We start from the raw sequence: 144,179 nt of genomic DNA on the forward strand, positions 1-144,179 counted from the left end.
GGAAGAAGGGGCGGCAGAAAAACACAGCAATACTTGCTCGATAGTGTGTAACTTCGCGCCACACTTTTTCTTCTTCTATTGCTCTATGTATTGGGTATTAAAAAACATCAAAGTCAAAAAGCAAACATCACATCGGACACCGATGTGACTCGTCCATGACGTCTACCACGTTCTGGGCACTATAGATGACGTCTAGCACGTCCCCACAATGGATGACGATTAGCACATCCTATCTACCTACTCTGTACTTTCTATAGTGGTGCTGATGCGCCACTTCGTGGAGAGCCGACTTGCTCACACCCGGAACACACACACCGCCGACTCCAGTAGCCGGTTAACACTGTCGCCACCCGGAACACACTCCGGAGTCGGACGAAACACAACTCGACTCGGGACACTCCTCGAGTCGGCACACCGTCAACTCGCCCAACTATTCTGAGTCGGCATGAGTTGACTCGGAACACAAGCCTATTCTAACTCTTATCAGGTACAGCTGGAGTGATACTAGTAGAAAACGGACCTTCCGTCCTGTCCTTTTGTCCCGGTCTAGTCTGGAGCCAGGACAAATGATCAGACCACGTCGCCCCGAAACCAGCGAGAGGGTACGGGGTCTTTTATCCCGGTTCTTTAAGGACCTTTTGTCCCTGTTGGAGCTCAAACCGGGACAAAAGGGTCTGAGGCCTTTTGCGGCCTGTTGACAGCCCTTTTGTCCCGGTTTGAGCCTAAAACTGGGACAAAAGATCTACCCTTTAGTCCCGATTCACTTTACCAACCGGGGCTAAAGGCTTTTTAGATTTTTTTGCCTCCCCACGCACCTCTACCCCCGGATCACTTTTTTAGCTTTGTAAAATACAAAAAAAAAATGATAGAAAATTGAAAAAAATAAAATCTTTTGAGATTCCTGTATGTTATGCAACCTACTATTAGGGGAAATTAACAAATTCAAATTTCGACTTTTTTTCAAAAAAAGTTTAGAAAAAGGTAAAATAGCATTAACTTTGGCATACGACGTCGGAAAAAAACGTATAATATAACAAAATGATCGTGGGAAATTAAGTTTACCCGGTTAGCCAATTTTTAGATTCTCAAAATTCCAAATGAAAATATGAAAGCAGGTAGATTTTAGTTTTTGCCAGAAATTCAGGATTTTATACTTTTTAAAAATTTAAATTAATAATTGCCAGAAATTCCAATTAATAGTTTTTAGATTTTCAAATTTTCAGGTTTTAGTTTTGGCAAAAAAAATTATTAAAAAAATTAATTATAATATAAATTAAAAAGTTAATATTTATTTATTTATTCAAGATTATTATTACATCATTACTTTTGTTTATTAAAAGAATTATTTAGAATTCAAACAATAAAGAAGTGTGACATCGACCAACATGTTAATAGGATTGTTATGATACTAGTATCAACAACATGCACACGAAGCACTTGGAAGTGGGACGGGAGGAACTCGAAAGTTAAGCGTGCTAGTGCTGGAGTAGTGGGAGGATGGGTGACCGAGCGAGAAGTTTGACCACGGGTAAGTAATATGACTAGAGATTAAGTGTAGTTAGAGACTAAACTTGTCAAAAAACTGAAATACTAGAAATTCTGGAAAAAAAGAAAAAAAAAGAGGGAATGAAAAATAATTAGAAAAAAAATGGATAATTTTTTTTTAACGAAATAGCTTTTAGTTCCGGTCTGTGTTACCAGCCGGGACAAAATGGAGTGACCCCTGCGCGCCCCAAGGCGGCCACGTGGTGGACTATATGTCCCGGCTGGTAAGCGGACCGGGACAAAAGGTTGGGCCTTTTGTCTCGCCGCCGTTGTCCCGGTTGGTCAGCCGGGACAAAAACCTCTTAGGGGTAAGTAATTTGACTAGAGATTAAGTGTAGTTAGAGACTAAACTTGTCAAATAACTGAAATACTAGAAATTCTGAAAAAAAAAGAAAAAAAAAAGAGGAAGTGAAAAATAATTAGAAAAAAAAAATGGATAAAAAAGTTTAACGAAATAGCCTTTAGTCCCGGTCTGTGTTACCAGCCGGGATAAAAGGGGTGACTCCTGCACGACCCGCGACGACCACGTGGTGGACTATATGTCCCGGCTGGTAAGCGGGCCGGGATAAAAGGTTGGGCCTTTTATTCCGCCTCCGTTGTCCCGGTTGGTCAGTCTGGACAAAAGCCTCTTACGGGCCGAGACAATAGACCTGTTCTGTACTTGTGTGATAGTGGTTCTTATAGTGCTACTACAATTAATTACTGGTCTCAAAATGAGTCGGATGGATTCCCACGGCACTTATCAAGCTAAGCTATGTGGACTGGTCGATGTCGTCCATCACGCAAGTCCCAAGTAGCACAGCTAAACGGTCCATGCATTAAAGACCTACGTGTGCTAATCAGCCTAGGTTCAGCAAAAACCTTAGGTAGTAAAGGGCCGCACGAAAATCAATGTATTACTGTAGTAATGTAGCAAATGCTATTTCAGACTTTGGGATCCGTCTGGTGCATGAGAAAAGAAACCTAAGCTGAGTACTACCTCCGACCACAAATAAGTCTTTTTTTCCCAGCGCTCAATTTTTGGCAAAACTGTGTATACTTTTTGCATTTCTAAGGCACTGTCTGGATATTGCATCAAGTACTTTTCTAAGGAACTTTCTCTATAAAATAATTTCAAGAAGGAATTTTGTCAAGTTCTTTCAATTAACTTTGTTGGATTCATTCCTGTACTCCATGCATATCATAAATATATGACGTTCTGGACTTTAACATAGTCTCCAAGATGCAATTTTAACCACTTATTTCTATAAAATATATGTATAAAACCAAAAAATATAATATTTTAGAAATATTTTTCGTGACAAATCTATGCATATGATATTAAATTCCAAATTTTAATAATTAATATGATATTCGTAGTTCAAGTTTTAAAAGTTTGACTCAAGGCATGTCCAAAACGACATGTAATTATGATATGGAGGGAGTAAGTGCATATACATTTTTTTTCTCGTTCAGGTTTTGACAAATCGTGCACTCCCACTAGTGGAAAATGGGGCATCCATCTAAGCCATTAGTACCGGTTCCCTTACGAACCGGTACTAATGGGGTCATCTGCACCGGTTTGGGGGCTCAGGCGGGCGAGGAGCTCTGGCACCGGTTCGTGAGGGGCTTTCGTACCGGTTCGTGTTAGGAACCGGTACGAAAGGTCTTCGGCCAAAATTCGGACGCGTGGTGGGGCCCGGGCTGGACCTTTGGTACCGGTTCGTAACACGAACCGGTACCAAAGGGTGCCCCCTATATCACCAGTCGCCAGCCCGTCCCTGGCTGGTGCTTCATCTCATTTTTCTCTTCTTTCTCTCACACAAAATTTCTTTGCACCTCTCACACTCCAACAAACCTCTATTTTTTCTCCACCATTTTAACAAGATTAAGGGCTTACATCTATCCAAGGGTTAGCAATATCATCCTTTCTTCCGGCGTTCCTAATTTCGCACATTTCTCTGGTAGTTTTAACTCGTACTATTTTTCTAGTGCTAGCAAGGTGTTCGATGAAATGCCTAAGTTAGGGATTTTACTTTTTTTATAATCAATTTGAGCTAAAATTATGGTATATTTTGTAGGTTTTAATTAGTATCATCCCCGTCCTCACCGCCGTCGATCGCCAGCGTCGTCCCCTAGCCGGCACCGTACAACCTCGGTGAGCCTCTTCTTTTTTATAAAAAAACTTAGTTTTATGTGATGAACTTGAATATTAATTAAGTTGTTCACTCATATATCCACGATGTTGTGTAATTAATGATTTTTGATATACATATAAAATGCAGATGAGTCGACAATGGATGTACGGTGACCGGTGCCATCCCGACTTCATCAATGGCATGCATTATTTTCTCAACGTGGCTGAGGCAAACAGGCAGTCGAATGGTTTCATCTATTGTCCATGTAGTTCCTGTAAGAATATGATGGATTACTCTACCTCAAAGACCATTCACGTCCACCTGCTGGAGAACGGTTTCATGCCCAGCTATAATTGTTGGACCATGCACGGAGAAAGAGGGGTTATATTGGAAGACAACGAAGAAGAAGAGGATAGTGACAACTATCCTATGTTCACTGAAGACGGTGATAGTAGAATGGGGGAAGACGAAGCTGAAGAAGAGCCCATTTTTGATGAGCCGATTTTTGATGACCCCGATGACGATTTGGGTCGGGCCATTCTTGATGCGAAGATAAGCTGCGGAAGTGAAAAGGAGAGGTTGAAGTTGGAGAAAATGTTAGAGGATCACAAGACACTGTTGTACCCAAATTGCGAAGATGCCCAGAAAAAGCTGGGTACCACGCTGGAATTGCTGCAATGGAAGGCAGAGAATGGTACTTCTGACAAGGGGTTTGAAAAGTTGCTGAAAATAATAAAGAAGATGCTTCCAGGGGAGAACGTATTGCCCTCTAGTACGTACGAAGCAAAGAAGGTTGTCTGCCCTCTAGGATTAGAGGTGCAGAAGATACATGCATGCATCAATGACTGCATCCTCTACCGCGGGGAGTACGAGAATTTGAATGCATGCCCGGTATGTAGTGCATTGAGGTATAAGATCAGGCGAAATGACCCTGGCGATGTTGAGGGCGAGTCCAACCCCAGGAAGAGGGTTCCTGCGAAGGTGATGTGGTATGCTCCTATAGTACCACGGTTGAAACGTTTGTTCCAAAACAAAGAGCATGCCAAGTTGTTGCGATGGCACAAAGAGGACCGTAAGAAAGATGTGATGCTGAGACACCCCACTGATGGGTCGCAGTGGAGAAAAATCGACAGAGAGTTCAAGTCATTTTCAGATGACGCAAGGAACTTAAGATTTGGTCTAAGTACAGATGGCTTTAATCCTTTCGGTGAGCAGAGCTCCAGTCATAGCACCTGGCCAGTGACTCTATGTATCTATAACCTTCCTCCTTGGTTGTGCATGAAGCGGAAGTTCATTATGATGCCAGTGCTCATCCAGGGCCCGAGGCAACCCGGCAACGACATTGATGTGTACCTGAGGCCATTGGTTGAAGAACTTTTACAGTTGTGATGTGACGAAGGTGTACCTGTGTGGGATGAGCACGAACAAAAGGAATTTAACCTACGGGCGTTGTTGTTTGTAACCATCAATGATTGGCCTGCTCTTAGTAACATTTCAGGGCAGTCAAACAAGGGATACAATGCATGCACACACTGTTTAGGTGAGACTGACAGTATATATTTGGGAAACAAGAATGTGTACCTGGGGCATCGTCGATTTCTTCCAAAACAACATCACGTAAGAAAGAGAGGAAATCATTTCGGAGGTGAGGCAGATAACCGAACGAAGCCTACCCGCCCTACTGGGGAAGTTATATATGATATGGTCAAGGATTTAAAAGTGATCTTTGGAAAGGGTCCCGGCGGACAATCTGTTCCGCATGATGTTGACGGACACGTACCCATGTGGAAGAAGAAGTCGATATTTTGGGAGCTACCCTACTGGAAATTCTTAGAGGTTCACTCTGCAATCGACGTGATGCACGTGACGAAAAATCTTATCGTGAACCTGCTAAACTTCTTGGACGTGTATGGGAAGACAAAAGATACACCGGATGCACGGCAGGACCAGCAAAGTATCCACGAAGGTAACAACCTGAATCCAGAGAAGTATCAAGGTCCTGCCAGCTACGCTCTTACCAAAGAGGAGAAGGAGATCTTTTTTGAATACCTGAGTAGCATCAAGGTCCCGTCTGGCTTCTCGTCGAATATAAAGGGAATAATAAACATGTCAGAGAAAAAGTTTCAAAACCTAAAGTCTCATGACTGCCACGTGATTATGACACAATTACTTCCGGTTGCATTGAGGGGGCTTCTGCCGGAAAATGTTCGAGTACCCATTGTGAAGCTATGTGCGTTCCTCAATGCAATTTCTCAGAAGGTGATCAATCCACTTACTCTACAAAATTTACAGAAGGATGTGGTCCAATGTCTAGTCAGCTTCGAGTTGGTGTTCCCACCATCCTTCTTCAATATTATGACACATCTCCTAGTTCACCTGGTCGAAGAGATTGGCGTTCTCGGTCATGTATTTCTACACAACATGTTCCCCTTTGAGAGATTCATGGGAGTCTTAAAGAAGTACGTTCATAACCGTGCTAGGCCAGATGGAAGCATCTCCAAGGGCTATGGAACAGAGGAGGTCATTGAGTTTTGTGTTGACTTTATTCCTGACCTTAAGCCGATCGGTGTTCCTGAATCGCGCTATGAGGGGAGACTGCGTGGAAAAGGCACGCTAGGAAAGAAAGCAACAACGTGTATGGACGGACATTCTTTCACTCAAGCACACTACACAGTTCTACATAATTCCATCTTGGTGGCTCCGTACAAAGAGGAACACAAGGATATCTTACGCTCTAAATACCCGGAGCAACGTGAAGATTGGATTGATGGAGAACACATGAAGACTTTCGGCGGTTGGTTGCAAACACGTCTCATGAATGTCACTGATGATGAGCAGCTGTACTTGTTGGCCAAGCAACCATCTTCTACTATATCGACTTTTCAAGGGTACGAGATTAATGGGAACACATTTTACACGTTCGCCCAAGACAAAAAGAGCACCAACCAAAACAGTGGTGTCCGCTTTGATGCAGAGGATGACAATGGGAACAAGGTCACATATTATGGGTACATAGAGGAGATATGGGAACTTGACTATGGACCTAATTTCAAGGTCCCTTTGTTCCGGTGCAAATGGTTCAACCTGAAAGAAGGGGTACAGGTAGACCCGCAGTACGGAATGACTACAGTGGATCTCAAGAATCTAGGGTACGACACCGAACCATTCGTCCTAGCCAGTGAAGTGGCTCAGGTTTTTTATGTGAAGGACATGTCTAGCAAACCGAAAAAAAGAAAAGAAAGGCAAGAGGACACATCATACGATGAGCCAAAGCGGCACATAGTTCTTTCAGGAAAAAGAAACATCGTGGGAGTAGAGGACAAGACAGACATGTCAGAAGATTATAATAAGTTTGATGATATTCCACCCTTCAAGGTAAAAACTGACTCATATCTGCAAACCTCATCATTCTCTCCCATGGCTTCCATCGTATCTCTAACACCCAGGAGGCGGAGGCGCTTTGCGCCTCGAACTACCCCTGCCCGCCGGGCTACCGTGTCCCGACCGGCTGGTTGCTAAGCGTCGGAGGCGTACTGGTCCCTCCAGTCCCTCTAGGTGTGGCGCGCGAGATGGCCATCACGAACCACTACTACTTCGAGCTCACGCCAGAGCAGCGGAGGAATCCCCAGTGGCATCCCAACTACAACCCGACTTGGGAAAGCTTCTTCATCAATCGGCGTGAGAGGGCGCTTGCCAGGCAGGAGGAGGGCGGCCCGCCTCCTTCGAACTTCAACGAGGCCGGCCGTCAGCTGTGGTGGCGCGGCCGGACTCTCCAGGGCGTCATGGCCTACCGTGGCCCCCGCCTGCGCTACCCTCAGTCCCAGCCCACGCATGCTCTCCCGCCGAGGTTCAACTACCGCGACCCCGATGCCAGCGACGATGATGACGGCGACTACAGTGGCGACTACTATAGGGCTAGGCACGATTATGACTGAATGACTCCAACAGTCAAATCTGGCCATGTACTTTTAATTCGAGTTCAATCGTAATAAAATTTTATTCCCGCCCTTTCTTTCTCGCCTTTTTTCTCCCACGCGCGGCGTCGTGGCGGGAAAGTTTCCCGCGCGACGTCGGGGCGGGAAACTTTCCCGCGCGGACAGCGTCGTGGCGGGAGTAAAGAAAAAGAAAAGCAATAGAAAACATAAATAGAAAAGAAAAGAAAAAGAAACAGAAAAAGAAAAGAAAAGAAACAGGAAAGAAAAAGAAAAGAAAAAGAAACAGCAAAAGAAAAACAAAAGAAACAGCAAAAGAAAAAGAAAAACAAAAAAAAACTTTGGTACCGGTTGGTACCACCAACTGGTACGAAAGACCTTTCGTACCGGTTGGTGGTACCAACCGGTACCAAAGGGGGTTCCCCTCCGTTTTCACTTAGCCGCGAGGGGAAATTCGCCCAAATCTCCACTTCACACGCAGAAACCGCCGCCCACGCCGTCGCCGTCGCCCACTCCGTCACCCACGCGTGCTCCCACGCCGTCGCCATCTTCGCCGCCGTCGCCGACGCGCAGAGCCGAGGCGCCGTCGCCGTCGCCCACGCCTTCGCCCGCCGCTCTCCCCTCCTCCGCGCGCCGGCAACCCGGCCAAGGTGAGCGCGCCCGCCCCGCTCCCCCTCCTCCTCCGGCAACTAGCTGCGCCGCCGCTGCGCTCCACGCTGCGCGCGTGCTGCCGCGAGACCACCTCGCCGACGCCGCCGTCCGCCTCGCCGACGCCGCAGACGCCCACTCCCCGGCCACCCCGCCGGCCACCTCGCGTTCGCGCTCAGGGCGTTCGACGAAATGCGTCGCCGGCCGCGCTCACTGCTGGGGCCGAGGCGGTGTAGGAGGAGCTCGGGCGGGACGCCGGCGAGGAAGGCCTCGGAGGCGGCGCTCGCGAGGAGACCGCCACCGGCCGCGGTCGAAGGCGGCGCTGCGAGAGACCGTGGCCGTGGAGGCGGTCACCGGCTCGTGCTGGTGGTGGAGCTAGGCGCTGCTGTCGGCGCTCCACTGCGCGGACGGTGGCGCGGCCGGGACGTCGACGGGCTTGAGGCGCGCGTAGTCGGCGAGGAGCGGCAGCCGCGCGTCGGGCTCGGCTAGGTCGAAGGCGGCGTGGGCCGGGGGCAGCGGCGGCGCGAGTGCCTGTAGGCGCCGGCGGTGCGGCATGGCCGGAGGAGCTGGCTAGAGGCTACGCGTGCATGGGCGAGCTAGCAGATCGAGGCGCTGGTACGGCGGCGGAGGCGCTGGTACGGCGGAGGAGGCGCCGGCGGCGTCACGCCTTGAGCACATGCACATGGTAGCATATTCCTGCAGGGTCGGGGCATGGACATCCGCGTTGTACGTAGGTGCGGTGCATGGGCATGGCGCATCGCCATTGGACGACAGTGCCAAAGCACTTCTTGGCCATGGCGCTCTAACATTGGACGCTGGTCGCCAGCTCCATGGAGCCGCCGCCGATGCCACCTCCCTAGAAATGCTATTGAAATGTGCCGATGCCACCGCCGCCGATGCCACCTCCCTAGAAATGCTATGTGTTTGTATTTCACAGGATTATGCTATTAACTTGTCACAACTTATGTATTTCAAATAATGAATTGCTAGCTAAATGACTCATTGGATTAATGAAATATAATTGCTTTCTTAATTTTGTAGTGACATTGAGGTATGGCGGACGGCACCTTCGTCTGAGATGAGGAGGGGGAAGAAGCGGTGCAGAAATTGATCTATGAGACTGCCCGTGGTACGGAACCCGATGGAGATGAGAACGAGTTCCAAGACTTTCTGAATGATTTCGGCGAGGGACTTGAGTCTGAACAAGTTAGAAGAGACAACGAAGTGTCCATAAAAAACTCGGGCGAGGTGTATATTTATGTATCAATTAGTCTATGTTTATCGATCCCTAGATGCATTCATTTATTTGTATTGCACTTATTAACGAATAATTTTTTCTTTTAGCCTTCTGCATCATCGAGCAAGTCTGTTAAAACAAAACGAGGCCCGACGAGAGTGTTAAAGGGCGAGGGCCGGTTAGCCCTCACGGCATTTAAGGCTAATGGTGAGCATCCCAAAGAGTACTACCGCAAATTTACAAATCAAGCCGGAGTTCTTGTTAGGGACCATGTACCGATCAGCATTCAAGAGTGGAATAAGCCGAAGAAAGCGGGGACTGAAGCTAGTTATGTCAACGAGACGATGAAATTTTTTCTTTGGGACAGTCTACTGACACGATTCAGCCTACCGGAAGACATGATGGAAGGCTAGAAGAATAAAGTCAGGGAATGGACATGGAAGAAGATGGCCATACAATTCCAGACCTGGAAGAAAAATTTATGGGACAAATATAAGAATGAAGATCCAGTATTCGATGATAATCTAGTGAAGATAAAAGATCACTGGCCCGCATTTAAGATGTATAAGCAATCGTCTACTTTTGTGTCCCGATCGGTCACAAATACGAAAAATGCTTCAAAGAAGAAACTTTGGCATCATTTGGGGTCAGGTGGCTACAAGACTGCCATTCCGAAGTGGACAGCGTTTGAAAATAAACTGATGGATGCAGGAATCACTCCACAGACATGGGACTGGCCCGAACGGTCCAAGTTCTGGTTGTTCGCGCATGGGGCAGGGTTGGACCCAAATACAGGGCTGATCGTTGCGAAGGGAAAATGGAAGGAAAAAATTGAGGCAATTGTACCGAAGCTTGTAGATGCAATTGAAAAGGTCAGAAAGGGAGAGTACATTCCCGATAGAGAGAATGACGAGCTAACACTCGCTCTGGGGAATCCTGAACACGTTGGACGGGTACGAGCTCGCCCAGGTCTCACCATGAAGGAAGCATGGCCGGACAGCGCTAACACTTATAGAAGCCGTTCGCGAAAGAAGAAGAAGGACGCCGACACGTTAACGGAATTGTTAAATAGGGTGGAGGCGCTTGAGAAAAATCAGAGGGCACCTGATCAGCCGCTGTTTCGACAGGATCCACAAGCCGATGCTGCCCCATCTCAGCGAAGAAGCAGTGTCGGTTCCTCGCATCTTGACGGATGTGGAGAAAGCTACCCCGTGGATTATGTCACGGAGAAGACAGATTGCGAGCTACATATGTTATTCAGGACCGCGTCCGTTAAGGTGGCGGTCGGCTATGTGTACCCAAGTGAACATGGAGCAATGCACCATCATATGCCCATTCCACCTAGCTGTGTTCGTGTCGGGGTGGATGAAGTTGTTCCGGGTTTTGAAACAGTGGAGCTTGATATTCCTAGAGGTGAAGATGAGAGGACACTGGCCGATGTCATGCACGGTTTCGCCCTATGGCCGAAGAAGTACATCGTCCTTTTGCAAAGGCCACCGACTCCTCCACATGAGTAGCAAATGCCATCGACTCCTCCTGGTAGCAGTCCTCGTGAGCAGCCAAGTCCACACCTACCTGAGAGGGACCCCATCGTGAGTCCACCATCTCGAGATCCTCCGTGTAAGACAGCGCCCGTTAAGCGGAACGGTACGCCGCCTAGGAAGAGATCTAGAAAGGAGAAACCACAGCCGCCCATTGAGAATTTACCTTGGGAAAAAAGTGAAGAGGAAAACAGGGAAACCGTTGAGTCCGAGCTGAAAGCCTTTTTTGCACCGAAAGTGCCAGAGATACCTTTTGAGAAGACACTAGATCCGGTGAAAGTTGTGCGTACCATTGAGAATCTATATGACCCTCTACCATCGCCGCCATCTGACTATAGGCGTTCTATTGAAAGGTCGTATGACAACATGATCGAGGCGACAAAACCCGTTCAATCGGGTGTCAAGGAGATAAAAGGGATACACCAAGTCTACCAGCTCGGACAACAACCCGTTCAATCGGCCCCCCATCTCGTGGTGTTTGACGAGAAGGCCGTTCAAAGTTCTCGACAATACACCGATTACCCCTCAGCTGAAGTACAATATAAATATGTTCAAGGGAAAGATTTGGTCGAGAATCTCAGGAAGCTACCAACGAGAATGCGTAACTTGCATACGTGGTACGGTGTTGCCACAAAGGGAGGGATCGAGACTATCATGGTGCGAGTTAAGGAAGAGCACTACTTCCAAGAATACTCTGTGAGCGTTGACTTCTGCGAGCTTTTCCAGTTATACAATCTTCGGGCCCTCGATAAATCTATCATCAGTTGCTATTGTCTGTAAGTGATTTATTTATATAATTTGAGAAGTCTTTAGCTCAGCTCCTTCATTATCTGCAAATTATAATCTTTTGTGCGCTATGTTATGCAGATCGAAGATGCTCGAATGCAAAAGGGATGAAATCACGGACATTGGGTTCATTGACCCGGACACAATGCATGTCAGGACCATAGAAGAACCCCTCTATAACAGGGATACACCGGAGACTTTGCTAAGGTTTTTGAAGCGACAACGTGACAAAAAGACAATACTTTGGCCTTACAACTTCCAGTGAGTGTTACTCTCTTATAACACATTCTATTTTGCTCACCATATGTTAAAATATTAACTGATGACTTATATATATGACACTACATATTTAAACGTGCGCAGGTTTCACTTTATTCTTATCGTCATTAAAATGTACGAAGGAGAAGTTGAAGTCTTTGACTCACTAACCAAAGAGCCTATACTATACAAGTCTTGTTTTCTTATGCTCAAAAGGTAATTCAAATTCTTATCGGTTTTTTTGTGAATTTCCTGATATCAACTGATTGATAACTCTTTTGTGCATTTTCTTTTGTCGGGCAGCGTATGGGAAACTTTCATCAAGGAAGATCAGTCCTTTCAATGGGCACCGAAGCTGATATGGCGTGCGAACAAGTAAGTAGTAGTTACCTAGGTCCACACACCTTTATCATACTTGATTATTGTTTGACTGAATTATATTCTTGTACAGAAATGCGCGAAACAACCACAGGGGACTGATCTATGTGGATACTACGTTTGCGAGTACATCCACAGAATTGTCAGCGAGAGAGCGAATAATGAAAGAAATAAAGAGGTACGAAAACAATATTCACAAATTTATTTTGTTACCATAAGTTGTGCTGAGTTTCAGTAATAATTGTTTGATTTGTGATTTGATATATACATATATATACACACACACACATAGCTCATGTATTCATTTGTATCTTATTCTTTTACAGTTGAGAAGAAAGCGGGAGAAGATCTCAATCGAGGAGCGCTTCAAAGCAATTGGCGAGGAATTGGCGGGATTTTTCCTTCGGGAAGTCATACCACCATCCGGAGAGTTCCACTATGCATAAAGATCTTCTCCCGCTCCTCGATTGCTTTGTGTATATATAGTTCGACTCGGAGTGTACCACTATGGTACATGTAATAGATAGTATGTCTCGGAGAGTACCACTACGCATGAAGATCGATCTTCATGCATGTAGTACTTTATTCTGGTGCATCGACTTGATATGCATCGAAGAGTACTACTTATGCAATTACATGTGTGTTATATTATATGCACCAACTTGATATGCATCACCTTGATCTTCATGTACTACGTAAACCCAAACGCATTTCTGGTGCATCGACGTGATATGAAACGCTCCGACACCCCTAAACCCCTGCAAAAACCCTAAACCATGAATTCTCTGCCGCGGCAGAGATTCATGCATATTTCCTGCCGCGGTAGCCAACCTTTGGTACCGGTTTGTAATACAAACCGGTACCAAAGCTCCCTCGCCGTGCGCTCTCCTGGGCGCCCACGTGGAGGCGCCATTAATACCGGTTCGTAAGGAACCGGTACGAAAGGGGGGGGCTTTTGTACCGGATTTTTTATACCGGTTGAGAAACCGGTGCAAATGGCCCTCTGGAACCGGTATAGATGAGCGTTTTTCTACTAGTGTCCCTCCATACCAACAATTACTCAATTAGTATACACTAGTCATCAACCCGTGCACTTGCCCGGGCTAGCATGTTCAAAATTAATTATATGAAAAATTATAGAACGTACATGCATCTTTATTTAGGTAACATACATTATATTAGTGGAGAATATGGTTGCGAATCCAAAATTTTGTGTGTTTTCATTGGGAGGAGTTTTTATAATCTCAGGTGTAGCTATTTTTCCCAATTATTTGGTGTGCCACAAATTTAAAAGTTTATCTCAACTTATCGTAGTACAAAATTTTGTGGACCCGTAAAGTTTTACATTGATTTTTTTTTGCGTTTGAGCGAAAAGAATATTATAAAATTCGGTTAATTTTACACTCCTGCAAATTTTCTACCACATCGTCTTTCTATGTCTTCCATAAAATCCCCTTTTCACAATATATTATTTCTTGAAATTATAAAAGGTATAGCTCAGCCACAACTTTCTCATGTTTTATTTATCCATGGACAATAATTTTCTAAAAAAGCTTGAATAATCGAATGTATTTCCTTCTTAGCATGGAAGGGCAACACGACATAGATTGTACATGTGTACAATATCCTAGAATTTTTCTATATGGACAAATATAATTTCCGTTTCACCCAATTTTGCTTGATTATAACCATGCATGTTATTTAAGATAATATATCTCCACTCACGGTTTACTAGTGGTAATATATATTTGATATTCTAGCAACATAACATGCGTGACATATCAAAAATCCATTGTTGTATTTTTCTAGTTTTCTTGGCTAGGAATAAATGATTTGGAATTTACATTTTTTCATCAATAATTATCTCTTAGAGAATTCTTTTTATGATCAATGTTGCTTGGAATTTTTTCTATGTTTGAGAAATATATACCTATAAAGTATCATACGTATTCATGCTCTAAAAAATTAATTAATTCCCAATTCATGTAACAGCCAAAGTAATATATACGTAGAAAACCAAAGGAAAATTTTGTATTGCACGCACAAAGAAAAATAATTAATTCTTCCGGCTTCCTTAGCCAACTGCTTTGCATGTGAAGTAGTCGGATGCAGTCGACGCATAGCACCCGGCGGCTTACCGGCGAGGAGCTCGCATCGCGAGCCAGCATGTATTATATCCAATGGCATGTATGATATCCAATGGTGCTTCTGTCCGCCACGCTATATTTTTCAATCGGGTCATGTCATGCTCATCTATTCGCAAAGCCGATCGATCTTTTCAGCAAAATATTTATAGCCACTCTCCAGATCAGTTTAACAGGCACGCACGTAGTTTAAAAATTATTTTAACCATTATTTTGGTCAATAAAATATAGAATATATGTAACAAAAAATATATTATTGGAAACCTTGTTTAAATATGAATCTAATGGTATATATTTTATATAAATATAATTTATATTTAGTTGACCAAATTAGTGATCAAACTTTGTCTAAAATTATGTGTGTGCCTGTTAAACTGTACATAGGGAGTAGCGAAACAGGCTTTCATGCGGTCTTTCGTTTTGGCTCAAACTAATGCAAAGGTTTTAGAGTTATTATCGCATGATTGACCGATTTATTAGGTGTAGTACACAGCTTGGACACTTAAAACGTGCCGGCTGATTAGGGATTGGATTAGTTAGGCGTAGTAAAAAGACCATGGACTCCTAGGACATGCGGGCTGACCTGTATAAAATCTTAGCTGTTAATATAATTTGTTTTATAAACAATCTACGGATTAGATAAACGTGCATGCTTGGCCCTTTAATCAAAGCGTGACTACGTAACTATTTACGTGACATTATAAATAATAGTTTTTTCGATTAATCTTAACCGTAAATTTTAGATCTAATTGTCTTAATTATTCTGATGATGTGGATTAATGTGGTGTCTCGTATGGTGCCTCCAATTAGTAAATATAAGATATAAGATTTTGTGACATAAAATTGATGTCATTAAATATGTATTCTAAAATACTTGTTTGTGGTTATAATTTTGTAGCACCAAGGTTACATATTAATAGTGTAATTGTCAGTCAAAGACTTGTCCCAAAGATATGTAATATGCGGAGTATTTTGAAAAGGAGAGAATATACTATACACGACACGCTGTCTTACTGCGCCAGCCGGTGGGTTCGTGGAAGCTGCGTAGTGACGAGGCCTGATCATCTCACGTGAACCATGCACAAGGAAAACAATCAATTTCATTATTGCATGTGGGTCCCATCAGTAATCTACGCATGCAGGCGTGGTGACGCTATTCTAGGTCTAGTTTGGGTAACCGGTCCAAATTCACCACGTAAAGCAACCCATGCACTTCTTCCATAAATTTAGTATCGTACTCCCTCTGTTCGGTTTTGCATGAAAGTCAAATGAACTACTCCCTCCGCCCCAATTTATGTTGCACGTAATTTTGTGTAAAAGTCAAATTTTCTAAAGTTTGATCAATTACATAACAAAATATACCAACATTTATAACATGAAATCAATATTATTAGAATCATGGTGAAATATATTTTCATATTATATACATTTCATTTTATAGATAATAATATTTTTGCTATATAGTCGATCAAACATTTACAAAGTTTGACATTGACTAAAACTTATACGCAACTTATACGCATTTGGTTTTAATTTTTTAACTGACTCTCGGAGTCGGCTCCCATAGTCAATTTTGGGTGGGGTACCGCTTAAAACCATAGGACTGACTTTCTACCCAGGGTTCACATGCTCCGGCCCAAGGACACCTCGTACTATTATGTTTGTCGTATGCCTCCTTTGCATACACGTGTACACTGTTACACGTGGAATTATGTTTTTCTTGTACTAATTTAAAAAAGTACCTATCGAGCTACAGCTTGATTGATCGATCATTACTTTTCACATGAGTCAGATGGATTCCCACCTATGTGGACTGGTCGATGTCGTCCATCACGCAAGTCCCAAGTAGCACAGCTAAACGGTCCATGCATTAAAGACCTAGGTGTGCTAATCAGCCTAGGTTCAGCAAAAACCTTAGGTAGTAAAGGGCCGCACGAAAATCAATGTATTACTGTAGTAATGTAGCAAATGCTATTTCAGACTTTGGGGATCCGTCTGGTGCATGAGAAAAGAAACCTAAGCTGAGTACTACCTCCGACCACAAATAAGTCTTTTTTTCCCAGCGCTCAATTTTTGGCAAAACTGTGTATACTTTTTGCATTTCTAAGGCACTGTCTGGATATTGCATCAAGTACTTTTCTAAGGAACTTTCTCTATAAAATAATTTCAAGAAGGAATTTTGTCAAGTTCTTTCAATTAACTTTGTTGGATTCATTCCTGTACTCCATGCATATCATAAATATATGACGTTCTGGACTTTAACATAGTCTCCAAGATGCAATTTTAACCACTTATTTCTATAAAATATATGTATAAAACCAAAAAATATAATATTTTAGAAATATTTTTCGTGACAAATCTATGCATATGATATTAAATTCCAAATTTTAATAATTAATATGATATTCGTAGTTCAAGTTTTAAAAGTTTGACTCAAGGCATGTCCAAAACGACATGTAATTATGATATGGAGGGAGTAAGTGCATATACATTTTTTTTCTCGTTCAGGTTTTGACAAATCGTGCACTCCCACTAGTGGAAAATGGGGCATCCATCTAAGCCATTAGTACCGGTTCCCTTACGAACCGGTACTAATGGGGTCATCTGCACCGGTTTGGGGGCTCAGGCGGGCGAGGAGCTCTGGCACCGGTTCGTGAGGGGCTTTCGTACCGGTTCGTGTTAGGAACCGGTACGAAAGGTCTTCGGCCAAAATTCGGACGCGTGGTGGGGCCCGGGCTGGACCTTTGGTACCGGTTCGTAACACGAACCGGTACCAAAGGGTGCCCCCTATATCACCAGTCGCCAGCCCGTCCCTGGCTGGTGCTTCATCTCATTTTTCTCTTCTTCCTCTCACACAAAATTTCTTTGCACCTCTCACACTCCAACAAACCTCTATTTTTTCTCCACCATTTTAACAAGATTAAGGGCTTACATCTATCCAAGGGTTAGCAATATCATCCTTTCTTCCGGCGTTCCTAATTTCGCACATTTCTCTGGTAGTTTTAACTCGTACTATTTTTCTAGTGCTAGCAAGGTGTTCGATGAAATGCCTAAGTTAGGGATTTTACTTTTTTTATAATCAATTTGAGCTGAAATTATGGTATATTTTGTAGGTTTTAATTAGTATCATCCCCGTCCTCACCGCCGTCGATCGCCAGCGTCGTCCCCTAGCCGGCACCGTACAACCTCGGTGAGCCTCTTCTTTTTTATAAAAAAACTTAGTTTTATGTGATGAACTTGAATATTAATTAAGTTGTTCACTCATATATCCACGATGTTGTGTAATTAATGATTTTTGATATACATATAAAATGCAGATGAGTCGACAATGGATGTACGGTGACCGGTGCCATCCCGACTTCATCAATGGCATGCATTATTTTCTCAACGTGGCTGAGGCAAACAGGCAGTCGAATGGTTTCATCTATTGTCCATGTAGTTCCTGTAAGAATATGATGGATTACTCTACCTCGAAGACCATTCACGTCCACCTGCTGGAGAACGGTTTCATGCCCAGCTATAATTGTTGGACCATGCACGGAGAAAGAGGGGTTATATTGGAAGACAACGAAGAAGAAGAGGATAGTGACAACTATCCTATGTTCACTGAAGACGGTGATAGTATAATGGGGGAAGACGAAGCTGAAGAAGAGCCCATTTTTGATGAGCCGATTTTTGATGACCCCGATGACGATTTGGGTCGGGCCATTCTTGATGCGAAGATAAGCTGCGGAAGTGAAAAGGAGAGGTTGAAGTTGGAGAAAATGTTAGAGGATCACAAGACACTGTTGTACCCAAATTGCGAAGATGCCCAGAAAAAGCTGGGTACCACGCTGGAATTGCTGCAATGGAAGGCAGAGAATGGTACTTCTGACAAGGGGTTTGAAAAGTTGCTGAAAATAATAAAGAAGATGCTTCCAGGGGAGAACGTATTGCCCTCTAGTACGTACGAAGCAAAGAAGGTTGTCTGCCCTCTAGGATTAGAGGTGCAGAAGATACATGCATGCATCAATGACTGCATCCTCTACCGCGGGGAGTACGAGAATTTGAATGCATGCCCGGTATGTAGTGCATTGAGGTATAAGATCAGGCGAGATGACCCTGGCGATGTTGAGGGCGAGTACAACCCCAGGAAGAGGGTTCCTGCGAAGGTGATGTGGTATGCTCCTATAGTACCACGGTTGAAACGTTTGTTCCAAAACAAAGAGCATGCCAAGTTGTTGCGATGGCACAAAGAGGACCGTAAGAAAGATGTGATGCTGAGACACCCCGCTGATGGGTCGCAGTGGAGAAAAATCGACAGAGAGTTCAAGTCATTTTCAGATGACGCAAGGAACTTAAGATTTGGTCTAAGTACAGATGGCTTTAATCCTTTCGGTGAGCAGAGCTCCAGTCATAGCACCTGGCCAGTGACTCTATGTATCTATAACCTTCCTCCTTGGTTGTGCATGAAGCGGAAGTTCATTATGATGCCAGTGCTCATCCAGGGCCCGAGGCAACCCGGCAACGACATTGATGTGTACCTGAGGCCATTGGTTGAAGAACTTTTACAGTTGTGGCGTGACGAAGGTGTACCTGTGTGGGATGAGCACGAACAAAAGGAATTTAACCTACGGGCGTTGTTGTTTCTAACCATCAATGATTGGCCTGCTCTTAGTAACATTTCAGGGTAGTCAAACAAGGGATACAATGCATGCACACACTGTTTAGGTGAGACTGACAGTATATATTTGGGAAACAAGAATGTGTACCTGGGGCATCGTCCATTTCTTCCAAAACAACATCACGTAAGAAAGAGAGGAAAGCATTTCGGAGGTGAGGCAGATAACCGAACGAAGCCTACCCGCCCTACTGGGGAAGTTATATATGATATGGTCAAGGATTTAAAAGTGATCTTTGGAAAGGGTCCCGGCGGACAATCTGTTCCGCATGATGTTGACGGACACGTAACCATGTGGAAGAAGAAGTCGATATTTTGGGAGCTACCCTACTGGAAATTCTTAGAGGTTCACTCTGCAATCGACGTGATGCACGTGACGAAAAATCTTTGCGTGAACCTGCTAAACTTCTTGGACGTGTATGGGAAGACAAAAGATACACCGGATGCACGGCAGGACCAGCAAAGTATCCACGAAGGTAACAACCTGAATCCAGAGAAGTATCAAGGTCCTGCCAGCTACGCTCTTACCAAAGAGGAGAAGGAGATCTTTTTTGAAGTCCTGAGTAGCATCAAGGTCCCGTCTGGCTTCTCGTCGAATATAAAGGGAATAATAAACATGTCAGAGAAAAAGTTTCAAAACCTAAAGTCTCATGACTGCCACGTGATTATGACACAATTACTTCCGGTTGCATTGAGGGGGCTTCTGCCGGAAAATGTTCGAGTACCCATTGTGAAGCTATGTGCGTTCCTCAATGCAATTTCTCAGAAGGTGATCAATCCACTTACTCTACAAAATTTACAGAAGGATGTGGTCCAATGTCTAGTCAGCTTCGAGTTGGTGTTCCCACCATCCTTCTTCAATATTATGACACATCTCCTAGTTCACCTGGTCGAAGAGATTGGCGTTCTCGGTCATGTATTTCTACACAACATGTTCCCCTTTGAGAGATTCATGGGAGTCTTAAAGAAGTACGTTCATAACCGTGCTAGGCCAGATGGAAGCATCTCCAAGGGCTATGGAACAGAGGAGGTCATTGAGTTTTGTGTTGACTTTATTCCTGACCTTAAGCCGATCGGTGTTCCTGAATCGCGCTATGAGGGGAGACTGCGTGGAAAAGGCACACTAGGAAAGAAAGCAACAACGTGTATGGACGGACATTCTTTCACTCAAGCACACTACACAGTTCTACATAATTCCATCTTGGTGGCTCCGTACAAAGAGGAACACAAGGATATCTTACGCTCTAAATACCCGGAGCAACGTGAAGATTGGATTGATGGAGAACACATGAAGACTTTCGACGGTTGGTTGCAAACACGTCTCATGAATGTCACTGATGACGAGCAGCTGTATTTGTTGGCCAAGCAACCATCTTCTACTATATCGACTTTTCAAGGGTACGAGATTAATGGGAACACATTTTACACGTTCGCCCAAGACAAAAAGAGCACCAACCAAAACAGTGGTGTCCGCTTTGATGCAGAAGATGACAATGGGAACAAGGTCACATATTATGGGTACATAGAGGAGATATGGGAACTTGACTATGGACCTAATTTCAAGGTCCCTTTGTTCCGGTGCAAATGGTTCAACCTGAAAGAAGGGGTACAGGTAGACCCGCAGTACGGAATGACTACAGTGGATCTCAAGAATCTAGGGTACGACACCGAACCATTCGTCCTAGCCAGTGAAGTGGCTCAGGTTTTTTATGTGAAGGACATGTCTAGCAAACCGAAAAAAAGAAAAGAAAGGCAAGAGGACACATCATACGATGAGCCAAAGCGGCACATAGTTCTTTCAGGAAAAAGAAACATCGTGGGAGTAGAGGACAAGACAGACATGTCAGAAGATTATAATAAGTTTGATGATATTCCACCCTTCAAGGTAAAAACTGACCCAAGCATCATCTTAAATAATGAAGATTGTCCATGGTTGCGTCGCAGTCAGAAGAAAGGGAAACAGACGAAGAAAACTCAGAAGACTAGCTAGATAGGGATCATAACATGTGTATCTCAATATGGAAATCACATTTGTGTAATGATGTTACTGTATGTAAGATATTAACAATGGAGATGGTTGGCTTGTTTTACTAGTTAAGTAGCTTTCACGGGCTTGCAGGGAAATTTTTCCGAGGCGGAACTTCCGAATATGCCATATATAGGGCATGTGCACCAAGGGCATATTCGAGAAGTTCCACCACGGGAGATTTCCCAACCCTTTCCCCAACATTGTTAGAGGAGATGGAGTCTTTGACGGGCTTGCAGGGAAATTTTTCCGAGGCGGAACTTCCGAAGATGCCATAGGGCGTGTGCACCAAGGGCATCTTTGACAAGTTCCGCCACGGGAGATTTCCCAACCCTTTCCCCAACATTGTTAGAGGAGATGGAGTCTTTGACGGGCTTGCAGGGAAATTTTTCCGAGGCGGAACTTCCGAAGATGCCATAGGGCGTGTGCACCAAGGGCATCTTCGACAAGTTCCGCCACGAGAGATTTCCCAACCCTTTCCTCCATCCATGGTGATGAAACTCTCCATCCATGTTGGCTTGTTGAGCTGCTTGCCATGGCGTATCGATGCTCCTTTTATAGGCACGGCGCCGCTTCTACTTTGTCTTCTTCCTCCGACAGGGCGTCGTGCGCTACATGCTTTATCTCATCGAGCAGGGCGTCCTTATCCTGCCGACAGCTTTAGTACCGATTGCACCCACCAGCCGGTACTAAAGGTTACCCACGCGTCCTTATCCCACCGACAGTTTTGTTACATGACAGAAAAACCACCTTTAGTACCGGTTGCACCCACCAACCGGTACTAAAGGTTACCCACGCGTCCTTATCCCACCGACAATTTTGTTACATGACAGAAAAAACACCTTTAGTACTGGTTGCACCCACCAACCGGTACTAAAGGTTTGCCGCGCCATTGCGTTCCCGCCTATTTTCTTCCCGCGCTTTCCACCGGTTCCCGCCTCTGTCTTCCCGCCATTTTTTCACTATATATATGTACGCTTGGCCTCCATTTACATATCACATCTAGACTCATATCTGCAAACCTCATCATTCTCTCCCATGGCTTCCATCGTATCTCTAACCCCCAGGAGGCGGAGGCGCTTTGCGCCTCGAACTACCCCTGCCCGCCGGGCTACCGCGTCCCGACCGGCTGGTTGCTAAGCGTCGGAGGCGTACCGGTCCCTCCAGTCCCTCTAGGTGTGGCGCGCGAGATGGCCATCACGAACCACTACTACTTCGAGCTCACGCCAGAGCAGCGGAGGAATCCCCAGTGGCATCCCGACTACAACCCGACTTGGGAAAGCTTCTTCATCAATCGGCGTGAGAGGGCGCTTGCCAGGCAGGAGGAGGGCAGCCCGCCTCCTTCGAACTTCAACGAGGCCGACCGTCGGCTGTGGTGGCACGGCCGGACTCTCCAGGGCGTCATGGCCTACCGTGGCCCCCGCCTGCGCTACCCTCAGTCCCAGCCCACGCGTGCTCTCCCGCCGAGGTTCAACTACCGCGACCCCGATGCCAGCGACGATGATGACGGCGACTACAGTGGCGACTACTATAGGGCTAGGCACGAGTATGACTGAATGACTCCAACAGTCAAATCTGGCCATGTACTTTTAATTCGAGTTCAATCGTAATAAAATTTTATTCCCACCCTTTCTTTCTCGCCTTTTTTCTCCCACGCGCGGCGTCGTGGCGGGAAAGTTTCCCGCGCGACGTCGGGGCGGGAAACTTTCCCGCGCGGACAGCGTCGTGGCGGGAGTAAAGAAAAAGAAAAGCAATAGAAAACATAAATAGAAAAGAAAAGAAAAAGAAACAGAAAAAGAAAAGAAAAGAAACAGGAAAGAAAAAGAAAAGAAAAAGAAACAGCAAAAGAAAAACAAAAGAAACAGCAAAAGAAAAAGAAAAACAAAAAAAAACTTTGGTACCGGTTGGTACCACCAACTGGTACGAAAGACCTTTCGTACCGGTTGGTGGTACCAACCGGTACCAAAGGGGGTTCCCCTCCGTTTTCACTTAGCCGCGAGGGGAAATTCGCCCAAATCTCCACTTCACACGCAGAAACCGCCGCCCACGCCGTCGCCGTCGCCCACTCCGTCACCCACGCGTGCTCCCACGCCGTCGCCATCTTCGCCGCCGTCGCCGACGCGCAGAGCCGAGGCGCCGTCGCCGTCGCCCACGCCGTCGCCCGCCGCTCTCCTCCTCCGCGCGCCGGCAACCCGGCCAAGGTGAGCGCGCCCGCCCTCTCCCCCTCCTCCTCCGGCAAGTAGCTGCGCCGCCGCTGCGCTCCACGCTGCGCGCGCGCTGCCGCGAGACCACCTCGCCGACGCCGCCGTCCGCCTCGCCGACGCCGCAGACGCCCGCTCCCCGGCCACCCCGCCGGCCACCTCGCGTTCGCGCTCAGGGCGTTCGACGAAATGCGTCGCCGGCCGCGCTCACCGCTGGGGCCGAGGCGGTGTAGGAGGAGCTCAGGCGGGACGCCGGCGAGGAAGGCCTCGGAGGCGGCGCTGCGAGGAGACCGCCACCGCCGCAGCCGAAGGCGGCGCTCGCGAGGAGACCGTGGCCGTGGAGACGGTCGCTGGCTCGCGCTGGTGGTGGAGCTAGGCGCTGCCGTCGGCGCTCCGGTGCGCGGACGGTGGCGCGGCCGGGACGTCGACGGGCTTGGAGGCGCGCGTAGTCGGCGAGGAGCGGCAGCCGCGCGTCGGGCTCGGCTAGGTCGAAGGCGGCGTGGGCCGGGGGCAGCGGCGGCGCGAGCGCGTGTAGGCGCTGGCGGTGCGGCATGGCCGGAGGAGCTGACTAGAGGCTACGCGTGCATGGGCGAGCTAGCAGATCGAGGTGCTGGTACGGCGGCGGAGGCACTGGTACGGCGGAGGAGGCGCCGGCGGCGTCACGCCTTGAGCACATGCACATGGTAGCATATTCCTGCAGGGTCGGGGCATGGACGTCCGCGTTGTACGTAGGTGCGGTGCATGGGCATGGCGCATCACCATTGGACGACAGTGCCAAAGCACTTCTTGGCCATGGCGCTCTAACATTGGACGCTGGTCGCCAGCTCCATGGAGCCGCCGCCGATGCCACCTCCCTAGAAATGCTATTGAAATGTGCCGATGCCACCGCCGCCGATGCCACCTCCCTAGAAATGCTATGTGTTTGTATTTCACAGGATTATGCTATTAACTTGTCACAACTTATGTATTTCAAATAATGAATTGCTAGCTAAATGACTCATTGGATTAATGAAATATAATTGCTTTCTTAATTTTGTAGTGACATTGAGGTATGGCAGACGGCTCCTTCGTCCGAGATGAGGAGGGGGAAGAAGCGGTGCAGAAATTGATCTATGAGAGTGCACGTGGTACGGAACCCGATGGAGATGAGAACGAGTTCCAAGACTTTCTGAATGATTTCGGCGAGGGACTTGAGTCTAAACAAGTTAGAAGAGACAACGAAGTGTCCATAAAAAACTCGGGCGAGGTGTATATTTATGTATCAATTAGTCTATGTTCATCGATCCCTAGATGCATTCATTTATTTGTATTGCACTTATTAAAGAATAATTTTTTCTTTTAGCCTTCTGCATCATCGAGCAAGTCTGTTAAAACAAAACGAGGCCCGACGAGAGTGTTAAAGGGCGAGGGCAGGTTAGCCCTCACGGCATTTAAGGCTAATGGTGAGCATCCCAAAGAGTACTGCCGCAAATTTACAAATCAAGCCGGAGTTCTTGTTAGGGACCATGTACCGATCAGCATTCAAGAGTGGAATAAGCCGAAGAAAGCGGGGACTGAAGCTAGTTATGTCAACGAGACGATGAATTTTTTTCTTTGGGACAGTCTACTAACACGATTCAGCCTACCGGAAGACATGATGGAAGGCCAGAAGAATAAAGTCAGGGAATGGACATGGAAGAAGATGGCCATACAATTCCAGACCTGGAAGAAAAATTTATGGGACAAATATAAGAATGAAGATCCAGTATTCGATGATAATCTAGTGAAGATAAAAGATCACTGGCCCGCATTTAAGATGTATAAGCAATCGTCTACTTTTGTGTCCCGATCGGTCACAAATACGAAAAATGCTTCAAAGAAGAAACTTTGGCATCATTTGGGGTCAGGTGGCTACAAGACTGCCATTCCGAAGTGGACAGCGTTTGAAAATAAACTGATGGATGCAGGAATCACTCCACAGACATGGGACTGGCCCGAACGGTCCAAGTTCTGGTTGTTCGCGCATGGGGCAGGGTTGGACCCAAATACAGGGCTGATCGTTGCGAAGGGAAAATGGAAGGAAAAAATTGAGGCAATTGTACCGAAGCTTGTAGATGCAATTGAAAAGGTCAGAAAGGGAGAGTACATTCCCGATAGAGAGAATGACGAGCTAACACTCGCTCTGGGGAATCCTGAACACGTTGGACGGGTACGAGCTCGCCCAGGTCTCACCATGAAGGAAGCGTGGCCGGACAGCGCTAACACTTATAGAAGCCGTTCGCGAAAGAAGAAGAAGGACGCCGACACGTTAACGGAATTGTTAAATAGGGTGGAGGCGCTTGAGAAAAATCAGAGGGCACCTGATCAGCCGCTGTTTCGACAGGATCCACAAGCCGATGCTGCCCCATCTCAGCGAAGAAGCAGTGTCGGTTCCTCGCATCTTGACGGATGTGGAGAAAGCTACCCCGTGGATTATGTCACGGAGAAGACAGATTGCGAGCTACATATGTTATTCAGGACCGCGTCCGTTAAGGTGGCGGTCGGCTATGTGTACCCAAGTGAACATGGAGCAATGCACCATCATATGCCCATTCCACCTAGCTGTGTTCGTGTCGGGGTGGATGAAGTTGTTCCGGGTTTTGAAACAGTGGAGCTTGATATTCCTAGAGGTGAAGATGAGAGGACACTGGCCGATGTCATGCACGGTTTCGCCCTATGGCCGAAGAAGTACATCGTCCTTTTGCAAAGGCCACCGACTCCTCCACATGAGTAGCAAATGCCATCGACTCCTCCTGGTAGCAGTCCTCGTGAGCAGCCAAGTCCACACCTACCTGAGAGGGACCCCATCGTGAGTCCACCATCTCGAGATCCTCCGTGTAAGACAGCGCCCGTTAAGCGGAACGGTACGCCGCCTAGGAAGAGATCTAGAAAGGAGAAACCACAGCCGCCCATTGAGAATTTACCTTGGGAAAAAAGTGAAGAGGAAAACAGGGAAACCGTTGAGTCCGAGCTGAAAGCCTTTTTTGCACCGAAAGTGCCAGAGATACCTTTTGAGAAGACACTAGATCCGGTGAAAGTTGTGCGTACCATTGAGAATCTATATGACCCTCTACCATCGCCGCCATCTGACTATAGGCGTTCTATTGAAAGGTCGTATGACAACATGATCGAGGCGACAAAACCCGTTCAATCGGGTGTAAGGAGATAAAAGGGATACACCAAGTCTACCAGCTCGGACAACAACCCGTTCAATCGGCCCCCCATCTCGTGGTGTTTGACGAGAAGGCCGTTCAAAGTTCTCGACAATACACCGATTACCCCTCAGCTGAAGTACAATATAAATATGTTCAAGGGAAAGATTTGGTCGAGAATCTCAGGAAGCTACCAACAAGAATGCGTAACTTGCATACGTGGTACGGTGTTGCCACAAAGGGAGGGATCGAGACTATCATGGTGCGAGTTAAGGAAGAGCACTACTTCCAAGAATACTCTGTGAGCGTTGACTTCTGCGAGCTTTTCCAGTTATACAATCTTCGGGCCCTCGATAAATCTATCATCAGTTGCTATTGTCTTTAAGTGATTTATTTATATAATTTGAGAAGTCTTTAGCTCAGCTCCTTCATTATCTGCAAATTATAATCTTTTGTGCGCTATGTTATGCAGATCGAAGATGCTCGAATGCAAAAGGGATGCAATCACGGACATTGGGTTCATTGACCCGGACACAATGCATGTCAGGACCATAGAAGAACCCCTCTATAACAGGGATACACCGGAGACTTTGCTAAGGTTTTTGAAGCGACAACGTGACAAAAAGACAATACTTTGGCCTTACAACTTCCAGTGAGTGTTACTCTCTTATAACACATTCTATTTTGCTCACCATATGTGAAAATATTAACTGATGACTTATATATATGACACTACATATTTAAACGTGCGCAGGTTTCACTTTATTCTTATCGTCATTAAAATGTACGAAGGAGAAGTTGAAGTCTTTGACTCACTAACCAAAGAGCCTATACTATACAAGTCTTGTTTTCTTATGCTCAAAAGGTAATTCAAATTCTTATCAGTTTTTTTGTGAATTTCCTGAGATCAACTGATTGATAACTCTTTTATGCATTTTCTTTTGTCGGGCAGCGTATGGGAAACTTTCATCAAGGAAGATCAGTCCTTTCAATGGGCACCGAAGCTGATATGGCGTGCGAACAAGTAAGTAGTAGTTACCTAGGTCCACACACCTTTATCATACTTGATTATTGTTTGACTGAATTATATTCTTGTACAGAAATGCGCGAAACAACCACAGGGGACTGATCTATGTGGATACTACGTTTGCGAGTACATCCACAGAATTGTCAGCGAGAGAGCGAATAATGAAAGAAATAAAGAGGTACGAAAACAATATTCACAAATTTATTTTGTTACCATAAGTTGTGCTGAGTTTCAGTAATAATTGTTTGATTTGTGATTTGATATATACATATATATACACACACACACATAGCTCATGTATTCATTTGTATCTTATTCTTTTACAGTTGAGAAGAAAGCGGGAGAAGATCTCAATCGAGGAGCGCTTCAAAGCAATTGGCGAGGAATTGGCGGGATTTTTCCTTCGGGAAGTCATACCACCATCCGGAGAGTTCCACTATGCATAAAGATCTTCTCCCGCTCCTCGATTGCTTTGTGTATATATAGTTCGACTCGGAGTGTACCACTATGATATATGTAATAGATAGTATGTCTCGGAGAGTACCACTACGCATGAAGATCGATCTTCATGCATGTAGTACTTTATTCTGGTGCATCGACTTGATATGCATGAAGAGTACTACTTATGCAATTACATGTGTGTTATATTATATGCACCAACTTGATATGCATCACCTTGATCTTCATGTACTACGTAAACCCAAATGCATTTCTGGTGCATCGACGTGATATGAAACGCTCCGATACCCCTAAACCCCTGCAAAAACCCTAAACCATGAATTCTCTGCCGCGGCAGAGATTCATGCATATTTCCTGCCGCGGTAGCCAACCTTTGGTACCGGTTTGTAATACAAACCGGTACCAAAGCTCCCTCGCCGTGCGCTCTCCTGGGCGCCCACGTGGAGGCGCCATTAATACCGGTTCGTAAGGAACCGGTACGAAAGGGGGGGGGGCTTTTGTACCGGATTTTTTATACCGGTTGAGAAACCGGTGCAAATGGCCCTCTGGAACCGGTATAGATGAGCGTTTTTCTACTAGTGTCCCTCCATACCAACAATTACTCAATTAGTATACACTAGTCATCAACCCGTGCACTTGCCCGGGCTAGCATGTTCAAAATTAATTATATGAAAAATTATAGAACGTACATGCATCTTTATTTAGGTAACATACATTATATTAGTGGACAATATGGTTGCGAATCCAAAATTTTGTGTGTTTTCATTGGGAGGAGTTTTTATAATCTCAGGTGTAGCTATTTTTCCCAATTATTTGGTGTGCCACAAATTTAAAAGTTTATCTCAACTTATCGTAGTACAAAATTTTGTGGACCCGTAAAGTTTTACATTGATTTTTTTTGCGTTTGAGCGAAAAGAATATTATAAAATTCGGTTAATTTTACACTCCTGCAAATTTTCTACCACATCGTCTTTCTATGTCTTCCATAAAATCCCCTTTTCACAATATATTATTTCTTGAAATTATAAAAGGTATAGCTCAGCCACAACTTTCTCATGTTTTATTTATCCATGGACAATAATTTTCTAAAAAAGCTTGAATAATCGAATGTATTTCCTTCTTAGCATGGAAGGGCAACACGACATAGATTGTACATGTGTACAATATCCTAGAATTTTTCTATATGGACAAATATAATTTCCGTTTCACCCAATTTTGCTTGATTATAACCATGCATGTTATTTAAGATAATATATCTCCACTCACGGTTTACTAGTGGTAATATATATTTGATATTCTAGCAACATAACATGCGTGACATATCAAAAATCCATTGTTGTATTTTTCTAGTTTTCTTGGCTAGGAATAAATGATTTGGAATTTACATTTTTTCATCAATAATTATCTCTTAGAGAATTCTTTTTATGATCAATGTTGCTTGGAATTTTTTCTATGTTTGAGAAATATATACCTATAAAGTATCATACGTATTCATGCTCTAAAAAATTAATTAATTCCCAATTCATGTAACAGCCAAAGTAATATATACGTAGAAAAACAAAGGAAAATTTTGTATTGCACGCACAAAGAAAAATAATTAATTCTTCCGGCTTCCTTAGCCAACTGCTTTGCATGTGAAGTAGTCGGATGCAGTCGACGCATAGCACCCGGCGGCTTATCAAGCGAGGAGCTCGCATCGCGAGCCAGCATGTATTATATCCAATGGCATGTATGATATCCAATGGTGCTTCTGTCCGCCACGCTATATTTTTCAATCGGGTCATGTCATGCTCATCTATTCGCAAAGCCGATCGATCTTTTCAGCAAAATATTTATAGCCACTCTCCAGATCAGTTTAACAGGCACGCACGTAGTTTAAAAATTATTTTAACCATTATTTTGGTCAATAAAATATAGAATATATGTAACAAAAAATATATTATTGGAAACCTTGTTTAAATACGAATCTAATGGTATATATTTTATATAAATATAATTTATATTTAGTTGACCAAATTAGTGATCAAACTTTGTCTAAAATTATGTGTGTGCCTGTTAAACTGTACATAGGGAGTAGCGAAACAGGCTTTCATGCGGTCTTTCGTTTTGGCTCAAACTAACGCAAAGGTTTTAGAGTTCTTATCGCATGATTGACCGATTTATTAGGTGTAGTACACAGCTTGGACACTTAAAACGTGCCGGCTGATTAGGGATTGGATTAGTTAGGCGTAGTAAAAAGACCATGGACTCCTAGGACATGCGGGCTGACCTGTATAAAATCTTAGCTGTTAATATAATTTGTTTTATAAACAATCTACGGATTAGATAAACGTGCATGCTTGGCCCTTTAATCAAAGCGTGACTACGTAACTATTTACGTGACATTATAAATAATAGTTTTTTCGATTAATCTTAACCGTAAATTTTAGATCTAATTGTCTTAATTATTCTGATGATGTGGATTAATGTGGTGTCTCGTATGGTGCCTCCAATTAGTAAATATAAGATATAAGATTTTGTGACATAAAATTGATGTCATTAAATATGTATTCTAAAATACTTGTTTGTGGTTATAATTTTGTAGCACCAAGGTTACATATTAATAGTGTAATTGTCAGTCAAAGACTTGTCCCAAAGATATGTAATATGCGGAGTATTTTGAAAAGGAGAGAATATACTATACACGACACGCTGTCTTACTGCGCCAGCCGGTGGGTGATAAACTACCATATACTGTCAAGGTTGTTATAGTAGCCTAACCATAGTTTGTTGTATATTTGGTAGTTAGAATCGTATCCCTGTAAATCAGCATGATGTAAACTTGTACTCTACTCCAAGTAATATCAATATAAAAGGACACGCCGGCCATAGAGGAGCTGTGCGATCCATTACCCAATCATACTTGTTACATTGTTTTTTCATGGTATCAGAGCTACCGGCTCACACCCTAGATCCAATCTACACCTAGCCAAACTCCTTCTTTCTCCATGGGTTCCTCGCCTGCCTCTAGCGATGCCTCATCAGGCTCGATGATCTCCGGTGGCACTGCTTCAAGGCTGCCGAATCCAGCGCTCAGCTTCACCACCAGCGCCTCGTCAAGCTCGTCATCGACACCGGCGCCGTTCAACTTCGCGCCGCTCGTCACTACTCGTCTCGGCAACGACAACTACCTCTACTGGAGGGCGCAGGTGGTGCCCATACTCCGCAGCCATCTTCTTACCGGCTTCATCGACGGCTCCTTCCCTTGCCCGCCTCAGGAGATCGACAACCCGAAGGCGCCCGCTGATGCTGCTGCTCCGCGCACCCTGCCGAACCCAGAGTTCGCGGCGTGGCATCAGCAAGACGCGGCCATCCTGTCCGCGATCATCTCCACGTCCACAGAGGCTGTTCAAGGCCTCATCCTCTTCGCTGCTTCCGCTCAGGACGCCTGGACGACGCTCGCCTCGAGCTTCTCCTCACAGTCGTCGGCGCGCTACATGCAACTCCGTCGACAGCTGGATGATTTGCAGAAACTTGATTCATCTGTTTCTGTGTATTTCAACAAAATTAAGTCTCTTTCCGATACACTAACGTCTATTGGACAGCCCCTTCGCCAAGAGGAACTCGTCAGCTGCATCCTCAATGGTCTCGACGAGGACTTCGACGCCTTGGTCGAGGTGGTCTCCGCACGGACCACCTCGATCCCACTTCGCGACTTGTACGCCCAGCTGCTGAGCACTGAGCAGCGCATCGCGCGTCGCAAGGCCGCGCTGCATGGAGGTCACAACGACTTCTCCGCCAATGCCGCACATCGTGGTGGTGGCAGTGGCGCCAAGCCTGCCTATCGCCCTGAGTACCGCATGGGTCCTGACCCGCGCTCCCTGCCTCGACCGTTCTACCTCACCAAAACGGCCGGGCAGGGGCCCAACTCTGGCGGCAATACTCGCCCTGGTCAGGGCGACCGTGGTGGTGGTGACCGCGGTGACCGCGGCAACCAGAATGGCGGCGATCGTGACCGTGGTGTGCGCAACGGCGGTGGTGGCGGTGGCAACCGTCCGATCTGCCAAATCTGCGACAAGCCCGGCCACAAAGCATCCAGCTGCTTCAAGCGCTTCAAGCAGGACTACCTCGGCGTCGACAACGACGGCCGGTACATGGAGCGCCAGGTTGCTGCAGCAACTACCCCTGGCCAAACAAGCTCTTACTCCGTTGACTCCGGCTGGTACATGGACACCGGAGCCACCGACCACCTCACCAATCACCTTGACAAGCTCACGGTGAAGGAAAACTACACCGGCAATGATCAAGTGCACGCTGCAAACGGGCATGGTATGCACATACATCACATTGGCCAAACTACAATTCCTACTTCATCTTCTCATTCATTACGTCTTGAGGGTATTTTGCATGTACCTTCTGTCACTCGTAGTCTTCTATCCGTTCGTCGTTTTACCCTAGACAACAAGGTTTTCATTGAGTTTCACCCACATTTTTTCCTTGTCAAGGATCGAGACACGAAGACAATTCTTCTTAGTGGTCGGTGCCATGGTGGTCTTTATCGCCTTGACGAGTCATCCCTCAAACAAGTCTTCAGTGGAATAAGAGTGTCACGTGATAAGTGGCATTGTCGTCTAGGACATCCAGCTACCCAGATAGTTCAACATATTTTGCATCATCGTCAACTTCCTTCGTCAAAATTGCAGAATAATGTAATTTGTGATGCTTGCCAACAAGGCAAGAGTCATCAGTTGCCTTTTTCCCTTTCTAGTCATGTAGTTTCTACACCACTTGAAATAATATACTCGGATGTTTGGGGTCCTGCCCAACCTTCTGTAGGAGGACACACATACTATGTCAGTTTTATTGATGGTTATAGTCGTTTCACATGGTTGTATCTTCTTAAACGAAAAAGTGATGTTTTTGAGATCTTTTTGCAATTTCAACGTCACGTTGAGCGACTTCTCAACAAGAAAATTATCCATGTGCAAACTGACTGGGGAGGAGAATATACCAAACTCAATAAGTTCTTTAGTGACATTGGCATCACTCATCGCGTTTCATGTCCCCACACGCATCAACAAAATGGCACCGCTGAACGCAAACACAGACACCTTGTTGAAACTGGATTGACTCTTCTTGCACATGCATCTGTGCCCTTTCGGTTTTGGAGTGATGCGTTTTCCACTGCATGTTTTCTTATCAATAGACTCCCCAGTCGTGTCATTCATATGAAAACTCCCTTGGAACGTCTTCTTGGTGAAGTGCCTGATTATTCCTTCTTTCGTGTCTTTGGATGTGCGTGTTGGCCTCACCTTCGACCCTACAACAATAGAAAGCTCGAGTTTCGCTCAAAGAAATGTGTGTTCCTAGGGTATAGTTCCCTCCACAAAGGGTACAAATGTCTCCATGTTCCCACTAATCGAGTATACATTTCTCGCGATGTTGTTTTCGATGAAGGAAACTTCCCTTTCTCACAATTACCATCCACTATGCAAGACACTCCGAACCATTCCATTCCTAGCTTTGGCCAATTTGATGATGTTGCAAATACTCCCTTGCTACTGCCTAACCATGGTGCAGGACTTGGACGCGGCGCACGTTTGGAGTTACTGGATTCTACTGCATCCTATGATCGTCGCCAGGTTGCTGATACAGACGTCGATCTGCATGGTGGTCACGTCGATCATGCCTCGCCTGGCGTGCCAGCCCAAGCTGGGTCGGGCGCTTCAGCCAGTTCGGTTCCGCCCCGCACCGAACGGCCTGGCTCCACTACTCCGGCCCACGGCCTGCCGCTCGAGCCACGTCGCTCGGACTTCTCCCCGCATCGCCCTGGTGAAGAAACTGCTGCAAGCGGGTCGCCCTCTGCCCGCGTGGGCCGTCGGCCCAACGGTCATCGCTGCCCCCACCTGCACCAACTCGGCCTGTTACCCGACTACAAAGATGGCATTCGGCAGCCCAAGCATCGTTCGATGGCACTGTTGCACAGACGGCGACCTGCATGGCACATGCAGCTGCTTCCTCTGTCTCCGAACCACGAGATCTTCATGATGCACTCCGTTCGTTCACCTTTGGAAAGAAGCAATGGATTCCGAGTACTCGCCCTGCTCAAAAATGGCACCTGGTCTCTTGTTCCACCACGGCCAGGTGTGAATGTGATTGACTCGAAATGGGTGTTTAAAGTGAAGACTAACCCGGATGGTTCTATTGAGCGCTACAAGGCGCGCCTTGTTGCGAAAGGTTTTCGGCAGCGCTATGGGCTGGATTATGAGGACACGTTTAGTCCGGTTGTTAAACCAACCACTATACGTCTTCTTCTCTCACTTGCTGTGTCTCGGCGTTGGCACTTGCGACAGCTGGACATCCAAAATGCATTTCTCAATGGAGTACTTGAAGAAGAGGTTTTTATGCGTCAACCACCAGGTTTTGAGGATCCTACTCACCCCTCTTATTTATGTCGGCTACAGAAAGCGATATATGGACTTAAACAAGCTCCTCGTGCCTGGCATGCTCGTCTCAGTTCTGTCCTTGGCTCTCTTGGTTTTCGAGCTTCTACTGCTGATACATCATTGTTCATCTTCAGACGAGCTGCTCTTACCATGTTTCTCTTGGTTTATGTTGATGATATAATTGTTATTAGCTCCTCATCATCTGCTACCGACAGATTGATTGTTGCGATGCGTTCAGCCTTTGCAGTCAAGGACCTTGGTGCACTTCATTATTTCTTGGGCATTGAGGTACATCATACCTCGTCTGGTGATCTTGTTCTCTCACAGAAGAAATATGCTATGGACATCCTACAGCGTGCCAATATGCTCAAGTGTACACCGGCTGTTACTCCTATGACTGTGGTTGACAAACTTTCTGCCTATGAAGGTGATCTTCTCTCGGATGTCGATGCCACTCGCTACCGTAGCATTGTTGGCGGTCTCCGTATCTCACTCTCACACGGCCAGATATTTCGTTTGCTGTTAACAAAGTCTGTCAGTATTTGCATGCTCCTCGGATTCCTCACTGGACTGCAGTCAAGCGGATTCTCCGGTTTATTAAACTTACTGTTTCTCATGGTATGACTCTTCGGCGTACTTCTGATACTTTGTTGTCCGCCTTTTCTGATGCGGATTGGGCAGGCAATGTCGATGACAGGCGATCCACAGGGGGATATGCCATCTTCTATGGTGGTAATTTGATCGCCTGGAATGCGCGCAAGCAAGCCACTGTTTCACGATCTAGTACGGAATCGGAATACAAGGCAGTGGCAAATGCAACAGCTGAAATTATCTGGGTACAGTCTCTTCTGAAGGAGCTGGGTCTTTCTCTGAACCGGATACCTGTATTGTGGTGTGATAATATTGGAGCCACATATTTATCCTCTAATCCGGTGTTTCATGCTCGTACCAAGCATATTGAAGTTGATTTTCACTTTGTTAGAGAAAGGGTGGCTAAGAAGCAACTTCAAATCAGATTCATTTCCTCTAAGGATCAAGTGGCTGATATATTTACTAAGGCTCTCCCGTTACCAGCTTTTGAGGCATGTAGGCGCAATCTCAATCTTTTGGAGCAGGTTGAGATTGAGGGAGGCTGATAAACTACCATATATTGTCAAGGTTGTTATAGTAGCCTAACCATAGTTTGTTGTATATTTGGTAGTTAGAATCGTATCCCTGTAAATCAGCATGATGTAAACTTGTACTCTACTCCAAGTAATATCAATATAAAAGGACACGCCGGCCATAGAGGAGCTGTGCGATCCATTACCCAATCATACTTGTTACATTGTTTTTTCAGTGGGTTCGTGGAAGCTGCGTAGTGACGAGGCCTGATCATCTCACGTGAACCATGCACAAGGAAAACAATCAATTTCATTATTGCATGTGGGTCCCATCAGTAATCTACGCATGCAGGCGTGGTGACGCTATTCTAGGTCTAGTTTGGGTAACCGGTCCAAATTCACCACGTAAAGCAACCCATGCACTTCTTCCATAAATTTAGTATCGTACTCCCTCTGTTCGGTTTTGCGTGAAAGTCAAATGAACTACTCCCTCCGCCCCAATTTATGTTGCACGTAATTTTGTGTAAAAGTCAAATTTTCTAAAGTTTGATCAATTACATAACAAAATATACCAACATTTATAACATGAAATCAATATTATTAGAATCATGGTGAAATATATTTTCATATTATATACATCTCATTTTATAGATAATAATATTTTTGCTATATAGTCGATCAAACATTTACAAAGTTTGACATTGACTAAAACTTATACGCAACTTATACTATTATGTTTGTCGTATGCCTCCTTTGCATACACGTGTACACTGTTACACGTGGAATTATGTTTTTCTTGTACTAATTTAAAAAAGTACCTATCGAGCTACAGCTTGATTGATCGATCATTACTTTTCACATGAGTCAGATGGATTCCCACCTATGTGGACTGGTCGATGTCGTCCATCACGCAAGTTCCAAGTAGCACAGCTAAACGGTCCATGCATTAAAGACCTACGTGTGCTAATCAGCCTAGGTTCAGCAAAAACCTTAGGTAGTAAAGGGCCGCACGAAAATCAATGTATTACTGTAGTAATGTAGCAAATGCTATTTCAGACTTTGGGGATCCGTCTGGTGCATGAGAAAAGAAACCTAAGCTGAGTACTACCTCCGACCACAAATAAGTCTTTTTTTCCCAGCGCTCAATTTTTGGCAAAACTGTGTATACTTTTTGCATTTCTAAGGCACTGTCTGGATATTGCATCAAGTACTTTTCTAAGGAACTTTCTCTATAAAATAATTTCAAGAAGGAATTTTGTCAAGTTCTTTCAATTAACTTTGTTGGATTCATTCCTGTACTCCATGCATATCATAAATATATGACGTTCTGGACTTTAACATAGTCTCCAAGATGCAATTTTAACCACTTATTTCTATAAAATATATGTATAAAACCAAAAAATATAATATTTTAGAAATATTTTTCGTGACAAATCTATGCATATGATATTAAATTCCAAATTTTAATAATTAATATGATATTCGTAGTTCAAGTTTTAAAAGTTTGACTCAAGGCATGTCCAAAACGACATGTAATTATGATATGGAGGGAGTAAGTGCATATACATTTTTTTATCATTGTGCTACAGCTTGATTGATCGATCATTGTGCTTGTAATACTCCAATTAATGGGTGGTCTTAAAATGAGTCAGATGCATGCATTCTCATGGCACCTATCACTGTACCAATCAAGCTACTGCTAGATGGATCGTGGTGCCGGTAGCACTACTACAATTAACTAGCGGTCTAAAAATGAGTCAGATGCATTCCCACGACACTTATCATGCTAAGCTGGCGATAATAGTTTGCTGGACCTATGGTGGTGCTTGTAGTGTACTACTACAATTAATTGGTTCTTTCAAAATGAGTTAGATGGATTCCCACATCACTTATCAAGCTAAGTTACCAGTAACAATGTGCTGGACGACGCAACGCGAAGGTTTCAGGTATCTGCAGTTGAGGTGCAGGTTAGGAGGTCAAGAGGATGTGTCTCACACAGCGCGTGTGCTGTGGCGACGCGGAGGGCGATTGGGACGTCGCCGCGCCGCTCTGTCGCCGTCGCCGTCGGTCCGCCGCCCATGGGGGGCGGCGTGACGCGGCGGCGTGTGGTCCGCCGTCGGGGAGTAGGTTCTCCCCCCTGGCGGAGGAGGACGCGCTGACGGCCGCCGCGCTGGACGACGAAGGGGTCCCCGTTTCAGATCTGGAGCTTGAAGATCTCACGACCGGAGAGGAAAGGGCCTCACTCACCGTGCGATCTCTGGGAAGCTTCCTTGAGCCGCCATGGTCGGGTCCTGTGCTGCGCGAGGTCCTGCCGCCACGGGTGGTGCCGGACAGGGCAAGTCCGTCTGCATTACCGCCGGCGCTGGGGGACAGGGAGTTTCCCCCGCTGCCGTCCTGGGGGATGCCGCGGGCCGCCCCATCCTCCACGCTGGCGCAGCTCCGCCCGTCCTTCCGTGTGGGGGAGGTGGCCATCCCACTGCCGGCGGCGGGGGTCCTGCAGCCGATGGCGGCGCCGCCGCTTGCTGCGCCTGTTCGGGAGCCAAGGGTTGGTGACGAAGGGGAAACCCTAACGGGCCAACCTGGACTGGAGGGGAGGTTTGGGTCTGGTGGGCCACTCGGGGTGGGCCGCCCAAACCTGGCTGGTTCCAGCGGTACCAACGGACGTGCCGGGGAGCCGTCGGATGCGCTACACGAGTCCTCACTCGAAGATCAAGGGACAGAGGCAGAGATCTTTTCCACTTATTCCGTTTCTACCCCCCCGCAAGAGCCTTTTAAGTGGTTGTGGCTCCCTCCGGGAACCCTAGATCCCACTCTTGGCTTCCCCGCGCCCCCACGCGACGTGCGCCGCAACATCCACTCCGCCAAAACCCTAACCCTAGCCAACGCCTCCGAAGGATCCCATCCTATCCTCTCACCCATGGATAGGAGCTCGTACTACGGCAAGCGCTCGTTCGAGGAAAGCCAGGGAGGCTACCACCGCAACCGCGACCAAGACCTAAGGCAGAAGTTAGATCGTGAGCAGGAGGAGCAACGCAGACAACAACGGAGCCGGGACCGCGATGGGGATCGCGCCGGTGGCTCGTCGCAGCGCCAAGAGGAGGAGAGATTACGTCAAGAGCGCCTCCCGCCCCCCCCCCCCCTGGCCCGCGAGGGCGCGAGCCAGGCAGGGGCCCAAACAACAGGAGACCCCTCCGCCAACCGCGACCGCCCCATGGTTCGGGTCCCCCGTCGCTCACTGCGGACGCCTCTGCCTCAGGGGTGGCAGGGCCGGCAAACCCCGACTCCGCACACATCACCTGCTACAACTGTGGCAAGAAAGGGCACATCCAAGCGGACTGCACGGAAGAATCGTTCGGCGTCAACTGCAAGAAGTCCGGCCATCACTCGGCAATGTGCGCCGCGTTCTCCAAGGCCCGGGCTCCCTTTTGGGCGGGATTCGGGGGCGGCTGGCAAGGTTTCATGTGCTGCGAGGTCCCCCAGGAAGAACTGCAACAGCCCATTGCCAACTCAGCCACGGTCATCATCGAGCAAGGGAATCTGACAGAAGATGAGGTAGAAGAAGAGTTCAAGGACTTGGTCGACGAAAACTGGGACTGGCAGGTGCGCCAACTGAGTGCCTCCGACTTCGCGGTGGTGTTTCCTTCAAAGAAAGCTTGAGGATTGCCATTAGAGGGGGGGGGGGGGGGGCTAACCCTCCCATCGAGCAAGCTCAAAGCCCTGGTTACTGTCCAAGTTGGAGATCCACTGGCTTCGGAAACCTTGGTGGAAACCTGGGTACGCCTCATCGGCGTCCCTCCACCCCTTCGCCATGCTGATAGACTTCTGCTCAGCACAAGGGAGCTGGGTCGTCCAATAGGGGTGGACATGGACTCGCTTGCACACCCTTCCGCTCCCATCCGCATGTCAGTTGGATGCCAAGCGCCGGTCAAGATTCAAGAATATATCACTCTCTTCGTCAACATGCAGGGCTACCGTATCCGAGTCGAACGTGAAGAAGCTCCAGCCAGTGACTCCCCTCCCCATGCTCCGCAACCGCCCCGGGACAAAGAGGAGAAGAAGACAAAGATGAGGATAATGAAGAGACGGACAAAGATCGTTGGGACGGCCGTAGGGGACGCCACCGGAAGAACGACAAGGAAGCGGCCTCGGCCCCAGCGGGAGGGGCCGGGAGCAAGGGACGGAAATCTGTGGCCCTCAACGCCTCCGAGCCCAAGGACAAGGAACCTGCTGCCCTCACCACACACCTGCCCACCTCTCCAGTCAAGCTTCCTTCCTCTGCATTCTCGCAGTATGGTTCCAATCTTACAGAAGCTGGGGACATTTTCCCGATGATGGCCAAAATTATGAATATTGCAGTGGAACTGCCTCAGCCGCAGACACCATCCGGTTCTCTCGACTCTGAGCCACCTCAAGCCTCTCTCTCCATCATCTGTGATTCGCCAGAGGACCCCAAGGACGCAGGACAGAGCGACCCAACGCCCAGGAAGGCGTTGAGGTTATCCCAGGCCGACAGAGAGGAAGTGGGGCTGGAGAGCCCTTCACCACAATCGTCCAAGGAACAGCTGCAACGAGATAGCGAGAAGAGTAGCAAGAACAACCATGACAGGCCCCCAAGGAGACTGATGCTAGAAGCGGCGCTAGCGGCGAACGCCACGGTGGTGGACCAGCACTCCCGTGCGATCAACCCAGGACTTCACCAGGCACCAGCGATAGCGCGCCACCCCACGGTTCGTCAACTCCTCCTTGAAGACTCCCCAATCCCGGCCCTGGGTGCCACCGTGGCAAGAGCCCCTCGCTCCAAAGCTATACCGGCGCACGCGGAGCGCAAGAGCGCCCGGGGTAAGGGACTCACGGACGGTCCGGTCTTGGAGCGTGCTGTGCGCCTCACCGCTGACAAGAACACCATGACCAAGCCCTCGACGGACAAAGCTGCACCGACTTCTTCCTCACCTCAGGTTCTAGGTACGCCTCCCCTTGCCGATTTTACTGCCATTCAAGACTCCTCTGTTCAACACCTGCTTCAAGTAGCGAAAGATAGCTGCATTCTGTTTAAATCGGTTGATAAGACACCAGCCCAACTGGTGTCACTCATCCAAGCAAAGGAGTTGGCCCAGGCAGAGCTAACGGCTGCCAGACAAAAGGTCGAAGCACAAGTTGCCAAGGACAAGGAACAGGAGAAAGGGAAGAACCCGGCAAGCAAGGACAGGGAAGATTCGCCTCCTCAGGAGAACCACGACATGGAAGAAATTCCCCCTCAAGAGAGCCCAAGGGGGGCTCTCGTGAAGGGGAAAGGCAAGCTCAGAAGCTCACCAACTAGAACGAAACGCAGAAGGGCTGCGGCTCGACCAAATCCTATAGGTCCTCGTCCACTAACACGCCGAGCACGGGCACTACAGCTTGTTTCCCAATGAGGTGCCTATTCTGGAACATCCGAGGGTTCGGCAGGAAGGGGCGCCGAACCCTCCTAAAGGAATACTTGCGCCTTCACCGGATTGATGTGGTTCTACTGCAGGAAACTATCAAGCAAGACTTCACCGACGTGGAGCTTCGAAGCCTTGAAGTGGGAGAGCGTTTATTCTGGGACTGGCTCCCAGCTACTGGACAATCGTGCGGGATGCTCATTGGGGTTAGAGACAGTGTCTTCGAAGTGGGTTCGATTGACAGAGGCCAATACTTCCTAAGTGTGGCGGTTCTTCATAGGGTGACGAACCGCACGATGGACTTTATCGGTATATATGGCCCGGCGGACCATGGACATTCGCGAGTCTTCCTACAGGAAGTCTCCAACAAGATTGCTTCCACAACTAGACCCTTACTCTTGGGAGGAGATTTCAATCTGATCCATGCAGCGGAAGATAAGAGCAACAGCAACCTGAATTGGCCCGTAATGGACTTGTTCAATGAAAACATTGCGAGCTGGGCTCTAAGAGAAATACCTCGAACAGGGGCGAGGTATACATGGACTAATCGCCAGCTCAACCCAATCCGCTCAGCGCTAGATAGAGTGTTTATATCACCAGAGTTCGAATCCATCTTCCCTCTCTGCTCCTTGGCGGCTGAAACTAGCCTTGGATCGGACCACACTCCACTGGTTTTTGACACAGGGGAAGGGTCCCCTGTCCGCAGCAGCCGCTTCTTCTTCGAATCCAGCTGGTTAGAGAGAGCGGAGTTCCGTCCGCTGGTCTAGGCAACGTGGGAGAACCTAAGAAATAGAGTGGGAGGCAGAGACATCATTGACTGGTGGAACTTCATGAGTACGGGACTCAGACAACACCTTAGAGGATGGAGCCACAATCTGGGACGTGACTCCAAAGAGGCAAAAGCGACTCTACTTCAGCAGGTCTCTCAGCTCGATCTCCAAGCAGATGCGGCTGGCTTGGATGAAGAGGGTTGGGCACAGAGGTATCATCTCGAGGAACAGCTGCTCCACCTCTATAGGTTAGAGGAGGAACACTGGAAGCAACGCGGGAAGACGCGTTGGGTGTTACAGGGGGATGCAAACTCAGCGTATTTCCATGCGGTTGCAAACGGAAGATGGCGCAAGTGCCTTATTTCTATCATCAACACACCAAATGGACCTATCACGGATCAACGGTTGATCCAGGAACACGTCTATGAGTTCTACCGGCAGTTACTCGGCACGAACGCAACTAGGGGCTACGGGTTAGCGCCAGAGACATGGTCCGGTCGACAAAGGGTGTCGCAAGAAGAGAATATCGAACTGGCCCTCACCTTCTCAGAATTGGAACTGGAAAACATAGTCATGGACATGAAAACAAACACAGCTCCTGGCCCGGACGGTCTGCTGGTGATCTTCTTCAAATCATTCTGGCCCTTGGCGAAAATGGGAATCCTCCATATCCTCAATGACTTTGTGCTGGGGCGCATAGACATTGCACGCCTCAATTTTGGTATTCTCTCCCTCATTCCCAAGGTCCCGGGAGCAGACCAAATCGCCCAGTTTAGACCTATAGCTCTCATCAATGTCATTTTCAAGATTGTGGCCAAGGGCTACGCATCACGGCTCGACCCGGTGGCCAACAGAATCATCAGCCCAAAGCAGACAGCTTTCATAAAGGGCAGGAACATTCTGGATGGGCCCCTTGCTCTTATCGAGATCATCCATGAGATAAAATCCAAGAAGCTTGGTGGGATTCTCCTCAAGCTAGACTTCGAGAAAGCGTACGACAGAGTGAACTGGGATTTCCTAGCAGAGGTTCTCAGAGGAAAAGGCTTCGACGAGGGGTACATCCATCGTATCTCTCAGTTGGTGGCAGGAGGGCAGACGGCTATCTCGATCAACAGGGAGATTGGCCCATTCTTCCGGAACAAACGAGGGGTGAGACAAGGGGATCCACTCTCTCCGCTGTTATTTAACTTCATCGGAGAAGCGCTCTCCGCAATCCTGTCTGCTGCGGGGAGGGCGGGTCACATTCACGGGGTTGTCCCACATCTTATTCCTGGGGGAATATCACACCTTCAGTACGCGGATGATACGTTGATACTGATTCAGAATTCAGAGGAAGATATTGCAAACCTGAAATTCCTTCTTATGTGCTTCGAAGACATGTCGGGCCTAAAAATCAACTATCACAAGAGTGAGGTTATCGTCATGGGACAACCAATAGGGTGCCAAAGCCGTATCGCCAACAAACTCAACTGCAAGCTGGGAGCCTTCCCCTTCACCTACTTGGGGCTGCCCATCTCGGATCGGAAACTCACAAGGGAGCAATGGCTCTTTCTGGTAAGGAAGCTGGCGGTTAAAATTGAGCCTTGGCTTGGAAAATTACTGTCCTCGGGGGGACAGCTAATTCTCTCAAACGCTTGCCTGGACAACTTACCAATGTTCGCCATGGGCTTGTTTCTCCTTCATGATGGGATTCATGCAAGGTTTGATACACACAGGTCCAAGTTCTATTGGGAAGGCACAGGACCGAAACGCAAATACCATATGGTTAATTGGCCCACAGTGTGTAGACCAAAGGAGGTTGGAGGCCTAGGCCTGCTCAACACCAAGAAAATGAATCAAGCCCTCCTCCTTAAATGGGTTTGGAGGCTATATCAAGAGGAAGACACCATCTGGGCCAATCTGATCAGGGCTAAGTACCGCGACGCCAAAGACATTTTCAGTGGCTCTGGACAAGGGGGCTCGCAGTTCTGGAAGGGCTTACACAAAGTAAAACACCTCTTCAAAGTTGGAGCCAAGCACCAGGTGCGGGATGGGGCTCGCACCAGCTTTTGGCTCGACTGGTGGATCGGCACAAGTCCACTCAAAGATTCTTTCCCATCCCTTTTTGCCATATGTGGCCACGAGGCGATTCCGGTAGCTACTGCCCTTCAAGGGGAAGGACTAGCTATTCGGTTCCGCCGATCTTTCGACCAGGAAAGTACCAGGCAATGGAGGGAGTTGTGTTCTCTGGTTGACGAAGTGGAGTTGGTGCAAGGAAAGGATCAGATTAGTTGGCACCTGGCGAACTCCGGAAAATTCTCTGCTAAATCGCTATACTTCAAGCTATCCCAGGGCACGTCCGTGGCGCACTTCAAAGACATGTGGGAGTCTAAGGTGCCCTTGAAAATAAAAATCTTCTCCTGGCAGCTCGCTTTGGATAGACTACCATCTATCCTTCAGATTGCTACTCGACACGGTCCGGCAACGGGAGGGTGTGCACTCTGCGGTGCACCAGAGGACGCGGCGCACATTTTCTTCTCCTGCTCCACTGGAAAGTTCGTTTGGGCGGTGTTGCGCCAGTTACTGGGGTGTAACTGGAGGCCAGCCAATTTCCCACAGTTCCATGCAATTCTCTCTTGTTTCTCGGGCTATACTCGTCGTATTCTTTGGGCTCTGTTCCTTGCCCAATCTTGGCGCTCATCTTTTGACGTTCTCAAAAAATGTCAAAAAAACGTCAAAAAACCGTCATAGACGATCCACTGTGATGTTTTTGAAACGTCGTGTATTGACAGATTCCTTGTAGTGTACGCGTGGCAGAACCCAGTGAACCCGAAAAACCCAAAGAGACTGAGCTCTGGCAAGGGCCCTACCGCTGTCATACGCCACCTCACCAAGTCGTTGGTGCTCAATCTCCTCACGTGACACCCAAGCGCGAACCAGTGAGCGCACGCAAGTGCTGTTTTTCGCAAATCTGCGGGTGTTCCTTTGTCGCCAGAGCAGGATATAGCTCCCCACCGAGACCTGCAGGAGACCTCCACGAGGTCCCACGAGCGATCCCTCATGAGAAATTCCTCGCCAGGACTTACGAAAGTTCCTCACGAGGTCCCACGAGACTCATGAGGCAAAGCAAACGGGAGCAGCTACTCTAAAAAGCTAAGTTTATGCTACATTTGCTCTTTCACGCTCTGCTCCAACATTCTACCTCCACGAGCCCAATCTCGATTTTCTTCCGTGAGTCGCTTGCACGCCAAAGGGAGCCTTGAGGGATGACCTCGTGAGCCATTTCAGCCGCCTCGCTATAGCCTTGGCGCCCGTTAGCCTTGCCACGCTCCACGAGCGGCATACTAGTGAGTGGTGATCATTGCGCTCGGGGGCTGGCCCCTGCCGACGTAGAGCATCCAAAACACGTGGAAAAAGAAAAATAGGCTCTGTGGGGAGTTAAGAAGGAAAGAGCTCACGAGCAAGCACATAACAGACGCAAAATATCTACAAGGCATACATAAAAGCCCACGAGGGCAATGTCTTAACGATTATAGCCATGATGCAGGGATAGAGAAACAGGCTTTTCTAACAACAGATATAAGCATAAGGGACGCCATTGACAAGGCAAAATGGCCCTGGAGAAGTCCGCACTCGAGGTCGATGAGATCCGCGTCGATAAGGAGACCATGGAGATGCAGACTAATCCTCCACGGGGTAGTAGAAGCGGTGGCACATGAGTGTCGGAGGTTTTGCGTCTCAGGGACACGGGTACTCACGAAGAACCCAACTAGGTGTCGAACACAAGAGTCTTAGCACGGCTTGGCGATGACGACACCGCAACGAGCGACGGATCAGGCTCGACAGAGTTGGACACAGCGATCTACCCAGGTTCGGGGCCCTCGTGAGGAGGTGACACCCCTACTCCTACCTTGGATGAATTGCTCTCAAGATCTATGTGAGGTACACGACGTTGCCGAACTCCTCGCGCTCGCGTCGCGCCAGTGCCGGCGCCACGGGCTCGAGGCCGCCGCCGAGCGGGAGCTCAAGGCGAGTGTCTTGGCGCTCATCCTGGAGGTGGAGCGGGAGATCGTGCCGGGAAGGGACCGGTTGGAAGCCATCCGTGAGGAGGTGGCCATCAACGACCCCGCCAGCTGCAGCGAGGAGATCGAGACCCGGGAGCTTTTTCTGAACAGAGGAGACCCTCGGGGAGAAGACAGCAGCTAGACGATAAGGTGGGCCCTCCATCGCTTTCTCTCCACGTGGGCGCGTGGCTGGATGCAGATTTGACGCCGTTTCATTGCCGTCTATGAAGTCGCAATCTTGGAACAAATCCAACGGTAGGGAGAGGGTGCACACGTATCCCCGTGATCACCAAATCCACTCTCAAATTTGAATTTTGAAAAATTATGAAAGTCACTAAATGTTTTTTCAAAAAAATCAGAACTAGCAGCAAAAAATCATAATTTTCTTCAAAGAGACATAATTTCTCGTATTTAGTATGTTCAAATTGTAATTTCAAATTTTAAAAATCAGGATATCCACGTAATATTTGTTCAAAACTTTCCCAAAATTAACATCCTAAATTTCTGAGTTTTTTTAGAAGAGACATAATTTTCTGCATTCAATATCTAGAAATTTCCTGAAGTTTGTAGCATTCGATTCTTAGTTTTCCAGATAAACTTTGAAACTGGAACTCATAATCAATGGTCTTATTGGGTATTAATTCTCCAACCATAATATTAATTGTTGTTTGGTTTGAGTCATCCACATGGGAGTGGGACCCTGGTTGGTTGTTAGATGCCTCACATTCGTTGCATATGCCACGTTACAATTTAATTATACATCACAAATACATACTACCTCCGTTTCAAGGAATAAGGCACCCTCGTTTTACAAGCTTTTTGTTTGACCAAGAATTACTTCAAATAGATCAAAATTGTTTGTATGAAATTACTACCATTAAAAAGTTCTTTTCAATACGAATCCAACGGTACTAATTACATATAATATAATAAAATTTTGTTGCTCAATTTTTATGGTCAAAATTCATTTTGAAATACGTGTGCGTCTTATTCCTTGAAACGGAGGTAGTACATCTATGTAATACTCCCTTCCACTCTCAAAGGAACGTCTATAAGTTATTTCAGTGTCAAATAATGTCAAGTTTGTCAAAATAGAGAAAATTTTTGTCAACAAGTATAATACTATATAAATATAATATGAAAATATATTTCATGTTGTACCACTAGTAGAAAAGAGGGCTTTGGTTTTTTGCTCCAAATAGCATTAGCACCGGATTTGGCACGAACCGGTGCTAAAAGGGGTCATTAGCACCGGTTCGTGCGGTCTGGACGTTCAGGGAACCAGCCGCGGCATTAGCACCGGTTCGTGCGGGACCTTTAGCACCGATTCGTGCCACGAACCGGTACTAAAGGATCCATATCCAGTTTGAAGGAACATTAATTAGTAGAAACTTGATTATTAGAGACGAAATCCTAGAGCTGGTTTTGCCTAAAACAAAGAGCCAACTCTAAACTATGCCCCTGAGTCGGCCGGAATTTTCCATCCGTCTCCAATAGTTCCAGAGTCGGTTTATATATAAAGCAGACTCCAATAATATAAATAGCGGAGATGGCGAAATAAAATAACCAACTCAGGGATTTTCTGAGTCGGGCAATATTCTCAACCTACTCCGACTAGTCTATAATATCTAAATTGGAGCAACCCACTAAGGATAATTATCTTAACATGCAAGCTATCCACATCATCAAGATTTTTTGACCAATCCTAGCTTGCCACATCAACTCACTAACTCATTTCTCAGCTCTCACAAAAAATCATTGAGTATGCCACATCAGCAGGGTAGAGAAAATACGTTAGCCCATTACACCAGAATTCAGAAAGAACAAACCACTAGCATTATTTATGTACCCATTGACCTTCTCCCTAGCGAAAGACAACCAATAAGTGCAGCGATCGGGCTTCTTCTGCTCCATAAATCTATCAAATGGTGTAGTCGCTTCCTCTCCCCAGGTTGTCCTATAAACTCCTGGGCAGTTCTTCTCTCTTTTACTCACACCTTCTAAAATCTACCTTTCACAGCTAAACGTATGTTTTTTTTACATATCACCAGATCTGATGTAATTGCTACCATGTGTAGGTGGCCAGAAGATCGATGGAAAGAGTGGCGCTTGCACTGCACAAAGACACTGCAAGTGCCGGGATTCGGTCCGGCCGGATAAGGAGCAGCGGCAATTCCAACTTAAGGATTTGAGTTGTTGTGCGCAGCTACGAGATGCTCCGGTTTAAACTCAATTTTGTTTCATCTGCCTCCTTACCAGGGCCGTGGGGAGAATCCAGGAAAAGTGAACGGCTGAGGAAGATCATCGGTAATGGGTGATAATTATTTTACTGCCATGTGGCCATAATTTTCATTCTTTGTCTTCATCCGTTTTATATTTAAGTAGTATTCAATTTGAGTCTCCATTTTTTCTATCAATACATAGCATCCACTTCTTTGGTAAACAAGGTGGGGCCTTATTTGGACACGCCACTAGTATTTTGGGCAAATGCCACTGACGTGTCTATTTTGGGCAATGCTACTAATAAGGATCACATATAAGCATTTCGGCACTATGGCGTGGAGTAGTTAGGAAGGAACCTCTCTGTCGCCTTCCTCCCACATGGCTTGTACTAGGCCGAAGCGGGTGGTTGTGTCATTTATTGAGTTATGTGCTAACCTAGTCAAAAAATATTTTTTATTCAAGACAAACATGTAACTTCCTATGTGAATCTAGTAAATTTTCATTTTAGGTAATAAACTTGTTAATACTGCAATTTTAACAAAAAAATCATTTATTCGTCACCTAAATATCTTGTTTCAATTCTTTCGACACCCATTAGAGCCAAATTTACTTACAATATACAATCTTGAACGAATTTGTTTAATTTACTCGGATTAGTGATATAAATTCCCTATCTATCTATTATATAATTAAAACAAAAGACAAATAACGGCTCAGATTTAGCACTTGAAAGAGAACGATATGTACGACGCTAGAATCACTGGACGGCATTGGTAATTACTCCTAGGTTAATAAAACCCATGCAATGGAACCTCCACCATATCAACACAACCATGGTTCCATTGCCAGCCACATAGTCATATTCATAATTGGAAAAGTAACATTTTCATTTGCAATGCAGGAATGGTAAGTATATAGCTTTGCAGTAAATTGATAGAAAATACTCAAGTTGATATGAGCAAGGGTGAACTTGCCTGTGGACTGCGAGATAATGCAGTTCAATGCAGTGGATGGAACCTGGACCTCGGGTTCTGTAAAGAAGCATCATTGTCCAGTAAGGACAATGTTATAAAATTCAAATAATGCAGTCATGAATGTATTATTTTATGTTGAATCCCCTGCCCCATTATTGTATTAAGATTTAGGGTTGAATTAAGATTTGTGCCTTTGGCAGTAATTTGCAATTACTTTTACTTGTAAAAACACTTTCATTTCATAAATAAAGAATTGTTCAAAGTATTAAAACTTTACTTTTGAAAGAAATATTTATTTCAACATAATTTGAAATAATAGAGTTTTCCCTATATTTTTGGATTTAGAATACCAGAATATTTTCCTTTGGAAAATATCTTGAAAGAAATGACTTGGAATAAAAGAATTTCATTTTTGAAATATTTGAAAACAAATATTTAAATTTATTTGAAATTTTCCTTGATTTTTAAATACAAGGAAATAAAAATTTAAAATTCCAAGTTTTAATTCTTAATTCAGAAATTCCAAAATTTGAATTTGTTTTCTAAACTTCATTTCTTATTTCATTCTTGTTAAGAATAATTTATGATTCATAAATCTTATTTTTCTTGATTTTTTTTTAGGGATTCAAATAATTTATTTGGAATTTGGTAAAATTCAGGGTTATTTAAAATGTGAAATTACCAAAATAACCCTGGCCCAACTAAACTAACTAAATGGGCCCAATTGGGTGGGCCATTTGGCCGAGCCAAATTCCCCCCTGGTGGCCACCGACCACGTCGACCCACCCACTCATCTCTCTCACTCTCTCTCGTGACCTAACCCTAACGCGCTCTGGCGATTTACTGGCGACAACGTCGCCGCCATGACCGCCGCCACGCTCCGGCCAACTCCGGCCTCCCCTGACCTCGCCGCCAGGGGACGCCATCAACTTTTGTTGAATATCATGTGAGTTGCTATGCATGTTCGTCTTGTCTGAAGTAAGGGTGATTTGCCATGAGTTGTATGGTTTGAGTATGCATATTGTTAGACAAGAACTTTGGGCCGCTAACCAAAGCCATGTATCATGGTGGAAGTTTCAGTTTGGACATTAATCCTCAATCTCTTATGAGAATATTATCTGTTGTTGAATGCTTATGCATTAAAGAGGAGTCCATTATCTGTTTTCTATGTTCTCCCGGTATGGATGTCCTCAAGTTGAGATCTATCAAAAACGAGAAATCAAATGCGATCTATCTCCTTGGACCTTTGTACAGGTGACATAGAGGTACCCCTTTGTGACACTTGGTTGAAACATATGTAATGCAATGAGAATCCATGGAAATCCAAGCTAATTAGGACAAGGTGCGAGCACTATTGGTATTCGATGCATGAGGCTTGCAACTTATAGGATGTCTTATGCATAACACATATGAATTATTACTACCGTTGACAAAATTGTTTCTATGTTTTCAAAATAAAAGCTCTAGCACAAAAATAGTAATCCATGCTTCCCTCTGCGAAGGGCCTTTCTTTTACTTTATGTTGAGTCAGTTTACCTACTTCTTTCCATCTTAGAAGCAAACACTTGTGTCAACTGTGTGCATTGATTCTTACATACTTGCTTATTTGCACTCATCATATTACTTTGTGTTGATAATTATCCATGAGATATACATGTTAAAGTTGAAAGCAACTGCTGAAACTTATATCTTCCTTTGTGTTGCTTCAAAACCTTCTATTAAGAATTTATTGCTTTATGAGTTAACGCTTATGCAAGACTTATTGATGCTTGTCTTGAAAGTACTATTCATGAAAAGTCTTTGCTATATGATTCAGTTGTTTAGTCATTATCTTTACCATTGCTTTGAATCACTTCATTCATCTCATATGCTTTACAATAGTATTGATTAAGATTATGATAGTAGCATGTCACTTCAGAAATTATCCTTGTTATCGTTTACCTACTCGAGGGCGAGTAGGAAATAAGCTTGGGGATGCTTGATACGTCTCAAACGTATCTATAATTTCTTATGTTCCATGCTAGTTTTATGACAATACTCACATGTTTTATATACACTTTATATCATTTTTATGCATTTTCCGGTACTAACCTATTAACAAGATGCCGAAGCGCCAGTTCCTGTTTTCTGCTGTTTTTGGTTTCAGAAATCCTACACAGGAAATATTCTCGGAATTGGACGAAACAAACGCCCAGGGTCTTATTTTTCCACGGAGCTTCCAGAAGACCGAAGAGGATATGAAGTGGGGCCACGAGGGGCCGACACCACAAGGCGGCGCGGCCAAGGTGGGGCCCGCGCCGCCCTATGGTGTGGGGCCCCCGTGCCTCCTCCGACTCTGCCCTTCTGCCTACTTATACTCTCCGTCGCGAAAACCCTAGTACCGAGAGCCACGATACGAGAAAAGTTACGGAGACGCCGTCGCCGCCAATCCCATCTCGGGGGATTCAGGAGATCACCTCCGGCACCCTGCCGGAGAGGGGAATCATCACCGGAGGACTCTACATCATCATGCCCGCCTCCGGATTGATGCGTGAGTAGTTCATCCTTGGACTATGGGTCCATAGCAGTAGCTAGATGGTTGTCTTCTCCTCTTGTGCTATCATGTTTAGATCTTGTGAGCTGCCTATCATGATCAAGATCATCTATTTGTAATACTACATGTTGTGTTTGGTGGGATCCGATGAATATGGAATACTATGTCAAGTTGATTATTGATCTATCATATATGTGTTGTTTATGATCTTGCATGCTCTCCGTTGCTAGTAGAGGCTCTGGCCAAGTTGATACTTGTAACTCCAAGAGGGAGTATTTATGCTCGATAGTGGGTTCATGCCTCCATTGAATCTGGGACAGTGACAGAAAGTTCTAAGGTTGTGGATGTGCTGTTGCCACTAGGGATAAAACATCGATGCTTTGTCTAAGGATATTTGTGTTGATTACATTACGCACCATACTTAATGCAATTGTCTGTTGTTTGCAACTTAATACTGGAAGGGGTGCGGATGCTAACCCGAAGGTGGACTTTTTAGGCATAGATGCATGCTAGATAGCAGTCTATGTTCTTTGTCGTAATGCCCTAAGTAAATCTCATAGTAGTCATCATGATATGTATGTGCATTGTTATGCCCTCTCTATTTGTCAATTGCCCACCTGTAATTTGTTCACCCAACATGCTATTTATCTTATTGGAGAGACACCACTAGTGAACTATGGACCCCGGTCCATTCTTTTACATCTGAAATACAACCTACTGCAATCATTGTTCTCTGCTGTTCTTTGCAAACAAACATCTTTCTCCACACCATACGATTAATCCTTTGTTTTCAGCAAGCCGGTGAGATTGACAACCTCACTGTTAAGTTGGGGCAAAGTATTGATGCGTGTGGTTGACACGTCCGTTGGGAACCCCGAGAGGAAGGTGTGATGCGCACAGCGGCAAGTTTCCCTCAGTAAGAAACCAAGGTTTAATCGAACCAGTAGGAGTCAAGATGCACGTTGAAGGTTGATGGCGGCGGGATGTAGTGCGGCGCAACACCAGAGATTCCGGCGCCAACGTGGAACCTGCACAACACAACCAAAGTACTTTGCCCCAACGAAACAGTGAGGTTGTCAATCTCACCGGCTTGCTGTAACAAAGGATTAACCGTATTGTGTGGAAGATGATTGTTTGCAGAAAACAGTAGAACAAGTATTGCAGTAGATTGTATTTCAGTATAGAGAATTGGACCGGGGTCCACAGTTCACTAGAGGTGTCTCTCCCATAAGATAAACAACATGTTGGGTGAACAAATTACAGTTGGGCAATTGACAAATAAAGAGGGCATGACCATGCACATACATATTATGATGAGTATAGTGAGATTTAATTGGGCATTACGACAAAGTACATAGACCGCCATCCAGCATGCATCTATGCCTAAAAAGTCCACCTTCAGGTTATCATCCGAACCCTCCGTATTAAGTTGCTAACAACAGACAATTGCATTAAGTATTGCGCGTAATGTAACTAGTAACTACATCCTTGAACATAGCACTAATGTTTTATCCCTAGTGGCAACAGCACATCCACAACCTTAGAACTTTCTGTCACTGTCCCAGATATCAATGGAGGCATGAACCCACTATCGAGCATAAATACTCCCTCTTGGAATTACAAGCATCTACTTGGCCAGAGCATCTACTAGTAACGGAGAGCATGCAAGATCATAAACAACACATAGACATAACTTTGATAATCAACATAACAAGTATTCTCTATTCATCGGATCCCAACAAACACAACATATAGAATTACAGATAGATGATCTTGATCATGTTAGGCAGCTCACAAGATCCGACAATGAAGCACAATGGGGAGAAGACAACCATCTAGCTACTGCTATGGACCCATAGTCCAGGGGTAGACTACTCACACATCACTCCGGAGGCGACCATGGTGGCGTAGAGTCCTCCGGGAGATGAATCCCCTCTCCGGCAGGGTGCCAGAGGCGATCTCATGGATCCCCCGAGATGGGATCGGCGGTGGCGGCGTCTCTGGAAGGTTTTCCGTATCGTGGCTCTCGGTACTGGGGGTTTCGCAACGGAGGCTTTAAGTAGGCGGAAGGGCAGGTCAGGAGGCGGCACGAGGGCCCCACACCACAGGGCCGCGCGGCCAAGGGGGGCCGCGCCGCCCTAGGGTGTGGCCACCTCGTGGCCCCACTTCGTCTCCTCTTCGGACTTCTGGAAGCTTCGTGGCAAAATAGGACCCTGGGCGTTGATTTCGTCCAATTCCGAGAATATTTCGTTACTAGGATTTCTGAAACCAAAAACATCGTAAAACAAAGAATCGGCACTTCGGCATCTTGTTAATATGTTAGTTCCAGAAAATGCACGAATATGACATAAAGTGTGCATAAAACATGTAGATAACATCAATAATGTGGCATGGAACGTAAGAAATTATCGATACGTCGGAGACGTATCAGCATCCCCAAGCTTAGTTCTGCTCGTCCCGAGCAGGTAAAACGATAACACAGATAATTTTTGGAGTGACATGCCATCATAATCTTGATCATACTATTTGTAAAGCATATGTAGTGAATGCAGCGATCAAAACAATGTATATGACATGAGTAAACAAGTGAATCATATAGCAAAGACTTTTCATGAATAGCACTTCAAGACAAGCATCAATAAGTCTTGCATAAGAGTTAACTCATAAAGCAATAATTCAAAGTAAAAGCATTGAAGCAACACAAAGGAAGATTAAGTTTCAGCGGTTGCTTTCAACTTGTAACATGTATATCTCATGGATATTGTCAACATAGAGTAATATAATAAGTGCAATATGCAAGTATGTAGGAATCAATGCACAGTTCACACAAGTGTTTGCTTCTTGAGGTGGAGAGAAATAGGTGAACTGACTCAACATTGAAAGTAAAAGAATTGTCCTCCATAGAGGAAAAGCATCGATAGCTATATTTGTGCTAGAGCTTTGATTTTGAAAACATGAAACAATTTTGTCAACGGTAGTAATAAAGCATATGTATAATGTAAATTATATCTTACAAGTTGCAAGCCTCATGCATAGTGTACTAATAGTGCCCGCACCTTGTCCTAATTAGCTTGGACTACCGGATCATCACAATGCACATGTTTTAACCAAGTGTCACAAAGGGGTACCTCTATGCCGCACTTTGTACAAAGGTCTAAGGAGAAAGCTCGCATTGGATTTCTCGCTATTGATTATTCTCAACTTAGACATCCATACCGGGACAACATAGACAACAGATAATGGACTCCTCTTTTATGCATAAGCATGTAACAACAATTAATAATTTTCTCATATGAGATTGAGGATATATGTCCAAAACTGAAACTTCCACCATGGATCATGGCTTTAGTTAGCGGCCCAATGTTCTTCTCTAACAATATGCATGCTTAACCATAAGGTGGTAGATCGCTCTTACTTCAGACAAGACGAACATGCATAGCAACTCACATGAAATTCAACAAAGAGTAGTTGATGGCGTCCCCAGTAAACATGGTTATCGCACAACAAGCAACTTAATAAGAGATAAAGTGCATAATTACATATTCAATACCACAATAGTTTTAAAGCTATTTGTCCCATGAGCTATATATTGCAAAGGTGAATGATGGAATTTTAAAGGTAGCACTCAAGCAATTTACTTTGGAATGGCGGAAAATACCATGTAGTAGGTAGGTATGGTGGACACAAATGCCATAGTGGTTGGCTCAAGTATTTTGGATGCATGAGAAGTAATCCCTCTCGATACAAGGTTTAGGCTAGCAAGGCTTATTTGAAACAAACACAAGGATGAACCGGTGCAGCAAAACTCACATAAAAGACATATTGAAAACATTATAAGACTCTACACCGTCTTCCTTGTTGTTCAAACTCAATACTAGAAATTATCTAGACCTTAGAGAAACCAAATATGCAAACCAAATTTTAGCAATGCTCTATGTATTTCTTCATTAATGGGTGCAAAGCATATGATGCAAGAGCTTAAACATGAGCACAACAATTGCCAAGGATCACATTACCCAAGACATTATAGCAATTACTACATGTATCATTTTCCAATTCCAACCATATAACAATTTAACGAAGGAGAAACTTCGCCATGAATACTATGAGTAGAAACTAAGGACATACTTGTCCATATGCTACAGCGGAGCGTGTCTCTCTCCCATAAAGTGAATGCTAGGATCCATTTTATTCAAACAAAACAAAAAACAAAAACAAACCGACGCTCCAAGCAAAGCACATAAGATGTGATGGAATAAAAATATAGTTTCAGGGGAGGAACCTGATAATGTTGTCGATGAAGAAGGGGATGCCTTGGGCATCCCCAAGCTTAGACGCTTGAGTCTGCTTGATATATGCAGGGGTGAACCACCGGGGCATCCCCAAGCTTAGAGCTTTCACTCTCCTTGATCATGTTGCATCATACTCCTCTCTTGATCCTTGAAAACTTCCTCCACACCAAACTTAGAACAACTCATTAGAGGGTTAGTGACAATAAAAATTAACATGTTCAGAGGTGACACAATCATTCTTAACACTTCTGGACATTGCATAAAGCTACTGGGCATTAATGGATCAAAGAAATTCATCCAACATAGCAAAAGAGGCAATGCGAAATAAAAGGCAGAATCTGTCAAAACAGAACAGTTCGTATTGACGAATTTTATCGAGGCACCAGACTTGCTCAAATGAAAATGCTCAAATTGAATGAAAGTTGCGTACATATCTGAGGATCACTCACGTAAATTGGCATAATTTTCTGAGTTACCTACAGGGAAAACAGCCCAGATTCGTGACAGCAAAGAAATCTGTTTCTGCGCAGTAATCCAAATCTAGTATGAACTTTTCTATCAACGACTTTACTTGGCACAACAAAACACTAAACTAAGATAAGGAGAGGTTGCTACAGTAGTAAACAACTTCCAAGACACAAAATAAAAACAAAGTACTTGTAACATCCCTGTTTTGCCAAACCCTAATTAGGAGTTGTTTGTGCATTCATGAGCATCATTTAGAATGCATTAAGAAAAATTTGCATTTCAAATAAAGTGGAAACCATAATGTGTGCAATTTCCTCTCAGTTTAAAATCCTCTCAAAATGTTTCAAACCAAATAGTTGGACCCTCAAATATAATTAGAAGGGCCACAAAGTATTTTACATAAAGTCTAGAGTTATTTTTGAACTCAAAAAGGTTGCCAAATAGAAAAATACTATTGATTTTAGCCCTGTTTTAAAATTTCCTAAGAAAACCCTAAAGTCTAGGGGGGTTTTCGCAAAAACCCCCTTTCTTCCTCCTCCAGCTGGAAGCAGCTCGGTGGAGCTCTCCCTGCCGCTGATCCCGCCGGCGGCCAGGATAGCCGCGCCAAGCTCCGCCGCCCCTGGCGAGGGGATAAGGACCCCGACGCCCTCCTTCTCCCCTATCTTCTCCCTCCCCTGGCCCTCTCCTCCTCTTCTCTGCGCGCGCGAGCAAAACCTAGCTGCGCCGGCCACCGCATGGCCCCGTCGTTCCGGCCACCCCCGCGCCCATCCGTGCCTCCCATCGGCTCCACCTCGCCGCCAGCAACATCCCCGTCGAAGGAATCGACCGGGGAGGGCCGGAATCGCCGCCCTCGCCTCCTTCTTCTCCGCGGCCGTCCGAGCTCGCCGTGGCCGCCGTGGCGCCTCCCGGCCTCCTCCGGCCTTTCCGAGCCCTCCATCGCGCTCGTGGTGAGCCTCCGGTGCTCAGGCGCCCCTCAGTTCCCCCTCTCTCCCTCCGTAGCACCTCCTCCACATGCTCCTGCCCCGGCCGCCGCTCGGCCTCGCCGCCGGCGTCGGTCCGGCGACCTTCTGCTAGCGGCGCCTCCACCTCCTGGTTCGCCTCGGCGCCCTCTCGCCAACGCGCCCTTCCGCGCGTCCAGGGGGCCACGGGAGCGCCGCCTCCGCCGCTCACCGGCGCCGGTCACCGTCGGGTTGACCACCGGCGGTTGACCTAGTGGGCCCCAGTGGCCCTTTTCTTTTTATTTATTTTATTTTCTGTTTTTAGTAAACCCTGACAGTGGACCCCTCCTGTCAGATATTTAACATTTTCCAGAAATTCCAGAAAATGGTTAAATCTTGTTTAATTCATAACTATTTCATTTTAAATCAGAAAAAAGGTGTATAATATATCAAAATCTTCAGAAAAATGAGATCTACACTTTAGTATCAAAGGCATGCATTGTTAAACAACTTTGAACCCTGTCCTTAATACAAGAACAAATGAACCCTTTTCTTTAATATGCGGGGTTTATGGAATTGCAAAGTATTATGCATTCCAACCCTATTTAAATTGATGAGCATGTTATAGGATCCCTTTCAATACCTATTAACATGTCATATCATCATACTTGTATGCGCATTGCATCGATGCCATGTATTGAATGTTATTTCTCTATTTCTAGTATTTGCTTCTTTGCGACCGATAGAGCACGAGTCCGAGACGATGAAGATCGACACCACCGAAGATCAATATATGCCCACCGACACACTAGTCAAGTGCAGGATTATCGAAGATCCACTTCGGTTTGTCAGGGACAAAGGCAAGCCCTAGCCTGGTTCATATATGTTTTTGAAATGCTTTTACTTCTGGTTCCTACCTATTGCATACGATTCAACTGTCTTTTATCGATAGGTAGAGTTACCCTATCTATTGCATGTTCCATCGTTGTAGCCTGAAATACCCTGATCCACTGCTCCTAGCATAACTAGGTTTGGCATGTGTGCGTCGCGAGAGCCTTTATCTCTTTATGCTTAGCCATGCTTAGTTTGTTACGCTACTACTCCGGTCTTCGGACTGGAGCCTTACAATGAAATGAATCTAGCATGACAGGTTGACGTGGTAAGTATAGAGATGATGATGATAAACATGATTAAATGCTCAGACGAGAGGCCACATTGGGATGTGGTGGGTTGTTTCGTTTCTGCCGACCCTAGGAACCGAGTTCTCGCCTCCTGAACCAAGACCGAGCGTACAACCACACGAGGCCCTATTATGGTACCCTCTCGACTCACTAACTTGCCTAGTAGATTCCATGAGTCACATAGTTTGCGCGTTACCTGGTCATATGCATTGCATTTTGCTTGGGGGTTAAAGGTACATAACAGGCAGGTAAGCGTGGTCGTGGTGGCTGGGGGTTGCGGCCTCTGGGGAAACCCACCTCGGTACACATCGTTAAGGACCGACTTCGGGACTTGACCCGTTACGGCGGAATAATCCTTAGCGCGTGACTCATGGTCTCGGCGACAGCAAGGTAAAGGTCGTGGTCAACCACTCTCTGCCGGCTTTCCAAGGAAGAGAGCTAATGTCTGGCACTAAGAATCGGTTGGCACGTGTGGGTAAAGTTGTGCACCCCTGCAGGGTTAAATCTTTTCGAAAAGCCATGTCCACGGTTATGGACGACTTGGGAACGGATTCTGTGATCATAGACAACATGAACCTAATCGTAAAACTTGGCAATCAATGTGTGTTTACGGATACCTTCTTCGGGTGTTGAGGGGGTAATCCGAGGATAGTGGTTCAAGATGATGAAGATTGGTGGATACAATATGATGATCAGTAAAGCTAGAGATGTCGTTCTCTTATCCCCTTTTAAAGACTCTGAGTAGTCGAACTTCTCTTCTCTCTTATCTTACAAACGAAAACTGGCTTTACGCAAAAGAAGCTCCACAGAAAGCCCGCATACCCGCTTTGCTAAAAGGTTGTACTAAGTCTTGCTGAGTCCCTGTACTCAGCTTTGCATGCTTTTGTTTCAGAAGAAGTCGCTCCAACAGATGGTGGTTTCTAGTCGACATCGACGAGTAGCTTGGGGTTCCCAGGTGGCAGCCTAGAATCTATCGGCTGGGACGTCACCGTTATGCTCCTGGCCTCTTAGGCCTTTTGCTATCTTGCTATGTCTAATAGCATAACTTCGCTTCCGTTGATTGATGTATGTCAGGTCAGTGACCTCTGCTTGTAATGCTTTGGTTCTTCGCTCAATTATGAGCTTGTATTACTTTTTGAGTCGTAGAGTCACTGTTGTGTTACCGATTCTCTCACTGTAGTCTCTCGAGCTCTAGGTTAGGCTTATATCAGACGAAGATCTGGTATTTGTCTAACCCTGATCCCGGGGGTGCCACAGGTTTTGGTATCAGAGCAGGACTGCCTGTAGGAAAACCCTTTCTACTGGTCGTTGTTGAGTCTAGTGTTTGTGTAAACTATTTGAAAGCTAAAAGTATTTGCGAAAATCTAATTAGGCTTCTTTTTACTCCTTATCTGGTATCGCTCTAATTCTAAAGTGCCTTACCTTGTGTTGATTTGAAAGTTTTTCTATCTCTTCTAGTCTTTCAAACTTAGGTGGCTCAAGGGTATGACGTTCCTAAACCAATTGACCTAGTGCAGAGTTCTCTAGAGTCATGTGTGTTCTTTGCATCCTCCTTGTTCTGTTTCAACAGAGAGATTCCTTTCCATCATGATCTCTCTATTTTGTGGGTTCCACATCCTTCTGTTCTAGGCTTCGAGGTGTCCTTTCGCCTTGAATGCCTCCTTTCTATTTGCGTGGTACTTTGGAAGCTATGCATGTCTTCTAGAAGCTACATAATGATCACTACCTCAGCAGTGTCCTCTGTGTCACTCATCTGGTGGTTACTCCTTTCTCTGGGTTTTAACCCTTGGACTTGAACCGAAGGTCCCCGATTGTGCTGGATTCTATATGAATCTTAGTTCATGAAGCTGGCCTTTAACCCAAGATCCATGCCATTGAACACTGGTGTTAATGTTCAAACATTACATCGGGATGGCTAAATTAAAATTAAGCTATCCTTCAAGCTTGTGTTTATTGTCGTGTTGAACTACGACAATAAAGATCTTTCCCTTCCACTAGCTATCGCAGAGATTCTTTCACTGAACCAAATGGATCATGACAAGAGTGATCTTTGTGAGTCCCTTATCTATGCACGTGACTCTGCTACACCTCCCTTTTTCAGCATGAGTTTCCCAAGAGTGTTAACTTGTGCATCTACCTCTCAGGAATTCTGATCCTGATCGTGTTCTTCTTCTTTAGTTTCCTTTCGACCTTTGTCTGCTAGTTAGCAGCCAAGTGTAAATGTGCATTGGTGTTCTTCAGTGTATATTACCCTTGTGGTTAGTCAAGACATTCCACTTCAGTATGTCAGGAGAAACAAACTCCAGTTCCTCGTCCGTTTCTAAGACTTGGTCAAAGTGTTGTAATCCGCAGATAAAGAGGCCTCGTTAACTTCTGTTCTGTTCTACCGTAGAGTATCGCCCTCTTCTATATCATGAGGTCGTGCTTTGTATCATGGCCTTATTGATGAAGTGATGCTCTTACCTATCTTTACTCGCCCTTCCTCTGAGCTGTCTGTGCTTGGGAATGTTGGGGTGTGCATATTGATGTGGCCATCCGAGATTCCACGCAATTTTTATTGCTTCGAAATCCAAGGACATTGATGTCATTCTTACCATAATTGGTTCGCCAATTATTAAGCAAAGTTTGATGGTGTGTTGCCAAGTCCATTTGTTCAGGTGCACATATTCGGTCAAAGAGTTAGGTTGATACCGAAGCTCTCAAGACCACATCGATTTATTTGTAAAGCAAGTTTCCCTTTTGAATTCAGTGATATACCGGTGGTTCATGATATTCTAGTTGTCTTCTAGAAGTATTGCCATGTTGTCACATGACCGTGTTGTCGAGTTCATGAGTACGTTGGTCCATTGAACTACTTCTCCAAGAACCGTGCTGGATAACCCTGGACTAGTTGGTTGAGCTTAATCAACAACTTGGAGAGTTGAAAGACAAAAGGTCTATCCAACTTTGTTCCTTCATAAAGGGATGTCTAGTGTTGTCTGTGTTGAAGTCAGAAAGTATCTCCTTTGCGGATATGCTATCTTCCCCATATTTGATTTGAGCCTGGGCTATCGTCAAATCAAACTCAGTTCCAAGGACTATCTTGATGATGTTTATACTCATGGTGTCTCGTCTGAGTATACCTTCGTGTCCTCTGGTCTGACCAATAATTCTGTCGAGTCCATATAGAATATGAGTCCCTCATTGGAGTATCTTGACAAGTTTGTTATTGAGCCCATCGATGACATTCTTATTTCCTCCATGTTTAAAGAGATTCATATTGAACATTTGGCACTAATATTGGAAACTTTTTAAGAACCATCCTTGTGTTATCATGAAGTATGTGTTCTGGATGCTAGAAGTGACCTTCTCTGGTTCACGTGCACTTGTTGAAAGATGTCGCCGTGGATTCGAGTAAAGTTCCCTTTGTTTTCCTCGGGAATCATCTCAAGTCGGTCAGGCAGGTGCGAAGTATTCTTGAGATGGAAGGTTGTTGCCTCCATTCCTTGAAATGTTCCTCTATGCACGCTAAGCCACTGACTGGTTTGTTCAAGATAGAGAAAAGCTTATTAGCTTCGATATTTTCTTTGGTGTCCCCACCAGGACTCACTTGTGTTATATTGCAAGTTCATATGCACGCAATGGCCTTTGCAGTCGCAACCATATGGATTGCGCAATCTGGTTCAATCTTTTGGAGCTTGACATTATAGTCTATATCTTGAGAATCTAGCAACTTTACCTTGGTTGTAGTTGTTGCAATTTCTATTCGTACATTCTGAGTCTGAAATATCTTTACACCTAACCTAAGCTGAATCTCAAGCGGCAATGATGGTTAGTGTTTCTCAAGGATTTCTGACATAGGTCTCTTTGTAAATCCGACAAGATTGATGTCGTGGTTAACACAATTAGTCGGAAAACCTAATGCCAAGATTCTTGAAGTAACAAGAATAACCACTCTCCATAAGGATCTTGTGCGACTTATTCTAGGAGTTGCCCTTATGATGCTTTTCGAATCCTGAAGTCTTGACCTCCGATTGATGACCTATTGAAGGCTATTCAATAGCCTAATATTGGTGCCTAGAACATCAAGGAGAACATCATAAGCAGTGTTGCTAAATGTCTCTCGGTCAATCCCTCGAAACATTTTCTCCGGTGACAACAACTTCGTTTGGAGAAATTTCACTCCCCGCTGATTCTTGGCACTTCCTTAGCCAGTACCCTTCCATTTCCATTGGTTAGTATTTGAAATTCTAATCAATTCACACGTTGTGTGAATTCGTCAGTCATCTAGGCCCCAACCTTTTGTTTAGGCAAAAATCATCCTTGTCCAAAGAGTGACTAGGATTCTTGAAATCCAAAGTTGCTCTAGTTTCATAATAATTTGTTCTTCTACAAGTCACCCTCTCTAAGAGTGCCTCGTTATGGTATTAAAGGCAATTTAACTCTTCGCTACCTTGTCTCTTCGTATTCTTGTAAAGCGTGGAGCAATTGCCTACCAAAATTTGAAACTTCTTCCGTCTCTTCCGTTACCTTGACGTGTTTCATGTTTGTCAGCTCAAGAGTTGTTTCTAAGCACTCCTTCCATGAGTTGACCATGAGATACTCGATCTTTCAAAGATCCACCGTCCAGAGTTATTCCCTCTTTCCTTTAGGTGCAGTTGAGCAACAACCTCAAGGGGAGAAAATGAAGCGCTTCATCCGTGGTGTGGTGGATCAGCTTCATTCATGGTGTAGTGGATCAAATTCATTCATGATGTCATGGATCAACTTCTTCAACAAAGAAGGCCATCATGGTATCGACAAGCTCGTTGAAGATCGGTGTAGTCCTTGTTACCTTCTCTTTTCCTACTTTAGGAATCTCGGGGACGAGATTCTTGTAAGGGGGATAGAGTTGTAACATCCCTGTTTTGCCAAACCCTAATTAGGAGTTGTTTGTGCATTCATGAGCATCATTTAGAATGCATTAAGAAAAATTTGCATTTCAAATAAAGTGGAAACCATAATGTGTGCAATTTCCTCTCAGTTTAAAATCCTCTCAAAATGTTTCAAACCAAATAGTTGGACCCTCAAATATAATTAGAAGGGCCACAAAGTATTTTACATAAAGTCTAGAGTTATTTTTGAACTCAAAAAGGTTGCCAAATAGAAAAATACTATTGATTTTAGCCCTGTTTTAAAATTTCCTAAGAAAACCCTAAAGTCTAGGGGGGTTTTCGCAAAAACCCCCTTTCTTCCTCCTCCAGCTGGAAGCAGCTCGGTGGAGCTCTCCCTGCCGCTGATCCCGCCGGCGGCCAGGATAGCCGCACCAAGCTCCGCCGCCCCTGGCGAGGGGATAAGGACCCCGACGCCCTCCTTCTCCCCTATCTTCTCCCTCCCCTGGCCCTCTCCTCCTCTTCTCTGCGCGCGCGAGCAAAACCTAGCTGCGCCGGCCACCGCATGGCCCCGTCGTTCCGGCCACCCCCGCGCCCATCCGTGCCTCCCATCGGCTCCACCTCGCCGCCAGCAACATCCCCGTCGAAGGAATCGACCGGGGAGGGCCGGAATCGCCGCCCTCGCCTCCTTCTTCTCCGCGGCCGTCCGAGCTCGCCGTGGCCACCGTGGCGCCTCCCGGCCTCCTCCGGCCTTTCCGAGCCCTCCGTCGCGCTCGTGGTGAGCCTCCGGTGCTCAGGCGCCCCTCAGTTCCCCCTCTCTCCCTCCGTAGCACCTCCTCCACATGCTCCTGCCCCGGCCGCCGCTCGGCCTCGCCGCCGGCGTCGGTCCGGCGACCTTCTGCTAGCGGCGCCTCCACCTCCTGGTTCGCCTCGGCGCCCTCTCGCCAACGCGCCCTTCCGCGCGTCCAGGGGGCCACGGGAGCGCCGCCTCCGCCGCTCACCGGCGCCGGTCACCGTCGGGTTGACCACCGGCGGTTGACCTAGTGGGCCCCAGTGGCCCTTTTCTTTTTATTTATTTTATTTTCTGTTTTTAGTAAACCCTGACAGTGGACCCCTCCTGTCAGATATTTAACATTTTCCAGAAATTCCAGAAAACGGTTAAATCTTGTTTAATTCATAACTATTTCATTTTAAATCAGAAAAAGGTGTATAATATATCAAAATCTTCAGAAAAATGAGATCTACACTTTAGTATCAAAAGCATGCATTGTTAAACAACTTTGAACCCTGTCCTTAATACAAGAACAAATGAACCCTTTTCTTTAATATGCGGGGTTTATGGAATTGCAAAGTATTATGCATTCCAACCCTATTTAAATTGATGAGCATGTTATAGGATCCCTTTCAATACCTATTAACATGTCATATCATCATACTTGTATGCGCATTGCATCGATGCCATGTATTGAATGTTATTTCTCTATTTCTAGTATTTGCTTCTTTGCGACCGATAGAGCACGAGTCCGAGACGATGAAGATCGACACCACCGAAGATCAATATATGCCCACCGACACACTAGTCAAGTGCAGGATTATCGAAGATCCACTTCGGTTTGTCAGGGACAAAGGCAAGCCCTAGCCTGGTTCATATATGTTTTTGAAATGCTTTTACTTCTGGTTCCTACCTATTGCATACGATTCAACTGTCTTTTATCGATAGGTAGAGTTACCCTATCTATTGCATGTTCCATCGTTGTAGCCTGAAATACCCTGATCCACTGCTCCTAGCATAACTAGGTTTGGCATGTGTGCGTCGTGAGAGCCTTTATCTCTTTATGCTTAGCCATGCTTAGTTTGTTACGCTACTACTCCGGTCTTCGGACTGGAGCCTTACAATGAAATGAATCTAGCATGACAGGTTGACGTGGTAAGTATAGAGATGATGATGATAAACATGATTAAAGGCTCAGACGAGAGGCCACATTGGGATGTGGTGGGTTGTTTCGTTTCTGCCGACCCTAGGAACCGAGTTCTCGCCTCTTGAACCAAGACCGAGCGTACAACCACACGAGGCCCTATTATGGTACCCTCTCGACTCACTAACTTGCCTAGTAGATTCCATGAGTCACATAGTTTGCGCGTTACCTGGTCATATGCATTGCATTTTGCTTGGGGGTTAAAGGTACATAACAGGCAGGTAAGCGTGGTCGTGGTGGCTGGGGGTTGCGGCCTCTGGGGAAACCCACCTCGGTACACATCGTTAAGGACCGACTTCGGGACTTGACCCGTTACGGCGGAATAATCCTTAGCGCGTGACTCATGGTCTCGGCGACAGCAAGGTAAAGGTCGTGGTCAACCACTCTCTGCCGGCTTTCCAAGGAAGAGAGCTAATGTCTGGCACTAAGAATCGGTTGGCACGTGTGGGTAAAGTTGTGCACCCCTGCAGGGTTAAATCTTTTCGAAAAGCCATGTCCACGGTTATGGACGACTTGGGAACGGATTCTGTGATCATAGACAACATGAACCTAATCGTAAAACTTGGCAATCAATGTGTGTTTACGGATACCTTCTTCGGGTGTTGAGGGGGTAATCCGAGGATAGTGGTTCGAGATGATGAAGATTGGTGGATACAATATGATGATCAGTAAAGCTAGAGATGTCGTTCTCTTATCCCCTTTTAAAGACTCTGAGTAGTCGAACTTCTCTTCTCTCTTATCTTACAAACGAAAACTGGCTTTACGCAAAAGAAGCTCCACAGAAAGCCCGCATACCCGCTTTGCTAAAAGGTTGTACTAAGTCTTGCTGAGTCCCTGTACTCAGCTTTGCATGCTTTTGTTTCAGAAGAAGTCGCTCCAACAGATGGTGGTTTCTAGTCGACATCGACGAGTAGCTTGGGGTTCCCAGGTGGCAGCCTGGAATCTATGGGCTGGGACGTCGCCGTTATGCTCCTGGCCTCTTAGGCCTTTTGCTATCTTGCTATGTCTAATAGCATAACTTCGCTTCCGTTGATTGATGTATGTCAGGTCAGTGACCTCTGCTTGTAATGCTTTGGTTCTTCGCTCAATTATGAGCTTGTATTACTTTTTGAGTCGTAGAGTCACTGTTGTGTTACCGATTCTCTCACTGTAGTCTCTCGAGCTCTAGGTTAGGCTTATATCAGACGAAGATCTGGTATTTGTCTAACCCTGATCCCGGGGGTGCCACAGTACTGTAGGTAAAAACATGGGTTGTCTGCCATAAGCGCTTTTCTTTAACGCCTTTCAGCTAGGCGCAGAAAGTGTGTATCAAGTATTATCAAGAGATGGTGTGTCAACATCATAATTTGTTCTAATAATAGAATCAAAAGGTAACTTCATTTTCTTTCTAGGGAAGTGTTCCATACCTTTCTTGAGAGGAAATTGATATTTTATATTACCTTCCTTCATATCAATGATAGCACCAACAGTTCGAAGAAAAGGTCTTCCCAATATAATGGGACAAGATGCATTGCATTCAATATCGAATACAACAAAATCAACGGGGACAAGGTTATTGTTAACGGTAATGCGAACATTATCAACTTTCCCCAAAGGTTTCTTTGTAGAATGATCAGCAAGATTAACATCCAAATAACAATTTTTCAGCGGTGGCAAGTCAAGCATATTATAAATTTTCTTAGGCATAACAGAAATACTTGCACCAAGATCACATAAAGCATTACAATCAAAATCTTTAACCTTCATCTTAATGATGGGCTCCCAACCATCCTCTAGCTTTCTAGGAATAGAGGCTTCGCGCTCTAGTTTCTCTTCTCTAGCTTTTATGAGAGCATTTGTAATATGTTGCGTGAAAGCCAAATTTATAGCACTAGCATTAGGACTTTTAGCAAGTTTTTGCAAGAACTTTATAACTTTAGAGATGTGGCAATCATCAAAATTCAAACCATTATAATCTAAAGCAATGGGATCATCATCCCCAATGTTGGAAAAAATTTCAGCAGCTTTATCACAGGCAGTTTCAGCAGTTTTAGCAGTTTCAGGCAGTTTCTCGCGCTTTACATTAGAAGTGGAAACATTGCTAACACCAATTCTTTTATTATTAATAGTAGGAGGTGCACCAACATGTGTAGCATTAGCATTACTAGTGGTGGTAATAGTCCAAACTTTAGCTACATTCTTCTCTTTAGCTAGTTTTTTATTTTCTTCTCTATCCCACCTAGCACGCAGTTCAGCCATTAATCTTATATTCTCATTAATTCTAACTTGGATGGCATTTGCTGTAGTAGTAATTTTGTCATCTAAATCCTCAGGTTTAGCAGCCATTTTATTAATTAAAGAAGATTGTGATGCAGACATGTATGAGATTCGGTTTTCAGCATTAGCAAGTTTAGTTTGCAACCCCGAGATCTCCCTATTCAGATTTTCAAGTTGATTCCCTATATTCTTCAACAAGGTAGATTGCTCATTCATAGTTTTAGTAAACAATTTATTTTGCTCATATTGTGATTGCATAAAGCTCTTGGTGGATCTTTCAATTTCTAGCATCTTTTCTTCATTAGGTGAAACATATCTACCATAAGAGTTACCATTAGCAGGATATGGCCTAGAATCATTGTGATTGTTATGTTTAATGAAATTCACATCAACATATTCTTTTTGAGCAACCAATGACGCTAACGGAACATTATTAGAATTAACATTAGGCCTACCATTCATAAGCATAGACATAATAGCATCAATCTTATCACTCAAGGAAGAGGTTTCTTCGACAGAATTTACCTTCTTACCTTGTGGAGCTCTTTCCGTGTGCCATTCAGAGTAGTTGATCATCATATTATCAAGAAGCTTTGTTGCTTCACCAAGAGTGATGGACATAAAGGTACCTCCAGCAGCTGAATCCAATAAATTCCGCGAAGAAAAATTTAGTCCTGCATAGAAGGTTTGGATGATCATCCAAGTAGTCACCCATGGGTTGGGCAATTTTTAACCAGAGATTTCATTCTTTCCCAAGCTTGAGCAACATGTTCAGTATCTAATTGTTTAAAATTCATTATGCTACTCCTCAAAGATATAATTTTAGCAGGGGGATAATATCTACCAATAAAAGCATCCTTGCATTTAGTCCATGAATCAATACTATTCTTAGGCAGAGATAGCAACCAATCTTTAGCTCTTCCTCTTAATGAGAAAGGGAACAATTTTAATTTTATAATGTCACCATCTACATCTTTATATTTTTGCATTTCACATAGTTCAACAAAATTATTAAGATGGGCAGCAAGATCATCGTAACTAACACTGTAAAATTGCTCTCGCATAACAAGATTCAGTAAAGCAGGTTTAATTTCAAAGAATTCTGCTGTAGTAGCAGGTGGAGCAATAGGTGTGCATAAGAAATCATTATTATTTGTGGTTGTGAAGTCACACAACTTAGTATTTTCAGGGTTGGCCATTTTAGCAACAGAAAATAAAGCAAACTAGATAAAGTAAATGCAAGTAACTAATTTTTTTTTGTGTTTTTGATATAGCAAACAAGATAGCAAATAAAGTAAAACTAGCAACTAATTTTTTTGTATTTTGATTTAGTGCAGCAAACAAAGTAGTAAATAAAACTAAGCAAGACAAAAACAAAGTAAAGAGATTGGGAAGTGGAGACTCCCCTTGTAGCGTGTCTTGATCTCCCCGGCAACGGCGCCAGAAATTTGCTTGATGCGTGTGGTTGACACGTCCGTTGGGAACCCCAAGAGGAAGGTGTGATGCGCACAGCGGCAAGTTTCCCTCAGTAAGAAACCAAGGTTTAATCGAACCAGTAGGAGTCAAGAAGCACGTTGAAGGTTGATGGCGGCGGGATGTAGTGCGGCGCAACACCAGAGATTCCGGCGCCAACGTGGAACCTGCACAACACAACCAAAGTACTTTGCCCCAACGAAACAGTGAGGTTGTCAATCTCACCGGCTTGCTGTAACAAAGGATTAACCGTATTGTGTGGAAGATGATTGTTTGCAGAAAACAAGAGAACAAGTATTGCAAGAGATTGTATTTCAAGATAGAGAATTGGACCGGGTCCACAGTTCACTAGAGGTGTCTCTCCCATAAGATAAACAGCATGTTGGGTGAACAAATTACAGTTGGGCAATTGACAAATAAAGAGGGCATGACCATGCACATACATATTATGATGAGTATAGTGAGATTTAATTGGGCATTACGACAAAGTACATAGACCGCCATCCAGCATGCATCTATGCCTAAAAAGTCCACCTTCGTGTTATCATCCGAACCCCTCCGGTATTAAGTTGCTAACAACGAGACAATTGCATTAAGTATTGCGCGTAATGTAACTAGTAACTACATCCTTGAACATAGCACTAATGTTTTATCCCTAGTGGCAACAAAGACATCCACAACCTTAGAACTTTCTGTCACTGTCCCAGATATCAATGGAGGCATGAACCCACTATCGAGCATAAATACTCCCTCTTGGAGTTACAAGCATCTACTTGGCCAGAGCATCTACTAGTAACGGAGAGCATGCAAGATCATAAACAACACATAGACATAACTTTGATAATCAACATAACAAGTATTCTCTATTCATCGGATCCCAACAAACGCAACATATAGAATTACAGATAGATGATCTTGATCATGTTAGGCAGCTCACAAGATCCGACAATGAAGCACAATGGGGAGAAGACAACCATCTAGCTACTGCTATGGACCCATAGTCCAGGGGTAGACTACTCACACATCACTCCGGAGGCGACCATGGCGGCGTAGAGTCCTCCGGGAGATGAATCCCCTCTCCGGCAGGGTGCCGGAGGCGATCTCCTGGATCCCCCGAGATGGGATCGGCGGCGGCGGCGTCTCTGGAAGGTTTTCCGTATCGTGGCTCTCGATACTGGGGGTTTCGCAACGGAGGCTTTAAGTAGGCGGAAGGGCAGGTCAGGAGGCGGCACGAGGGCCCCACACCACAGGGCCGCGCGGCCAAGGGGGGGGCCGCGCCGCCCTAGGGTGTGGCCACCTCGTGGCCCCACTTCGTCTCCTCTTCGGACTTCTGGAAGCTTCGTGGCAAAATAGGACCTTGGGCGTTGATTTCGTCCAATTCCGAGAATATTTCGTTACTAGGATTTCTGAAACCAAAAACAGCAGAAACAAAGAATCGGCACTTCGGCATCTTGTTAATAGGTTAGTTCCAGAAAATGCACGAATATGACATAAAGTGTGCATAAAACATGTAGATAACATCAATAATGTGGCATGGAACATAAGAAATTATCGATACGTCGGAGATGTATCAAGTATCTTGATTGTGTTGTGCAGGTTCCACGTTGGCGCCGGAATCCCTGGTGTTGCGCCGCACTACACTCCTTCACCAACAACCTTCACGTGTTCCTTGACTCCTACTGGTTCGATAAACCTTGGTTTCTTACTGAGGGAAAACTTGCTGCTATACGCATCACACCTTCCTCTTGGGGTTCCCAACGGACGAGTACTTTACCGTCACAAGGAAGCTACTTTCTGGCGCCGTTGCAATCCATGTAGCACGCCAGCAGCTCTTTTTCTGGCGCCGTTGCCGGGGAGATCAAGACACGCTGCAAGGTGAGTCTCTCACATCCAATCTCTTTACTTTGTTTATTGTCTTGCTTTACTTTACTTTATTTTCCGCTTTGTCTGTTTTCTCTATATCAAAAACACAAAAAAAATTATTTACTTGCTTTACTTTATTTTATTTTCTGTCTTGTTTGCTTTCTTTATATCAAAAACACAAAAAATTTAGTTACTTGCTTTACTTTATTTACTGTCTTGTTTGCTTTCTTTATATCAAAAACACACAAAAATTAGTTACTTGCATTTACTTTACTTAATTTAGTTTGCTTTATTATTGCTAAAAATGAGTAATCCTGAAGTTAAAGTTCGTTCGTTTAAGCAACAAGGGGGAGAATGTTTTAAAGATGCTTGGTATAGAATTAGTGATGCTCATCATAGGTGCACTAAGAAACACTCCACTATTATCCTACTTAGGAACTTTTATGTTGGTATCTCTAGCTGGAATAGGTATGTTCTTGATACTCTTGCGGGAGGTAATTTCCTAGGCACTCCTGCTTTAGAAGCTAGTTGCATTATTGAGAGTCTAGTTGGAATACCACCTGTTAATGAAGCTAAAATTGAAATCTCTCTTGAAGATGTCATGAAAAAGTTGGAGGCCATAGAGAAAAATCTTCCAAGTATTGAGACTAAGTTGGGAATATTACTTGATAATACTGATAAAATTGATAAATCTCTAGGAGGAATTAATGAAAGAATTGCCGTCTTAGAAACTTGTGCTATCCATGATAATCAAACCCATAGGATTGGTGAACTTGAAGAAGCTATGGGAACCTTGGGTTCAACTTTTTCTTCTCTTAAGTTTAAGGAGAAAGTTTATGTGGGTAAGGAGCAAAAGTTCATGTATGTCTCTAAGGTGCCTAAGCCAAAGAACTATTATAAGCCTAAAAGTAATGAAAGAGGAGCCTCTGAAACTTACATAGATAAGATACAATGCATTGTTGAGAAAACTCCCAACTCCTATGTTGATGCTTCTTCTCTTGATAATACTTGATTTACACTTTCTGCGCCTAGCTGAAAGGCGTTAAAGAAAAGCGCTTATGGGAGACAACCCATTATTTTATTTCTGAAATTTTTGTTTTATATTTGTGTCTTGGAAGTTGTTACTACTGTAGCAACCTCTCCTTATCTTTACTTTATTGCATTGTTGTACCAAATAAAGTCTTTGATAGTAGAGTTGATACTAGATTTGGATTACTGCGCAGAAACAGATTTCTTGCTGTCACGAATTTGAGTAGCCCCCCTTCTGTAGGTAACTCAGAAAAATCTGCCAATTTACGTGAATGATCCTCAGATATGTACGCAACTTTCATTCAATTTGAGCTTCTTCATCTGAGCCTGTTAAGTGCCTCGGAAAAATTCGTCTTTACGTACTGTTCTGTTTTGACAGATTCTGCCTTTTATTTCACATTGCCTCTTTTGCTATGTTGGATGGATTTCTTTGTTCCATTAACTTTCAGTAGCTTTGTGCAATGTCCAGAAGTGTTAAGAATGATTATGTCACCTCTGAACATGTGAATTTTTGATTATGCACTAACCCTCTAATGAGATTGTTTTGAGTTTGGTGTGGAGGAAGTTTTCAAGGGTCAAGAGAGGAGGATGATATAATACGATCAAGAAGAGTGAAAAGTATAAGCTTGGGGATGCCCCCGTGGTTCATCCCTGCATATTTCAAGAAGACTCAAGCATCTAAGCTTGGGGATGCCCAAGGCATCCCCTTCTTCATCAACAACTTATCAGGTCACCTCTAGTGAAACTATATTTTTATTCCGTCACATCTTATGTGCTTTACTTGGAGCGTCTGTGTGCTTTTATTTTTGTTTTTGTTTGAATAAATTCAGATCCTAGCATTCTTTGTGTGGGAGAGAGACACGCTCCGCTGTTGCATATGAACACAGGTGTTCTTAGCTTTACTTTTAATGTTCATGGCGAAGGTTGAAACTGCTTCGTTCATTGCTATTTGGTTGGAAACAGAAAATGCTTCATGTGGTAATTGGTATATTGTCTTGAATAATTTGATACTTGGCAATTGTTGTGCTCAAATAGATCATGTTTAAGCTCTTGCATCATGTACTTTGCACCCATTAATGAAGAACTACCATAGAGCTTGTTGAAATTTGGTTTGCATGATTGGTCTCTCTAAAGTCTAGATATTTTCTGGTTAAGGTGTTTGAACAATAAGGAAGACAGTGTAGAGTCTTATAATGCTTGCAATATGTTCTTATGGAAGTTTTGCTGTACCGGTTCATACTTGTGTTTGCTTCAAACAACCTTGCTAGCCAAAGCCTTGTACTGAGAGGGAATGCTTCTCGTGCATCCAAAACCTTGAGCCAAAAACTTATGCCATTTGTGTCCACCATACCTACCTACTACATGGTATTTCTCTGCCATTCCAAAGTAAATTGCTTGAGTGATACCTTTAAAAATTCCATTCTATGTCTCTGCAATATATAGCTCATGGGAAAGTAGCTTAAAAACTATTGTGGTAAAGAATATGTCGCTTATGTATCTTATTTCTTATAAGTTGCTTGTTGAGTGGTAACCATGTTTCTGGGGACGCCATCAACTTTTGTTGAATATCATGTGAGTTGCTATGCATGTTCGTCTTGTCTGAAGTAAGGGTGATTTGCCATGAGTTGTATGGTTTGAGTATGCATATTGTTAGAGAAGAACTTTGGGCCGCTAACGAAAGCCATGTATCATGGTGGAAGTTTCAGTTTGGACATTAATCCTCAATCTCTTATGAGAATATTATCTGTTGTTGAATGCTTATGCATTAAAGAGGAGTCCATTATCTGTTTTCTATGTTGTCCCGGTATGGATGTCCTCAAGTTGAGATCTATCAAAAACGAGAAATCAAATGCGATCTATCTCCTTGGACCTTTGTACGGGTGACATAGAGGTACCCCTTTGTGACACTTGGTTGAAACATATGTAATGCAATGAGAATCCATGGAAATCCAAGCTAATTAGGACAAGGTGCGAGCACTATTGGTATTCGATGCATGAGGCTTGCAACTTATAGGATGTCTTATGCATAACACATATGAATTATTACTACCGTTGACAAAATTATTTCTATGTTTTCAAAATAAAAGCTCTAGCACAAAAATAGTAATCCATGCTTCCCTCTGCGAAGGGCCTTTCTTTTACTTTATGTTGAGTCAGTTTACCTACTTCTTTCCATCTTAGAAGCAAACACTTGTGTCAACTGTGTGCATTGATTCTTACATACTTGCTTATTTGCACTCATCATATTACTTTGTGTTGACAATTATCCATGAGATATACATGTTAAAGTTGAAAGCAACTGCTGAAACTTATATCTTCCTTTGTGTTGCTTCAAAACCTTCTATTAAGAATTTATTGCTTTATGAGTTAACGCTTATGCAAGACTTATTGATGCTTGTCTTGAAAGTACTATTCATGAAAAGTCTTTGCTATATGATTCAGTTGTTTAGTCATTATCTTTACCATTGCTTTGAATCACTTCATTCATCTCATATGCTTTACAATAGTATTGATTAAGATTATGATAGTAGCATGTCACTTCAGAAATTATCCTTGTTATCGTTTACCTACTCGAGGTCGAGTAGGAACTAAGCTTGGGGATGCTTGATACGTCTCAAACATATCTATAATTTCTTATGTTCCATGCTAGTTTTATGACAATACTCACATGTTTTATATACACTTTATATCATTTTTATGCATTTTCCGGTACTAACCTATTAACAAGATGCCGAAGCGCCAGCCTCGTTTTCTCGCTGTTTTTGGTTTCAGAAATCCTACACAGAAATATTCTTAATTGGACGAAACAAACGCCCAGGGTCTTATTTTTCCACGGAGCTTCCAGAAGACCGAAGAGGATATGAAGTGGGGCCACGAGGGGCCGACACCACAAGGCGGCGCGGCCAAGGTGGGGCCCGCGCCGCCCTATGGTGTGGGGCCCCCGTGCCTCCTCCGACTCTGCCCTTCTGCCTACTTATACTCTCCGTCGCGAAAACCCTAGTACCGAGAGCCACGATACGAGAAAAGTTACGGAGACGCCGTCGCCGCCAATCCCATCTCGGGATTCAGAGATCACCTCCGCACCCTGCCGGAGAGGGGAATCATCACCGGAGGACTCTACATCATCATGCCCGCCTCCGGATTGATGCGTGAGTAGTTCATCCTTGGACTATGGGTCCATAGCAGTAGCTAGATGGTTGTCTTCTCCTCTTGTGCTATCATGTTTAGATCTTGTGAGCTGCCTATCATGATCAAGATCATCTATTTGTAATACTACATGTTGTGTTTGGTGGGATCCAATGAATATGGAATACTATGTCAAGTTGATTATTGATCTATCATATATGTGTTGTTTATGATCTTGCATGCTCTCCGTTGCTAGTAGAGGCTCTGGCCAAGTTGATACTTGTAACTCCAAGAGGGAGTATTTATGCTCGATAGTGGGTTCATGCCTCCATTGAATCTGGGACAAAGGATGTAAAGTTCTAAGGTTGTGGATGTGCTGTTGCCACTAGGGATAAAACATCGATGCTTTGTCTAAGGATATTTGTGTTGATTAAATTACGCACCTTACTTAATGCAATTGTCTGTTGTTTGCAACTTAATACTGGAAGGGGTGCGGATGCTAACCCGAAGGTGGACTTTTTAGGCATAGATGCATGCTGGATAGCGGTCTATGTTCTTTGTCGTAATGCCCTAAGTAAATCTCATAGTAGTCATCATGATATGTATGTGCATTGTTATGCCCTCTCTATTTGTCAATTGCCCACCTGTAATTTGTTCACCCAACATGCTATTTATCTTATTGGAGAGACACCACTAGTGAACTGTGGACCCCGGTCCATTCTTTTACATCTGAAATACAACCTACTGCAATCATTGTTCTCTGCTGTTCTTTGCAAACAAACATCATTCTCCACACCATACGATTAATCATTTGTTTTCAGCAAGCCGGTGAGATTGACAACCTCACTGTTAAGTTGGGGCAAAGTATCTTGATTGTGTTGTGCAGGTTCCACGTTGGCGCCGGAATCCCTGGTGTTGCGCCGCACTACACTCCTTCACCAACAACCTTCACGTGTTCCTTGACTCCTACTGGTTCAATAAACCTTGGTTTCTTACTGAGGGAAAACTTGCTGCTATACGCATCACACCTTCCTCTTGGGGTTCCCAACGGACGAGTACTTTACCGTCACAAGGAAGCTACTTTCTGGCGCCGTTGCAATCCTTGTAGCACGCCAGCAGCTCTTTTTCTGGCGCCGTTGCCGGGGAGATCAAGACACGCTGCAAGGTGAGTCTCTCACATCCAATCTCTTTACTTTGTTTATTGTCTTGCTTTACTTTACTTTATTTTCCGCTTTGTCTGTTTTCTCTATATCAAAAACACAAAAAAAATTATTTACTTGCTTTACTTTATTTTATTTTCTGTCTTGTTTGCTTTCTTTATATCAAAAACACAAAAAATTTAGTTACTTGCTTTACTTTATTTACTGTCTTGTTTGCTTTCTTTATATCAAAAACACACAAAAATTAGTTACTTGCATTTACTTTACTTAATTTAGTTTGCTTTATTATTGCTAAAAATGAGTAATCCTGAAGTTAAAGTTCGTTCGTTTAAGCAACAAGGGGGAGAATGTTTTAAAGATGCTTGGTATAGAATTAGTGATGCTCATCATAGGTGCACTAAGAAACACTCCACTATTATCCTACTTAGGAACTTTTATGTTGGTATCTCTAGCTGGAATAGGTATGTTCTTGATACTCTTGCGGGAGGTAATTTCCTAGGCACTCCTGCTTTAGAAGCTAGTTGCATTATTGAGAGTCTAGTTGGAATACCACCTGTTAATGAAGCTAAAATTGAAATCTCTCTTGAAGATGTCATGAAAAAGTTGGAGGCCATAGAGAAAAATCTTCCAAGTATTGAGACTAAGTTGGGAATATTACTTGATAATACTGATAAAATTGATAAATCTCTAGGAGGAATTAATGAAAGAATTGCCGTCTTAGAAACTTTTGCTATCCATGATAATCAAACCCATAGGATTGGTGAACTTGAAGAAGCTATGGGAACCTTGGGTTCAACTTTTTCTTCTCTTAAGTTTAAGGAGAAAGTTTATGTGGGTAAGGAGCAAAAGTTCATGTATGTCTCTAAGGTGCCTAAGCCAAAGAACTATTATAAGCCTAAAAGTAATGAAAGAGGAGCCTCTGAAACTTACATAGATAAGATACAATGCATTGTTGAGAAAACTCCCAACTCCTATGTTGATGCTTCTTCTCTTGATAATACTTGATTTACACTTTCTGCGCCTAGCTGAAAGGCGTTAAAGAAAAGCGCTTATGGGAGACAACCCATTATTTTATTTCTGCAATTTTTGTTTTATATTTGTGTCTTGGAAGTTGTTACTACTGTAGCAACCTCTCCTTATCTTTACTTTATTGCATTGTTGTACCAAATAAAGTCTTTGATAGTAGAGTTGATACTAGATTTGGATTACTGCGCAGAAACAGATTTCTTGCTGTCACGAATTTGAGTAGCCCCTTCTGTAGGTAACTCAGAAAAATCTGCCAATTTACGTGAATGATCCTCAGATATGTACGCAACTTTCATTCAATTTGAGCTTCTTCATCTGAGCCTGTTAAGTGCCTCGGAAAAATTCGTCTTTACGTACTGTTCTGTTTTGACAGATTCTGCCTTTTATTTCACATTGCCTCTTTTGCTATGTTGGATGGATTTCTTTGTTCCATTAACTTTCAGTAGCTTTGTGCAATGTCCAGAAGTGTTAAGAATGATTATGTCACCTCTGAACATGTGAATTTTTGATTATGCACTAACCCTCTAATGAGATTGTTTTGAGTTTGGTGTGGAGGAAGTTTTCAAGGGTCAAGAGAGGAGGATGATATAATACGATCAAGAAGAGTGAAAAGTATAAGCTTGGGGATGCCCCCGTGGTTCATCCCTGCATATTTCAAGAAGACTCAAGCATCTAAGCTTGGGGATGCCCAAGGCATCCCCTTCTTCATCAACAACTTATCAGGTCACCTCTAGTGAAACTATATTTTTATTCCGTCACATCTTATGTGCTTTACTTGGAGCGTCTGTGTGCTTTTATTTTTGTTTTTGTTTGAATAAATTCGGATCCTAGCATTCTTTGTGTGGGAGAGAGACACGCTCATTGTTGCATATGAACACAGGTGTTCTTAGCTTTACTTTTAATGTTCATGGCGAAGGTTGAAACTGCTTCGTTCATTGCTATTTGGTTGGAAACAGAAAATGCTTCATGTGGTAATTGGTATATTGTCTTGAATAATTTGATACTTGGCAATTGTTGTGCTCAAATAGATCATGTTTAAGCTCTTGCATCATGTACTTTGCACCCATTAATGAAGAACTACCATAGAGCTTGTTGAAATTTGGTTTGCATGATTGGTCTCTCTAAAGTCTAGATATTTTCTGGTTAAGGTGTTTGAACAACAAGGAAGACAGTGTAGAGTCTTATAATGCTTGCAATATGTTCTTATGGAAGTTTTGCTGTACCGGTTCATACTTGTGTTTGCTTCAAACAACCTTGCTAGCCAAAGCCTTGTACTGAGAGGGAATGCTTCTCGTGCATCCAAAACCTTGAGCCAAAAACTTGTGCCATTTGTGTCCACCATACCTACCTACTACATGGTATTTCTCTGCCATTCCAAAGTAAATTGCTTGAGTGCTACCTTTAAAAATTCCATTCTATGTCTCTGCAATATATAGCTCATGGGAAAGTAGCTTAAAAACTATTGTGGTAAAGAATATGTCGCTTATGTATCTTATTTCTTATAAGTTGCTTGTTGAGCGGTAACCATGTTTCTGGGGACGCCATCAACTTTTGTTGAATATCATGTGAGTTGCTATGCATGTTCGTCTTGTCTGAAGTAAGGGTGATTTGCCATGAGTTGTATGGTTTGAGTATGCATATTGTTAGAGAAGAACTTTGGGCCGCTAACCAAAGCCATGTATCATGGTGGAAGTTTCAGTTTGGACATTAATCCTCAATCTCTTATGAGAATATTATCTGTTGTTGAATGCTTATGCATTAAAGAGGAGTCCATTATCTGTTTTCTATGTTGTCCCGGTATGGATGTCCTCAAGTTGAGTTCTATCAAAAACGAGAAATCAAATGCGATCTATCTCCTTGGACCTTTGTACAGGTGACATAGAGGTACCCCTTTGTGACACTTGGTTGAAACATATGTAATGCAATGAGAATCCATGGAAATCCAAGCTAATTAGGACAAGGTGCGAGCACTATTGGTATTCGATGCATGAGGCTTGCAACTTATAGGATGTCTTATGCATAACACATATGAATTATTACTACCGTTGACAAAATTATTTCTATGTTTTCAAAATAAAAGCTCTAGCACAAAAATAGTAATCCATGCTTCCCTCTGCGAAGGGCCTTTCTTTTACTTTATGTTGAGTCAGTTTACCTACTTCTTTCCATCTTAGAAGCAAACACTTGTGTCAACTGTGTGCATTGATTCTTACATACTTGCTTATTTGCACTCATCATATTACTTTGTGTTGATAATTATCCATGAGATGTACATGTTAAAGTTGAAAGCAACTGCTGAAACTTATATCTTCCTTTGTGTTGCTTCAAAACCTTCTATTAAGAATTTATTGCTTTATGAGTTAACGCTTATGCAAGACTTATTGATGCTTGTCTTGAAAGTATTATTCATGAAAAGTCTTTGCTATATGATTCAGTTGTTTAGTCATTATCTTTACCATTGCTTTGAATCACTTCATTCATCTCATATGCTTTACAATAGTATGATTAAGATTATGATAGTAGCATGTCACTTCAGAAATTATCCTTGTTATCGTTTACCTACTCGAGGGCGAGTAGGAACTAAGCTTGGGGATGCTTGATACGTCTCAAACGTATCTATAATTTCTTATGTTCCATGCTAGTTTTATGACAATACTCACATGTTTTATATACACTTTATATCATTTTTATGCATTTTCCGGTACTAACCTATTAACAAGATGCCGAAGCGCCAGTTCCTGTTTTCTGCTGTTTTTGGTTTCAGAAATCCTACACAGGAAATATTCTCGGAATTGGACGAAACAAATGCCCAGGGTCTTATTTTTCCACGGAGCTTCCAGAAGACCGAAGAGGATACGAAGTGGGGCCACGAGGGGCCGACACCACAAGGCGGCGCGGCCAAGGTGGGGCCCGCGCCGCCCTATGGTGTGGGGCCCCCGTGCCTCCTCCGACTCTGCCGTTCCGCCTACTTATACTCTCTGTCGCGAAAACCCTAGTACCGAGAGCCACGATACGAGAAAAGTTACGGAGACGCCGTCGCCGCCAATCCCATCTCGGGGGATTCAGGAGATCACCTCCGGCACCCTGCCGGAGAGGGGAATCATCACCGGAGGACTCTACATCATCATGCCCGCCTCCGGATTGATGCGTGAGTAGTTCATCCTTGGACTATGGGTCCATAGCAGTAGCTAGATGGTTGTCTTCTCCTCTTGTGCTATCATGTTTAGATCTTGTGAGCTGCCTATCATGATCAAGATCATCTATTTGTAATACTACATGTTGTGTTTGGTGGGATCCGATGAATATGGAATACTATGTCAAGTTGATTATTGATCTATCATATATGTGTTGTTTATGATCTTGCATGCTCTCCGTTGCTAGTAGAGGCTCTGGCCAAGTTGATACTTGTAACTCCAAAAGGGAGTATTTATGCTCGATAGTGGGTTCATGCCTCCATTGAATCTGGGACAGTGACATAAAGTTCTAAGGTTGTGGATGTGCTGTTGCCACTAGGGATAAAACATCGATGCTTTGTCTAAGGATATTTGTGTTGATTACATTACGCACCATACTTAATGCAATTGTCTGTTGTTTGCAACTTAATACTGGAAGGGGTGCGGATGCTAACCCGAAGGTGGACTTTTTAGGCATAGATGCATGCTGGATAGCGGTCTATGTTCTTTGTCGTAATGCCCTAAGTAAATCTCATAGTAGTCATCATGATATGTATGTGCATTGTTATGCCCTCTCTATTTGTCAATTGCCCACCTGTAATTTGTTCACCCAACATGCTATTTATCTTATTGGAGAGACACCACTAGTGAACTGTGGACCCCGGTCCATTCTTTTACATATGAAATACAACCTACTGCAATCATTGTTCTCTGCTGTTCTTTGCAAACAAACATCATTCTCCACACCATACGATTAATCCTTTGTTTTCAGCAAGCCGGTGAGATTGACAACCTCACTGTTAAGTTGGGGCAAAGTATCTTGATTGTGTTGTGCAGGTTCCACGTTGGCGCCGGAATCCCTGGTGTTGCGCCGCACTACACTCCTTCACCAACAACCTTCACGTGTTCTTTGACTCCTACTGGTTCGATAAACCTTGGTTTCTTACTGAGGGAAAACTTGCTGCTGTACGCATCACACCTTCCTCTTGGGGTTCCCAACGTATGAGTACTTTACCGTCACAAGGAAGCTACTTTCTGGCGCCGTTGCAATCCCTGTAGCACGCCAGCACCCACCAAGTTCTGGTTACTGGCCAAGTGTATACTGCTTGCAGTTCATGGCCATTGTTGCTCTCTTACTGCTTCAATCATGCCATGCCTTGCTATGCCATGCTGTACATGATTATGGTGCTGCTTATGCTTACTGGCATCCTATCCTTGCTTGTCTAGGTGTATAGCTATGCCTGTGCTTGTTGGTGATGCTTACAGTCATGCTGTGCTGTGTCCTTGACACCTGTGCTGCTAGTAATGTGCTCAATACCATGCACATGATCCAATTGATCCCTGGGATCATCAGATATGCATGGTTGCTGTGTATAGATTGCTTGGCTATGTTCTAGCCTTGGGCTAGACACTCCAGACTTGCTGGTTACCAATTGTTACCCTGTAATGCTATCTGAGAATTTAATTCTCATTTGGTATAACTTGTGCTGCTATTGTTGCCTCACAGTGATGCTATTATCCTATTCTAGCATGATTTGCTGTATATCCATGCTTGAATGAAATACTTATGTATGAACTGCTTATGCAGTGTGAATCAAATGACTTACTTAGCATGATTTGATTTTTCATGATTAATTAATAAGTAAATGGAATCTGAATCCATTACTGGATAGTGATGATTTATTGTTTGGTCAATAGCCTTGGCATTCAGATAGGTATTACTGAATCATATACTTCAGCAATCCTCATGTGCATGTCATGCTGTTACCAGGTTTTCATTTCTGTCAGTTATCCTTGATGAACCATATCTGGTTATGATTCAATGCCTAAGCTGTTGCCTTAAATGAATTCCAAGAGCATCTTGGAATACAAATTCTTGACTGAACCTGTGTGGTGATGATGTCAACTGCCTGTATGGCTTTGCTTGCATGATTTGATGATTTGTGACCTCAGTACTTGTCTACTGCATCTGGTTGCATCATACAATTGACTAGATCTATTGGCTACTCATCTTTGCTTGCATATTTGGGGATCATATTTACTATGAATGCCAATATGCTTGCCTGTGAAGAAATCTGGGTTTTCCTGATGGTTACTTGCTTAAGGTCTCACTGGATAGTTCTTAGTAGCTGCTATTCCTAGTAATCTATCTACTGGTGCTATCTGTGCATGTACTCTAGCTTATGTGCACAAGATCTGTATCTGGATGATTTTAGTTTTAGTGGGTTCCTGTTCTGCCAGTGATCTTTGGTGAAAACCAAGTGATGATGACCCCTTGAGCATCTGCTCAAGCCCATGACATATGTCATGCATGAATAATGGACTGGATCCACTAGATCCACTCCAGGAACTAGGTATACCTTGTTCCAGCTCCTAGAAAGAAATGTTTTGTTGATGCAAACTTCTGGATGGTCTCCTCCTTAAGTCACCATGATTTCTAGTGATTGATTGGTTCTGTGATGGTTTATGATGTTCTTGAGCAAGAACAGTGAAGAACACTGGATGTTCTTGGTTGTTGCTTGCTGAATGATGCTCTGGTCGACTGTGCATCCTTTCTAGGGTTTCTATCCTATTTATTACTGTTGTGGTTCTCCTCTGGCCTTGACACCTTACCCTGGCCTATCTAGTGACTCATCTATGTGTGTTGTGCTGTTGCTGCACAGCACCTACATGTGCTGTGGTGAAACTTGAGCCCTGGTGTGCTCAGTTTTGGTCTGCTGCTGCTCTTATCCTTGTACTGTCCAAGTCTTTGGACAGACACAAGTGTCAATGACACTTGGTTACTGTCCAAACTGGATATATGTGATTCACTAACCCTCTGGCTAGTATTGTTGCTTTATTTTTTAGGTTTTGAAGATGAATATGGCCATGGAAGCATTTCTTACAAGTTCTTAGTCTGGGATCTTAGTTTAGGATCAAATGTTGTACTCTTCTTTTTATTTCGGTTTAATATTCATTAAATTCTTGTAATAAGAATATTGTAAAGACCATGTATGTGTGTTTATATATCAATAAAGCTCAATGTTTCTCTATGAGCTTATGTGTTGTATTTAAATTTCAATTTGAAATTCCATAGTCATTTGAATTAATGAGTTGTTTTTAAATTATGAATTCAATTTCCATATTTACTTTTATTCATTGCTTATTCTTAAGTTTGTAATTATATATTACTTGTCAAATGAAATTGAAATCCAAAATCAACAAGATACAAAAGAAGTCATGTCAAAATTCACACCTCGACTTGCCAAACCCTAATAGCAATTCGAGATAGAACTTCGACCCCTCTTAGGTTTAGTTGCAATAAGGCGCGAAAATTTCCCCCGTTTTGCGATGAAATGCACATCCCATTTCTAAATCTACCCTTCGTTGATCCTATGTTCTAGTTTATTACATTGTATTAATTCCGTCATACATTACTAGCCAGAAGAAAACTTTATGCTTGAGCATGCATAATTTTTCGAAGCCACTTGAATATATCACAAACTTGGTTTTTTTCCCGTGGGTAAACTTTGGCATGTAAATCAATTTTATCATATAATAATGATGGAAATTGACATGCATCGATTAACCTGCTTCTAACTAATACTCTGAAACACTCTATGTTAATTTGATGATGTATGTAGTACAGATCTCCATTGTGCATACAGAATAAGATAGACTTCTTTAGTTAGATAGAAATATTTTGCTGGCAACTTTTTTGTTTCCCACCTCCTATCTGTACTACAATCAGCATCATACTTTGTGCCAACAAAAAATATTGATCATGTTTGCTGAAGAGGATTCAAAATCCTTGAGGTACACTAAAGGAATATTCATGCTAAATTAGTTGCTTTTCGATAAATGGCAGGTCGCATGGATCCCGTGGAGAGTTAGATGTCATCATGCCCTATGGAAACGAATCACTGTGATGATGCTGAATGCCTGAATCCATTGTTGTAGCGAGTTGTACGATATCAGATGGCTTCAGTACACCAGCGAGCAGCAGGAGCATCCCTTTTTGTGTGCGTATATCTGGATTACCAATTCCTTTTGCCTCTCACATACATCTGGTTACTGACTTACTGATATTATAATCACTTTTTCAGGTGACCTCCTGGACCCACTAGTAGAAACAAGGGCTTTGGTTTTTTGCCCCAGATAGCTTTTGCACCGGATTTGGCACGAACCGGTGCTAAAAGGGGTCATTAGCACCGGTTCATGGGGCGCAGCCGGCCGAGGGACCTTTTGCACCGGTTCGTGTTACGAACCGGTGCAAATGAGCTATCTTTTGCACCGGTTCGTAACACAAACCGGTGCAAAAGGTTCACGTGTCAGCCGAGGAACCTTTAGCACCGGTTCGTGGTACGAACCGGTGCAAAAGATAGCTCATTTGCACCGGTTCGTAACACGAACCGGTGCTAAAGGTCCCCAGCCCTATTTCAGCTCAGCTCACCTCCAACCAGCCAACTCACTTCATTTTTTCTAGGAGAAAGGTGTGTGTGTTGAGTGCTACCTTGCATTTCTTTGGCATGCACACAAGGTGCTCGATGAAATGTCTGAGAGAATGATGCCGCTTGATTTTACACAAAACAAAAATGAGATGAGGTGCCGGAGCGACACTTAAACTTTCTCCTCTTTCTTTCCCTCCTCGATCAAGGTTAAACAACTTTACCCTTTCATTTGTACGGTGCTAATATCCACTATATATATATATATATTATGATGTTTTGTAATGGTTTTTTGATAAACTTAATTATTTGATGTAGATGAACCGGCGACAATGGATGTACGTTGACCGACGTCTGCCCGAGTTCACTTCGGGCTTGAAAGAATTTTTCCGTGTGGCTGAGGAAAACCCACATGCGGATGGTTATATGTGTTGTCCATGTATTGATTGCCGGAACTTAAAGCAATACCCTGAATGGCAAGAGATTCAATCCCACCTGCTTTGGAAAGGTTTCATGCCCAGCTATAATTGTTGGACCAAGCATGGAGAAAGAGGGGTTATGATGGAAGACGACGACGAACAAGAAGAGGATGATGATATGTACCCTAACTACGGTGATACTGCAACAGGGCATGATGAAGATGAAGAGGCAGGAGGAGGTGATCAAGATGAAGAGGCATCAGATGAGCCCGTTGATGATGATCTTCGTCGGGCCATCGCTGATGCACACAGAGATGCAGAAACTGAAAACGAGAAGTGAAAGTTAAAGGGCATGTTAGATGATCACAAAAAGAAGTTATACCCAAATTGCGAAGATGGCAACACAAAGCTCGGTGCCACACTGGAGTTGCTGCAATGGAAGGCAGAGGCTGGTATATGTGACAAGCCATTTGAGAAGTTACTGAAAATAATGAAGAGGAGGTTTCCAAAGGATAACGAATTGCCTGACAGTACGTACGAAGCAAAGAAGGTTCTCTGCCCTCTAGGATCAGATGTGCTGAAGATACATGCATGCATTAATGACTGCATCCTCTACCGCGATGAGTACGAAAATTTGGAAAAATGCCCGGTAGGCACTGCACTGCGGTATAAGATCAGGCGAGATGACCCTGGTGATGTTGAGGGCGAGCCCCCTAGGAAGAGGGTTCCTGCCAAGGTTATGTGGTATGCTCCTATAATACCACGGTTGAAACGTCTGTTCAGAAATAAAGAGCATGCCAGGTTGTTGCGATGGCACAAAGAAGACCGTAAGAAAGACGAGATGCTGAGACACCCCGCTGATGGGTCGCAATGGAGGAAAATCGATAGAGAGTTCCCGGACTTTGCAGATGACGTGAGGAACTTAAGGTTTGGTCTAAGTACAGATGGAATGAATCCTTTTGGGGAGCAGAGCTGCAGTCATAGCACCTGGCCTGTAACTCTATGTATCTATAACCTTCCGCCTTGGTTGTGCATGAAGCGGAAGTTCATTATGATGCCAGTGCTCATTCAAGGCCCAAAGCAACCCGGCAACGACATTGATGTTTACCTACGGCCATTATTTGAAGAACTCTTACAGTTGTGGAGCAAACCAGGTGTACATGCATGGGATGAGTACAAACAAGAGTCATTTAACCTACGAGCGTTGCTTTTCGTGACCATCAATGATTGGCCTGCTCTTAGTAACCTTTCAGGACAGACAAACAAGGGATACAATGCATGCACGCACTGCTTAGATGAGACCGAAGGTGCTTATTTGAATAAATGTAAGAAGGTTGTGTACCTGGGGCATCGTCGATTTCTTCCAAAGAGGCACCCCGTCAGAAAGAAAGGCAATCATTTCGGAGGTGAGGCGGATCACCGGGAGAAGCCTGAACTCCGTACCGGTGATGCTTTACTTGATATGGTCAAGGACATAAAAGTAATATTTGGAAAGGGTCCTGGCGGCCAATCTGTTCCGAAAGACGTCGTTACCGGACACGCACCCATGTGGAAGAAAAAATCTATATTTTGGGATCTACCCTATTGGAAAGTCCTAGAGGTCCGCTCTTCAATCGACGTGATGCATGTGACGAAGAATCTTTGCGTGAACCTGCTAGGCTTCTTAGGCGTGTATGGGCAGACAAAAGATACACCAGAAGCAAGGGAGGAACAATATCGTATGGAAGTCCCAAAGAACAAGCAAGAACAGAATTACAAGATGGATACATGGAGTCGCTTAAGTCCTGGCAGCTACGCTCTTACCAAACCTGAAGTCGCATGACTGCCACATTATTATGACGCAGCTGCTTCCGGTTGCACTGAGGGGGCTTCTGCCGGAAAATGTTCGAATACCCATTGTGAAGCTATGTGCATTCCTTAATGCAATATCTCAGAAGGTAATCGATCCAGCTAGTCTTCCAAGGTTACAGAAGGATGTGGTGCAATGTCTTGTTAGCTTTGAGTTGGTGTTTCCACCATCTTTCTTCAATATTATGACACATCTCCTGGTTCACCTTGTCGAAGAGATTGCCATCCTCGGTCCTGTCTTTCTACAAAATATGTTCCCCTTCGAGAGGTTCATGGGGGTCTTAAAGAAATATGTTCATAACCGTGCTAGGCCAGAAGGAAGCATCTCCAAGGGCTATGGAACAGTGGAGGTCATCGAGTTCTGTGTTGACTTTATTCCTTACTTTAAGTCGATTGGTGTTCCTGAATCGCGACATGAGGGGCGACTAAGTGGAAAAGGCACGCTAGGAAGGAAATCAATGATATGTAGGGACGGCATTTCTTTCACTCAAGCACACTACACAGTTCTACAAAGTTCCACCTTGGTGGCTTGATGACCCACAAGTATAGGGGGTGTATCGTAGTATTTTCGATAAGTAAGAATGTCGATCCCAACGAGGAGCAGAAGGTGTTGACAAGCAGTTTCGATGAAGGATTCATTGTAAATGCTCACAGACAAGTATTCAGGGGGTTTTGATGTAACAGTTGAATAAAGTACGAGTAAGTAAAGTGCGAGAGTAACAATTGCAGCGAGTGGCCCAATCCTTTTTAGCACAAAGGACAAGCCGGTTTGTTTACTTATAATGACCAAACGTTCTCGAGGACACACGGGATTTTAGTCTAGTGCTTTCGCTACATACGGCTAAATAATCTTCATTGTTATGATAAGTGTTGTGTGGGTGAACCTATGCTAATGTACCGCCCTTCCTAGGACTAATACATACTTGTGATTATACCCCTTGCAAGCATCTGCAACTACAAGAAAGTAATTAAGAATAAATCTAACCACAACCTTAAACTCTGAGATCCTGCTATCCCTCCTGCATCGATATACCAACGGGGGTTTAGGTTTCTGTCACTCCAGCAACCCCGCAATTGGCAAACGAATACAAGATGCATTCCCCTAGGCCCATAAATGGTGAAGTGTCATGTAGTCGACGTTCACATGATACCACTAGAAGAATAACACCACAACTTAAATATCATACCATTGAATATTACTCAACCATAGTTCACTACTAACATTTAGACTTCACCCATGTCCTCAAGAACTAAATGAACTACTCACGAGACATCATATGGAACATGATCAGAGGTGATATGATGATGAATAACAATCTGAACATAAACTTGGTTCAATGGTTTCACTCAATAGCATCAACAACAAGTAGAGATCGATACCGGGAGAGTTTCCCCTATCAAACAATCAAGATCAAACCCAAATTGCTACGGCGGTGATGGTGTCCAGCGGTGGAGACGGCGGTGATGATGGTGGAGATGATGATGATGGTGATGGAGATGATGTCCAGCTCGATGACGGTGACGATGGCGTCGATTTCCCCCTCCGGGAGGGAATTTCCCCGGCGGATTCCTGCCCGCCGGAGAGCTCTTTCTCTCGGTGTTCTCCGCCCCGCAGAGGCGGTCAGAACTCTTCGCGAGGTACCCTCTGTGGCTTAGGTTTTCGGGACGAAGGATTTCGCGAAGAAAAGGAGGCGAAAGGGGCTGTGGGGCCCCCACACCACATGGTGGCGCGGCCAGGCCATGGGCCGCGCCGCCCTATGGTCTGGGCCCACCTTGGGTCCAGCTGGCTCCTCCTTCTGGCTTCCTTCGTCATCTTGAAAAATAGGATTTTTGGTATAATTTCCTTCCACAGTTGATCTTCCGAAATATTGCGTTCTGACGGTGCTTTTTCCAGCAGAATCCTGGCTCCGGTGCTTGATCCTCCAATAATGATGAAACATGCAAAATAGATGAAATAACATAAGTATTGTGTCCCAATATGAAATATATCAATGAATAATAGCAAATTATGATACAAAATAGTGATGCAAATTGGACGTATCAACTCCCCCCAAGCTTAGACTTCGCTTGTCCCCAAGCGAAACTGAGCTCGGTAAACAGGACCACATGTTTATAGAGTGAAGAGTCAATAAATAAAATACGGACAAGAAGCATCATATTCATTCACACAAGACATTATAGTAAACAACTTCCTCATATAATTCAACTTGAAACAGGTATAAGGTAATCACAAATAAAGGTGCATAAGAAATCATAATTGGTGATGGCAAACTTCGTTCTTGGTCAGAGAACAATTAACAGATTATACTTATCTCATTGAGCAGCGCTCCCATGTTAAAATTTATAAGGCACAATTTGCATACTCAATCATAATGGTCTCTTCATGATCATTGATAACTTGCAAAGCTATATTCATTCAGATAAAACTTGTACTAAACAAGGAAGAATAAAAGACATGATGAAGCAAATCACAATATAATGGTTTGATCACAACTGCTCAAATGCTTGCTTGAGATGGAGGGAAATAGGTTTACTGACTCAACATAAAGTAAAAGACAGGCCCTTCGCAGAGGGAAGCAGGGATTAAATCATGTGCTAGAGCTTTTTCATTTTTGCAATCATATAAAGAGAATAAAAGTAACATTTTGAGAGGTGTTTGTTGTTGTCAACGACTGGTAGCGGGTACTCTAACCCCCTTGCCAGACAAACCTTCAAAGAGCAGCTCCCATATTATTTTCATTTTATGTAGCACTCCTTCCAACCTTTCTTTCACAAACCATGGCTAACCGAATCCTCGGGTGCCTGCCAACAATCTCATACCATGAAGGAGTGCCTTTTTATTTTAGTTTTATTATGATGATGACACTCCCCCCAACCTTTGCTTACACAAGCCATGGCTAACCGAATCCTTCGGGTGCCGTCCATGAATCACATACCATGGAGGAGTGTCTATTTAGTTTAATTAATTTGGGACTGGGAATCCCATTGCCAGCTCTTTTTGCAAAATTATTGGATAAGCGGATGAAGCCACTGGTCCATTGGTGAAAGTTGCCCAACAAGATTGAAAGATAAAACACCACATACTTCCTCATGAGCTATGAAACATTGACACAAATAAGAGATACTAAGTTTTGAATTGTTTAAAGGTAGCACATGAAGTATTTACTTGGAATGGCAGAAAATACCATGTAGTAGGTAGGTATGGTGGACACAAATGGCATAAGTTTGGGCTAAGGTTTGGATGCACGAGAAGTATTCCCTCTCAGTACAGGTCTTTGGCTAGCAAGGTTAATTAGCAAGCATAAGAGTCGAGGGAAACAAACAAATATACATGTGATAGAAACAATCATGCATCTTCCTTGTAAGCACAAACAGTTTTAACTTCAGAATAAAAAGCTATGAGCTAACAAGAAAGAAAAACAATGAAACATCTACATGTATTTCTCTTTTCTACTTAAACCTCAAAGTGTTGTTGCTATTGACCAATGCTAAGTTTGCCAAAACCAAATAGATTTATTCAATGCTCCCAAAGTGATACCAATACTAATGACAAGGTAAATCATATAATAGAGATTGCAAACTAAAATAAGATGTGCAATATGTAAATGATAAGACTTCTCATTAATATTCTATAACGATAACTCACACCAAGGGATACATAGACAACCAACTAAAGGAGAAATACTTCCAACTGCAACCCATCTTATATGATAACTTCCCTACTCATGATATGACACTACTTGACAATAAAAAGTAAAAGGTAGTGATAATGTGATACCGCGGCACTCCCCCAAGCTTGGAACAAACCAAGGGGATGCCAATACCGATGATGAATTACTCCTGCGGAGATGGTGGTGATAAACTCCCGTCATCAAGCTTCCAAGGAAGAGGCTCTCCATCAAGAAACGACATCTTGGTCTCGGGAATCCTGAAACTAGCAGCACGGCTTATGTATTTAAACCTGTTTTCATACTCACAGTTCTGATTCTGAACGTCATAGAGTTGTGCTTGGAGCTTGTTGGTGGTGTCGTGAAGTGAGAGGATGTCGCTCCAAAGCTTTGCAGTTTCCTTCTCATGTTCAGCAATGAGTTCAGACACAATCCTGTGGAAGATATCCACCTCACGCTCAGCCATCTTCTTGTATTTGAAAACCTCCTGTTCTAGCTTCTCCATCCTGTCTTCCAAGCTTCCTTCTCCTTTAAGACCCTGGACATCCTTGACCTGCAGTTCTCCTTCAACAAGCAGCAACTCTTTGGGGTGCATCCTCAGCTCCTCCATGTACAAGTTGCCTACATCCTTGCAGGAGCTGTCCTTCGGAGTTTCCGACGAAGACATGATGGCTCTAGATCCGAAGCAAATCCTGGCAGAAACAACTCGAAACAAAACACGTCGAGAAAATGATATACGGACCTCCAGGGGTCCGGGGGATTATATAGCAAAAATTTTCACGACACAAGGAAAGTACCAGATCGAACCAGAGTCGGAAAGGGGCGACGAGGCGGCCAGACCATAGGTCGGCGCGGGCCTAGGTCAGGCCGCGCCGCCCTATGGTGGCACCCCCTCGTGCGTCCTTTCCACTCCGTTTCGAACTCGTAATTTTTCATATTTTCCAAAAACAGCAAAAATATTGTTCGGAAAGTAAATTGCGTACTTTTCATTACCGCATCGTTACCTATTCAAAGTCGAGTTCTGGCGGACTGTCAATTTGCCCTTTGATGAAAGCCTCCGGTGTTTCCACTTGAATAATATCAACATCAACATTATAAGAATCACCCGAGATATAATGCTTGAGTCTTTGTCCATTCACCACTTGCGTGGCATTGCCTTGGAGAGAGCTAATTTTGATTGCTCCTGAACGATACACCTCCTCGACAACATATGGTCCTTCCCATTTTGAGAGTAATTTCCCTGCAAAGAATCTGAGGCGAGACTGATACAATAGGACTTTATCCCCAATATTAAATTCTCTTTTGATAATCCTTCTCTCATGCCATTTTTTAACTTTCTCTTTAAAGAGTTTAGCATTTTCATAAGCTTCACTTCTCCATTCATCTAGAGAACTTAATTGCAACAACCTCTTATCACCGGCAAGTTTAGGATCTTTATTTAATTCTCTAACAGCCCAATAAGCTTTGTGCTCTAGTTCTAAAGGTAAATGACAAGCTTTCCCATAAACCATTTTATAAGGTGACATTCCCATGGGATTTTTATAAGCAGTTCTATAAGCCCATAGTGCATCCTTCAATTTACTAGCCCAATTCTTTCTAGTTTTATTAACGGTCTTTCCCAAAATAGACTTAATCTCTCTATTTGATAATTCCACTTGACCACTAGTTTGAGGATGATAAGCGGAAGCAATTCTATGATTAATACCATACTTAGCAAGAGTTTTTCTAAAACCTCCATGAATAAAATGAGAACCTCCATCAGTCATAATATATCTAGGCACTCCAAATCTAGGAAAAATAATGTCTAAAAGCATTCTTAAAGAGGTCTCACCATCAAGCACTTTTTGTAGGTATGGCTTCCACCCATTTAGTAACATAATCAACAAGAACAAGTATGTGAGTGTTACCTTCAAGACGGAAAAGGTCCCATGAAGTCAAATCCCCAACAATCAAACGGTTCAATAACAAGAGTATAATTCATAGGCATTTCATTACGTCTGGAGATATTACCAACCCTTTGGCATTCATCACAAGATAAAATAAACTTTCTCGCATCCTTGAAGAGAGTTGGCCAATAAAAACCTGACTGTAGAACCTTTTGCGCGGTTCTTTCTCCGGCGTGATGTCCTCCATAAGCACTACCATGACATTTACTTAATATCTCTTGTTGTTCATATTCGGGAACACATCTTCGCATAATACCATCCACTCCTTCTTTGTATAAGTGTGGGTCATCCCAGAAATAATGCCTCAAGTCATAAAAGAATTTCCTCCTTTGCTGAGCTGAAAAGGTTGGAGGCAAGTACTTGGAAACAATAAAGTTAGCATAATCAGCATACCAAGGACTGTCTCACGAGCTCACCTTTATTACAGCCAATTGTTCATTTGGAAAACTATCATTAACAGGAACAGGATCATAAGCAATATTTTCCAATCTAGACAAATTATCAGCAACAGGATTATCAGCACCTTTCCTATCTACAATATGTAAATCAAATTCTTGCAAAAGAAGTACCCATCTAATAAGCCTCGGCTTAGCATCTTTCTTAGTCATAAGGTATCTAATTGTAGCATGATCAGTATGAATCGTAACTTTTGAATCAACAATATAAGATCTAAACTTATCGCAAGCAAAGACTACAGCTAATAATTCTTTTTCAGTTGTGGCATAATTTCTTTGAGCAGCATCAAGAGTTTTACTAGCATAATGAATAACATTCAGTTTTTTATCTACTCGCTGTCCAAGAACAAATACTACAAAGAAAATCACTAGCATCACACATAATCTCAAATGGTAAGTTCCAATCAGGAGGTTCAACTATAGGAGCAGTTGTTAAGGCTTTCTTTAGAGTTTCAAAAGCTTCCTTACAATCATCATCAAAAACAAATGGTACATCTTTTTGAAGAAGATTAGTAAGAGGTTTTGAAATCTTGGAGAAATCTTTAATGAATCTCCTATAAAACCCAGCATGACCAAGAACACTACGAATACCTTTAACATCCCTAGGATAGGGCATCTTCTCAATTGCTTCAACTTTAGCTCTATCAACTTCAATACCTCTCTCAGAAATTTTATGTCCCAATACAATTCCTTCATTAACCATAAAGTGGCATTTCTCCCAATTAAGAACAAGGTTAGTTTCTTCACATCTCTGCAAAACTTTATCAAGGTTTCGCAAGCAACTATCAAAAGAATTCCCATAGACGGAAAAATCATCCATGAATACCTCTACAATACTCTCACAAAAACCATGAAAAATAGCAGACATGCATCTTTGAAAAGTAGCAGGAGCATTACATAAACCAAAAGGCATACGTCTATAAGCATAAGTTCCATAGGGACAAGTGAAAGTGGTTTTCTCTTGATCTTTAGCTTTAACAGCAATTTGTGAAAACCCAGAATACCCATCAAGAAAACAAAAATGAGTATTTTTAGACAATCTTTCTAGCATTTGATCAATAAATTGTAAAGGGTAATGATCTTTCTTAGTAACTTTATTAACTTTTCGAAAATCAATGCACATTCTATACCCTACAACTACTCTTTGAGGGATGAGCTCATCATTATCATTAGGCACAACAGTCATTCCTCCTTTCTTGGGAACGCAACGCACAGGACTAACCCATCTACTATCAGCAATAGGATATATAATACCAGCTTCAAGAAGTCTTAATACCTCGTTCCTTACCACTTCCTTCATCTTCGGAATTAGACGACGCTGATGTTCAACAACATGCTTTGCATCATCTTCCATATTAATAGCATGTTGGCAAATAGAAGGAGAAATCCCTTTCAAATCATCAAGAGTGTAGCCAATAGCGCCTCGGTGCTTCTTCAATATTTCCAATAACCTTTCTTCTTCAATCTCTGAAAGCTTAGAACTAATAATAACAGGATATATTTTCTTATCATCAATATGAGCATATTTAAGATTATCAGGCAAAGGCTTTAATTCAAAAACAGGATCTTCCTTTGGTGGCGGTGTTGTACCCAAATCTTCCACCGGTAAATCATGCTTGAGAATAGGTTGGCAGAGAAAAATTTCCTCAAGCTCATCTCTTTCTTTCCTAAAAACTTCACTCTCGCTATCCTCCAAATGTTGCTGCAAAGGATTGTTAGGAACAAGAACAATAGATGCACACTGTTCCATTTTAAAATCATCACTAGGCAAATCAGCTTTATAAGGAGTTTTGGTAAATTTAGAGAAGCTAAACTCTTAAGATTCACCAGCAAATTTAGTCAAAATTTTCTCTTTCTTGCAATCTATAATAGCTCCACAAGTATTAAAAAAGGTCTACCAAAAATAATAGGACAATAATCACTAGCAGCAGAACCAAGTACCAAAAAGTCAGCAGGATATTTAATCTTACCGCATAAAACTTCCACATCTCGAACAATACCAATTGGAGAAATAGTTTCTCTATTAGCCAGCTGAATAACCACATCAATGTCTTCAAGTTCACAAGAATCAATTTCATGCATAATCTCCGTGTAAAGCTCATAAGGAATAGCACTAACACTTGCACCAATATCACATAATCCATAATAGCAATGATTACCAATTCTAACAGATAGCATAGGAACACTAGCTTGTTTGGGTTTATTAGGATGTGAAACAATATTAGAAGCATCTTCACAGAAAATAATATGACCATCCTCCACATTTTCAGTCACAAGATCTTTAACTATTGCAACAGCAGGTTCAACTTTTATTTGTTCTTCAGGTTCTACAGGTTTCTTTTCACTTTTATGAACCGCACTATTTATAACAGAGTACTCCTTCATTTTAGCAGGGAAAGGAGTTTTTTCAATATAAGCTTCAGGAATAACATGATCAGCAGTTTGAACTACAACGCATTTATTAATAGATGAATCAATTTTATCTTTATACGGTTCATGATACTTATCAAAATTCTTCTTTGGCAATTCATAATGAGAGGCAAAAGCTTTAAAAAGATTTGCAGCAACTTGAGAATCAAGACCATATGTAGCACTCATATTATGAAATTTATCAGTATCCATAAAAGCTTCAATGCATTTATAATCATAAATTATACCTGATTCTCTATCCTTGTCGTTCTCCCAACCTTCGCATTTTCTTGGATCCGATCAAGAAGGTCCCTTTTAAACTCTTCTTTGTTGCGTGTAAATGATCCGTAACAAGAAGTATCCAGCAAGGTCTTGTCTTGAAAAGAAAGTCTTGCATAGAAATTATCAATAATAACATTACCAGGAAGCTCATGAATGGGGCATTTGAGCATTAAAGACTTCAATCTCCCCCAAGCTTGGGCAATACTCTCTCCATCATGAGGCCAAAAATTATATATGCGATTCCGATCCTTGTGAATTTCACTTGGAGGATAGAACTTAGAATAAAACCGGGGCACAATATCATTCCATTCAAGAGAATCCCCATTATCCAGTAATTTATACCAATGCGCCGCTTTACCAGACAGCGATAAAGAGAATAGTTTCTTCCTCACTTCATCCATAGCAATACCTGCACACTTGAATAAACCACATAATTCATGTAAGAACAATAAATGATCTCCAGGGTGGACAGTTCCATCCCCTTCATAGCGGTTATCCATGACACGTTCAATAATTTTCATAGGTATTTTATATGGTATCACTTCCTCACCTGGCGCCTCATCCACTACCGTTGCAGTAGTAGTAGATTTCCCAAATAAAAATTGAAGAGAAGATCTCTCCATAATGACTTATAGCAGCAGGCGGAAATAAAATCAGCACAAACAGTAAAGGTTTTCCTTACCAATTCCACTTACCAATAGCGCTTCACTCCCCGGCACCGGCGCCAGAAAATAGTCTTGATGACCCACAAGTATAGGGGGTGTATCGTAGTATTTTCGATAAGTAAGAATGTCGATCCCAACGAGGAGCAGAAGGTGTTGACAAGCAGTTTCGATGAAGGATTCACTGTAAATGCTCACAGACAAGTATTCAGGGGGTTTTGATGTAACAGTTGAATAAAGTACGAGTAAGTAAAGTGCGAGAGTAACAATTGCAGCGAGTGGCCCAATCCTTTTTAGCACAAAGGACAAGCCGGTTTGTTTACTTATAATGACCAAACGTTCTCGAGGACACACGGGATTTTAGTCTAGTGCTTTCGCTACATACGGCTAAATAATCTTCATTGTTATGATAAGTGTTGTGTGGGTGAACCTATGCTAATGTACCGCCCTTCCTAGGACTAATACATACTTGTGATTATACCCCTTGCAAGCATCCGCAACTACAAGAAAGTAATTAAGAATAAATCTAACCACAGCCTTAAACTCTGAGATACTGCTATCCCTCCTGCATCGATATACCAACGGGGGTTTAGGTTTCTGTCACTCCAGCAACCCCGCAATTGGCAAACGAATACAAGATGCATTCCCCTAGGCCCATAAATGGTGAAGTGTCATGTAGTCGACGTTCACATGACACCACTAGAAGAATAACACCACAACTTAAATATCATACCATTGAATATTACTCAACCATAGTTCACTACTAACATTTAGACTTCACCCATGTCCTCAAGAACTAAACGAACTACTCACGAGACATCATATGGAACATGATCAGAGGTGATATGATGATGAATAACAATCTGAACATAAACTTGGTTCAATGGTTTCACTCAATAGCATCAACAACAAGTAGAGATCGATACCGGGAGAGTTTCCCCTATCAAACAATCAAGATCAAACCCAAATTGCTACGGCGGTGACAGTGTCCAGCGGTGGAGACGGCGGTGATGATGGTGGAGATGATGATGATGATGATGATGGAGATGATGTCCAGCTCGATGACGGTGACGATGGCGTCGATTTCCCCCTCCGGGAGGGAATTTCCCCGGCGGATTCCTGCCCGCCGGAGAGCTCTTTTCTCTCTGGTGTTCTCCGCCCCGCAGAGGCGGCTGTAACTCTTCGCGAGGTACCCTCTGTGGCTTAGGTTTTCGGGACGAAGGATTTCGCGAAGAAAAGGAGGCGAAAGGGGCTGTGGGGCCCCCACACCACATGGTGGCGCGGCCAGGCCATGGGCCGCGCCGCCCTATGGTCTGGGCCCACCTTGGGTCCAGCTGGCTCCTCCTTCTGGCTTCCTTCGTCATCTTGAAAAATAGGATTTTTGGTATAATTTCCTTCCACAGTTGATCTTCCGAAATATTGCGTTCTGACGGTGCTTTTTCCAGCAGAATCCTGGCTTCGGTGCTTGATCCTCCAATAATGATGAAACATGCAAAATAGATGAAATAACATAAGTATTGTGTCCCAATATGAAATATATCAATGAATAATAGCAAATTATTATACAAAATAGTGATGCAAATTGGACGTATCATGGCTCCGTATATCACTGATCACAAGAATATTGTACGCTCCGAATATCCGGGGCAGTCTGAAGACTGGATTACACATAAACATATGCAGACATTCGGCGGTTGGCTCCGAACACATCTTATTAATAACAACGATATTGGAGATCAGTTGTACTTGTTGGTCGGGTGACCATCTTCGACTATACTGACTTTCCAGGGGTACGAGATAAATGGAAATACCTTCTACACGTTCGCCCAAGATAAAAAGAGCACCAACCAAAACAGTGGTGTCCGCATTGATGCAACAAACACTAAAAGTGGGGAAAAGGACACATATTATGGTTACATAGAGGAGATATGGGAACTTGACTATGGACCTTCTTTTAAGATCCCTTTGTTTCGGTGCAAATGGTTCAAGCTGGATGGAAAAGGGGTAAAGGTAGATCAGCTGTACGGAATAACAACAGTAGATCTCAACAATCTTGGTTACAGAGACGAACCATTCGTCCTAGCCAATGATGTGGCTCAGGTTTTCTATGTGAAGGACATATCCTCCAGACCGAAGAAAAGAAAACATAAGGAAACGAGCTCATCCGATGAGCCAAAGCGTCACATAGTTCTTTCAGGGAAAAGAACCATCGTGGGAGTCGAGGACAAGACAGACATGTCAGAAGATTATAATAAGTTTGCTGAAATTCCGCCCTTCACAGTGAACATTGATCCAACCATCGTGTTAAATGCTGAAGATACTCCATGGTTACGGTCGAAGCGATCATAATGTATTAATTATTATCCTGTACCTTGAGCTCATATTGTGAAGCGTTTGTTGTGATATGTATCAGTAACATTGGTCGTTTGAACTAAATGCAATTATCCAAGTTTATTATTTACCCTCAGCTACTGGTTGTTGGGTGTATACTAGCAGCTTCCGAGCGGGACTTGCGGGAAGAGTTACTCGGGCAAAGCTTCCGAAGATGTCTAAGACGGCCGGCCATCTAAGACATCTTCGAGAAGCTTCGCCGGAGAGGCTCTTTCCTTCGAGAAGCTCCCAGAAGCCCTCTTTACCCTGAGCTACTGGTTGTTGGGTGTATATACTAGAAGCTTCCGAGCGGGACTTGCGGGAAGAGTTACTCGGGCGAAGCTTCCGGAGATGTCTAAGACGGCCAGCCATCTAAGACATCTTCGAGAAACTTCGCCGGAGAGGCTCTTTCCTTCGAGAAGCTCCCGGAAGCCCTCCTTACCCTGAGCTACTGGTTGTTGGGTGTATATACTAGAAGCTTCCGAGCGGGACTTGCGGGAAGAGTTACTCGGGTGAAGCTTCCGAAGATGTCTAAGACGGCCATCCATCTAAGACATCTTCGAGAAACTTCGCCTGAGAGGCTCTTTCCTTCTTGGTCGTTGCCTCTCAGGCTGCTCTCTCTACTCTCCCCGGAGGGGGCTATATATAGCAATGTGCCTCCAGATAACCCCCCCCAGATGAGGCCACCCCAGATAAGGCAAACACCAGATAAGCCTCCCCCAGATTTAGCCCCCCATCTTTAGCACCGGTTCCAGCCAGGAACCGGGATAAAATGTATATAAACTAATCCACCATCTTTAGCACCGGTTCAAGCCAGGAACCGGGATAAAAGGGGTATATAATCTAATCCACCATCTTTAGCACCGGTTCAAGCCAGGAAAAAGGGGTATATAATCTAATCCACCATCTTTAGCACCGGTTCAAGCCAGGAACCGGGATACAAGGGGTATATAAAATAAAGATAACGACTTTATTGAAATTTAACAAGATACGTTAACTAAACTTAAAATAAAACAACGACAACGACTTTATTGAAATTTAATATTAACTAAATTTAAACTAAAATAACAACTTCTACAAGTTCTTCCGCGCATCCGCTGCTGCCCTCCTGGCTGCCGCCTCCTGCCGCAGCTCCACCTCACGACGACGCTTATACATCTCCTCACTATCCAGATCTGCCACACGCGGCCGCTTATGCAGCTCCTGGAGACTCTGCCTCTCAAATACTTCTATGGTAGCCGCTAGCGCCGCCTCCTCCCACTCCTCTATCTCTGCAAGCTGCGGGTCCACCTCATCCTCTGCTGCCCTCCTTGCTGCCGCCTCCTGCCGCTGCAGCTCCTCCCACTCCTCTATCTCCGCGAGCTGCGGGTCCACCTCCACCGGCGGCGGGTGCGGCTTTGGGGGCATTGTGCAATGGGCTAGGGTTTGGTGATGAGTGAAATGGGAGAGACGGGGGCGTACTATTTATAAAGGGTGTGTAGGCGGGAAATCTCCGCGCTGCGCGTCGTGGCGGGAAAATATCCCACGCGGCGCGTCGTGGCGGGAAAATATCCCGCGCGGCGTCGTGGCGGGAAAATATCCCACGCTGCGCGTCGTGGCGGGAAAAAATCCCGCGCGGCGTCGTGGCGGGAAAATATCCCGCCTGCCGTCGTGGCAGGAAAATGTCCCGCGCGGCGTCGTGGCGGGAACATATCCCGCGCGGCGTCGTGGCGGGAACCGCTCGGCGTCGTGGCGGAAACCGCGCAGCGTCGTGGCGGAAACAGCGAAAAAAGGCGGGAAGAAGCAAAAAATACAGCCAAAATTTGGACCTTTTGCACCGGTTCGTGGCTGGAACCGGTGCAAAAGAGTCTTTTGCACCGGTTCCAGCCACGAACCGGTGCAAAAGGTCCCTCTATTTCTTCCCCGCGCGCGCCTTCTTCTCCATTCGCGCGAGGACCAAATTTGAGGGGAAACTCTGCCCAAATTTTCGTGGCCGCCGCCGTCGACCGCGCCGCTCCACGCGCCGCGCGCCGCCGCCGACCGCGCCGCCGCCTCTCCTCCGCGCCCGCGCGCTTCGCCACGCAGCCACCGCCAAGCGCCGCGCTGCGCTTCGCCTGCGCAGCCACCGCCGCGCGCCGCTTCGCTTGCGCCGCCAACCGCCGCCTCCGCTCCGGCCGGCAGCCGCGGCTAGGTGAGCCCCGGCCGCCCCTAGCCTTCTTTTTTTGTTTCTTTTTTTGTTTTAATTAGTTAGAAAATTTAGTAGTTAAATTTAGAAATATAAGTTAGATAAATTTTAGTTAGATTTATTTAGAAAATTGTAGTTAGAAAATATTTGTTAGAAAATTGTAGTTAGAAAATATTTGTTAGAAAATTGTAGTTAGAAAATATTTGTTAGAAAATTGTAGTTAGAAAATATTTGTTAGAAAATTGTAGTTAGAAAATATTTGTTAGAAAATTGTAGTTAGAAAATATTTGTTACAAAATTTAGTAGCGAAATAGTAGTGAAATTTAGAAATTTTAGTTAGATAAATCTTAGAATTTAGAATATAGAATATGTTAGATAAAAATGTTAGAAAATTTTAGTGAAATTTAGAAATTTAGAATTTAGAATATGTTAGATAAATCTTAGAATCTTAGAAATAGTAGTGAAATTTAGAAATTTAGAATTTAGAATATGTTAGATAAAAATGTTAGAAAATTGTAGTTAGAAAATATATGTTAGACAAATTTTTGTTACAGAAGCAGTAGTGAAATTTATATGCTAGAAATATATGTTAGATAAAAATGTATGTGTTAGACAAAAGTAGTAATATTTGTTACTAAGATATATATATTCATAAGTAATTTATTCAAAGTCAATATTAGTTTGCATACGATGCCGCGCCCTCCGCGTCCTGGAGCTAGGACAATTTTAGAGGAGATGCAGCAGATGGGGGAAGTTCGGGACTGGGCTCCGCCGGGGTGGCACTGGGAGGTGTTATCTTCGGGGGCGCGCACCTTGGTGCGGAATCCGGGTCCCGTCGTCGACCCGGATATTCTCTGGTGGAGGTCTTATGGGCCACGTTCGTTTCAGAGGGAGCCGGCCCCGCCGGAGGAGGTAGCTCAGCGCATTGCAGCGGAGGACGAGCACGTTCGCCGTTACATGTATGCGTTAGACACCATGTATAGGACCGGATGGTCAGTTATGCAGGGATCTCATGTTAGCTATGCTCCCGTTACTGTTCCGTGGCTTTGGGGGTTCACCCAGCGCGGCTCAGGACCCGGTCGGCGCGTTATAGGACCCGGTCGGCGTGGTTGAGAGGTTGTAGTAGTGATTGATGTATTAGGGTTAAATAAACATGAACCCGATCTATGTATGCATGTAACTGCACTATCTGCTTTCAGCACTATATTATCGATCCTTAGTTAAGAACTATATATGTATTGAGCATTATCCTTAATTAGTACCTATATATATGTGTAACTCTAATATTTTGATCATGTATTGAGCATTATTCTTAATTACTTGTAAGTCTTTGCAGAAACTTGCTTCGTTGTGTTTATAGCATTAGAATAACTTGTAAGTCTTTGCAGAAACTATGGAAAGAGACCTAGAAAAAGAATACCTCGTCGAGGAGATTATCCGTGATGATGAAGATATCACCTCTATTTACCTAAACCAATCCGGCGAGGGAGACGAGCGAACCCGTGGAGACGCCTCCAGTGAGGAAGATGAGCAAGACCACCGCGGAGACAGCTCCGGTGAGGGAGGAGGTGACGACTGCGAGGGAGAAGCTCACGCCTAGGTGTATATATATTAATTAACCAAGCCTCTAGATTTGTGCATATACATGTATTAACGTTGTTTCTTCTTTTAGACCTCCCGATCAACAAACTCTACTGGCAGAACTAAACGAGGCGCGGCCAGAAAGATGGAAGACCATGAAAGGTGCATCATCACGGAAATCGCGATAGATGGCGAACCGATTTCTCCTAAGGCTCACGCAAAAAAGTTTGTAAGTCAATGCGGAGTTATTGTTAGGGACACCATCCCGATCACCACTCAAGAATGGAAGAAACCTGGAAAGGGGGGCGAAGGATTTACTTATGTCGACATGAGATCAAAAAGTCTGATGTTTAGGAAGCTGTTGGTAAATTTCATCTTACCGAAGCCAGCTGACTCTGATAGTGAGAATGACAGGCCAGACCCTGAGGATCCCGAGCTGAATAGCGTACAACGAAGAGTTAAGAAGTGGGCTCTTAAGAAGATGGCAGTACAGTTCAACGACTATAAGAAGAAATTGGACAACTTCTTTGTCAAGAAAGAGAAGACTCCTGATTTCAATGGCACCTATGAGAAGATAAAAGACCACTGGGAGCAATTTGTGAAGTACAAGAAATCGAAGAGGGCAAAGAAAAGGTCGAACACCAATACGAAAAATGCTTCTAATAAGATATACTTCCATACCATGGGGCGAGGAGGCTACAAGGCTGGCAGGCCTAAGTGGGAGAAATGGGAGAACGAGTTAATTAAAAAGGGGATCCAACCAGAGGTACTGAAATGGAACCAGCGGTCAAGGGATTGGTTTTACGCGCATGGGGGCACGTTGGACGCACAAGGGTTCTGTATATATACACAAAGACATCGGGAAAACCCACTTCCCATCGAAGCCTTTAGAAATGTTGCAAAGGAAGTTGAAGAGGGGAAGTTCCGTCCCGAAAGAGAGAAGGACCAGCTCACACGCGCCCTTGGGAATCCTGAACACCTAGGACGAACACGAACCATACCAGGTGGCAAGCCGTGGCGTATTGGGTTTCCTGCAGAAACGAAGAAATATCCCGATAGAAGCCGTCAGAGGCAAAAGGATATGGTTCAAGAACGCGTTGCTAAGCTAGAGGAGCAAGTGAGGATGATAATGTCAGGCTCAGTCACAGTCACCCAACCTCAACCTAATCCGCAGATAGAAGAAGTTGCATTCGATGCTACCGGCCAAGGATCTCACCGGAAAAGCAGCGTGGCTTCCACGGAGCTGCCTGGTGATGATGCACCTGTGGATCTGCATATGGCTCCTCCCTCCCCCGTGGATCCGCAGATGCCTCCTGATCTCTACCCTGTGGACTTTATCACAGAGTCGACACCTTGTGAGCTACATTTCCAAACGATGGGCTACTTAACGCTCAAGGCGGCGATCGGCTATGTCTTACCGCCAGTACCTGATCAAAGATACCAATTCAATCCGGTTCCACCTGGATACGCTGTTGCCGGGGTGGATCAAGTTATGGATGGGTATGGGCCGCTGAGGCTTGACCACCCTGCCGGTGAAGGGGATTTGCTAGAGCTGGGAGAAGCCAAGAACACTACAGTTCTATGGCGAAAGGAATTCATTGTGATTCCGGGTTGGAAGGCGCCAACAAGGTCTCCACCGAGCCAGCATTCTCCACCGATGCAGCCGTCTCCAGTGCGTGAGCCTTCCCCACCAGCGCGTGAGCCTTCCCCGCCGGCGCGTGAGCCTTCTCCGCCGCCGCGTGAGCCTTCTCCGCCGCCCAAGTCTAAGAGCAAAAGGCAGACCGCTACGACACTGAGTCGTAACAAATCACCGAGACGCAAACAAGAGCCCCTCCCAAGAGTGCCTAAGGTTCCTCCCAAGAGACCTTATGACTATACAGTTGAGGAAAATGCCAAGATCGTAGCTGAACAGCACAAGCAACAAATGTTGAAACTGAAAAAGCCCCAGCTTGAGCCGGAGCCAGCTATATCTCTGGAAAAGAAGTTGAAACTGCTGAAGAACCTTCATCAACCTGAGCCAAGTCTTTCATCGAACTATGACCGGTCTATTCGCAAGTCAAATGTGTTAGCAAGAGAGCGGTGGGAAAAAAGTAAGGTAGAAGGGAAACCAGTTCCCCAGCTTGGAACCCAGAAAAACTCGTGCCCCCCGCTCCAAGTGTATCCTGATGTCCTAGCGTGCCTTGATCCGACGATGATAAAACTATACAAAGATGAGGCAGATGCGGCCGGTATGAGTATTCCTGAGTACTTAAGCCGCATCGATGCAGAATTCATGTTCAAGGGTGATGATGTCCAAATAGCATACCAGTACAAGTACGGGCAACCTCTTGTCAGAGCTGAGGAGTTGCCTAATCTATCAACACAACTGCGAAGACTGCATAATTGGTACATGGATGCATGTAAGGATGGTAAGAACTGGATCATGGTGGCAATCACAGATGACCACTACGGGCGAAATGACGTGATGAACATCGAATTTTGTGAATTATTTCAGTTATTCAACCAAGACGCCCTCGACAAATCTCTGCTGAGTGCATACTGTCTGTAAGTATTATTTATGTAATTAAGTCTCTACCGCGGCTCGTCCATTGCATGCATATAACCATACTCTCACTGTATTATGCAGAATGAAGATCCACGAATGCCGCAAGGGGCAAATCTATGATCTTGGGTTCGTTGACCCATATACCGTGAATGGGTATACTGTCGACAACTCTCCCAAGGACACGGAGAATAACTTGGTATATGTCTTAAGGAAAAACTCATACAAAAGGGCAATACTATTTCCTTACAACTTCGCGTGAGTGTTACTGTCTTCACACATTAAATCTTTTTCGCTTACTCCATGTGTTAAGTGTAATTGATGAGTTATGCATATATATATATATGTCCGCAGGTTTCACTATATCCTGCTAGTCATTGAACCCGACACCGGGATAGTAGAAGTCATGGACTCGAAGAGTAAACCCCTTGAGGCGTGGGGGGACATAGCTGATATCCTCCACAAGGCTTGGAAACAGTTCACCAACAAGTCTCCGGGTTTAAAGAATAAAGAACTTCGAATAAAACATGTACCGGTAAGTACTACTGGCTAGGCCGCGCATCTCTTTGATTCTAGTTTCAATACCATTATTATCATCCTTGATTATATATATATTATTTTGATTGAACTTTGTTCTCGTAAAGTGCTTGAGGCAAGAGGACGGGAATAATTTATGCGGGTTCTACGTTTGCGAGTTCATCCGCCAGAATCCCCACCATATGAGGGACATTTTGGAACAACTTGATGTAAGTAAACAACATTCATGGCTTTATTTTATCACCTTGTGTTTCATTCACATACACACACATATATATATTGACTACCGTACCTTCTTCAAATTATTAGATCCAACGGTCGCGGAACGGTCTTCTAGCAACCGAGCGTGTACGAGCAATTCAAGAAGAACTGGCGGGATTCTTACTTGAGCAAGTCATAGCTCCAGACGGAGAACACTATGTGGCTGACATCCAATATCAAAGTTGATGTAGACATATATATATATACATGAACGTGTGTCACTTTGATCGATATATGTAATATAATGGTTTCCTATATATATATATATATATTTGAATTGTCTGCATTAATATTATACCGTGTTTCGAATGGGGCAGAGTCTCTGCCGCGGCAGCGTTTTAGTGCAATTCCCTGCCGCGGCAGAGTCTGCCGCGGCAGGGAAGGGCACTAAAATGCTGCCGCTGCACAACCCTTTTGCACCGGTTCGTATTACGAACCGGTGCAAAAGCTCCCCCGCCGAGCGCCCCACAACCGGCCACGTGATGACCCCTTTAGCACCGGTTCGTAAGTGAACCGGTGCAAAAGGGTGGGGCCTTTTGCACCGGATGGTTTGCACCGGTTGGCCATCCGGTGCATATGGCCATTACCAACCGGTGCAAAAGGCCCTGTTTCCACTAGTGACCCCGGAATGTGACGAGGCAAAAAAAACAGCCTTAGGCATGCAATTCAAAGATTTGGCTGAGGCTGAGCACTTATCGATAATGTTATGCTTTTAAAAAACTTGATTTGCATTCCGTATTTTTGTGTTACTTCTCAAGTTGTTGTAACCTTTGAGAAAAATAGTTCAGACACAAGAATATGATCTACAATTGCAAATCTGAAATTTTCATGCTGAATCCCTAAGTGAATTGGTCTTCACCACTGTAAGTGCTATTTTACTACTGGGCAAACACATGTAGTACAGAAATGTGACGGTGGCAAATTGATGTAGAATGTCTCTACTGAATCTTTGCACAGATTGGAGAGCTCTCAATGTGAAATACGTCATGTTTCTGGGCTACACAAAACCTTATGCGTAGATAATTTCCTGGAATTTAAAAGATTTTTTGTTGTCTTCTCAGGAAAATTTTGAATTTTACTTGCAGATATTTGAAGCACAACAATGCACTCCCATGGGTCCATTCAGAAGTTTGCTGCAGGATAGCAGTTGACCAGTTGTGTCGTAGTATTTGAAATGTGTAAATTATCTTGGAGATATGTACTAATGGTTCCTTCCTAGAACTAATATAAATGCAATCTTTGTGCTTGCCACATGATGGCTGATGCCATGTTTCATGTTGAGTTCCACACGGTGGTTTCAGTCTTCCATAAAACGTAGAGATGCTTAATTGATACCTTTTAATGTACATGGTTTGAAGATTTATGCAGTTTGTGAAATATACGTACCTGATGGTTGATTCTATTTTCATTAATTTGGAAGTTATGGAGTATTAATTGATTATGCAGTTTTACTATTCAGTTCTCCCTTTTTACTTCACAAGAACACTAGTGCTAACTTTAACTAACATATTTACACACTGTAACTTAAGAAACGCACATAAAAATCTGGTCAACCTTTTCAGCCCAAATTCTCAGAACATCAAACAAGCAAAGTGGCACAGGAAGGTTCAGGAATAAGTAAAGTGGCACAGGAAGGTCCAGAAACGTAAGGCACAACATGTGTACCAGCAGCCCTGATTTTTCAAGACAGAGATCTGTGAAGGACCTCACTGCAAACTGTAAAGTGTGGCTGCGGGCGGTTTTTTGTAAAATGACCAGCTGGACGCTTACACGAGCATCTAAACCACAGGTACATGATCCTACGGTCTGTAGTGAAAATTTCCAGATTTTCAGGATCTGGCCATTTCCACCAGATACGCCCCCGTAATAGTACTGCCTCCATCTTAGGCTCCTTGTGGTGTTCGTGTTATTGGCGATTTTTTTTCTAGGGAGAACAGAGACTCAGTTGAAAAGGGAAGTGTGAGCTGTGGATCACCAGACCACCTCGACCACATCATGAGCACGGGAATCCATTTGTGAATTTCCGGTCTCTATTCTGCAATTTTGCTAGGTCAATACGCATATGCAGTCTCTAGCTAAGATCTCAATTTATATTGCAATATACGCTATTGCTTGAAGAGCCTGGTATCCATTTCTACTATAGATTTACTTTTTTCGGATACACTATCAGTTGAAGTGGTTTTGTTCTTTTCTTTTTAAGGATCACACAATATTCATGGCTACAATTACCGGTAGTTTTTTCCTTTTAAGAGAAATGCACTTTTTAGGAATGAAAAGTTGTGTTCGCACACCGCACTGATCATCCCACAAAACGGTATAAGAAAGTGTTCAGAAACCTAAACATGTTACGCACGAGGCAGGACAGATGAAACTCCCTGCATTTTAACCACACCATCCACGTTGTTAGAGAACAAAATATAGACGGCGCGGCGCTTTTCATCTAGTAATATTAATTGTTGTGTGGTTCAGACTTTCAACGAGAATGTCCTTCACATGGGAGTGCGACCGTGGTTAGTTGTTAGTTGCCACACGTTCGTTGTATGACAACTTGCATTTAATGCAGTCCAATACTACCTCCATCCCAAGGCTTACGGCTTATATTTTTTTTTGAGAAAGTCAAACTATGTTAAGTTTGACTAAGTTTGTATAAAAAATCATTAACATATAAAATACAAAATTAATATCATTACATAGATAATGAAATATATTTTCATATGTTATCTATAAAATATCATATTTTTTAATAGATTCTTCTTAAAGTTTGGTCAAACTTTACTTGGCTTGACTTTTCAAAAAAAAAAAATATAGACCTTAAGCCTTGGGATGGAGGTAATACTACATAATCATCAAGGTTTATTTATACTCTATAATCAACTTCAATACTCCCCCTGGTGTAGTTTATAAGGCATGCACGTAGTTTAAGAAAAAACTCTGACCACCAATTTGGTCAACAAAATATGAATTATATGACATAAACAATGATATAATTTTTATGACATATAATTAATATTTTGTTAATAATATTAATGGTAAAATATGAATTATATGACATAAACAATGATATAATTTTTATGACATATAATTCATATTTTCTGGACCAAATTAATGGTCTATTTTTTTAAAGTACGTGCATGCCTTATAAACTGTACCGGAGGGAGTATGAACCATTCCCTCACAACTAGGAATTTATAATACTAATCTAGAATATTAGAAAAATAGTCAGTTCAAGATTGTAAATTTTTAGAAACAAAATCTATGGTTCTCAAATTTGGCTACAAAGGGTATTGAATTAACTCAAACGTGATATTTAGGTGGTGAGCAAATGATATTTAGGGACCTGACGCCATCCTTGACGCTCTACCAGTAGAAGCTCCAAGTCAAGTCTTCTCCAAACTTCACTTTTTGGCATCCCACTAGAAGGCCTGGGTGGAACCAGCCGAAATAATTTAGTGGTGATTGTAGATAGACCGATCCAAACAATCATTGTGATCATAAATAGTTAATTTATTTTCTATGGGGTCAAAGAAAATGAAAGCAAGGACGTGGAATAGCTAGGAAGGAACCATTGCCTGGCATTCCTCCCACATGGCTTGTACTAAGCCGAAACGGGAGTGCGGTGGTGTGGGCATTACCCTTCGGGTACCCATTATTGCTATACCCGGTGCAGATTATGGAGGTGGAGTAGCATAAGGACTTGACAAGCAGGACTCATACGTAATATCGGTTTGGACTACAAGAAAGAGGACTCCTATTTGTAATAGACTAGGACTCTTGTAAACCCTAGCCTGGCTGCATATATAAAGTCAGGCAGGGGCACCCCTTAGACCTCTCTCATAATGCACACATAGACATCGCATACGATGATACCCGCAGATTAGAACTAGACTAGATACAATCCGCCTACGGCGGCACTCTGTACATATATTATCATATACTGGATTGCTAGCAGGACGTAGCGATCCTCCACCGCGGGGATGTGAACATCATCAAGATGCGCGACTTCGTCGTCAAGCGTTCGGAAGAAGAAGGCTACCGCGATCAAAATTGTTAATGGCGCTTCTTGCGTAGCGCCCTGCTCCAATCAAGTTTTCTATGGCGTAAGTCTTCTAAGAAAAGCAGCGATCGATGGTTGCCGATTCAATTACTTCTGAGTTGTTCCATAGGGTTCTTTCGCAGAGTCCCGATGCCGGGCTGCTCCGCGTATTGGGGCTACGCGCTTGTTACCCGCCCCAAGTCAGGACCCAATGAATTGACAGCAGCAAGCCGGCAAAAGCTGGGCACGGTACGTATGATTGAAGCTGCCATTGATCAGACCTAAGCCAACACAATCGCAGCAACAAGTTTCAATGAAAAGATATTCACGTGGAAACTAGGAAGTCAATTCTTGGTTGTACACTCTAAGGAAATAACTAGGAGCTTGGCAAAAATCAAGTATGGGCTCATCGGAACAAACAATGGCAGCGCTACTCTAGCCGAGGCATTGTACAACATCAACAACCACCCCAAACCAGATCCGTCCATCTCGTGGCAGCCGAGTTTGCTAGGCAAAATAAAAAGGAAGAAGAAGAACATAAGAGAACTGTCGTCGTTGCGCACATCTGGCAGGCACGCAACCGCCGTGGACACGACACTGCAGCTCAACACACTCGGGGCTCGTCCGTCGAGGATCCACCATATCGACTGCGTCCGCTGCATCGATTACTTCCGGCCAGGCGCCGCGCGACTACATTGACTGTGTCCGTCGCACGACCTGCTTCCCCGTCGGCTACGTCACACTCGATAAAAAAGCTAAGTGTTCCTCTTCCAAAAGTCAATTATTATTTACACTAGATGATACCCCGCGCGTTGCTGCGGCAATTAGGTAAGCAAATACGTATAAGATAGTACATTAAAATTTGGAGGGAATAAGGATATTGAAATAATAGGGTAATATCAAAATCAAGGGCAATGAGCAAAGAGTCATGTACAAATTATTCGAGAAAAATATCCAATTGGGCCGAAAAAGTTCCTTCAGCAGTAAATTATATATTAGAAACAATAGAAGTGAGTAGAATTACTCAACGAAACATTCGGTACATAACAGTGTGAGCAAAAAAATAATACAAAGTAAAAGATTACGCCTGGCAAGAACATTCTATATGTTGTCTCCAGAACCAAATACATAAATTTCTCTGCATTTTGTGCCTTTCCTACATACAAAGTAAATAAATTTCATGTTAACTATACATAATTGTCATTTGAGCAGTAATGTGGAACATTAGCATGCCAATTGATATACCGTACAGTTTCATAGTGGAACCATCAATAAGAATTTGTGAAATTAGTTATTGAACACTGACAAAAGTTTTTATTTAGCAATCCAAAAGTTTGCGAAAGAGAAGGCAAATACCAACAAAACACAGTTCGCTAAGTCTGATTTGATTGTTCAACATAAACAACAGTAGTGACATGTTTTCTTGGTTACATTATGTGGTCGAACTAACCATTAGAAGCTTCTTCTCCAAGTGTATAACAATGACTCTCATTCCTAAATAAGAAATCATATGTCATTATGGAGAAAACCACAAATAAGATGCAGCAGTTCTACCTGGGGAAAGGATTGAGGTTAAGTAGCCTCAGTATTTAAGCAATGAAGAAAAAAAAGGAAAGCTCACATGAATGAACTGTACTGAATGCCTTTCCATCTCCTCATGTTAAGACTTATTAGGCTGTAGTATATCCTGAAATACAATCAAGAAAATAAATCTATTGATTTTGAAATATTCAATTTGTTGGGTTCCAAAGTCTGCAGAACAACTTACATTGTGCAAACTCTAAACACCACTCTTCTTGCATGTAATCAAATATGGGCAAAGAAGTATCAACCACACCAAAACAGCAAGAGGAGCAGGAGGTAGAAACCTGCATGGTGTAATCAGCTTTATGAGAAGGGGAGAAAATCGATCAGCATGTGCAAATCCGAGTCAAGACGCCGGTGACAAGGGTTTAACTTATCAATGCCTACAGATTGTAGACTAGGGTTTAGCGGAAGTAGAGGGCAAGTAGATCTCGAAAGTTTCAGCCGAAAAGTACTCGACGATGTAAAAACTAGGGTTGCGTGAGACAATGAATCGATCCTTTCTTTGTCCCTCGACTCCCCCTTATATAGGAGGTGGAGTCGAGGGATTCGTAGTATACACATTACAGAGTCCGGGAAGGTTTCTAACTCATCCCGAAAGATTACAAGTGTGTTTCTAGCTTTCCTTAATACTAACTTGGGCCTCCGAATCTTCATACTCGTCGAGTCGTGGGCCTTTAGTAAACCCCGGGTACCATCTTCGGCAGGCCCATTGGCACTAGTGGAAAACAGGCCTTTTGATCCGGGTGGTTAGGGCCTTTTGTCGCGGGCGGCCAGCCGCGACAAGCAAGGCGCGATAAAAGGGAGGCCTTTTATCCCGGGTCGCTTACGACCCGCGACATAAGGTCCACCACGTGGCAGCCGCGGGGCGCGCAGGGCACAGGCCCTTTTGTCGGGGGGGGTATCACCCCCCCCGACAAAAGGCCCTGAACGTGGCGCGCGCACAACGCTTCGGCTTTAGGGTTTGCGGGGTGCCGCACCCCACCCCCCCCCCCCCCCCGCCACCGACCGCCTGTTATTTCATTTTTTTCGTTCGAAAATAAAAGTTGCATATATTTGTACGCTACTAGAAGTTGTACACATTCATTCATTATATATATATATATAGATCGATCAAACAAATATTGGAAGCAGAAGTCGATTCCCCTTACACATATTCGTAGGTTCCCTACATATATATATACATGGAGCTCACGATCGACAAACGGTACTAACGACCGTCTATTTGGAGGTAGAACAACTATTTGGACTAAACAAGCCTTTGTTGTTTATTACTTCTCTAACCAAAAGTCCCGCCAGTTCCTCCGCGATTCCTAGTGCGTGTTCCTTTGGTTGGAGTCTGTCCCGCATGAAGTCGACCTATATACGAAAATGAGATGAGTATGACTATATCAGTCTTGATAACGAAATATTGATGATAATAAATAAAGTTGTGAATGTTATTGCTTACGTCGAATTTATTTTTGTTCTGCTTCTCAGTGGTTAACATGCGAATGGACTCGCAAACGTAGTATCCACATAGATTCGTCCCTTGTGGCTGCTGGGGGCACGCTACAGGAGTAAATGTTAGCTTCTTTGCAAACGTAATGTCCTTATGAACATTCTTCAAAGCTTGCCAAGCCCTGCCAGGCAAAAGAATGATTGAATGAGTGGATAATTAATTGATATCTCACGAAAGATAAAGCGCGGCGATGAAGGAAATTACACTTGGAGCAACTTCTGCAAGTCCTGGAACCCGTCCAGGCCTCTACTCAGTGGGTCTTTTACTTCAACTACTCCCTTATCAGGTTGAATGTCTAGTAGAATCCAGTGGAAGCTGCACATGTTATGCATATACGTCAGGAATTACACTTAACATCGAGTAAGAAAAATTGAATGTGCATATATAAAAGATCATTAAGACTCTCACTCGTAGTTGTAAGGAAACAATATTGAATCACAGAAATATTGCTGCCCCAAAAACCTTAGTAGGTTTCCCCCCGTTTCTTCGCGTTTATGCTTCACCGTTTCAACATGTATTTTATCTGGGTCAACAAACCCAACATTGATAATATTATTACTTTTGCACTCACTGATCTTCAGTCTGCAAAAGAGAACCCATAAGATATAATGAGTATATATATGCAATGAAAACGAACATGAACTGAATGAAAATGAACTTATATGTAGTTAACAACTTACAAGCAATAGCAACTCATGAGAGATTTGTCGAGGGCTTCTAGATTGAATAACTGCCAGAGTTCATTCATCTCAATATGGATCTCCTCCTTTTGGTAGTAATATTCCCATGGTATACTCGCCACGATGTACATTTTTTTCTCCTTGCATGCATCAAGGTACCACTGATGCAAATTCCGCATATGTGTTGGCAGTTTATGCAGCTGCTCTCTGCTGACCAAGTCGGCCCCGTAGACAAATTTAGGAGCTATATCAGCAGTGGGTAGTGCAGCATCTGCGGCACCAAACAATTCCTCCACGGTAACTCCACATTGAGCCGCTAGAGTTGCAGCTTCATCCATATTGACACCACCACCATGTTCCTCGTACACCTTGGGAACATTAAACACTTTGAGTGCTGGGATCGATTGTTTGGGCTGAGCACCGAGGAGGGGAACTTCCTTTCTCTTTTTGCCTTTTGTCGTTTGCTTGGCCTTGAGGGGTGCACTTGTTGAACTTGACCTTTTCTCATCTGCACTTCTAGCTGATGATTTCCTCGTGCCAGCAATGTCATTCTCCTTAGCCTTTTCATCCTTCTTTTGGTCAATTACCTTCGCAAGAGTGCGTGTATAGTCATCCTTCTTCTCGTGTAACTCATCTTTGCGATGGTGTGTTCAGAAAACTAGTAGCATATTCTATTTGCTTCTCTGTGTATGGCTCTGGCGCTGGAGGTTTTGGCTTATGGAAATGATCATAGTTGTGTTTCGCAACAGCGGCCGCATTTTCCTCGACAGTAAGATCCCAAGGACGGGGGGGAGGAACCTTTGGTACTTTTGGGAGGGGCGACCTCTTGGGGACAGGACTCTTGAAACGCTTCCGGCTGGGTGCATTCCGAGTCTTAGTGGGCGGAGGCGGCGGCGCTGGAGATGGAGATGGACTACCGATGTCGTGGTCGACGTCGTACCCACGGGGTGATGGTGGCGACATGTGATCAGTAGGAGGAGGTGATGGTGGCCTGCGATCACCTGGAGGAGGTGATGGTGACCTGCTGGGACGACCGGTACTAGGTGCTACCCAGCCTGGCAGCCTGATGTTCTTCTTTTCCCAGAGAATGATTTCTCCCAGCACCTCTCTGAGTGTAAGCCCCCCATCACCTCCAGGGATATCGAGCTCCAATGTCTCCCACGACGGGACAACTGAATCCACCCCGACACGAGCATAGCCAGCTGGAATCGGATTGCCATGCCATGTTGCCGGCTCACCTTCAGGTCCAAATGCCGGTAAGACATAGCCGACCGCCACCTTAACAGAAACCTTCCTGAACACCTCATGGAGATCACAAGGTGTTGTCTCCTTGATTCCATCCAAGGGGTCGCCAGGACCGGCATCTATCATCATCCGTGTAGGAGGGGCCTCCGAGTCGGCCACGCTGCTGTCTCGTCGCTGAGATATTTCAGCGGTATTATCTGGCGGGCGCTGTCCTTTTAGTTCATTTATCTCCCGCTGCTGCTGCTGAAGCTCCCGCTGCTGCTGGTCAAGTTGGCGTTCGAACTCGGCCATCCGGTCATTCTGCACCTCCAGCTAGCGTTGTTTAGCTCTCGCTCGGCTTCTATAAGTCTCCGCGTCGGCCGGAAACCCAAGCGACCACGGAACACTAGGGCCGAAGCCTCTTGTTCGTCCTCCCTTCTCAGGATTACCGAGGACAAGCGTCAGCAAGTCTTTCTCTCTATCGGGAGCAAACTTTAGTTTTCCCGCCTTTATATCTGTCGTCACTTCAATCCATTTTTGCCTGGGTACCCTAACCCTGGTGTCACTTTCAACAATGTTCCCTGTCTTCATGTCATACTCACAGCCATGCGCGAGGAACCAATTTCGAGCCCTTATGTCCCATCCTTCTCGCGTGGGTTCTGGAGTGATCCCGTTCAGCTCCATCTCAGCCTCTTGTGCATCCCACTTAGGCATGGCTCTTCCGTAGCCCCCTCGCCCCGTATGATGGTGATATTTCTTCTCGCTTGCATTCTTCTTGTTTTTCGATTTGTGAGTTCACAGCCTCCTCTGATTCTTTGTACCTCACAAATTCTTCCCAGTTATGCTCCTGCTTCGCTAGGTAGTTCTCGAATAATGGAGGCTTCTTGTCTTTCTTATAATTTTTCCATAACCGGTTCTTATACGCCCGGAAAAGTTCCCCCATCTTCTTAAGAGCCCATTTCTTCACTAGCGCTCGCTGCTTAGCATTCTCAGACTCCGATCCCAAATCTGGCAAAGTGAAATGTGCCATGAGGTCTGTGAAAAGTTTGTCCTTGTACCTATCGGCAACCTGATTTTCGGACACATTCTTCGTCTTGTTCCATTCTCTGACAGTGATCGGGACACGATCTCTAACCACAACTCCGCACTGATTTTTGAACTTCACTCCGACATTCTCGGGTACCACCGGTTGGCCTTCCGGTGATATAACTTCAATTGTGAAGTGGTCTTTCTTGGTCAACTTCTTTGCCGGGCCTCGTTTCTCTATCTTATCTTCGGAGGCCTAAGAGAATACATATAGAATTGCATTAATGCCTCTATACTAATGCCTCAATACATATGTACATATAGAAATCCATTAATACCTCGTCACCGGAGCCGTCGGCTTCTCCGTCACCGGAGCCGTCGGCTTCTCCATCACCGGAGCCGTCGGGTTCTCCATGACCGGAGCCGTCGGGTTCTCCATCACCGGAGCCGCGGTCTTCTCCATCACCGGAGTCGGCTCGGTCGGCTTCTGTACCATCGCGGATTATGTCCGCGAATATGTCTTCCTGTTCCAAGTCCCGTTCGAATTGATCCATTGTTTCTGCAAAAGAATTAAATCGATAAGTAAATGTTCAAACACAAACCAAACCCTAACCCTAATCAAACACAAACCAAACCCTAACCCTAATCGGCGACACGTGTTTGCGAGAGGGAGAGGGGTGTCGGCGACGCGTGTTTGCGAGAGGGAGAGGGTCTCGGCGGCGCGTGTTTGCGAGAGGGAGAGGGGTGTCGGCGCGTGTTTGCGAGAGGGAGAGTGCGCGTGTTTGCGAGAGGGAGAGGGTGTCGGCGGCGCGTGTTTGCGAGAGGGAGAGGGGTGTCGGCGCGTGTTTGCGAGAGGGAGAGGGCGCGTGTTTGCGAGAGGGGGAGGGTGTCGGTGACGGGTTTTTGCGAGGGGGGAGGGAGTCGACGTCAGTTGTTTGCGAGAGGGGTCTCGGCGGGTGTTTGCGAGAGCGGTGTGTTTGCGAGAGGGGTGTCGGCGGGTGTTTGCGAGAGCGGTGTGTTTGCGAGAGGGGTCTCGGCGGGTGTTTGCGAGAGCGGTGTGTTTGCGAGAGGGGTGTGTCGGCGGGTGTTTGCGAGAGGGGTGTGTCGGCGGCGGTTACAACAAAATTTAAACTACAAATTTGAACTAACTAATTACATTTAACAAAAATAAACTAACTAATTACAACAAAGTACTTACAAAATTTAAACTACAAATTTTTGTGATATTTTAAAATGTTTTTCTCGGTGGCAGGAGCATATACACCTGAGATCAAAATTGCATTTCCGTAACTTAATACATAAACTAAATTATTAACTAACTAAATTACTAACTAACTTAAAAACTAACCAATTAAATACATAAAAACTAATTAACAAGAAAACTAATTAACTAACTTAATACATAAACTAAATTATTAACTAACTAAATTACTAACTAACTTAAAAACTAACCAATTAAATACATAAAAAACTAATTAACAAGAAAACTAAGAAATAAAAAAAAAGGGTCGACGGCGCGCGCGCCGCCGGTATCGCCACGCGCCGGTGGCTACTGTCGAGGCGCGCGACGCGGCGGCAGAGGAGGTCGCGAGGAGGCGGTGGCGCGGCGGCAGGGGAGGTCGCGAGGAGGCGGCCGGCGCGGCGCGCGCGCGGCGGCAGGGGAGGTCGCGAGGAGGCGGCCGGCGCGCGGCGGCGGCGCGCAGAGGAGCTCTCGCGGAGGAGCTCGAGGTGCGCGGCGGCGGCAGAGGAGCTCCAGGGACGGAGGCGCGGCGCGAGCTCTTCCCCGATGGCCGGAGGTGGAGGCGGCGGCGGCGGCTAGAAAATCCGGCAGCTGGCGGCGCTTTTTGGTCTAGGGTTGGCCTCCAATGTCGCGGGTGGTTGCTCCGCCCGTGACGCGGAGGTTATATACGCCACCCCCTTTTGTCGCGGGTGGTGGCTCGACCCGCGACAAAAGACCCCCTTTTATCGCGGGTCGAGCCACCACCCGCGACAAAAGGGTGTGGGGGCTGATCCGTGGCAAGTGAATCCAACGGCTCCGGCTGATCCGTGGCAAGTGAATCCAACGGCCAGAGCCGTTGGACGAGGATCAGTCCCTCAGACCCCTTTTCTATGTTTCTAACTGCGGCTTGTTTTTGCCTTCGGGCATGGAGCTCATCCTGCTCCTAGGGTTTGCCACTTGGGCGCTGTTCTTCTCCGCCGTCTCTGCCGGCGTTGGAGGACTTTGGTCTCCGGTGGAAACGAGGAAGATGGCGGACTTTGTATCCTCGCTGTTCTTTTCTTCTTGTATTTGTAATCGTACCTGTACTGTTTTCCTACTTGGTTAAATACAAGTTCTACGCTTTCAAAAAAAAAACTTGTAAATAAGGAGCAGATTACTCTCTTATTGCTTTGGATAATTTAATTTCACAATCAGTTCAGTATACTTGGTAAAAAGAAGACCTAGCTAGAGAGAACCAAGGTTTCACCCCTGTGCACCGCCACCGTGCCACTCGTGTCGCGTCCCCGTGCCACGTGTCGCCACCGCTTCCACGTGCCTCGCTCCGCCGACGCCGGCGTGCGACGTGTAGCCACCGCTGACACGTGCCTCGCCCCGCCGATGCCGGCGTGCGACGTGTAGCCACCGCTGACACGTGCCATGCCCCGCGTGCGCTATATAGAGCGACGAGTGCGGGCGCAACCACACGTCGCCACCGCCTCCGCTCATTCATCTCCGGGATGCCTCCATGTCGTCGAGGGGCGTCCGGTTTCCGTGGCGTTCGAGTGCGTCCGAGCGGTAGGTTCACCGCCGAGATACGCGCCGGTGGCTTCCGCCTCACCCTCGGCACGTACAACACGCCGGAGGAGGCGGCGCGCGCTTACGACGCGGCGGCGTGGCGCTTTCGGCGGCCAGGGCACGACATGAACTTCCCGGATGTTGAATCGCTAGAGGAGGCGGAGTTCCTCGCGCCACCGCCGTGCCTCGTCACCGACGAGGACCGTCGCCGGCATCGCCAGTGCAGCGCAGATCGCCATCGCCGAGCGCGACGAGCAGTTGATGCGCCGGTGGAGGGCGCGGTCCCCGACGCGTTCTTTGCTAACCTTAGGGCACAACGCAGGTCCAACAGCGCCACCGTCGGGCCGTCGCCGCCTTCGAGCTCGAGAACTCGAATACAACTTGGACCGAAAACGACCCTCGGTGGGATGACCTTTGGACGGAGACAACCTCCGACGACGAGTAGAGACTAGACTAGTAATTTATCTATTTTATTGTAATTTCAATAAAGTCGTTGTCGGTTCTATTAGTTTAAATTTAGTTTATAAAGTCGTTGTCGGTTGTTTTTGTTCAATAAAGTGGTTGACACGAAATTTATTACGATTGAACTGAAATTAAAGTACAGAGCTCAACTGAAAAATAAGATACATGGCCAGATTCGAATGTTGGAGCCATTCAATCATAGTCGTGCCTAGTCCTATACACGTCGCCACTGTAGTCATCAAAGTCGCCGACGTCATCGTCGCTAGCATCGGGGTCGCGGTTGTCGAACCTCGGCGGATGACCACGCGTGGGCTGGGATTGAGGGTAGCGCAGGCGGGGGCCACGATAGGCCAGGACGCTCTGGAGAGTCCGGCCGCGCCACCACATCCGACGGCCGGCCTCGTTGAAGTTCGAAGGAGGCGGGCCGTCCTCCTCGTACCTGGCAACCGCCCTCTCACGCCGATTGATGAAGAAGCTGTCCCAAGTCGGGCTGTAGTCGGGATGCCACTGGGGATTCCTCCGCTGCTCAGGCGTGAGCTCGAAATAGTAGTGGTTCGTGATGGCCATCTCGCGTGGCACACCTACAGGGATAGGAGGGACCGGTACGCCTCCGACGCTCAGCAACCAGCCGGTCGGGACGCGGTAGCCGGGCGGGCAGGGGTAGTTCGAGGCGCAAAGCGCCTCCGCCTCCCGGGGTGTTAGACATACGATGGAAGCCATGGGAGAGAGTGATGAGGTTTGCAGATATGAGAGTCCAAGCCTACATATATATAGTGGAAAAATGGCGGGAATGCGGGAAGAAAATAGGCGGGAACGAAGTGGCGCGCGAAACTTTCATCCCGGGTGGAGGCTCAAACCGCGACAAAAGACTGGGGGAGGCTTATCTAGGAGGGCCTTTTGTCACGGTTGGTGGCTGCAACCGCGACTAAAGATGTCGGCAGGATAATAAGGATGTGTCGGTAACCTTTTGTCACGGTTGGTGGCTGCAACCGCGACTAAAGCTGTCGGCAGGATAAGGACGCGTGGGTGGACGCACTGCTCGATGAGATAAAGCATGTAGCGCACGACGGCCTGTCGAAGGAATAAGACAAAGTAGAAGCGGTGCCGTGCCTATAAAAGGAGCATCGATACGCCTTGCCAAGCAGATCAACAAGCCAAGCACAGTTTAATCTTCATTATTACATAAATGTAGAGATTGTCTTGGGAACTATATATGAAGAATACATTATTACATCGCCATCTAGTGTTGTGATCTTCTACGCCGTAGCCATGGAGAATCTTTATCATTTAGCAAGATGCTTGGGTCAATTTTCACCGTGAAGGGCGGAATTTCTTTAAACTTATTATAATCTTCTGACATGTCTGTCTTGTCATCCACTCCCACGATGTTTCTTTTCCCCGAAAGAACTATGTGGCGCTTTGGCTCCTCGATTGATGTATTCTTTTGTTGATTTCTTTTTCTTGATTTGCTAGACATGTCCTTCACGTAGAAAACTTGAGCCACCTCGCTGGCTAGGACAAAAGGCTCGTCCAGGTACGCAAGATTGTTGGGATCCACTGTTATCATACCGTACTTATCGTCAATATGTATAGCGCTGAGCTTCACCCATTTGCACCGAAACAAAGGGACCTTAAAAGTGGGACCATAGTCAAGTTCCCATATCTCCTCTATGTATCCATAATATGTGGTGGTCTGCCCATTCTCGTCTGTTGCATCGAAGCGGACACCGCTGTTTTGGTTGGTGCTCTTTTTATCTTGGTCGATCGTGTAAAATGTATTCCCATTTATCTCGTACCCTTGGAATGTACATATGTTTGAAGATGGTAACCTGGCCAACAAGTACAGCTGCTCCACCGCAGATGGGTCATTAATGAGATGTCTTTGCAACCAACTGCCGAAGGTATTCATGTGTTGACTTGTAATCAATGACTCGGGCTGGCCCGGGTTTATTTCTCGTAAAACATTCTTATGTTTCTCGATGTACGGAGCCACCAAGCTGGAATTGTATAGAACTGTGTAGTGCGCTTGATTGAAAGAAATCTTGTCCCTCCACACCGTTGCTTTCCTTCCTAGTGTGCCTTTTCCAGTCAGCCTCCCCTCATACCGAGATTCAGGAACACCAATCGGCTTAAGGTCAGGAAGAAAGTCAACACAAAACTCAATGACCTCCTTAGTTCCGTAGCCCTTTGAGATACTTCCTTCCGGCCTAGCTCGGTTATGAACATATTTCTTTAAGACTCCCATGAACCTCTCGAAGGGGAACATATTGTGTAGAAATACAGGACCGAGAATTCTAATCTCTTCAACTAGGTGAACGAGGAGGTGCGTCATAATATTGAAGAAGGATGGTGGGAACAACAACTCGAAGCTGACAAGACATTGGACCACATCTTCCTGTAATCCTGTCAAAGTTTCTGGATCCATTACCTTCTGAGAAATTGCGTTCAGGAATGCACATATCTTCACAATGGCTAGTCGAACATTTTCTGGTAGAAGTCCCCTCAATGCAATCGGAAGCAATTGTGTCATAAGCACGTGACAGTCATGGGACTTCAGGTTCTGGAATTTTTTCTCCTTCATATTTACTATCCCCTTTATATTCGACGAGAAACCAGACGGAACCTTGATACTGAATAGGGCTTCAAAAAAGATCTCCTTCTCTTGTTTGGTAAGAGCATAGCTGGCAGGCCCTACAAACTGCCCTGGATGATTGCCGTTTCGTCCTTTATGAAGTTCCTGGTCCTCCCGTGCTTCGTTGTATCTTTTGTCTTTCCATACACGCCCGTAAAACCTAGAATATTCACACAAAGATTCTTGGTCAGGTGCATCACCTCGATTGCAGAGCGGACGTCCAGGACTGTCCAAAATTCTAGCGCCCAGAAAATAGATTTCTTCTTCCACATGGGCGCGTGTCCGTCATCGTCTTTCGGAACAGGTCGACCGCCTGGACCCTTTCCAAAGATAACATTTAAATCCTTGACCATGTCAAATATATCAGCACCACTACGGGGACAGGCTTCGGACGGCGGTCTGCCTCGCCATCGAAATGCTTGCCTTTTTCCTTAAGGGATGCTTGCGCGGAAGGAAACGACGATTGAACGGGTACACAACTTTTCTCGCTTTTTCCCAAATATTTACTTTCAGTCTCATCTAAACAGTGTGTGCATGCATTGTATCCTTTGTTAAATACGTCCTGAAATGTTACCGAGAGCAGGCCAATCATTGATGGTTACGAATAGCAACGCTCGTAGGTCAAATTCTTGCTCCGTGTGCTCATCCCACACACGTACACCTGGTTTGGCCCACAACTCCAAAAGTTCATCGACTAATGGCCTTAGGTACACATCAATGTCGTTGCCCGGTTGCTTTGGGCCTTGGATAAGCACCGGCATCATAATGAACTTCCGCTTCATGCACAACCAAGGAGGAAGGTTGTAGATACATAGAGTCACGGGCCAGGTCTTTGTGACTGCAGCTCTGCTCCCCAAAAGGATTCATGCCATCTCGTACTTAGACCAAAGTATAAGTTCCTTGCCTCACACAAAATCCGGAAACTCTCTCCCGATGTTTCTCCACCGCCGACCATCAGCGGGGTGCCTCAACATCGCGTCTTTCTTACGTTCTTCCATGTGCCATCGCAACAACTTGGCATGCTCTTTGTTTCTGAACAAACGTTTCAACCGTGGTATTATTGGAGCATACCACATCACCTTCGCAGAACCCTCTTCCTGGGTGGCTCGCCCTCAACATCACCAGGGTCATCTTTTCTGATCTTATACCGCAATGCACCACATATCGGGCATTTATTCAAATTCTCGTACTTCTCACCGCGGTAGAGGATACGATCATTAATGCATGCATGTATCTTCTGCACATCTAATCCTAGAGGGCAGACAAGCTTCTTTGCTTCATATGTCTTGACGGGCAATTCATTATTTCTTGGAAACAGCTTCTTTAATATTATCATCAATTTCTCAAATCCCGAGTCAGTCACACCGACCTCTGCCTTCCATTTCAGCAATTCCAATATGCTACCCAGCTTTCTATGCCCATCTTCACAACCTGGGTACAACAATTTGTGGTGGTCCTCTAACATCTTGTCGAACTGCAACCTCTCCTTATCCGTGTCACAGCCTCTTCTTGCATCGAAATGGCCCGACGAAGATCATCATCAACAGGATCATCGATGCCTGTTCTTCACCTCCTTCTTCTTCATTGTCGTCCATTGCGGTATCAAAGCATTCAGAGAACATAGATCGATACTTCTCATCATTATCTTCTTCCTCATCGCCGTCTTCCATCATAACCCCTTCTTCTCCGTGCTTGGTCCAAACATTATAACTGGACATGAACCCAAACCGAAGCAGGTGGCTCTTAATATCTCTTGAGCAAGAGTAATCCTTCTCGTTCTTACATTTTAGACATGGACAGCACATAAAACCTTGCTTCGACTTGTTGGCCTCGGCCACAAGCAGGAAAGAATTCACGCTCTCTCTGAAAGCGGGAGCACATCGGTTACCGTACATCCATGGATGACTCATCTGCATCATAAGTACAATTATATATGTATCAGATGCAATCACCTTGCTAAAATTAGTATTGTACGGACTATGCATATATATATAGTCGAGAAAATAGTTGCTAACCTTTTTGGATCAAAAAGAGGAGAAATCTTATCAAATAAAACCAAGTGGCATCCCTCTCACAAGCATTCCATCAAACACCTCTTGTGCACATGTAGAAAAAATGAGCTAGCATACACCTCCACCTTCACCACCAAGGAAAAAATGAGGTGGGGGGGGTGGCTGGCTGCTTCTATATATATAGGGGGGGGGGGACATTTTGTCGCGGGACGTATTACGACCCGCGACAAAAGGGGTGGCCACGTCGCTCCTACCCCTTTTGTCGCGGGTCGTAATACGGCCCGCGACAAAAGGCCGCGACAAAAGCCTCCGCGCGCTCCACATGGTTTCGGGGCGACGTGGCCAGGCCATTTGTCGCGGGTGCAGGCGCGCCCGCGACAAAAGGCTCCCACGGAAGCCCTGTTTTCCACCAGTGTGGGGATGCCTATGTCAGTAGCCCCCGAGATTTTGCTTGAATCGAAAAATCAGGGAAAATCTCCAACTTTAATCATTCAATAACTATCAAATTTATCACATATCTTTTGGATACGCAATTTATATATTGTACAGGGATAATGGTAGTTGGGGCTAGTTCATCTGACGGATCAGGTACTAGTTAACTGCTCTAGTGGCAATCCGCAAAAACCTACTTCAAGATCACGTCCCTGGACATGATCTCGGGATACTGGTGTAAACTTCGACAGGTGCCGCTTAAGGTCTTACCATTCTGTCGAGTCCCAGTCATGTTTTATTGGGTACCTAACGCGTCCGTTAGGATTTTTCTTCGTATCTGTTGATACGGAAAAAAGTAGCAAACCGACGTCAGAGACGGTGCCACGCCGCTCCGAACGGATCTGGGGTCTTACCTTCGCAGAGTTTTGCGGCATTCAGAGATTATTCGCAACTTTGGCGCTCTGAGAATATATTGTCGAGTGCTTTTTCGGCTGTTGGAATAGCACATTTTATTGAGTCAACGGATGACTTATACTGCCCTCCCGATGGGAGTATGTTTCGAGTTATTTGTATAACTCGAAATATGCTCACTTCTTCTTTGTCTCTATTTTTTATAATTTCATCGGTCACGCGAACAGTGTTCCCGATGGGAGTAGCCCCCGAGGCTACAGCCAAGGACTTGTGCTTGGTTGTAGGCTCAACATCTTATGCCACTATATTGTCAATCTCTCTCGAGCTTTTTATGTCTATCGGGTGCGCGACCAGCGCTCCCGATGGGAGTAGCCCCCGAGGCTATGAACAAATGCTTGCGTTTGATCATAGGCTCTCGCTATTTCTATTTTGTCATACTTCGAACTCTTTTTTTCTTTTTTCCGAAGTAGCCCCCGAGCATTTGAGCAAAAACTTGTACTTGATCAAAGGCTCTCGAAATAATCGATAATTTTCTTTGCCGCCAATTTCCTTACTCCTCACTGCCGAAATTTTCCTTTAGTCAATGTCGTCACTACTGATGATAACCACGACCAGTGTATCGAAAAAACGCGAGTACTGCTCTTTTTCTATCTTGCGGGCCCAAAATCCACACCACGTTTACACGTTGTGCAAGTGGGGGACCCACGTCCTCCGCTTTTCCTGGCGCACGCACTGTAACGCCTGTTCCGTTCCTTCACAGTCAAAATACTCTTTTACCCCTTAGCCACGTGTACAACATCCATCGCCAAAATCATTCGATCCAACGGTGCGCCGCTTCGCCGAGTCCTTATATAAGGCCTTCGTCTTCCTCCGTTTACACTTTCGCTCGCGCCGCACCTCTGCTTCTCCTCTACAAAAAATCCCCCTTGCGCCCAGAGCTCAACCACGCTCGCACGCTGCGCCCTCGCCATTGTTGGTGCCACCACGCACACTGCTCACTCGCCACACCACTCCCGAATCCAAGATGGCGGCGGAAGATCTGGAGTGGGAGAGATCCAAGATCTCCCACCAAGATATGAACCTGATGAAGAAACTCGGGCTCACGAAGACGAAGGATGCGCTGCGCTTCCCCAGCGACGAAAGCTATCCCTCGCCTCCAATCGATTATCGGGTCAGTTTCGTCGACCACCTCATTCGCGGCCTTTCCACCCCCATTCACGATTTCCTCCGCGGTCTTCTCTTTGTTTATGGGGTGCAGCTGCATCAGTTGACTCCCAACTCCATCCTCCATATCGCCATTTTCATTACTCTTTGTGAATGCTTCCTCGGAGTCCCTCCTAACTGGGCTCTGTGGAAGCGCATCTTCTACCTCCGCCGTAATGGCTCCCACAACTTCGCCTACAACATAGGCGGTGTTGTGATCTGCGTTCGCCCTGATGTCGAATATTTTGACGTCAAATTCCCCGACTCCGTCCAAGGGTGGCGCAGAAGGTGGCTCTATGTGCGCGAAGAAAGCGCCAACTCAGTGGATTACAACATAGCTCCTTTTAATGGAAACGCCAAGATTCTTCGGCGCCGTTCCTGGGACACTGAAGCTACCGAAGAAGAGAAAGCATCGACAGAGGTGCTAATGTCTCGTATTCATGAGCTTCAGAATACCCGCGGCAAGGAACTGTCGGGTATCCAAATCATAGCTTACTTCCTTAGGATTAGGGTGCAGCCTCTGCAGGCTCGCAAAAATCCCCTTTGGACGTATGCTGGCGAAAAAGATGCTAATAGGATCTCCAAGGACCTTTCTGTAAAGGACTTGGAGAAACTTATCCGAAGAATCTCATCACTCAGCAAGAAAGATCCTATTCCATCTTCTTGCCGTGTGGAGCCATATAGTGCTTCCAACCCACTCCCCAAGGTATTTTCTCCAACTAGTTTTTTATCCTCTCGATTTTTTGTCTTCCCGATTATTTTGCTATTTGTCAACTGTTACTTCTGCTGACTTCCCCTGCATAACTTTCTTGTCGACTTTTCTTGCCTTTGTAGAATCATCCAGTTCTAGCTTCTCTTCCTCTTCTTCCTGAAGATGGGGAAGTCGAAGAACAGGCTGTTGTCACTGACGACAACCAGGGTACTTCTCGCCCTGAGAGTGGAACCGCGGGTTCTCAGAAATCCGCGGCTTCTTCTGAAAGAGAAGATTCTGAGGCTACCGCATCGACACACTCCCTCCCCTCCGCTGTTTCTCCGAGGAACAAGAGAAAGAGGGACGTAGTTGACGATTCTGGCACCTCCAAAACCGGCGCACCTCCTGCCGAAGAAGTTGTTCCTACTGAAGAAAGGACAACTTTCAACCCTTACGAGGATGCCCTTGTGAGCTCGTAAGTTCTCTATTGCTCTTTGTTGTTTGCTCTCGATATTTTGTCTATGTTGTTTCTTACTTTGTCGCCTTTTATTGTAGTGGTGACGAGGATGAAAATCCACCCATTGACGCAACTGCTCGAACGAGTACGTCGCAAACTTTAGTCATCTCCGAAGCTCAACCTGATGAAGAGGAAACTTCGCCTCCTCAGCAGGACGTTGAGCTCACTGCTCCAATTGAGAGCCCCCGTGCCTCTTCACCGAAGAGAGCTAGGGTTGAGCCAGCCAAGGAACCCTCCCAATTAATTGGCAGTTCCACAACTCCTTCATTGGATGATGTAAGTTCACTTCTGTCGACTCCCCTCTTTTTTGCGTCCCTAAGATTTCAATACTGTTGACTCCCCTCTTTTTTGCTTCTTACTGTCGAATTTTTCAATTCCTATGTTGATTTTCTTTCTCTACTTTTCTTTTGCAGCCTTTGATGAAGGAGTTTCTTCGTCTCGGTACCCAATTCGTCGGGTATCGTGACCATTGCAAAGAGCTTGAAGGTACTTGACACTTGATTTGCTGCTTCTCTTGTTTCTCCTATGAAATAAATTCTCCTGCTTCTCCTTCATTTTTTGCCATGACACTTGTTTATTGTCGATTGTTTTGCCAGCCAATCTTGCGGAAGCTAACAAACGTGCTGATGCTCTTGCTCTGCAATTGGAGCAAAGCGAAAATGCTCGCAAGAAAGCTGAAGCAATTGCCACTGTTATTGAAGATCTTCGAAAGAGACTTCATAACGCAGAAAATTCTTTGAGTGAAAACATCACTCAGCAAACTGCCCGCGAGGAAGGGATTATCTCTCGATTAGAATCATAGAGCCGACGTTTTGTCAGTAAGTGCTCTAACCATTGCTTGTTTTTTGTATACCCATGCTTTTCTTGGCGTGCTTTTTTCCTGACGAACTATATTTTTGCCTTATTAGGGAGGACGCAGCAAGATTATGATTTAGAGAATCCTGATGGTGATCGCCTCCTTGACGCGCTCTCCCTTCTTGAGATCCATGGAGATGAAGCACGCCAAGGTCTTTCTGATGCGAGAACAGTTCTGTCTCGGCTTTTTCCCTTCCACTTCGCGAAGAAAGAAGAACCCGAGTCTTTTACTGCCCTCGCCCAGTGCTTCATGTCGAAGGAAGATCTTGGACCTAGTCTTCGACAAGAAGGCTTGAAGATTGGTGTTGAAGGCACCATAGCCTTGGTTGCTAACAGCCATCAAGATGTCGACTGGGCCAAAGTTGGCGATGTGAAGGATATGGAGACGAGGAAATGGCAGTCTTTGATTAAGGCTGCCAAGCCAAATTCGAAGAAGATCCTTTCTTTCCTTGGATTCAAGCCAACTCCGGCTCCTAGTTCGTCGAAGCCGGAGGTCAAGTAGACAATCTTGTATTTCTTTTTTCGCTGTACTTTTCTTTTAATGCTATCGCCATAGTAGCTCTGGCGACAACTACCCCATTAGTTCAGTAGGAACTTTCCTTTGTAATAGCCATGTAAATACCTGTCTTTATTAATGAAAAAGCTATGTTGCCGAGGTATTGATGTCGAATTATTTTCTCTTCAGTTGATTTTTGACAACTATACCACTGGGCCTCGTTCCTCGGCTGCCCTGCCTGCGGCATCTTGCACTAAAAGGTCCTCCGCTGTCGAATATATTGGAGGTTCGTCGAGTGTTGCACAAAATGAGGATTTGGACGAACTCCGTCGAGAGCTTCAGTCGAAGAAAAAACAAATTCTTATGATCATGGAGCAGTCTCGAAGATCATCTGAGAATGAGACACGAGCTATCCAACAAGCTCAAGAAGCCATGGTGCTGAAGGAAACTGCAGTTGCTGAGGCTGCCGAAGCTACTCGCCGAGAAAATCATATGCTTGAGCTGATGAATGATGCTAGCTTGGATATGGCGGGTATGCTCCGCAAAACTTGGTCATGTTAGTTTAACCTTACTATTTTTTACTTCTTGCTGAAGTTTCCGGTGGAACAGGTTCTTTCTTGGATACTGCTGCCGAAGATCAACGTGTTGAAGCCCGAACCAACGTGCTTGTCAGGCTTGCCCGTGAGCATGGTGCCAATTTTTGGGTCACTCCTGAGCGAACTCGCCAAATAGTCAGATTTCAAGATCGTGCGAGTCAGGTCCGCGATTTTCTCGATTTCTGCACGAAAACCTTATCTTTAGTCTACAGCACCATGTTTCCTCGCAACAAAATCCCAGACACCCTTCCTGCCTTGATGGAGAAATTTCGAGATGCTCCTCGTATTCATCAATTTGTGCGGGCTCAACTGGAAGCTGGAGCAAGATTTGCCATGATTATGATACAGATCTGCTACCCAAAGTTGGATCTTACTCAAATTGTCGACAAGTGTCTGGCTAAGCAGGCGAAGCGAAGGAGAAATGTTGACAAAATTGATGACAATGTGCGCCCTGTAGCAGAAAAGATGATGGATGAACTGCTTCGGCTAGATGCAGAATTCTTTGTAAGGGGTAGTTACGCTGAACATAGCACTGGTGCTGCAACTAACGAGGGAATCAACATAGACGCTATATTGAATGCTGATTAAAGAATTTCTTTGTTTTGTCTCTGTCGAAGAACGCCTGTATATTGTAAATATATATGTTGTCAAGTATCTCGAACTATTTTTGTTTCAACGAGCGCCCGAGCCTTTTACTGGTTCTTCCTGTGTCTCTATATTGTTTTGCGAGGTGTGTTGCACCAAAGCGAAGTTTTGCAAGTTCTATTTTGTCGGTAGTTTATATATGGTAGCTGCTGGGTGCAAGCCCCCGAGCGTGTCGATAAAGAAGATGTATATCACCAATATCTTTTCTATATTGCAGCACCGCGAGCCCGCCTCATTAAAAACCTTTCCAGCCCCACTCGGTGCCCTGAAAAGGAAAAGAGTGCGTCTGAAAGCTCGCGGGCGTTTTCAGTACATTGTATTTTTACAAAGGAGGACTATATTTCGACTCTAAGCGTAGAACCGCCTGAGTTGCGCCACGTTCCAAGGGTTTGGTTCCGCAACCCCTGTCTTCTTGTCCTTTATCCTGTATGCTCCTCCTTCGATTACATCTGTGATGATGTAAGGGCCAAGCCATGGCGACTCGAGTTTTTCATGACTTTTTTGGGTGAGCCGAAGAACTAAGTCGCCCACCTGAAAGGATCTTGGTCGTAAACGTCGACTGTGGTAGTTCTTCAGGTCCTGCTGATATTTGGTTACCCGTGATAGCACTTCATCTCGAGCTTCATCAAGTGCATCGACATCATCCTCCAATGCTTTTCTTGAGGCCTCTTCGTCATATTCTGTGACCCGTGGAGAGTCATGTTCAATTTCTATCGGCAGTACTGCTTCAGCTCCATGGACCAGAAAAAACGGGGTTTCCTGTGTCGCCGTATTTGGTGTTGTTCGAATACTCCATAAGACGCTGGGCAACTGTTCAGGCCAGGTATGTCGAGCTTTTTGCAAAGGTGCCAGCAAACGCTTCTTCATACTATTGCAAATAATTCCATTGGCTTTTTCGACTTGGCCATTGGTTTGCGGGTGTGCAACTGATGCAAAGTGTAGTTTGATACCTACCTCTGCACAATATGCCTTGAATTCCTTGGATGTGAAGTTACTACCATTGTCCGTGACGATGCTATGAGGTACTCCAAACCGAAAAACGATACTTTTCACGAACTTGATTGCCGATGCTCCGTCTGGTGAATTTATCGGCTTTGCTTATATCCACTTAGTGAATTTGTCGACAGCGACGAGCATATACTCGTATCCTCCTGGCGAAGCCTTGTGCAATTTTCCCACCATATCTAGACCCCACTGAGCAAAGGGCCAAGACAGCGGTATTGGCATCAACTCTGCTGCCGGAGAATGAGGTTTTGCGGCAAATCTCTGACACGCGTCGCAAGTACGAACTATTTCTTTCGCGTCCTCTATTGCTGTCAGCCAATAAAATCCTGCTCTGAAAACCTTGGCTGCTATAGCTCGACTGCTTGCATGATGACCGCATATTCCTTCCTGTACATCCTTCAAAATTATTCTTCCTTCTTCGGGTGTGACGCACCTTTGTAATACTCCCGAAATACTTCGCTTGTATAACTCCCCTTTGACCACAGTGAAGGCCTTGGACCGCCTAATAACTCGCCTTGCTTCAACTGGATCGTCGGGTATTTGTTTCCTTAGGATGTATGATATGTATACTTGCATCCATGGAATTTGTACCATCAAAACTAGGTCCTGTTCCTCCTCTTCTTCTACTGTCGCTTTTATAGCCCCCGAGGGTTTCTCGTCCTTCTCCTTCTTCTTTGGTTTCTTCGACTTTGTAGATCTCTCGGCTATCTCTTCCCAAAATACGCCTGGTGGGATCGCGAGACACTGCGACCCAATGTTTGCCAAAACGTCGGCTTCATCATTGCTTAATCTGCTGATATGTTTCACTTCGCACCCATCAAACAGCTTCTCCAGCTCATTGTAAACTTCCTTGTATGCTATCATACTATCGTTGACTGCATCACATTGGTTCATGACTTGCTGAGCCACCAACTATGAGTCGCCAAAGATTTTTAATCGGGTTGCACCACAAGCCTTCGCCATCTTCATCCCGTGTATGAGGGCTTCGTACTCTGCCTCATTATTAGATGCGTTTGGAAACATCATTCGTAGGACATACTTTAATTTGTCGCCTTCAGGTGATATTAGTATCACGCCTGCTCCAGCTCCCTCTAATCTCTTGGACCCGTCGAAATTCATAGTCCAGGTTCTCGATAAATCCGGGGGTCCCGTATTTTGTAACTCCATCCACTCTGCGATGAAGTCTGGTAGAATTTCCGACTTTATTGCTTTTTTTTTCATACGTGATGTCCCGAGGGGAGAGCTCTATTCCCCAAAGGGAGACACGACCTGTAGCTTCTGGATTGTTTAGTATATTGGATAAAGGCGCCTCATTGACCACTATTATCGGGTGTGCCGAAAAATAGTGCCGCAATTTTTTTGCGGTTGTAAACACTCCATATGCTAGCTTTTGGTACTGCGGGTACCGCTGTTTTGAGGGAGATAACACTTCACTGATGAAGTATACTGGCCTTTGTACTCCATGGAGTTTTCCTTCTTCCTCTCTTTCAACTACAAGTACTGTGCTAACCACCTGAGGCGTGGCTGCAATGTATAATAAGAGGGGTTCCTTCTCCTTGGGCGCCACCAGGATTGGTGGTGTCGAAATTGTGCGTTTAAGATCCTCGAAAGCTCTGTCGGCCTCTTCGTTCCACTGGAATTTCTCTCCTTGCTTGATTAGAGCATAGAACGGTAATGTTTTTTCTCCTAGTCTGGCGACGAATCTTCTTAAAGCTGTGACTCGCCCAGTCAGCTGTTGTACTTCTTTTAACTTTGTTGGCTTCCTCATTGTTACGATAGCTTGAATTTTCTCTGGATTGGCTTCAATCCCCCTTGCTGAGACTAGGAACCCGAGAAGTTCTCCCGCAGGGACGCCGAAGTAACACTTCGTCGAGTTTAGATTGAGGCAAAACTTATCAAGATTGTCGAAGGTTTCTTTTAAATCCTCGATCAATGTTGACCCCTTTCTTGATGTTATAACGACATCGTCAATGTATACTTGTACGTTTTTTCCAATCTGTGTTGCTAAGCATTTTTATATCATCCGCTGATATGTTGCTCCCGCGTTTTTCAGACCAAAGGGCATTGTTTTGTAGCAAAACACACCATAAGGTGTAATGAACGCTGTCTTGACCTCATCCTCTTCTTTTAATCTGATCTGATTATAACCAGAATATGCATCCAGGAAGGAAAGACGTTCACATCCTGCCGTGGAGTCGATGATTTGATCGATCCTTGGGAGGGGAAAGTGATCCTTTGGACAATGTTTATTGAGACACGTAAAGTCGACACACATGCGAAGGACTTTCGTGTTTTTCTTCGGGACCAGCACTGGGTTAGCTACCCACGTGACCTCTGTATGTAGTTCCTTGATAAAAGCAGCTTCTCTGAGTCGATTAATTTCTAACAGCATAGCTTTACGGTTTGGTTCCGAAAAATGCCGCAAAGGTTGTTTGATTGGTCTCGCTATTGGATCCACGTTTAAATGGTGCTCGGCAAGTTCCCTGGGTATTCCTGGCATGTCAGCTGGACACCATGCAAAGATTTTCCAGTGCTCACGGAGGAACTCGACGAGCGCGCTTTCCTATGCGAGGTCCATGTTTGTTGCAATGGACGTCGTTTTCTTTGGATCTGTCGGGTGAATCTGCACCTCCTTTGAGTCTTTCGTGATATTAAAGGTTGGCTCACTAAGAGGCCTTCCTACGTCTGGCAACACGTCATAATCAGTTGTGAGTTTTGACGCCATGTATTCTGCTTGCATCCCGAAGGTTTCTGACAGTCGATGAAAATCCTTGTCGCATTTGTCGGCTAACGCGAAGCTTCCTTTGACTGTAATTGGTCCATTAGGCCCAGGTAGCCTCCACAACAGGTACGTGTAGTGTGGTACCGCCATAAACCTGGCATATGCTGGTCGTCCCAACAAGGCGTGATATTGCGACGGGAAATCCACGACTTCAAACTCCAGCCTTTCTATCCTGTAGTTTTCTCGGGTCCCAAACTGAACGTCGAGATTGATTTTCCCCAACGGATAATTTGGCTTCTCTGGCGTGATACCATGAAAACGTGTATCAGTTGGTTTCAGATTTGCTAAAGAGATGTTCATCTTCCTTAGTGTATCTGCGTACATAAGATTTAGACTGCTGCCTCCATCTATGAATACTCGAGATACGTCGAATCCTGCAATCACGGCTGGTAAAATAAGTGCCGACTGCCCTGGTCGAGGAACTTGCTGCGGGTGATCCGCTATAGTGAAGCCAATGTCCTGTCCCGACCAATTTAGGTACTCCGTCGTTGGTGGAGGCATCTTCTCTGCCATGAACACTTGTCGCGAAATTACTTTCTGAGCCCTGTTAGACGGCCTAGCTTTCTGAATCATCGAAACCGCGCCATTGGAATTGGGGTCGATATATGGAGGTGGGTGTGGTGCTGCCGCTATTCTGAGCTGGTGTCTATTTTCGTCCGTAATTGCGGGAGGAGATGGTAGGCGGATCTCACTCCTGGGCCCCTGGGGGTTTCTATTTGTTGCCTGAGCATTGGCTTGCCCTGCAAAGCTCAACATTGCTTGAAAATTTCGACAGTCCTTCTGTAGATGTCTTGACTGCCTCTTCCCATTATTGTCAACATAGAAATGCATCTGACATGGCCCGTTCAATATATCCTCAGGGGATACAAAAGGTCTCTGAAACCTTGGTCCACTATTTTGTCTGTTATTCCGAGAGTCATCTCTATTGTCGCCTCGCTGCTCGTTACTCCTTTGATATTCATCTCTATTGTTTCCTCCAGTGCTTCCCCGAAAGCCAGCCGATACTTGAGCAGGAGCATCATAACTCGAGAATTGCCGAGGGAATCGCCGTCTATTTTGAAAATTTCGACCACGGTCCTCCTCCGGTGACCTGTGTCGCTTATTGTGGACAGCATCTTCTCCGTCTGCCCATCTGTTTGCTATCTCCATCAATGCCGACACTGTCCTTGGGTTAGTTCTCCCCAAGTCTTCGACAAAATCTCCTCGTCGAATTCCTGCTACAAACGCATCTATTGCTCTCTCGTCAGATATGTTCTCTGCCGAGTTTTTAATGATGTTCCACCTCTGGATGTACTTTCTCATTGATTCATCATGCTTTTGTCGACACGATCTCAACTCTTCCAGTGATGCGGGGTTTTTTGCAGGTGGATCGGAAATTCTTGACGAATACATCCTCAAAACTATCCCAGCTGTCGATGGAACCCGGAGGAAGCTTCTTTATCCAAGATCTTGCGGCTCCGCTCAGGTGTACTTGAATACTCTGCATAGCTGTCGCTCTGGTTCCACCTATCAGCTTCACCGTCTCAAGGTAATCGACTAGCCAATCCTCGGGATCTTGCAGGCCATCGAATTTTTTGAAATTATCGGGTAACTTAAACCCTGAAGGAACCCGAGTTTTCCGGACCCTCCTTGTAAAACATGGTAGCCCGCACATATCCTCGTCATCTATCTCTGGGGAATGCCGATGTTCCCTTCTATTTTGTCGTGCTCTGTCTACCCGTGCTTATGCTGCTGTATCTCTTGGCCCACTTGTTCTCTCGGGAACTGGCGCTGCTGTAGTAGGTCGTGGGCTATTTTGCCTTGCTGATCCTTCGGGAGGCGAATTTATAAACGCCGTTCCCATGGCACCAACTCCTGCCATGGCCATATTGTACAATGCCTCTCTTGAATCTCCGGGAGGTGGTTTGGATGCGAGGATGAAAGCCTGCGTCGCCATGTACCCGGCTTCTGGTGTCTTAGGGATAATGTTCCCCCTCATATCTATCGACATAAAGGACATGTCGAGGTTTTGAACCAAATTATCCCTATCTGCCTCAGGTATATTTTGCAGCCGCGATCTTGCCCTATTTCGAGTTGCTCTGTGACTATCTCCCGAAGTACCAGATTGTCGACTCAACTCCGCCCTTCGCCTGCTTGACGCAGAAGCCGCTTCCTGCCTCCTATCCAACTCATTTTTTTGTTTCTCGAGCTCCCGCCTGATACGTGCAAGCTTATATTGATATGCCTGCAACTCCTCAGGTGTCGCCGTTACAGTCATTGGTTCTGTGCCATTAATGGCTCTCGCCACTCTATCCCATACTGCCTGCGGAAATTGTATCATCTGCCGCACTCCAGGCCCAACATATTTTGTTCCTAAACCTCGAGTGAGATCTGCAGGGTCGACGTATGGATTTCCCGCATCATCGAAATTCTCTGACGTCTCCTCCTGTGGGCGACTTGTTTCTCCAATGGCTTAAATCTGATGGTATGTTGGATTCTGAACTTTGTCAGGTTTGGTGACACCATCATAAGGAGTGGTGAAGACCTTCCCCACAATATTGGATTTGTCGATGAAGTGGAAGCTGTCTATATTGCTCGTGTCATCGCTTATATCGGAGTCCGCGGATGACTCGAAGGACATGTTGCTGAAGATCTTGGCGAGTTTTTCGCTTGCCACAGTGCTGATGAAGCGTGGCGACGAAGTTTCCTCGTCGCCTGACTCGATTGATGATGCAGAACTCGAAAGATCGGGATTGACCGCTGATAATCCCGATGAGATCGGAATTTCGAGACGATACGCTCCTTCTTTCTCGACGCGGAAGTGGAACTTTCCGAATGTCATCTTCATGGGCTCCTCCAGATACGCATATGCATCCAAACGGGAGGGCTGGTGAGGAACAAAATCAATTAGACCAGTTTCGATCTGTTTACCTCTATCCATCGCATTGCTTGCAGTTGACGAAGTCGACGAAGTCGACGATCTTGAACGTGCCATCGAGATCAGATCCTTGACACCCCTAATTCCCACAGACGGCGCCAATTGACAAGGGTTTAACTTATCAATGCCTACAGATTGTAGACTAGGGTTTAGCGGAAGTAGAGGGCAAGTAGATCTCGAAAGTTTCAGCCGAAAAGTACTCGACGATGTAAAAACTAGGGTTGCGTGAGACAATGAATCGATCCTTTCTTTGTCCCTCGACTCCCCCTTATATAGGAGGTGGAGTCGAGGGATTCGTAGTATACACATTACAGAGTCCGGGAAGGTTTCTAACTCATCCCGAAAGATTACAAGTGTGTTTCTAGCTTTTCTTAATACTAACTTGGGCCTCCGAATCTTCATACTCGTCGAGTCGTGGGCCTTTAGTAAACCCCGGGTACCATCTTCGGCAGGTCCATTGGGGATGCCTATGTCAGCCGGCGTCCCATGGAGACATCTGTTGAAGAATTAAGAGAAGATAACAGTTCACAATTGCATGTGGGTCATTGGGGGTGAATAACGTATCAACCCTCAATTCGTTCAGGGAACTTACCTAGACAGCCAAGGTGGAGGTCTCGCATCCCAACAGGCGCGGCCGATTTCTATCGCTCGCCACGAACATTGGCTGCTGGCGCAAGAAGTTCATGGAAGTCATGCTACGATACATGCAGCATGCCGGCATGGCGCACTATCCGGCCACACCGTCAGTGATTGACGGCGGGCCGCCTAGATGGAGGTTGTCCGTGCGATATGCGGCCGGGGCGGGTGAAGCAAGAACTCCTCTACTTAGCTCGCATAAAATGGTTGCAGCTGCGAAGATCAATCCTCTTAGAACTGGGTTGCAAGAAGATCAATGACGAAATGGAGCACCAACTTTACAGAAACAAACTGGTAATGGCCCTTGCCGGCAAAACACAAATGTACGGAGCTGGAGTGCAATCTGAAGAATTTCAAGAACATAAGCTCGAGAATAGGAAATGTTAGGGGAGGCTGAAAATTAAGAAATAAGAACATCCAACTACCTTCGAAGAAGGCCGGCGCCAAAGATGAAGATGCGAGCAGTGGAGCAGGTGGCACGCTAGATGACGGCACAATCATGTATTTAAACGTCAAGGCAGAAGCGACAGAACTAAATGGAGCAGTTTCTCCCGCGTTTGCAGGGTAATGGATGCTGATGAATGATGGAGTCCGTTTCATCTGCATTTGTGGCCAGGAGATGGTGGGTTACGGCAGCGGAGAAGATAGTCATAATCAGCGGCTGCCTTTTATCTTCTTGAGGATGAACGTGGGCTAGCTTGTTTGTTAATAATGGACTATTAACTGCTCGTGTATAAAGAAGAGTCAATCCACGTTTAAGAACGAATTAACTTGAGCAGCCCACGCAAGAGGAAGCTGGGGGCGAGTCGAACGCCTTAACGTGAGGATGAATACTCGATGACGTGGCTTCACGTGGTGCAAGGAAAATCTTGTAGTGGAGGGCTACTATTAAAAGAGAAAAGATTTGTTGGCCAGACTGCTGAGGTGGCAGTCTAGGATTGCTTGTAGATACATGATGAGGTGGATACCTTGCATATGTGCAGGAAAATGGGATCACCTATTAAGAATAGAAAGATTCGCCACACCCGAATACTCGGGGCTGCGCCATTACATCATTACAGCAAGTACACCCGACACTCGGGGCTGCGCCATTACATGCTTACCGCAAATACACCCGAGTACTCGGGTACTACGAAGTAAAACTATCAAGATGACGGGTATACACCTCAATATATATCTTCGACTCCGAGCATCTGACACCTCACATGCGACCTGAGTAGCTGTTGATACTCGTCCGATGGAGATCTTGGGCAGCAGGCTAACGAAAGGGCTCAATATATGGTGACCACGCGAAGGATCCTATCATCGCCATCAACATTACACGTCGGCAACATCAACTACTTCCGATCATGCGCCGCATGACTATATCGACTACGTCCGCTGTTGACACTCCATAAACTTCAAGTTCATCCATACAAGCATCGCTTCTCAGCAGGACACACCCGAAGTTACTCAGGGGCTCCTGGAAGATCTTCAGCAAGAAAGATAAAAGGCAAACACATCGTATACATGATAATTGCCTCGAAGCCTTCCGAACTATCGATGCAGCAGCGCACCCGATCGCTCGGGGGCTGCAGACCGATAAGTTTCTACAAACAACGAACAGCTCCGCGCGATACATCGTACTCACAATAAATCATCGGCTCTACGAGCTCGTCGAGCCTGTGGCTCGTCCGATACACGGGAGCTACCGCCGACGCATTACATAAATCATCGGCTCTACGAGGCCGTCGAGCCTATGGCTCGCCCGATACTCGGGAGCTACCGCCGACGCATTACATAAATCATCGGCTCTACGAGCCCGTCGAGCCTATGGCTCACCCGATACTCGGGAGCTATCGCCGATGCATCACATAACCCGATACTCGGGAGCTACCGCCGACGCATTACATAAATCATCGGCTCTATGAGCCCGTCGAGCCTGTGGCTCGCCCGATGCTCGGGGGCTGCCGCCGATGAAACTTACATAAACATACGGCTCCACGAGTCCATCGAGCCTGCAACGCACCCGATGCTCGGGGGCTGCCGCCGACGATATACAAAGAAGCCAACGGCTCTGCACGACTACTTCACAGTCATCCATAGACTCGGGGCTACTCCCATTGGGAGCACATGGATTCAAAAAAGTCGACATCTGCATCAATTTCTTCGAGTAGTACAAATTGAGTCTACGCGCGGCTACAAGCACCCGCCCATAGACTCGGGGGCTACTCCCATCGGGAGCGCTGGTCACGCACCCGATAGAAAATAACTTCGACTCTTCATCAACGCACAAGATTTAATATTCTTCGACTGATCAAAGACATTCAGAGGATGGCAACTTTAGTCCCTGTCCGATGCTTCGCTTCGGCCAGACACTCGGGAGCTACTGATGTGGGCATTACCCTTTGGGTACCCATTATTGCTATACCCGGTGCAGATTATGGAGGTGGACTAGCATAAGGACTCGACAAGCTGAACTCACACGTAATATCGGCTTGGACTACAAGAAAGAGGACTCCTATTTGTAATAGACTAGTACTCTTATAAACCCTAGCCTGGCTGCATATATAAAGTCAGGCAGGGGCACCCCTTAGACCTCTCTCGTAACGCACACATAGACATAGCATACGATGATACCCACAGATTAGAACTAGACTAGATACAATCCACCTACGGCGGCACCCTGTATACATATTATCATATACTGGATTGCTAGCAGGACGTAGCGATCCTCCACCGCGGGGACGTGAACCTGGGTACGTCGTGTGCAATCTCGCTCCCGGAATCTCCATCGTCGCTTTCCGCTAACCCTAAGCCCCTCATGGTGAGCATTGCCGAGGAGCCACCTCGTTATGCAGACAAATGGCTCCTAAGCTCCAGCGAGACCTTTATTTAAAAAAATTCTAAAATCATATTTTAGAGTTTCAAAAAAGTTTGAAAAACTGTTTGGATGAAGTTAATGATGTACCTTTGCGTGTCATTCCTCCCACATGGCTTGTACTAAGCCGAAACGGGAGTGCGGACAAATGGCTCCCGAGCTCCAGCGAGACCTTTATTTAAAGAAATTGAAAAATCATATTTTTGACTTGGAAAAAAGTTTGGAAAACTGTTTGGATGTATTTAATGATGTACCTTTGCGTGGCATTCCTCCCGCATGGCTTGTACTAAGATGAAACGGGAGTGCGGACAAATGGCTTCCGAGCTCCAGCGAGACCTTTATTTAAAAAAATTCAAAAAATCATATTTTAGAGTTTTAAAAAGTTTGAAAAACACTTTGGATGTAGTAAATGATGTGCATCACAAGGTGCAAAATCGCAATATAAAATTCTTTGTATTTGGGCTACACAAAAAAGGCAAAGACTGACAAATTTTAGAATTTTGAAAATGTGCACTATTCACTATACTTAAATCCACATTTTTGTCACATGTAGCCTAGAATACAAAGTATTTCGCATTGATATTTTGCAGGCTTATTATGTATATCATTAACTACGTACAAACTATTTTTAGAATTTTTTAAAACTTTAAAATATGTTGTTTGAATTTTTTTAAATAAAGGGATACGTGGAGCTCGAGCTCCATTTTGACTTTTTGAATGAAACGGGTGGTTGTGTCATTTATGGAGTTGTCTTCTAACCCATTCAAAAAAAAAAAAAAATTCAGGACAAACATGTAACTTCCTGTGGGAATCTAGAAAATTTTCATTTTAGGCAGGAGTATTAAAGTTGCTAATACTACAATTTTAATAAAATATTCATTTATTCGAAACCTAAATATCACGTCCGAGTTCTTTCGACACCCATTATAGTCAAATTTAAGTTCCTAAATTTTGTTACTCAAGAATATACAATCTTGAACAAATAATGTGTTCAATTTCCTAGGATAAGTGTTATAAATTCCCGGTACTTAGAGGAGACATAACATCCCGGATTTGGTATCATGAAATTTCCTGGAGTTAGTACTGTGACTTCACTTAAAATTTGAATTTTGAAAATCATGAAATTCACTGAATGTTTTTTTTAATTCTCGAAACTAGCATCTAGCAAGTCTTAGTTTTCTAAGAAGAGGCATAATTTATTGGATTTCATATCTTTAAAGTTCAATTTTAATAATGGAAATTCATGAATTTTACTGAATGTCTGTTCATAAATTTCCCAGAATTAGCATCCTAAAATTCCGAGTTTTCATACTAGAGACATAATATTACAGATTTAGTATCCTGATTTTTTGCAAGATTAGTAGTATGCAATTTTTAGTTTTCCACTTAAAATTTGAAATTGAACTCACAATCAGTGGTCTAGTGTGGGGACCCCGGATTAGTTGTCCGAAATACCCGGTATGTATCCATTCATGATCCCATGATCAGTGTGTCATGAATGCATAACCGAACTGATATCAAAGTTTACAACATCCATTACAACCAATATAAAGTCTTACAACACGGTCACATGACCAGCCACGTCGGGCGAAGTTCAATAAACAAAGCAGCGGATATAAATAGCAACGTCGGGCCCAAGTCATGCCTTAAACCCTACAGGCAACTAACTGGAAGAACGTCCTAGTTTGTGAAGTCATCATCGAAACTTCCATCGTCTTCATACTCCTCCTCGTAGTCTGACCATGTTAATATCAGCGGATATAAAATAGCAACGTCGGGCCCAAGTCATGCCTTAAACCCTATAGGCAACTAACTGGGAGAACGTCCTAGTTTGCGAAGTCATCATCGAAACCTCCATCGTCTTCATACTCCTCCTCGTAGTCTGACCATGTTAATACCCAGGGACAAAACCATGAGTACTTTGAATTGTACCCGCAAACCACCTAAGAGGATAATGCAGGATATGCAATATGGCTGTAGCAAGGATATTCTCCAATCTAGGGCTTTCTTTATTTGAAATCATAGTTTTTGTTGATATAGCATCTCTATATCTTCGTTAAAAAACATTTTTTTAAACAAGTTTTGTTTTAAAACCACAAGGATGCGGTAACCCATTTTTTCCTTTTCTCCGGTCCATATAACCAAAACATTCTCCACTTTCATCCGTACCCTTGGTACTTTTGATACAACTTTCTATTTCCTCTTTGAAACTATTTTTCAAAACAAATTCAACACAGCTAAGCAACAGCCATTCCAACTGTCCATGACCATGGAAGCGGCTATTCGAATAGATATACACTCTACAGAGGTTGTACACTTTACCCACAAGATTCGATACATCTGCCGTGATCAACCACGGATCGTCATACACAAAGTATGCAGGGTTCGGGTAATCAAACAAAACCTTTTGCTTGTCTAGCTTAGCATAGGAACCTACCCTATGGGCTTGTCCTTCCCGGCGTGCATGCAAACACCTCAACATTTCAGAGCGTTACTCCATCGCCCACGGGAGACCCATAGTATTGTTCAGCCATAGAAAACTATGGTGTATTGCCTCGTGGTGATGGCAAACCGGCTTCATGGGATCAAACACCCTTATAGAGTTGTGAGGTATCCCACACTAAAATGAGCAAACTACGAGTTAAGCCCCATCCTATTTTAGGGTAATGTGGTTGCACTGGTAGGTTATTTCGGGTGAATACCTAGAACCATGTGTTGTTTTCTCGAAAACACCTTTGTTTCCACTTTTCCTTTTCTGAAACACCTTTGTTTCCATCTTTCCCTTTTTACCAAAAACTTTTGACAAAAACTTCTTCTTCTAAAAACTTACGCTTGGGCAAGGCCAATCCTTCCCAATTTTTCGAAAACTTTAAATAACATTTTTGAGGGGTTCACAACCTATAGTTTCATTTTGCTAAACCAAGGCTACAACAAAAGAATGATGCTATTCATCAAACCAATAAAAAGAGGGGGGTGAATAGGTGCCAAGGAAGGGTTTATCCCAAGGAATAATACTGGCAAGACTGGACAAAGACAAGTCACTAGTAAAAACTGTAGGGATTCGTAGCATAGAAAACAAAAAAATTCCTACCGCAAGAACGAATAACAATCCAAGATCTAATCTAGTAGATGGTAGCAACGAGATGAGATCATCATACCCTCGAAGATCGCTAAGCATTAACGAGATAAATCTCGTGGATGATGTAGTCGATCACTTGCCGCTTTCAAAAGCGCGTAGAAGATCTTGATGGTGCCGTAATCGGGCAGCACCTCCGCACTCGGTCACACGTACGGTGTCTGTCGTGGTATCGTCACGGCATATGCCATAGGGTGGCTTAAGTTAGGTGGTTCCTGCTATGGTCTACGGCGGTTTCCGGATGCGGGTATGAGTACGAGCGACACAGCGACGTACCCAGGTTCGGGGCCCTCGGATGGAGGTAACACCCCTACTCCTTCTCTGGAGTGTATATGATGTCTGACAGTACAATGGTGCTCCTTGAGCTGTATCCGGCTTGAGAGAGAGGGCTGGAGGTAGAAGAAGGCCTCTCTCCTTAGCGGTTTTGCGTATGGAAATGAGTAGTGATCGATCGTCCCCTCCTACGAGAGGGGTGGTGTGGCTTATATAGTGCCAGTTACATTTACAGAGAGGCCCCTATAGCCTACTGGCCGGGCCCGCCGGCTCCGGCTTTCCCGCATCCTGATGAGGCGATGGCGTCACCGGTCGTGGGCGTCGCGTCCGTCCTCCTGCCGAGGTCAGCGGAGACGGGACGTGCCGAGCGACGTGCGCTGGGCGCCCGCTATCCCCGCCGGTCGCCCTGCACCGCGTGACGTAGGCGGGCCATGACGGGAATCTCTGGCGTGGGGCACTATTGCTCCACAGTGCCCCTCGCTTTACACTGGAGATGAGGTCAGCGTAGACTTTTGAACCCGGATAGCCTTTCCTGATCCTTCTCCTGCAAGGCTCACCAGCCTCAAGCCTGTCAGGGAGAACGAAACCAAGCCGGACATGGCGCGTAGAAGCCGGCCCAGCCATAGCGCAGCCGGCCATGACTGGACCAGCGTAGACCTGGGGTCAGCCGGCTTGCAAGGCAGTCGGCCACGGCTCCAGCCGGCTGCTCCTCAGCCGGCTGCTCCTCAGCCGGCCTTTGCCGCGGGCCAGCCGGCCTCGAGCCAACTGTTCCCAGTCTTTTGCCATACCCGGGGT

The 144,179-nt window shown here is 44.8% G+C and overlaps 1 long non-coding RNA gene across 1 annotated transcript; it reads left to right on the forward strand.

Annotated features, from left to right (window-relative positions):
• The first annotated feature begins 47,711 nt into the window (after nucleotides 1–47,711).
• LOC139831987 (uncharacterized) lies at nucleotides 47,712–51,806 on the forward strand. Its single transcript, XR_011746414.1, has 2 exons — nucleotides 47,712–47,841; nucleotides 47,969–51,806. It is a non-coding gene; the product is annotated as an uncharacterized lncRNA (long non-coding RNA).
• Nucleotides 51,807–144,179: the final 92,373 nt, after the last annotated feature.

Source organism: Lolium perenne, chromosome 6 (assembly GCF_019359855.2).
Source record: "Lolium perenne isolate Kyuss_39 chromosome 6, Kyuss_2.0, whole genome shotgun sequence".
Taxonomy (NCBI): domain Eukaryota; kingdom Viridiplantae; phylum Streptophyta; class Magnoliopsida; order Poales; family Poaceae; genus Lolium; species Lolium perenne.